This window comes from Emys orbicularis, chromosome 10, assembly GCF_028017835.1.
Source record: "Emys orbicularis isolate rEmyOrb1 chromosome 10, rEmyOrb1.hap1, whole genome shotgun sequence".
Classification (NCBI taxonomy): Eukaryota; Metazoa; Chordata; order Testudines; family Emydidae; genus Emys; species Emys orbicularis.
Window position 1 is genome coordinate 37,369,972 of NC_088692.1, and position 141,798 is coordinate 37,511,769.

Genomic DNA, 141,798 nt, shown 5'->3' on the forward strand with positions numbered 1-141,798 from the left:
ACTCCTTTATCTTAATGACAATCCTCTGTGCTTGGCTCTGCTGGGTCATCTTCCACCAACGGCGCTTCCTGGTGGGTTGGGAACAGTTGAGTAGGCGGCAACAGGCATTGCCAATCACACCCAAGATCTTAGGTTGGTAAACTGGTACAGTTGCCCCCCGAAGTTAGGGAGCTAGGGGTCTATGGTGTTTAACCAGAGGAAGCCTCTGTGAAACCACCCTGCGTCTCCTACCTCCAGACTGGGTTGGACTGGCCTGTTAAAACAAAACCTCCCCATCCCCTGGTAAACTCTGGAACTGTCTTGTTCAGAGAGTTCATTAGCAGGTTTTGGGAACCCCAGTGGTGGTGATCTATATCATACCATGTTTCTTTCTCTTTCTTTTCTTTTCCTTTCCTTTTTTTTTTTTCCTTCTTTTGATCAGAACCGACCTCCCTTTCTACAGTGTTGGGATCTTTACGCCAGTCCATGCCGCAGCACCTCGCCCCTTTCCACTGGCTCGGACCTAACCTAGGATAAATCTTGGCGTGATCTGGGTAGGGGGGAACCATGGGGAGCTCTGCCTCATCGCTGGCCGCAGAGACGGAGTCGGACCATGGCTTCACTAGCCCACCCTACCCGGGGCACCCGGTTGCGAGCTGGTATAGGAGTAGCCACAGTGGCCCTGTTTGGGAAAGTGCCCTTATAACACGGCAGCATCAGCACTTACAGCACCGGGCACGAAGGTAAGAAAGAGGGAAAGGAGCCTGATCGCATACCTCTCAGCTGTGCCCTGAACCCAGGACAGTACACTTTGGGGCTAAATTACCTTCTGCCCTGCTTGGCCCTGGTGCTGAGTCAGCTTTACTGAAGACAGATCTTGGTCCAGTTGAAATCTGGGGCCAAATTCCTATTGACATCAGTAGGGCCAGGCTGTGTCCTTTTAAAGAGCAGCTGATGTCTCAAGGAAAACCTTCTGTGTGTCTATCCCAAATTTCCCTGCTCCATTTAATAGCAGAGCTGCCTTCATGAGAATGGGCTCTTGATTCCTTTAAGCATTGGCCCGGTCCTGCTGCTTATGGCCCCTCTTCTTTCTTGTGACCTCCCAACTGGTTGCTATAGAAGTGATGACAGTATCACAAATGGAGGATTATGACTCCAGGTTGGTGGGGATAAACAGCAAGAGTCCATGAACTCCTAAGAGCGAGATATGGTGTTTACACGCTAATGCCCTTGGCAAGAAATAACAAGAGGAAAATAAAAATCACACGCCAAAAACCAAACAGGCCTCAGAGACAATTACCTCCAAGGGGGACTTGTCCCGCATCACCAATCCCCCCTTCTCCAGTGAGATCTGCAGATCAAACTGCAGCTGAATCACTATACGTCCCACTATCTTTTCTCCCTGCGAGCTGCTCGCAATTAAGATTTTTCCTCCTATTAGATGGCTGGTGTCCTATATTTAGTCTCTTGCAGGTTGAGAGGTATGTTGACAGCATCTAACAGTGTGCTGCCTGGGGGGCCTTGGCTATAAAGGCTGCTCTGTTTTGCGCTAATAATATTTGAGCCTCTGGTTAATGCTTGCTTTTTATAGCTTCTCGGCTTGTAGGGTGACTGTACCTGCCTGAGTCTGTATAGAGACTGTAGGAGTAGCAGCTTGCTTCCAAGCGTCTCTGAGCTGTTATGGCTTCACTCTGAAAGTGTTTGCTGTGATGACAGTGTTTGTGTATGTCGTGTACCTGTCTTTTGCCCACTGCTGTAAATCCCAGTGAGGTTTTTTTGCCCTGCTTCGTGGCATCTGGGACTTGCTGGCACAGACACGGGGAGACCCTCGGGCAAACAATTTCATGCTGTGCTCCTTCCCAGCTCTGCCTTGGGTTTCCTGTAAAGCTGGCAACTGTGTAATTTAATCAGTTGTTACATTTGCTCTTGGCCATGTGACCAGATTCCCAGCAATGCTCCAGAGGGCTTTAAAAAGGCCATGTCATGTAGTTTGTGCCATTATAGCTGTGCCACCAGCCTCTGGGGCTGGCCCCTTGTTAACTTGTGTAGATCTCAAGTGTGTACCTTCTATGTCTGTGCAACAGTTGTTCTTCTCCCAGTTTGAATGCTTGCTTCTAATCTGTACTGCACATCAGGGTTCTGAAACTGAATTTCCAAACCTCCCACAGGGGAGAGAAACAATGGCACAAACAACTGTTCCTCCTCTGGCTGAAACTTCTCAGCAGCGTACGCTGGAGAGGCAGGAGCCAGGGTCTGCAGGGCTGAGCCAGTCTGCTGCTCATGGGCCTGCGTGATACCAAAAGGCAATGTGTGCTTCTCTTGTAGAAGATCTGACTGATCTAATTCAGTGCAGCATTTGATTCAGATTTTGGAGGACTTGAGAACCTGTGTGGTGAGGTGGTGCATTGTGGGATACTGGAGCATGGATGTAAGTTTCCTAACTGGTCAGCCTCTGTGGTGGAAAAAGTGTGATGGATGTGGTGTTCAAGAGGAGGAACAATGGTTTCCGAGCAGATAAAGCCGGTGTCTTGTTAGGGGAGCTGTATGAGAGCTGTGTGTTTCCCGCTAGAGCAGGAGTACAGAAATAACCCCCTCTCCCCTCCAAAGTAGACTGTGGCTCTAGCAGGCAGGAAGATCTCCAGATGTGATTCACCAAAGAATTCTTATGTGGGAAGAATTTGCTTTTAGGCAGCGGTTCCAGAGCTAGGTTCAGAAGCCCCAATGAAATTAGACAGTCTTTCAGTCCATACATCAAAGTGCCCACAGTTCCCAGCTCGAGGCCTGTGGAGCAACAGTATTAAGCAAAGGCAACTAATCTGTATCCAGAGCAGGGTGGATGAGTACGCTCTTCTAAAAAAATAAAAATAAATAAAACAAATCCGAGCAGACGGCGTCGGCTCTTGCCTTTGAATGTCCTGTCCCCTGGAGCCCAGCAGAGCAGGAAGGAAGTACAGTACTGCACAGTCAATCTGAGGCTGGAGTGAAGTACTAGGATTGACTTGACTTTGCCTGCTGATTTCCTGCCTGGGTACAGCCAGCTTCTGAGCTAATACATTGGTCTGTGTAGTCCAGTGCAGAGCAAAGGTCTCTAGCCGGCTTGCGTATTCTGAATGAACACTGATCTGTTTACTCAAAGAAAATTGCTTGGTAGGTGGTGATTGTGAGTAGAGTGTGGGGGAGAGCAGAGACTTGCAGCATGGTGGAGAGGGAGGAAAAGGTGCCTTCCTCCTTTAGGGGTTTATAGGCTGGAATGAGGCAGGCAATGCCTTTAAAGATGCTGATACTGCAGACTGGGTAGGCCTCATGTTTGGCATTTGGTAGCTCTTATGCTCAAGACAAAAGGACCTGGGGGAAAGAAAGGGGTGGTTAGGGCGCTGGCTTAGAATGTGGGAGAAGGCTCTGCTCTGCGTAAATTTCCTGTGTGACGTTGGACAAATCAGTTAGCCTCTCTGGGCCTCAGTTCCCCATCATGGAGAGGGGATAACAGCACTGCCCTGCCTCCCTGGGAGTTGTGAGGCTGTGTATTGCTAAAGCTTAGGGTGACCAGATATCCCTATTTTTGGGTCTTTTTCTTATATAGGCTCCTATTACCCCCCACCCCCGTCCCAATTTTTCACATTTGCTGTCTGGTCACCCTACTAAAGCTAGCGAGGTGCTGTGGTGCTGGGCGCTACCTAAGTGCCTTCTATAGAGTGGGAACCCCTGGGGTTTGAGGTTATTGTTCTGTTGTTGAAATCTCTGATTAGCCTGGAGTCGCCTTTGCCTGTGATTTCATCACATCTTTGAAGCTAAATGGAGTCAGGCGGAGTCAGTCCTTGGATGAGAGTTTTCTATGGGCCATTTTTAGGTCAGAGGTGGGCAAACTACGGCCCGCAGGCCACATCTGGCCCACAGGACTGTCCTGCCTGGCCCTTGAGTTCCCGGCAGGGGAGGCTAGCCCCCAGCCCCTCCCCTGCTGTCCCCCCCTTCCCCGCAGCCTCAGCTCACCATGCTGCCAACGCTCTGGATGGTGGGGCTGTAAGCTCCTGCGTGGTGGTGTGGCTGCCAGTCCTGCTGCTCTGAGCGGCATGGTAAGGGGGCAGGGGACGGGGAGTTGGATAAGGGGCAGGAGATTCCGGGGGGCAGTCAGGGGATGGAGAGCAGCGGGCGGTTGCATAGGGCAGAGGTTCGGGGCGGGGGCGGTTAGGGGACGGGGAACGGCGGGGTTGGATAGGCGTGGGAGTCCTGGGGGGCCTGTCAGCGGGTGGGGGTGTGGCTAGGGGTCAGGGCAGTCAGGGGACAGGGAGCAGGGGAGGTTGGATGGGGGTGGGGTCCTGGGGGGATGGTTGGGGGTGGGGGGTCCCGGGAGGGGGCAGTCAGAGGACAAGGAGCAGGGGGGGGTTGGATGGGTTGAGGATTCTGAGGGGGGCAGTAAGGGGATGGGAAGTAGGAGGGGGCGGAGGCCAGGCTGTTTGGGGAGGCACAGCCTTCCCTACCTGGCCCTCCATACAGTTTTGGAACCCCGATGTGGCCCTCAGGCCAAAAAGTTTGCCCACCCCTGATTTAGGTGCTGGTGTTGGTGGCTCGTTAGGGTGCACTCTTCCATCAGTATTGAACTAGGGTTGGTGTTAGAGGGCTCCGGGCTGTCTTTGCAGTGAGACTTGAAAGAGGTTGTGGTTGCTTGTCATGAATTCTCATGGCATTTTTCACAAGCAAAGAGGTAAAAAAAATTCTTGCCCAATTCAATCTTGAGTAATTGCATTCTGCCTCTCCGAATTCCCCCCTGTAATTGCAGACTGATATGGTACCTTCTGTACTAATCTGTTGTGTTGCCATGTGCTGTTAAATAGCTGCTGCATTATATCCCAGAGATGACTGCATTTTAGTGGTTTACCAATGGCTCCTGTGTGTAGAGACCTTGTGAAGCAATTTGGATGGAATTTGCTGTGAAAATGCATTTAATTTAACACTGAAGGTTTTTTTGTCACCTGTGTTGCCAATCTTCCTCTTTTGAGGAAGGTTGTGGTGAGACAACTCCCAGCTGAATCTGGGTTTTTCTGGTTGCCTTGACTGCAGCCAGTTTTGTTCCAGCCCATAGCCCCATGGTCTCTGTGGAAAGCTGGAGCTGAATTCTGCAGCATAGTCTCTCAACTTTTCCAGCACTGTAGAAATTCTCAAAATTCTGCTGCAGCATCAAATACATTTTAAAAAGGCTTTTATTAAATTAAATATTGCTGGGCCCCAATCACTGTAGGGAGTGGAGCATGACTTCTACTGAATTTTTGGCTCAAAAGACATTAGTCATCAGAGCACCCTTGCAAGGGGGGTGGTATTCTCCCCATTTTACAGATGGGGAAACTGAGGCACAGGAGTGGGGGTGGTGGGAGAAAGTGATTTGTCCACAGACTGGGTCTGCCAAAGCCAGGATTAAAATACAGGAGCACTCCTGCGCTTTGTCCACTGCACCACCCCTCCTTATGGCCAGTGATCATGCTGGCTGCTCGGCAAGGAGCTGGCTTAGCTGTTGGTAGCTGGCTGAGAGCCAGCGACCTCTGCTCCTGTCAGCAGCGGCCTGGGCAATGCTGCCACCTACAGCCACAAGCTGCTTCAGGGTTCTCTCCAGTCCTGCAGAGATCAGCATGGCCATCACCAAATCTGGAGCAGCCACAGCGGCCTGGCTAGCATTGGACAATTGGCTCTCCTGGGTGGGGTTCTGCAGGCTCTGTGCTTTTGCCCTTGCTGCTCAGCGTGCCTACAAGGCCATTGGGAGTGTTAACAAGTGGTGAAGGATGGCTGTAAACTCTCCTGATTTCTTAATTTGCACATGGTGCCGTTAGCTGATCATTGATTTCAGTGGTGTTCTGCATATTAACTGGGGGAAGGCAGCCAAATCTCTGGTCCCCTCCCATCCTGTGGTGTCCCAGCACATCTCCATGCACAGGGTTACCGCGTGGTTTTATTTAGGGAGATTAGCAGAACTGATATTTGTCATTATCAAAGCAGGCGGGCTGCTCCTGCACGTGTGTCATCCGAGGTGGAGGCTTGGGGGCTGGAACTTTACAGATGTAAATGGCTTTACCCCGAAAGGGCGCTGGGAGGATTGGCTGGTCACACTATTCACACTTTACATTTGAGGCAGAGAGGGGAAGCGACTTGCTCAAAGTCACGGAAAGGAGTTAGTGGCAGAGTCTGCATCAGTCTTATGAGTTTCCTAGTTCCAGCCTGTTTGCTCAGACCTTGGGCCGTGTCTCTTATCGTATAGGTAAAAATGATACGATCGCTAGTTTGGGACAGTTTCTCCAGGTCTTGTGTAAATATGTTTTATATGGGAAATTTGGCTCTAACCGGTGTTTTTGTAGGGGAATTTTTGTATGGAGTTCTGAGGATCCCTCAGTCTCTCTAGCAGCCCAGTTAATTCTGGCCCAACTCAAACAGAGCTGACTACCTCATTCTCAGAGATCACAACTGCCTACTGAGTGGCTCATGTTTTTTGAGAGCTCCCTCACCTCAATTATACACTGAGCAGGGTTAGACCTACCAGAAACTTTTTATTATTTTCCCCTCTGCTCTTTACCCTCTAAACTCCCCTCTTCTCATCTCGTTCTCTGAGCCATTTAATTTGAACGGCACAAACCAGGGACCCTGCTCTGAGATGGGAGGTTCAGTTAGGGATGTCAGGGGTGTATTCCCAGAACTTCTGGATATGAGTGGAGCCACTTCTGTGCAGCACCAGCCAGCCAAAATTGGCTGGTGTGCATGGGGATTCTGGAATTGGCAAACTGCTTCCAGGTCTCTCAGACCGGGCTCAAAGAGGCCCCTGGCTAAGGTGCGGCTAGAGAAGACCTGGCTCTGGTTTGACTCATGATGTGTCTGAGTTGCAGCAGATTATGCTGCTTGTTTCCATGTGTGGAGCAGGGAAGAGAGACCCTGTCTCCCAAACTGTAATGGAACAGCCATGGCCTGTGTGTCTCGGGGTGCACTTCCTGCTCATGCTAAACATGGGTCCAGGGTTCACCTGGTCTCCCTGTCTTCTCTGCTTCCCTCAGGGCTGTCATCTGACTGGGATCCCTCTGTAATGCCAATACTGGGACGCCCAGCAGCAGGTGCTACGGTAGCAGTGAGGTGGGCACGTCTGGCTTAGCTCTGTGCACTTCGCTGTTATTCCCTCTGGGAATCATCATGGTGTTGAACTTCAGCTGGGACTTGGTGGAGTAAGACTGTTGCTTGTTGCCACGGATACCATCTGGTTGGGAATGCTGGGTTGTAACTCTCTGTGTGCCAGGTCTCTCTGAAACACATGGTGCTTGGGGTGATATCCTGGCTTCCTCGCGACCCCCCAGCCGCTCCTGAGACATCCCCAGCCTTTCAGTAGCACCTGTATGTTTAGCACACAGGCAGCTTGACCCGGGCACTGGTCTGCAAAGCTTCTTGGTTGTTTAAATAGTCGCTATTTTGAACACTGCTCTGGAGCTGTGGAGAGCTCAGAGGACATACTTGTGGGGAGGGGCAGGGTTGTGGAGTCCATGCATGTGCACCTTAGTGCTGGTGACTTGTGGTGGTGTGGTAGTTCTGAAGACTGATGTGCTCAGATTGCCCACAAACAGGTAGCAGCAGCAGCACCACAAGGACAAGCTTCCCCCTTGTGCTGCCCTTGCAATAAGCCTGGGACAAAAAGGGAGTCTGGTGTCTCTGGCCCATGCAGGCCCTGACTTCGCTATTGATGGTGGGGTGATGGGCAGATGCTTGTTCACTGGGGCCTGGCCTGAGCCACATGCAGGTCACTTATCAGCCCTCCAGTGGTAATGGAGTTTGGGCCCTCCAACCTGGGCTGGATTCCAGGCCAGGACCTAGAAGTGAAAGGCTCCGTATCCTCTTTCCAGGGCAATGGAAGGGTTTTATAACTTTTCTTTCCTGTGGCCCTCCCCAGGAATCTGCATGTGGACTCAGAACTTGTATGGCAAGGGCCAGTCCAGTGCAAAATCTAATGGCTGCATTTAGAGCCCGTGGATTTGATTTCGAATGCAAATACTGAGACCCTTTGCCTGGGCTGTGGCAGCACAGAGCTGTGCTATAGTGCAGCAGAGAAAGCACAGCTGACCTGTGTTTTAAATAGTGTTAATGTCAAGATGCTCACCATTGGCGTAGCAAGAGACCAGTGGCCTTGCCACTTCTGAAAGGTTGCCGACAATTGACCTAGAAGAAGTGGTGTGCCGAGTCTTCATTTATTCACTTTAATTTAAGGTTTTGTGTGCCGGTAATACATTTTAACGTTTTTTAGAAGGTCTCTCTCTATAAGTCTATATATAATATAACCTACTGTTGTATGTAAAGTAAACAAGGTTTTCAAAATGTTTAAGAAGCTTCATTTAAAATTAAATTAAAATGCTGATCTTACGCCGCCGGCCCGCTCAGCTCGCTGCCAGCCTGGGGTTCCGTTCACCTAGGCCGGCAGCGGGCTGAGCGGGGCCAGCGGCTGGGACCCCGGCTGGCAAGGGGCCGGCAGCCAGAACCCTGGGCTGGCAGCGGGCTGAGCGGGGCCAGGGGCCGGGACCCCAGACCGGCAGCGGGCTGAGCGGGGCCAGGGGCCGGGACCCCAGACTGGCAGCGATCTGAGCGGGGCCAGCACCCCAGACCAGCAGCGGGCCGAGCGGCTCAGCCCGCTGCCAGTCTGAGGTTCCGTCAGCTAGCTCCTGCCAGCCAGGGTCCTGGCTGCCGGCCCCGCTCAGCCCGTTGCCGGTCTGGGGTTCTGGCTGCCGGCCCCTTGCCAGCTGGGGTCCCAGCCGCCGGCCCTGCTCAGCCCTCTGCCAACCTGGTGCTCAGGGTAGGGATGTGAGGGGGGGGGAGCAAGAGTCAGGGCATAGGGTGTGGGGGGGCTGGGTATGTGTGGGGAGTGCATGAGTCAGGGCAGGGGGTGTGGGGAGTGCATGAGTCAGGGCAGGGGTGTGTGGGGGGCTGGGTATGTGTGGGGAGTGCAGGAGTCAGGGCAGGGGGTGTGGGGAGTGCATGAGTCAGGGCAGGGGTGTGTGGGGGGGCTGGGTATGTGTGGGGAGTGCAGGAGTCAGGGCAGGGGGTGTGGGGAGTGCAGGAGTCAGGGCAGGGGTGTGTGTGGGGGCTGGGTATGTGTGGAGGATGCAGGAGTCGGGGATGCAGAGAGCTGGGATGCAGGGGTCAGGGCAGGGGGCTGGGCTGGGATCAGGGGGGTGCTCCCAGCCCCCTGCCCCCCGAGCGGCTCACGGCAGGGGGCTGGAGGGATACGTCCCGCTCCTACCCTCCTTCCCCCTGCCTCTTCTCTGCCTCCTTACCGGTCTGAGCACCGAGAGCGCTGGGGCTGCTCTTCTCCCCTCCCTCGCAAGGGCCATCGGCGGCAGGGAGGGAGAGGAGGCGGGGCTCGACGCAGCACGGGGGGGGGGGGGGGGGGGAGGGAAGAGGCGGAGGAGGGGGAAGCTTGGCTGCAGGGGGAGCCTGCCCTACAGCAGCAGCCGGCAGGACCAAACTTGCTTTTGCCCCCTTCCCCCGCCAGAGAGAGCGGTAGGCAGGGGGCGGAGAAGAGCGGGCTGGGTCGGGCAGGATTTTTATTGGCACGCTGCTGCCTGCCGGGGTCCGGCTCAGCCTGCTGCCAGGGTTCGGCAGGACCCCGGCAGGCAGCAGCGTGCCATTAAAAATCGGCTCGCGTGCCATTTTTGGCACGCGTGCCATAGGTTGCCGACCCCTGCTCTAGGTTCTTGCTGCACCCATCGCTGTGATATCTGAGCATTCTGATACTCCCAAGGTGCATGTGCACACAGATCTGTGGCTGTCTCCCAGTCTGCAAGGGTCTTGATGGTTTTGCTTTACAGAAGCAGGTTAGCATTTTGCTGTGAATACACTCAGGTCCACGGTCCTGTCCTCATGATCCCAGAGCTGTGGGCTGGTTGCCAAGGAAGCAGTCTCCTGTGTGTGTGTGTGTGTGTGTGTGTGTGTGGTGCGGTGCGGTGCTCTGGCAGCTGGTGGGTCCCCCATAGGGTGACCAGACGTCCCGATATTTGCTTCTTTGTCCCGCGTCGCGACCAATGTTTGGTCGGGACACTGGACAAAAAAGAAATTTTGCCCTCCGCTCTGGCGCTCGTGGCCCCCCCCGCCCCGGCTCCGCCCCCTCCTTCCCCCATTGGCTCCCTTCCCAAATCCCCACCCTGGCCCCGCCTCTTCCCCAACCACGCAGCATTCCTCCTCCCTCCCAGGCTTGCAGCTGCATGGCGGGGCAAGCCTGGAGGGAGGGGGTGGCGGCGGTGCCTGGATCCTGGAGCTGGTGAGTCAGCTCCGGCACCCGGGCACCAGGCGGGCGGGCAAAGGGGAGCTGGCAAGGGAGGGAGACGGGGGTCTCAGCTTTGAGCCCCCCGCCGCGTCAGAGGGCTCCTGCCCGGGCCGCTGCACCCTCCGGGCCGGGAGCGCAGCCTGGAGGCTGCTGCAGCCCGTGGGGCAGCGCGGTGGGTCCGGTCGGGGGCAGCGTGGAGCGGGCAGGGGCCGGGTGGGCGGCGCGGGGGCGTGGGCCGAATCCCTGCTACTGCCGGGGAGCCCCGCGCCTCTCCCTCCCTCCCGCTCGCGGCTGCGGCTCCTTCCCGGCAGGACGCGCCCCCCGGCCTGCCCCGGGCACATGCGGCGCGCGTCCAGCTGCTCCTTCCTGCCGGGAAGGAGCCGCAGCCGCGAGCGGGAGGGAGAGGCGCGGGGCTCCCTGGCAGCAGTGGGGATTCGGCCCCTGCCGCCCACCCGGCTCCTGCCCGCTCCGCGCTGCCCGTGGCGGGCCGGGGGGCGGGAGGCAGCGCGTGGGGCCGGGGCCTGCTAATGCCCCAGGCCCCTTTTAAACTCTTTTTTTTTTTTTTTTTTTTTTGCTCCGCCTCCCCCCCCCCCTTTTTTTTTTTTTTTTTTTTTTTTTTTTTGCTTCCCCCCGTCCCGATATTTTATACTGCTAATCTGGTCACCCTAGTCCCCCATGCCACTGGAACTGCTTGCTGTACCCCCTAGGGGAGGGGTCTGGAGATGGGTTTGGAGCATTCTGGATGCATTTCTCCTCACTGATGCCTGGACAAAAGTCCTTGGGGGCCGGGAAGGGAGAGGGGATTGGCAGGAGGGGGCAGAGCAAGCACTGTAAAAAGAATGCTCCGTTGAGTCTCCCCTGAACAGCTCTGTCAGCTTCACTGCAAACTCCTCTGCTGCCTGAAAGGAAACAGGTTTGGGGCGGAAGTGTGGGCCAGCATTTCAGGGCAGATCATCCCGAAGGAGCTCTGGGGCTGCCGAGAGGCATCGTGCACAGCTGCCTCCCAGAAGTAACTATGGAATTAATATGCTGGCAGCAGGAAGGGGGAACCTGCTGAGCTCCCAGGCATGGCTCAGCCACTTCAAGGAAGGCAAAGGTAGGAACAGGGCCGGCTCCAGGCACCAGCATTCGAAGCAGGTGCTTGGGGCGGCAATCTGCAAGGGGCGGCATTCCGTGTGTTTTTGCCGCCCCAAGCAGCGCGCTGAATTGCCGCCGCGGACAGCGGGGGCAGTCCGTGTGCCGTTAGGGCGGCACTCGCGTTTCCACGGCGGTGGCAATTTGGCGGCGGCAATTTGGCGGCAGCTTTTCTGTTCAGCTGCCCGCGGCGGCAATTTCCGGCTGAAGACAGAAACTGCCGCCGAATTGCCGCCGCCGCCAAAACGTGCATGCTGCCCTAATGGCACACGGACTGCCCCCGCCGTCCGCGGCGGCAATTCAGCGCACTGCTTGGGGCGGCAAAAACAGTAGAGCCGGCCCTGGGTAGGAAGATTCCCCAGGGGTCATGCTAATGGCTGGGGAAATGAGAGAGCCAATATTGCGCCTGCGGAGTGCTGGGGAATGTCTGCCCCTCTGAGAAACTGGCTGTGTTAACCCCTGAACTCCCACTGCAATGTGTTCCAGCAGCCAAGGGTAAGGGGCTTTGAGGTGACAGCTGATCACAGCAGGGGTCAGGCAGGAAGCTTCTTGGATTGTTTGGTGGTTGTTTTTGCTTTGCTTTGAAGCATCAGGTATGGGCTGCTGCAGGAGGCAGGATGCTGGATTTGAGTGTGATCTGCTCTGACACCACCTACGCTCCTACAGAATGGAAAGTCAGGTCTTGGTTAACAAGATGGTTCAGAAGCCAACAGAAGAACAGTTAAAAGGTAGTGATTTTCCCCCGCCCCCGAGTCCCTGGGCAGCTCATGGAGTGGGATAGAAGGGCTCTGTCAGAGCTGCATTCATCTCGTCTCAAATGGAAGCTTATTTGCTGTACCTGGGGGAAACAGATTTCTGGAAGACATGTCCATTGCAAGTGATCCATCTGAATCCACGGTGAGGTGGCCAATGTGATGGGGAGGACGACTGTTCTGGGGTTGGGGGTATGACAAGAGAATTAATCAGGACTGGGAGAATGAGGTGTCAGTGCTGTTGGAATGTAAAAGTCCCTGGGCTGTAGATTACATTGTGCATCTGTGCTCTGCTCTGAGTGAGGCCTCGCTGCTGCATCGTTCCAGCCGTCTTCCCTCTAGTGCGTAGCCTTCCCAATAACTGCTAGGGCACCTTCCCCCGGGACTACAGCTGCCCAGTGACCCACTGCAAGCCTCACCAGGCCTCCAGGCATAGTACTAGCAGAGCACAAATAATGCAGCTGGCAAGGAATAGCTAACAGAACATCCCATCATTCATGCCAGAAACGGTCTCTCTCTGCATCCCTGGGAGTGGAACTGAAGTAGGCAATGATGAGTTATGAAGAAACCAGCTGATGGGGGTGGGGGGGAAAGGAGACTGTGTACAGATGGCCTGTACTAGATGGAAGCTCTTCTCTGGTACAGCAGGTTATTAAATCCAGCAGCAAACTGCCTGCAGCCCCATTCACATTCACATGCAGTGTGTAGGCCTTTGGGGTCTGTGCCTTTGCTGGGCAGTTCAGCCCTGAATCTGTACAGGGTGTGGCCCTGGTGTTTCAGGGTGTACCCTATGCGCCTCCCTTCCCACGCCCAGACATACTGACAGAGCTTCACAGAAAGGTACAGCTGTGGGATAGGTGCCAGAACCAGGCAAAGTTTGCCCTGTGGAGGGACAGCCTGACAACCTGCTGGAAGCCCGAGGGCTGCCTCTGCCTTGTGTACAATGGATCAGATTGCAGCCCCCCTCATCTTCAATGCAGTGAGTCAGACCCTGGAGACTACAGCTCCCAGCATGCAGTGCTCAGAGTGGCAGTGCTTGCTGGGCCCTGTAGTTTCCACAGGACTACGCCTTTGTATTAAAGACAATGGGTACACCAGTATCGCTTTGGTGTCTCACTCCCATTGACGGTCAGTGAGAGTTTGTGTCTTCGAAAATCTCCCTGAATGGCTATTGTGGTCCCCCTTAGAGCCTGGTGTGAGCGATGCATTGGTCCGCCCAGGCTGAGTTGTGATGCAAGCAGTTTCTTTCTAGCTGACCCTTGGCACGATGAGAATGCCTCCAGATAGCCATGCAGGCCAAAAGCAGGCTGGCAGGAAAGCAGCAGCTTCTTTCCCCTGAGTCAGAGGGGCGGCATCTCCATTCAGACTGTATTTAGGGGACCGAGGTTATGTGCACAGGCAATTCTGTGCTTGTTCTGGTCCCTGTGCTGAGGGTCACCTACTCTGCACGCAGCCTTGGCTGGGGTAGGAGGTCTCATCAGACCGTAGCTGCTTGTTGCAGCGAGTGGGTTGTCATTAACATGCTAGGAAGCTGAGCGAAAAGTCTTTCACAGCTGCGTTGCCTGGTGGCTTTAGTGTGTCTCTGCAGAGAGGGCTGGATTTAGAAGCACATAATGCTTCTGGGGGTGTTTTAAAAAAAATAATTAGCACGAGCCTTGGGATTCCATCCATCCTCTGGTGTGAGAGCCTGATCATCAGCACCGCCAACGTATTGACAGCAGCTTCCCCGGCCCCCAGGTGCCATGGCGATGGGTGAATTAGGCATGACGCAGAGCACGTGGACAGTACAGAATCTCCTAATGAGCAAATAAAATTGGGTCACGATGCTCTGGTTCACAGCAGTCATGTAGATGCTTCACTCCTTTGGAGTGCTAGCATGGGCTCTGGAGCCAGCCGTAGGGGAGGAGGGGAGTGTCTCAGCTTGCTCTGTGTGTTTAATAGGCTGTCTGCGAGTGCACTGTCCATAGTAAGGTGGCTGAGCGGTCACAGCGGCCAACAAGCCCCATCTATCATGTGTAGTGTTAAGTCTCTTGCGGGCAGAATGCTGACTCTCTCTCTCTCTCTCTCTCTCTCTCTCTCTCTCTCTCTCTCTCTCTCTCCTTCATCTGTGACCCATGGGCTGGCAGTGGTGCTGCTTAGCCTTCCCTCCTTCCCCTCGGAGTGTGCACATGCCAGCTTGTGCCAAGATTACTCAGGAGGGGGGGAAGTCGTTGGCAGGAGGGGCAGGAGATGTGCGTTTAAACAGGCTGCAGAATTTGACCTGCCTTAACCCCTTAATCGTGGAACTTTAAAAAAAAAATCCAAGAATGATGATGTGCCTGGATTTATTTAGCAGCTGTGTGCGTGGGGGATGGGATGGGAAGGAGGACTGTAGGGTTGGAGGAGAGCTGGAGCTGTGGGGGGTGGAGTGGAGAGTGGAAAATGCAGTGATCTGGGGAGCCCAGAGTGATGGCAGGCCGGTCAGTACACCACATAGCTGCCTGTGGCTACCAGTCAGTGGGGAGAGCGGGAGGGGAGCTGCAGGTGGGGGGAGCAGGCATTGTATAGTGAGGGATGTAGTGCAGTGGGATTGCCTGGGAATCAGGTTGTTCCTGGTGTGCTGTTTCTATGGCACTTGGCAATTAAGGGGTTAATTGGTTATGGTTGGACAGTGACCAGCCTCTGGATTCTAGCTATTTAGCCGCTAACTTGAGCAGTCATACTCTGAAGGAGGCAGTAAACAGTATGTTGGGCTAAATAAAGTCTGAGTCCAAAGTCTTCCAGGGTACAGTATAATTCGTAGGTGTTTCATTGGTAATTACTGTCTTACTGAAATGTCACAGGAGTGAGTATTTCAGAGATGTGGCTGGGGCAAGTGAAGGTTTTCTCCTTCTGGGTAGATACCCTGGGAGGCCAAGGCGGCCATCTTTGCTGTGGGCATCTGGTGTTGATGTCCCAGAAGGAGAACCGGAGGGTAGGAGGGTAGCACTGGAATGGGTTACAGCACTGGAATGGGTTACCTAGGGAGGTGGTGGAATCTCCTTCCTTAGAGGTTTTCAAGGTCAGGCTTGACAAAGCCCTGTGGCTGGGATGATTTAGTTGGGAATTGGTCCTGCTTTGAGCAGGGGGTTGGACTAGATGACCTCCTGAGGTCCCTTCCAACCCTGATATTCTATGATTCTATGAATACATGTACAGTCCAGCTGCTGTCAACAACGCCATTGAGTCTGTCCCTGCTGTCCTTTCTGGTTCAGTGTAATCCTTTTAATTCACTTTGCTGTGCCCGAGAAGCCAAATGAGCGACGGTTTTATAGATGAACCACACAGCAAAGCTGAACAGCCTGGATTTCTGTGCAGAATGTTCCCCTGAATGGGCAGGCCCCAAGGAAGTCAGGTTTCCCCATATTATAAGGTACACTTCCACCCCATGACATCCTCTTGGTGCTTCCTGGCTCACTGATGGTATCCCATAATGGAGCATCCTGTGACATCACAAATACCACGGACAGCAGCAAGAGTCCTGGCATTTTATGGTGCATTCTACCGTCCTCTTTAGTGAAGCAGGAAGTCCAGAGGGTTTCTGTCTGGCAGGCCCTGGAATCGCAGAGACTAGTGCCCCCTCTTTACTGTGCAGGGTGCTCTGTGGAGCAGATATAGCTGAGGTGAATTTCTGTCTCGGCTTTGCAACTCGCTAGTCAGCACCTCTAGCCCAAAGCAATATTTCATATCCTTGCACTGGCCCATTAGGATCAGTTAGCATGCTGGCCCCATAGCTGCTGTCATCGGCACAGGGAAGAGAGGAAGCACCACAACCTGGGGTCTGTTTAAACACCTCCAGGAGATGCACAAGGAGGAGAGGGGAAGGAAGGTTGGCTGATTAGCAAAGGATGAGACCAATATGGATAGAAGCGTTTATCCTTTTGAGCTTCTCAGAGGCTGTCACCAATATAAGAGGTAGCCAAAGAGATGAACAATATCCAGTGGGCAAGAGTGTCATAGATATAGGAATTAAATGACCTTTATGGAGCAGCTGTGTGTATGAACTGATCCAGACCTAGTGAGCTGCTGTCTGCAGATCCTATTCACTGCTGTGATCCCATCTGACCGCCCAAGCTAAACGGAATTGGGCCTGGTCAGTAGTTGGGTGGCACACTTCAAGGAGGTGCTTCAGGAAATAGTACTTATAAGCTCACAGGTGCCCTTGGAGTTGGTCCCGAGCCACATCTACCAGAATGGTAGTGGGGCTGGGGCTGACGAGATGTGAAACTGTGTGGTCCTGACCACTCGTGGTCCTTAAAGATCACGCAGCACTTGTGGGAGCTGGGATGTTGAGCCCCAGTGAGCGGATTACATTCTAGTAGGGGTAATTACTCTCTCCCTGAATTTTGTTTGGTGCTGTCAGACAGGCTGCCCCAGAGCAGGCTGCATTTCACTGATGGCGAAGGGATGCAGCTACCATTGAAGTCCAATGGAAATTTTGCTGTTCCAGTGGGAACATGACCGAGTTTAATTCTGCAGCATGCAGTGAATGTTCCATGGGATCTGCCGAGTGCCCTCGACAATGGTTGACTTCTACCCAGGAGACACTCCCTGTGAGTTACTTGGCACCTTGCAGGATTGTGCCCTCAAGTACCTTGCTGAATTAAGGCCTAAATATGTGTTTAACTTTGTCCGGCTTCCGTGGGGCTGTCCATGTGCTCTGGTACCTTTCTGCATCAGGGCCTGAGTCCACATGTCAGTTAGTTTGTAGAGCCCTTTGCCATGCTCCTCCTAGGGATTGCAGAGAAGCGTGCCAATGGGTGATGGAGAGATGTTGGCGGAGTTGCCCCTCGCCTGATTCAAGGAGCCTGGGAAACATTGTACAAATCTGGGTATGGGCCTCTGTGAGCCCCTGGGCAGTTGCTTGCATTCCCTGTGCCTGTACGCTCTCAGTGAGTCTGACCCCTGGAATGCAGTAGAGGCAGGGAGGCTTCCTTGTTCGAGGTACGCTGCGTGCGTTTCCGTGTGAAGTGAAGCCAGGTATTTAGCATTTCAGGCACTGGAGGCTGGAGCCCAACAGCTGGAAGTGCCTTGTGATTCACTGAATGGAGATGTGAGGGATGGGAGCTTTGGAACCCTGCTGCCACTGCTGACCCATTGACCCCCCTCCCTCCTTTTTCTTTGCTGACTTTATTTAGCAGTGCTACAAATTGCAGCATAAATCCCAGCTGAGCAGCAATCCAAGTGGGCAGCCACCAGTAAAGCTCCTCCCCGCCCTCTGCACTGGAGAACTGTCGCTGGGAATGGAGGCTGTGGGTGAGCACCTCAGCTGGTCCTGATTCCATAGGGAATAGAAACCCCTGCGTCTGTCTCGTTATCCCAGCAGCTTTCCTCTGATTCTCCCCTCTGTGGGCCATCGAGCTCCCGTAACCTCATCTCACGACTGTCTGCACAAGCTGTGAAATTCTTCCCCCTCAAATAAGATGCCTGTGAGGTGCTGTCCCCAGTGGGAAAGATCCTGCATGTCTGGAATTGACGATGGACTCCTAACACCGAAATCTATAGGTCTGAGTTTCTGTTCTCACTGGTGTAAATCAGGAGCTGCTCCCCTGTGTATGATGTTACATTAGTGTAGGTTAGAGAAGAACCAGGCCCATGTTATCTCTGGCTAATCACCCCGGTGTTGAGATGTTTCCTTGGACACATGCCCTGCATGCCCCCATATAGCCCTCTCTGTCCTATAATACCATTGCCCCTCATCAATGCACAAAGTCCCCAGGGGACAATAACACCCCTTTATAAAGCTGGGAAGGGGCTAGCTAGAGTAACAGAGCATGCAGGCACCTCTGCCTGTGCTTTACAGTGCTTCGTGTTTCTTTGGCACCTTCCATCTCAGGATCTTAAAGCACTACACAAACATTAATACATCTTCATCACAGCTTCCTTTGGAGGTAGCTGAGCATTGTTAGGCATGTTTTACTGAGGAGGAAATTGAGGTTAACCTGCAAAGGAGCTTGGGAAAAGCGCATGTTTGTGTGCTCCCTTTGTTTCTTTAAGACGAATGAAGAATGGTGGAAAGTGGTGTGCGAGTGAGAGAGCTTTAATAGTCATGCTATTAAGCATAGAAACACCGTGCTGGGCACATCTGGCTGTCCCCAGTTTTGCAGGGGGACTTCTTGCAGCTCTGCAGGATGTTTGCTGAGAATGTTAACCTAACCGAAGGAGCAGTGGTTGACGTGCTGTCAAATACTTGAATATGAAGCATTCTGGCTCCAAATCTGTAGTCATCCAGGATAGACGAGACCTACATGTCTAATTAAAAAAATGAACAAACCACAACCCTTCACACATTTTTTGACTCCCTACTGGAGTCAATTCATAAAGAAGCAGAAATGGGCATGAACCCAGTTTCTTTCCTCTCTGCGGGCCTCTTTTTAAGTGACTTGCCCAAAGATGCATGGCAAGTCAGTGGCAGTGCTAGGAAGAGAGCCCAAGGCTCCGACTTCTCGCACTAACCGCAAGGCCATCCTTCCTCCCTGAGCCAACTCACCCTTTCGGTTCCCCAGTTAAATTCAGTGTTGCCAACTCCACATAGCAGGAAGTCACCAGACAAACCCTGAAAAGTCACTAGATGTAGCTGTTTAAGCACTCAAAAGGAGTCAAAAATATCACCGAACAAAATTTCCATTCACAAGCAGCTCTTCCATGCTCTTCTTACTACATTCTGGTGCACATCAGAAGCAACTACAACTGTACACTGTCATGATTAGGAGGGCGCCCTCTGCTCATTGGGAAGGAAACTGCAGCCCTCTGCTCATTGGGAAGGGCGCTCTGAACACTGCAGCCCAGGCTGGCTGGTGTTGGTTAATTTCAGCTGAGCCTTCCTTTCTTGCCAGCCTGGATTTGAGCCGACAGGTGAGTGAAAGGGAGAGCCCAGAGCCAGAGTGAAGAGGGCATTCTCCTGACCTGAGCCTGGCGCTGCAGGGAGCCAAGAAAGAGATTTAAAAACAAAAATCCGCTAGCCGGACCCCTTCCACCCACTTCCAGGGTTTGATTTCTGAGAACTGCTGGACAGCTAACCCCAGGCCAGGCCAAGCCAGGGGAAGGAATAAAGGGCAACTGAAATCAAGCTAGCTCCACCTTTGATCCTGTAGTAAGGGCTTCGTTCTTGGAGGCACGGTGCCCCCCATCCCATTGGGGTACATGGCCTTGGCCTTGTCTCATCCCACCCCACCTTCCATCCGTGCGGCTCTCCTCACTGGCTTACCTGCCTCTCCCGCTCTGCCCACTTCATTAGCCATCTTTCCCTGCATCACAGGCTGTGCTACCTACTATGGTGCAGTGAGAAAGAACACACATGAGTAAAAACAAGCCCTGGCTAATGTGCTGCTCTCTCCAAAGTGTGCCTGGCTTTAGCAAACTATTTAATTAGCCTCCACTTCTTTTCCTCGCCTACAGATTATAGTGATCTCAGCCCAAGAAGCCCTGGAATGTGATTCCTTCCGAGGACATGCCTAATTGAGGTGCAATGACATTGACTTGGTGTGCTGTAGAAGAGCATGGAATTGATTTTATTAACATTGACTGCTTTGAATGATTTTGTGACTATAGATATTGGTGACTTTTTTCTCTGAATGTCACTGTAATTGGCAGTGAAATTTGCTAGATTTGTCACTGGTCACTTTGACACTTATTTTCTCTCTGGGGAAACCAAAAAGTCACTAAGTTGGCAACACTGAATGGGATGGGTTCATTTCAGCTGTTTTGTTCTCAGTCCTTTCTGCTCTCATCACTGTGACTCCCCCCCGCGCTCCAGGAGGAGGGAACAAGTTCAGATCCTGTTTGGATCCCCCTGGAAATGTATCTGAAGATCAGTCTGTGGTACCACTGCCCAGTGGCTGCTCGTGGGCAGAGCTGAAGCCCTTTGAGGGCTCTTTTGAAAAGGCTTCTCAGTGGGGTTGCTGGCTTCCCCCATGGAGCCCACTGTTGGAAAGTGCGCCGCACAGTTTGGGTCAGTAGAGCAGCTGGCCCTGTATGGATCCCCTGTCTCCAGGGAAAGCTTTTCCCTGCTAGATTGCCAGCTGTTAACGACACATGGCCCTGGGACAGAGAGGGAAGCGTACTGCTGCTCTGTGCTAGTCTGATGCGCCTGCCAAGTCTGCCGTGCCATGCATAGTACCGCCATCAGTCTGTGGGGTGATGAAAAGATCCTCTGCTTGGAAGGCTGCCTCAGGATGCTGAAGTCTGGGGGTCTCTGTTGCTTGAGGTTGCCCCCAGTTTCCCTAAACGGGGCCTCACTCTGCTGCAGGCTGCAAGTCAAGCTTAGGCATGAGAGGGCATGGAGTTCATAGTAAGGCCTGGCTGCTTGTAGGGAGATGGTGCACAGCATGCTGGGATTTGTAGTCATCATAAAACTGGGGCTTGGGATGTATAGATTTGCCCAGGATGGCCGATTCAGCCTTGTATCAGACCCCATTTGTCTGCCCTCTGTCTCAGGCTCTGACCACTCTTGTCCTCCCAGCGTCTCAGTGTGAGCGCAGCCACTTCCCTACATTGTAGGACCACAGAGCTCTATGGAGAAGTAGCTGCTATAGCTGACAGTGGGAAGAAGCCCATGGCAGTGCCACAAATAGCAGTTTGCTGGTGTGAATCTCCCTGGAGGGTTATGTGTGAAGCAGGCCAAGGCCTGGAAGAGGATCCACCAGTCCCTGTTCTAATGCGCTAGGCCCATCCACTCAGGTGCTGCTGCCTGCAGTGCTAAAGGGTGCTTGGAGGTCACACAGCCCCTCGCATCTGTTGAATTGCAGAAGCAGTTTGGTGGTTTGTCCTTTTAAAATCCCTCCTGCTCCCCGCTGCCCTCCTTAATTGCAGTAATATACCATATGCCCATGTGATTTAAATAAAGTTGGAGAGGCCACCCCGGAGCATCCGGAACTTCACTGCCCGTGGAAAATTGGCAATAAAAGGAGTCATGTATCTGGCAGGCTAGGGGGAAAGCCCATAAAGGCAGTGTCAGTGGAATGAGGGGAGTGCTCTTAGGTCTTTCATCTTCCTGCTCCTGAGGTGAGGTGCTCTCAGACCCACTGAGGTGCGGTGGCTGCCGGCTGGCTGACTGGGCCGCCAGCAAGCCGAGAAAAAGCTGGGACAGCAGGATGTGACTTTAGTGCTATGCAAAGGTGCCTGACTGACAGCCCTGCCGTGTCTAGGAAGCCTTGGCAGCAGCTATGCAGGCTCCCTGTGCTGGTCTGCTAGAGATTCCAGCGCTGACCTGGCAGAGCTGCACCGCCCAGGGCGAGTGGAGAGTTCAGGCTCCATGGCCCATCTAATCCTTGCTGTTTGCTGACTGAAAACAGGGGCAGTGGAGCATCAGTTGTATTGGTGGTTTGAGGATGTGGATGTCTGCCCACAAGGGCAGGAGGAAGAATGGCCTTGTGGGTAAGGCACTGGCCTGAGAGCCCGGAGATTTGCCTTGGGTTCCTGGCTCTGCCACACACACCGTTTGGCCTTGGGCACATCCTGTGGTTTCTTGGTGCCCACCTGTAAAATGGGCACCTGAGGAGGCTGAATTCAGGGATGTTTGTGAGACGCCAGGATACAGGGGTATGGGCATAGCCCACTGGCTCTTTTCATGCTGCTGCTGGTTGGAGGATGCTGTTGCAGCCCCATAGGTCCAGTGGGGAGAAGGGGACATGGCAGCCAGAGGCCTTATGGTGTGGGAGGAGGAGGGGGAAATTCAGTCCCATCGCTGTGTTCAGCCTGTTCTGCTGCCACATCCCCTTGGTTTGTGAGCTAGTCTGGCATTACAAGTCAAGCAGTGTCTAGCCATCTTAGCATTTTGATGGTAGACTCGCTATCAGGGGATACTCGGTGGTGGTGGTGGTGGTGGTGTTGCTTCATAGGTAGCTAGTGTCTGCATCTGCTCTGAATCAATAGTCCATCACAAGGCTGGGGGGTGCTGTATAGCTGGCATGAAACCTGACCGTGGGGGGCCTGACTAGCTGTGGCCGTTAAAGGTTCCATGATGCATCTCCTAAGAGTTAGATGTGTTAGTCCTGGTGTCCTGGCCAAGTTCCAGGCAGCCTATGTAACCTTCCCTGCAGGTTTGATTCGGTATGGTGTTCATCCCTTCCTGTCCTGAGCTGCTGTGCAGTGTTGCTGCGGTGCCTCACTCCAGAGGGGGCTGCATTTAAGGACTGAGGTAATTCCACAGTGCACACCTCAGATGCTTGGGGCTGAAACTCACTAACCCATTTATCACTTAGCTAAGTTGCAGTTCTCAGCAGCAGCGTCCTACAGTGCTGACTGACGGCATCTCGGGACAAGCACGCGTGTACAGTCAGCCAGCCTGCCGTCCTGGAGCTGAGCTTTGCTGTTGCAGTGGCTGGCTGGCATGTGTTACACTGGCAGTGCCACCATAAATCCAGGCCTAGCAGCTACTTGCCTCTCCACATTAGGTTTACTGGAGGAGGCAGGATTACTAACGAGTGCTGCAACGCCAGGGCATGGAGAGCTGTTGTATTAACTTCAATGGAATATTTGGGCCCAAAGAGTCAAAGGTGATAACACAACCCTGTGTGAAACAAGGTTCAGGGGTTGGCATACAGAGAGCTCAGCCTGGTTAGTACTGGCGCAAACACCGCTACCAAGCCTTTTAACCCTTTATTGAAGATCCGGAAAAACAGTGAAAGCATTGAAATGTGAAGTGTTAAGTAAGGCTTTCATTTTAACAGCGTCCCTTGCTCCCTTTCCCTTAGCTAGAGCATATCTTTAGAGGGGAAAACCCCCTTGCTTGACAGTCGATTAGATGGTATTAAAAATAGTAATAAGTCCTTTTTGCCAAAGAGAGCGAGTTAGCCGAGATGGGCTGGAGCTGTTGTCATTGCTCTTGCTGTTAAACTCCCATTCCATTCCCTGACAGACCAAACAAGCCAAAAGCGCGCAAGAGGGAGAAGGAAAGAACAGCAAGGATAGAAAATGCCTCATTGCTGGAAAAACACACTCTGAGACCTGGCAAACTTGTACTAGTGTCTAGCTCTTTAGGGCATTGCTTGTAGGTGCCTTTCTGGCCACAGGCTGACAGCACTGTTGTGGCATATACAGCTTTGCCCAGGTAAGCCAGACTCTTACTAGGCAAAAGGAGAGGGATAGGAAAGAGAACACACATACGGGGGAGTGAGGTGGGGTGGCAGTCTCACAGCCCGGGTGGTGGCTGGGATTTAGCCAAAGCCTGTGGAGGTGACAACATGATCTGGGTCCCTTTTTTGGCCCAGCCTGGTCAGGAAGAGGATCAGGATGATGAAGGCCCAGTGATGTCGCGCTAGATTCCAGGCTCCCAGGAAAAAATGGGGGTGGAAGCCCTGATAGTAAAGCTCTCTGTAGCAGTAGTTGGCAGACAGCTGCTTCTGCTAATGTCCCCTACAAAAGTCTTCTCTTGTTAAGAGCTGCGAAAGAGAGTGGTGGGCAGAATAGCCCATCCCCTCGTTATTTTGTTCGCCAATTAGACCTGATTCAGTCTCTGTCTCCCTTTTTACCTTTTCCTGTCAGCATTTATTGTTCTAGGTTGTTGTGACTTTTTGTGAACATCCACTTGCTTGGTAAATTTGTAGGCCCAGATATTGCAACACAGCCACCAATGTAAGGATGTTGTCAGTTCAGTCCCCACTGGGGGACAGTTTTTTGTGCAAAGGGGGGGTGGGTTTATATATTTTTTCTTTTGTTCATGATTCTTTTCTCTTCTCTCTTAATAATGGGTGAAGTTACATTGCTTACCCCAGCGCAGCATTTGGTCCAGTGGCTTCTGCCCCTCCTGCTTCCTGTGTGTCATGGTAGAAGTGCGTAGGGTCTGTGGAGGACTGGACTTGTGGCAGTAGTTTTTGTCAGAGAAGGCAGAGTCTAAAGCAGGGTTTAGCCATTTGTCGAAGTGAATTACTTCCCACCATCCCGTGGGTGGGAAAATGTTGTGCCGAGTTTGCACAGCGTCTGCAGCAGCTACATGGCCCCCTCCCTGCCTCCGCCTCCAGTCCGTGGGGAAGGCAGAGGCTGTCGGTTGGATGCAGCGTGGCAGCAGCAGACAATTTTGCGCTTTGTTGCACTCGTCTGCTAGCCCTGAAACACCTTGGGAAGGGATGGAGGAAGGAAGATCCAGGAGAGAGGAGGTGGGGATGGGAGAGGTAGGGGCTGCTATGAAGCTAATATAACAGGAGTACTTGTGGCACCTTAGAGACTAACAAATTTATTAGAGCATAAGCTTTCGTGGGCTACAACCCACTTCTTCGGATGCATATAGAGTGAACCATATATTGAGGAGATATATATACACACACATACAGAGAGCATGAACAGGTGGGAGTTGTCTTACCAACTCTGAGAGGCCAATTAAGTAAGAGAAAAAAAAAACTTTTGAAGTGATAATCAAGATGGTTCAGTACAGACAGTTTGATAAGAAGCAAGTGTGAAAATACTTACAAGGGGAGATAGATTCAATGTTTGTAATGGCTCAGCCATTCCCAATCCCTATTTAGCCCTGAGTTGATTGTGTCTAGTTTGCATATCAATTCCAGCTCAGCAGTCTCTCGTTGGAGTCTGTTTTTGAAGTTTTTCTGTTTTAAGATAGCCACCCGCAGGTCTGTCAAAGAATGGCCAGACAGGTTAAAGTGTTCTCCCACTGGTTTTTGAGTATTATGATTCCTGATGTCAGATTTGTGTCCATTAATTCTTTTGCGTAGAGACTGTCCGGTTTGGCCAATGTACATGGCAGAGGGGCATTGCTGGCACATGATGGCATATATCACATTGGTAGATGTGCAGGTGAACGAGCCACTGATGGTATAGCTGATGTGATTAGGCCCTATGATGGTGTCACTTGAATAGATATGTGGACAGAGTTGGCATCGGGCTTTGTTACAAGGATAGGTTCCTGGGTCAGTGTTTTTGTTCAGTGATGTGTGGTTGCTGGTGAGTATTTGCTTTAGGTTGGGGGGTTGTCTGTAAGCGAGGACAGGTCTGTCTCCCAAGATCTGTGAGAGTAAAGGATCATCTTTCAGGATAGGTTGTAGATCTCTGATGATGCGCTGGAGAGGTTTTAGTTGGGGGCTGAAGGTGACAGCTAGTGGTGTTCTGTTATTTTCTTTGTTTGCCCTGTCTTGTAGGAGGTGACTTCTGGGTACTCGTCTGGCTCTGTCAATCTGTTTTTTCACTTCAGCAGGTGGGTATTGTAGTTTTAAGAATGCTTGATAGAGATCTTGTAGGTGCTTGTCTCTATCTGAGGGATTGGAGCAAATGCGGTTATATCTTAGAGCTTGGCTGTAGACAATGGATCGTGTGGTGTGTCCTGGATGGAAGCTGGAGGCATGTAGGTAAGTGTAGCGGTCAGTAGGTTTCCGGTACAGGGTGGTATTTATGTGACCATCGCTTATTAGCACATAATAATAGCGATGGTCACATAAATACCACCCTGTACCGGAAACCTACTGACCACTACACTTACCTACATGCCTCCAGCTTCCATCCAGGACACACCACACGATCCATTGTCTACAGCCAAGCTCTAAGATATAACCGCATTTGCTCCAATCCCTCAGATAGAGACAAGCACCTACAAGATCTCTATCAAGCATTCTTAAAACTACAATACCCACCTGCTGAAGTGAAAAAACAGATTGACAGAGCCAGACGAGTACCCAGAAGTCACCTCCTACAAGACAGGGCAAACAAAGAAAATAACAGAACACCACTAGCTGTCACCTTCAGCCCCCAACTAAAACCTCTCCAGCGCATCATCAGAGATCTACAACCTATCCTGAAAGATGATCCTTTACTCTCACAGATCTTGGGAGACAGACCTGTCCTCGCTTACAGACAACCCCCCAACCTAAAGCAAATACTCACCAGCAACCACACATCACTGAACAAAAACACTGACCCAGGAACCTATCCTTGTAACAAAGCCCGATGCCAACTCTGTCCACATATCTATTCAAGTGACACCATCATAGGGCCTAATCACATCAGCTATACCATCAGTGGCTCGTTCACCTGCACATCTACCAATGTGATATATGCCATCATGTGCCAGCAATGCCCCTCTGCCATGTACATTGGCCAAACCGGACAGTCTCTACGCAAAAGAATTAATGGACACAAATCTGACATCAGGAATCATAATACTCAAAAACCAGTGGGAGAACACTTTAACCTGTCTGGCCATTCTTTGACAGACCTGCGGGTGGCTATCTTAAAACAGAAAAACTTCAAAAACAGACTCCAACGAGAGACTGCTGAGCTGGAATTGATATGCAAACTAGACACAATCAACTCAGGGCTAAATAGGGATTGGGAATGGCTGAGCCATTACAAACATTGAATCTATCTCCCCTTGTAAGTATTTTCACACTTGCTTCTTATCAAACTGTCTGTACTGAACCATCTTGATTATCACTTCAAAAGTTTTTTTTTTTTCCCCTCTTACTTAATTGGCCTCTCAGAGTTGGTAAGACAACTCCCACCTGTTCATGCTCTCTGTATGTGTGTGTATATATATCTCCTCAATATATGGTTCACTCTATATGCATCCGAAGAAGTGGGTTGTAGCCCACGAAAGCTTATGCTCTAATAAATTTGTTAGTCTCTAAGGTGCCACAAGTACTCCTGTTATTTTTGCGGATACAGACTAACACGGCTGCTACTCTGAAACCTATGAAGCTAATGGGATCTGTCATTGCTCAAAACACTGAAGTCCCTTGGAGGTCAGGCAGCCCCAACAATCTTCTCTGCATAGACACAAAGTAAGGCTACAGTTCCCTTCAATCAGTCGCCAGGTCAGGCAGACCCATGGACACCAGGCTCTCCTATCCAGCAGGATAAACCAAATCTCCCTGCACATCTCTTTCCTAGCAGCTGATGGCAAATGTGAGCTTGTTCTAATGCTGTGTCCTGTGGAAGGGGATAGGGTATATGTGTGTGACAGAGAGCCCCTGTACCTAGTTACATTACCTACGATGGCGTGAGCATGGTCTAGGAATACTCATATTGTGAGTCCTGCACTGCAATTGGCGTTTCCTGGTGGGGTCACTACTCCCCTGCTCATGGTGGCTACACATAGAAATGCATATCCGGTGCATCCTGGAGGGACGCTGTTCTCATCTGCCCTGGGATCACTTGCCTTGAAAGCAGCAGAGCCACTCCAGTAATGACATCCATAGAGACCACAGACATGTCAGCAGAACCCCATGATTGGTGGCATCAATGGCAGCTGGCTGCTTGCAGAGAATTGCCATGAACACCTGACCCTTGTCCATCACTAGAAGGAGATCATCTACAGGGGCACTAGTGCAGTTTGTGTAATGTACCCCAGTCAGAAACCAGATCAACTGGACTCAGGGAAACCTGGGGATGTCAGACACCACCAGAGTCAGCAGCCTGCTCAGTGGTCTCTTCCCTAAAAGAGAATTGTCAATATCTGCAGCAAGAGATGGTGTCCTGAGCAGAGGCCTTGCTGTAGCTTCCTTTAGGACAGCTGGCCCTCTTGAAGGGAGGCACTGACCATCTCCACCTGCCCCAGGCCCAGTGCTTCCTGTGCCAGGTCTTCTCCAGCTGGAAGGTCCCAGGTCCTGCTCACATGTTGCCCCCGAGAGCACCACCAGTGGTGGCAAAGGCATAGCATTGCTCTTCTTGAGTCATCAACCTGCCCCAGGGAGGCAGATGGCACTGCCTGGATCAGAGTCACTCTTGGTTTGCAGTTCCTCCCAGCAAGAGAGAGCCTGTTTCCACAGGGATGACGCTGCTGCTGTCACCAGCGGGAAGTGTGTCCAGCAGACTCCCAGTGGGAGGGGAGCAGTCTGTTGGGAGGTGGCCCATGTCGTGCAAGTGTTCTGGAATCTCAGCCTGGGAGCTGGAAGCACAAGACTGTGGGCTGAGAGATCTGGCTTCTGTTCCCTTCTCTGCCATTGACTCGCCGTGTAGCCACGGCGTTCTCACTTGATTAGACTCTAACCCCACAGCTGGGCCAAGCCTGTTGGACAAATTAAGAACCCTGCCTTGTGGCGCTTGCTGCCTGTGAGGTCAAAGCCAGTAAGAGCTGGCAGGCTGAGAGAAGGGCATGAGAAGGAGGAAGGCTAATGTGGAAGATGGAGAGAAGGGCTTTGCCATGCACGCCTGTCTGTGCCTCAGTTTCCCCATCTGTGCAATGGGGCTCATTCCCCTGGTTTTTGAGGCCTGATTTGTTAGGGCTTTGTAAAACTCTCTGGGTAGGCCAGATGTGTGTTGCAGGCCCCCCGATGGGGGGATCAAGAACCAGAGCATTCTCTATTGCTCAGGGACAGAGCAGGGGCTAGGGAATGGCACAGCTCTTCACATCAGGTCAAGGCAGAAGCAAATGGAAAGGGAGATGTTAGTTAGGTCTTATGTGGTGGTGGGAGCTGTGAAGCTTTGTGCCCATTGTGCAGAACAGCTACTCCCAGCAGGGGCGTAGGGGGGCTGCTCTGTAGAGCATTAGACACAGCAGGATTCCTTACACACAAAAGTATTTGTCTTTCAGGCCTCAAAGGCAGCAAATAACTTTGAATTTCCATTTCGCCTTGGGAAGAAGGAGTTTAATGTCTTAAATCGGGGGCAGTGTTTTGCCCCTCAAAGTGAGGGGCTGTTAGTGCTGGCTACATTCAGGCCGGGTTGTGCAGTTTCCTGCACAGAGCTCTGACGAGGCCCAGTCCTGTCCAGTGCACCTCTCCCCTGAGCAGCTCCTGCTAGTCTGTCCCGTTGCTCCCCACACCCAGCTCTACTTCTGCCCCTCAATCCTGATCGACAGCATCCCCTGCTATTCCAGACGTGGGCCTCTCGAGCATTTATCATCAACTGTGTCCAAATTATAGGGAAGTCTTGTGTCGTGGCTCCGAGATCCACTAGGAAAAAGCTGAGATCTTTTCATTTAATTATGTCTAAATCCAGCATTGACCTTGTGGTTCTAGAAGTGACAGGCCAGTGCATCAGCCATCTACATCCTATCACATCCATTAGAACATAAGAACATAAGAAAGGCCGTACTGGGTCAGACCAAAGGTCCATCTAGCCCAGTATCTGTCTACCGACAGTGGCCAATGCCAGGTGCCCCAGAGGGAGTGAACCTAACAGGCAATGATCAAGTGATCTCTCTCCTGCCATCCATCTCCATCCTCTGACGAACAGAGGCTAGGGACACCATTCTTACCCATCCTGGCTAATAGCCATTTATGGACTTAGCCACCATGAATTTATCCAGTCCCCTTTTAAACATTGTTATAGTCCTAGCCTTCACAACCTCCTCAGGTAAGGAGTTCCACAAGTTGACATTGGCTGATGCAGCAAGTTTATGTACAGGGCTGGTATATGCCAGGTGCCATATCCGGGCTAGTTGGGAGGAGAGGTGAGTGTGCATCTGGAGAAGAGCCAGCTCAGTGACTCTCGAAGGTAAAAGGTTAAGATGGGCAATTGAGGAAAACACGCAGGAAAAAGCCGTGCGTCCCCAACCGCCAAGTTACGCAAGCCCGCGCCAAGGGGAGGAGTTGCATCCTTGGCCAGAGTGGAAAGGACACCTCTCCTTGCTGTACCGACTTCCCATGGAGCTCAGCTATAAATCGGAGCTGATGGAGTCTCCCTGGTGGGCCTGTCCTGGCATGAATGAAGGGCTCAGAAAGCAGTGCTGAAACCTCGGCCAGCGAGAGTGATACCCTTCAGCACCCCCAAGCTATTCGTAATGCTGTTTTGAGAGGAGCTAGCCACATCACGTAGTCTTCACTCCTCTCCTGGTTGTGCCAGGCTCTGTGGCACTGTTCCAGAGGTTTGTGCCCTCTTAAAAGGACAGAGATTTTTGCTGTTTTTGATTTAAAAAGCTAAGATGTAGAGTTAACTTCCCAGCTCTGAGAGGATGCCCACAACATATTCCATGCTGGTATTGATTTCCGCTGGCTTCCAGTACGTCGCATTGTAGCTTAGCCATAGCCGGTATGTGGAGCTGCTCTCTTCCTCTCAGTGCAAACTTTCCTGATGCCTGGCAGGGCTGCTTTTACTCCACTACCCTGCCTGGACCAGAGACCCGGATTCCTGGCATTCTGGTTACCATGGCTGCGTCAATGGGCAAGAAAGATGGTCCTAGCTGTTGTGTCTTGTAGGGGGTGTGAGAAGTAGGTGTGTGTGTGTGTGTGGGGGGGGTTGCAGTACTCAAAGTGGGAGATGCTGAGAGGTAATCAGTGGGACATGGAGGACTTGGGAGCCAGGGGCTTAGCAGCGCGGACTTTGTGGCAGGAGAGGGCGGAGGGGAGTGGAGGAATTTGACAGGGGAGAAGGGGACTGGCAGGGGTGGAGAAGACATGGATGTTGTCCGATCAAAAAGCCTGGAAGAGGAGCGAGCGGGTGGTGCTGAGGGAGATGAGGTGATGGGTAGAGAGAGAGAGAGCATGATGGTGGAGAGACTGATGGCAGGAGCAATATTTAGCAAAGACAAGGGCAGCCAATTTCACGGTTAGGAGAACTGATCAGGGTGAAGGTCAAATGAGGCAGCAAGGGAGAGGACATTGCAGGCACTGGGGATGAGGGTGGGAGAGCCAAGTGTCTGTCAGAGAGGAAGGCTGCCGGGAAGGGTCAGCAGGGCACTGCCTCGATGGGGAGGCGATAGGACTTTTGGGGTGGTGTTTGAGGAGGAGCTGGAAGAGACTGGAACTCCAGGTGTAGGAGAAGCCACCAAGAGACCGAGTGGCGGCAGTGGCTGAAGAGTGAGGGCTAGGTGTCATCCACTTCTCGCTGCAGTACTGCCAGTGTCTCAGCCTGGTGCAGCGTGGGCTGGGTTGCCCGAGGAGGACAGAGCAGGGTATTGGGGGGGGGGGGGGGGGGGGAACGTTCAACATATCTCTAGATTTTCTTGTACCTTGACTCTGGGATCTCCAGATCCTTTCTGGAGCCTTGGGGACTCTCCCCATTGTTCTTGCATACTAACCAGCCTCTCCGGCCCCTTTGAGCTCCTGCATCTCAATGCCTTTTCGTGCCAGTCAATCCTCTGGAAGTACTCGGTGTTGAGCGGTGCGAGTATTTCACCCCCTGGGGCTCTGCGTGTGCCGGCTCTGCAGCACTCCCGATGCCCACCAGAGCCCAGAAGCACAAATCCCTGGCGTGCTGTTGCAGCTGGCTGCCTTTGAGCACAGCCTGCCTTACTTTGTGGCTACCAAGCTGCAGATCCCTTCGTGCTGACTTCCCCCTCCACTCAGCCGGCTGCTCACTGGCATGGGTACAGGAGGAACGTGTTGACTGATTCACTGGATCTTGTATTAGCCGTGTCCTTGGAAGGTGATTTGAGGAGGCAGAGGATCTACAGTGCGGTGAGAGAACAATTAAACCCCATCAGCGCCAAAATTTCCTTCAGACAAGAGCATCAGCATCCCATGCCCCGACTTCAAGCCAATACACTCTCCAAACCCATCAGCCTTTGGGGGTGTTTTGGTAAAATTCTGCATGGCTGTTCTGGGGGGTTTCATCAGCTACAAGCTTGTCCAGACTTACTCTGTGCTTGGGTAACTGGCAGCTAGTTCTCAGAACTCCCTCTGGCTGTGACCTATGAAATTACAATGTTCGGAAGTCGCACAGCATACCAACCTGCTGCCAACAGCAATAGTGGACTGCATGTGGAGCTCCAGAGATGTCCCCTTGTGCACAGGCAGCCCATGCTATACTCCAGCCCGAGGCCCCTGCTGTAACCAGTATCTTCCTATACTTGGAACAGGAGATGCTGGTGTGCTGTGATCGGGGCTTTATCTGAATCCTATTGAAATCAGTGGGAGTCTTATCCTTGACTTCGGTGGGCTTTGGATCCAGTCCTTGGCCCCACAGAGGCAGAGCTGTGGAGTTTTTAGTGGCGCCGTCTTCGTCTGGAAGTCCCTACCCTGAAATAAGTCTGGGGCTGTTGTTTAATATTCTCCAAGTGTGCCCTTGAACATACAGTCCCATATGTAAAACACTCCTCAGAATTTGCTTGATCCTACAGACCCCATGGAGGGAAAGGCTCCCTCTGATGTACTTTGGAGTGAGATTGCCTCAGGACTGGGGGTATGTGGACATTTCACCACGTTGTGGAATATTCCACTCCCATCACACACTCCAACAAAGCGCATCACATGGATGTGGAAAATGTGATCAAGCTCCAGTTTCTTTTTATCCCCCCCTCAAAAAAGTCAACCCTTCACAAAGCAATTCAATGCAAAAAGCCCATTATGGCTCCCAAAGCAGCCTTAACTTGGCAAGGTGGCACCTATGTATCAAGGTTTTAAACTGAAATAGTGATCTAGTGCTACCCAGTAGGGTAACCCGTAGGGGCCCGAGGCCAAGTTACAGTTGCTGTAGTAAAATGGCTTTGCATCTCTTGACTTTATGGACCAGCTTCTCAGCTGGTGAAAGTCAGCCCAGGTCCTTTGAAATCCAGTGGCGCTATCCTGTTTTACAGCTGGCTGAGAATCTGGCCCCTCAGGTTTTCAAATCTCAGCTGTAACGGTGAATCAGTGCGTGTCCTTTTTTTAATCTAACACACGTACTGCTGTTGGCTCTCAGAGTTAGGGCTCAGATCTTCGTTTTCAACCCTGGGAGCTGTCTTACCTATTTTATCTAATGATATTTCTGCAGCACCAGTCACCACAGGATCTAGCAAGGGAGTTCTGCCCTCCCTCGTAATCCTCCCCATTTTCACTTGCTCATAAATTTATCAGACAAATTCCTTTTGGGCTGAAATTTTCCATGTCTCTTCTCAGGCCAAATATTTGAATTTTCTTTCTTTAAAATATAAACATAACAAGCTGAACCAACTTTCCTCCAACTTTCTAAATAAACAAAACAACTTTTCCCCTTGTGTTCTGACTGGAATTTTTGCTCTTCCATTACAAATGGAACAAAACCTGAAACTAGAAATATCCGACTTGTTCTGTAGTCTGCATTGTGGGCCCGATTCTCTCAGGTGCCGAGTGCCCTCTAATACCATTGGCTCCAGTTGGATTTAAAGTTGCTTGGAACCTTGTAGGATCAGGACAGTGGAAATTGTTCAAGTTTTGGTGCATTGGTTCTGGTCATTTTAAAGTTGTCAACTCCTGAATTCACATGCACTAGGTTTTCTATAGGATTTTTTTCCCCAGGTGCCTTTTAAAGAACTATCCTCAGGGATGCATGTGTTTAAGGGTCTACATTGGGGGTGACCAACCTGAGCCTGAGAAGGAGCCAGTATTTACCAATGTACATTGCCAAAGAGCCACAGTAATACATCAGAAGCCCCACATCAGCTTCTCCCCCAGTGCCTCCCACCCACTGGCAGCCCCGCTGATCAGCACCTCCTGCTCCCTCCCCACACCTTCTGATCAGCTGTTTCGTGACATGCAGGAGGCTGGGGGGGAGCAAAGGCAGGGCAGGCTCAGGGGAGGGGGCGGGAAGGGGTGGAGTGGGAGCAGGGCCTGTGTCAGAGCCAGGGGTTGAGCAGTGAGCACCCCCTGGCACATTGGAAAGTTGGAGCTGGTAGCTCCAGAGCTGCATATTAACTTCTGAAGAGCTGCATGTGGCTCCAGAGCCACAGGTTGGCCACCCCTGGTCTACATTTAAGGTGCTTTTGCAGAGCCAGAGAATCTTTAGAGAGATTTAGGCCTTGTCTATGCCCCAAAGTCGCACTGATTCAACTAAATTGGTGAAGAAACTGATGTAGTTAAATGAGGTTCTAATCCTGGCTCTGCTTGGTGACCTTGGGCAAATCACTTCACCTTTCTGAGCCTAAGTTTCCCCGTCTGAAAAATGGAGATGATAGTACTGCCCCACCTTTGTAGGTGCTTGGAGATCTACTGATGAAAAGCACTAGATAGGCGTTGGTGGTGGTCCGTGCAATCTGCTGGTGTGCACACTCAAATGGCTCTATGGTTAGTTCCTCACTGATTGAAGCTAATTCTATAGATAAGGTGCTGTTGAACCCATTTATGAAAATGCAGCCCCCTGCTATGCACAATTTGACCACATCAGTTTGGGCCCCAGATGAGTTAAATTGGTGCAATTTTTGGATGTAAACAGGCCTTAATAGTGCTTTCTCCTTATTCCCCCCCCCCCCCTCAAAACTTTAGGGAAATTAAATGCAAAAAACCTTGTGCTAATGCATTATTGAGCTTGAGAAATCAACTATGTGGAGTCCAAAAATGACTGAACTTACACAGCAATGTTGACTTGGCCTCACTGAAAAGCTGTTAGGCTGTAGCTCTGGCTGCAGAAATGTCTCTCTCAGACCCAAGGAGTGAGGTTTAGTTTATTCAATTTATCAATTGGATATAATTGGTCTTACGTGTATTTTTTAAAAATATTGTAACTAGAAAGGCTCAAGGCTGGGGGGAGGGATAGCTCAGTGGTTTGAGCATTGGCCTGCTAAACCCTGGGTTGTGAGTTCAATTCTTGATGGGACCACTTAAAGATCTGGGACAAAATCAGTACTTGGTCCTGCTAGTGAAGGCAGGGGGCTGGACTCGACTCAATGACCTTTCAGGGTCCCTTCCAGTTCTAGGAGATCGGTATATCTCCATATATTATATTATTATTATTAAGGCTCCAGAGCCTGACTGTAAATCTCCCCAAAACTGTTATGATTTGGGATCTTGATGCAGCTGCTTTAATCATGGGAGAGATTTCTGAGTCCGCCCCTCCTCCCCCTTTCCATTTCGTATGAAGCTTATTGCATCTGTCAATGGTTCCAGTGAAGAATGTTTGAAATCCATCTCTATGAAAAGAAAAACATGGAATCCAGATCCCCAAATCAGAGGTACAGCCCCTATTACAGCAGTATCTATGCACCTCACAATCTTTAACGTCTCTCTCCTCTAACCGCCTGTGCGGGAGGGCAGGGCTCTTGTCCCGCTTATACAGATGTGGAATCGGGCAGAGTGAGACTAAGTGATTTGCGCAAGGTCACACAGCAAGTCTGTGGCAGGGCAGGGAATTGAACCCAGGTTTTAGACTCTCCTCACTGGGCATCTTTCCCATCTGCCCCGCCCTCTGTCATCTTACATCCAGGAGCACATGTGGGGTGGGTGACTTTCCCTTTGTGTTAAGAAGAGAATTCTTCACCACAGGATTTTAAGCCCAGATTTTATATAATCCGTGACAAGACCAACTGTTAGCGGAGGATGGACTGCTGACTTTGCACACCTCCTTGAAATAATTTCTGGTCTGTCTTCATTCCTTTCAGACCCCTCGAGATTGTACCAATTGCCCCAGATGGAGAACTGGGTAACCTTTTCACTTGTGAGTGAGCCTTTGAAGATTACAGTGTCTCGACATGTCTGTAACTGCACAGCTCACTGCTAGCCAAACCGGTTTCCTCCCGAAAGGTAATTGCTTCAGTGTCCTGAGATATTAAGACCAATTAAAGGCTAACGATGCACATCCTAGTTTTTCTCATCAGGCAGACCTTAAAAATTGAGATCCCGCTTTGATGATTTTATGGGAGAAATAATAAAGTCCTGGGTCTCCTCTGTGTTAGCTGTTGGGTAGGAACATCAGAGGCTGTGCAGTATGCTAGAGCTACAGGGTACAGGGAGGTTGGAGAAGAGTCCCCTTTCTGGACACTTAAAACTTGGTGCCAGGCTTAGAACTCCAAGGGCTGTATTTTCAGATACACTGTAACCTCTACTAGATCCTGCCCCCCTCCCTCCACCTGCAGTGCAGAGCTTAACTGGCTATTAAGGGATTTCCTAAATTGGCCCCTCATTCTGGCCCTGGTGCAGAGGCCATAGCCGGGAAAAGGCAGTGTGGTTGAAACTCTGCTATCCTCTGTGTGTCACTGCCTGGCAGAATGGGTCCTTGGGGTGAAGTGAGAGACTGCTGCCCGGCAGTGCAACTTAGACCCTTGGGCTGCTCTGATTTGTGCCAGGGCAAGTGCTTGGTCACAGCTGAGGACTCACCTGCTAGTCTCTAGAATGGCACCTCCAGTTTTGATTGGCAATGTTTGTACCTGCAGTTTTGTGGATGCAAATAAGTCATCTTTAAACATTTGCTGTCACCAATCCAGGAGCTAGACATAGAATCATAGAATATCAGGGTTGGAAGGGACCTCAGGAGGTCATCTAGTCCAACCCCCTGCTCAAAGCCACAGTAGCTGGATTTCAGAGTGGTAGCCATGTTAGTTTGTATCAGCAAAAAGAACGAGGAGTACTTGTGGCACCTTAGAGACTAACACATTTATTTGAGCATAAGCTTTCGTGGGCTAAAACCCACTTCATCGGATGCATGCAGTGGAAAATACAGTAAGAAGATATATATGCACAGAGAACATGGAAAAAATGGGTGTTGCCATATTAACTATAACGAGAGTAATCAATTAAGGTGGGCTATTACCAGCAGGAGAAAAAAAACTTCATTTCGTTCCATATTGCAGCAGAGTGCTTTCCAAAGCCCCCAGCTTTCCTGTTTGATCAGAAGAATGGCGAGTTAAAGGTGTAAAAAATGCTTTATGAAATACGTCAACTGATGTAAATTAGTGCCCAAAACACCGCAGTTTACCGTGGGTTCTCTGCATTATTTTGCTAGTGCCAAAGTATCCTGTAAAATAAACTCCCTGTTTTCTGAGTCTGTTTTTATTATAGGGTTCTCATTGATTGGGTTCTTATATTTTGACCAGAAACCTTTGCTTAAAAGTCACAGTCCTCTGTATCCTCCAGTCGGGCATATTTTGTGGGATTCCACAGTATATTTACTGATGTGTGTGCTGCGATAGAGCTAGTAGAACTAACCCTACTAGGGCAGGAAGGCTGCTAAACTGAAACTGTGGAGGGATTGATACACGATCTCGAGTTAGGCAGTTTGTATCTGTTGTAGGCTGGTGTGTGTGTGTGTGTGAGACAGTGACATGAATGCATTAATGGTCCTCTTAACACCGCTGCCCCCTCTTATAGTTTGCCCTCCAATCATACACCTTTGCCCATTCTATAGCCACAGAATTGGATTTCTTACACTTTTATATTTTGATGAATAACCCTCCTATTCCCATGTCCTTATTAAACTCTGCAAATACAGTCCTCATGCTTCAACTCATTCACAAGTTATTACCAGTGGAAAGTGCCATTTTCAGCACAAATGCTTCAGTAAATGGCCCATAACTCTGAGTCTGCTGCGTTCAGGGGAGTGAAACTTCTGGAAGGACGAGGGCCGGCTGGATGAGAGTTTGGCATGAAGGACTAATGACCTGACCCCTGGTAAATTTCTTCCCCTTCTGAGTTGCTTTCCTGGGAGCTGGTGGCTGGTTTGGCCTAGGCTGACTCCAAAGAGTAGGCAGGCATTGGAGAAGGTATAAATTTATAATAAAGCTCTGGAGCACTCAATTAATATTTCAGTAACAAGAAGCTTTTATTTCATTAACACGATCAACAAGAGGATGGATTTTGTACCCCTCCCCCCTTTCTACTGGACCGAGGGAACCCAGGCGTAGCCTAGGTTTGCAGTGGTTCAAACCGCAGCCCCATCCGTGCTTGCGGTTGGTGCGGCCACACACAGTGAGACTGCGGTTTCATGAAACAGGCGTTTTTCTTGCTCAACCTTTCAGCAGCACGGCTTTTGGCACATCTGCCCAGAGCATCTGCTTGTTGGGCGCAATTGTACCAATGCATGCTGGAGTCCTGCGGTGTCTGCTCCAGGGTACCCAGCACAGTGGCTTGAGCAGGGCGGGTTGGGACTGATGGGTAACTTCCAAACTCAAGGTGTTGTGCTGTAGGGTGGAGTAGAATCGGCCAGACTATTGGATCTGCAAAGTTTGTTGGCTTCCTGCATGGGTCAGGGAGCAGCTATTGTAAACAGTGGAGGACCTGAGTTAAACCTGGCTGCCCAGGGGTTACAAACAGTGCTTTAAAAACCCATGGGATAACGAAGGGTGTGCGCTGTGAGCTCAAGGCATTCCAGCCCCAATGGCTTTTCACCCGGTGTACACAGAATCTGTACCTCAATGGGCCTGAGTCTCTCTCCACATGAGGGACAGGTAAATTACTATCCCTGTTTTGCATGGGGAAATCGAGGCACGTGCAAGCAGAGTGACTTGCCCAGGGTCACATAGGGGGGTCAGTAGCAGAGCTGGGAGCTGAACCCAGGACTTGTGATCTCCAGTCATTGGCTTTAGTGCCCTTTCCCTTATGAAGAAGTCTGTATGTTTCTAAAAGACCATGGGGATTTACGCTCTATTAAATTCCTTTGCACAAGCACACTACTGCTTTAGAGGAAGGTGGAGCACTACTTGACTTGGCTGGTGGCTCAGGAGTCAACTCTAGGAGTTTCCAGTCCTGGAGTAGTTTCCAGGGGATGAGGATGGCTCTGGGCACGATGCTGAGGTTGAGAGACTCAGTAGGATCTTGCTAGAAAGCCTGGTGCCTCCATCCGTGGTGGATAAAGCAGAGCTGATATCTGAAGTCAACGGAGATGTGGGGAAGTCTGAGTACAGTGAAGCCAAAGGGTAGCTGGAAATGCAGCTTGTGCGGAGGAAACTCTTCTGGCTCAAGGTGGGCGAGTCACCCATGTACGAAGCAGCGCTTGTGACATCACAATGGGTCTTACTGGAGAAGCAGGATGGCATTGTTTGGCTGCTGACCTAGAAGACCGGCTCATCTCGGGAAATGGGCTCCCTGCCTGGATCTAGCATGAACAGCTGTATTCAGGCAGCGGTGACTGGCTTCACAGCAAGTCCCCAGCACAGCTGGGGGCATGGGTTAGGAGGTGAATTGGGTGCGGAGAGTGGAAAGGAAAAAGGAACAGCTCTCTTATTTCCATGCTGGGCAGCCCTGGCTGTCAGTTCCTACTTCTGGCAGGGGCGGGGTGGTTGGCTGTCTGGAACAAGCTTGGAAGTGTTGGGATAATGGTCAGACTCTTCCTGCCTGTACTGTAATTTACCAGGATTTGATGAGGGTCCCTGCTTGGGTCCTGTCTCATTTAGACAGCCGTTCTTTTCTTGTCAGGTGTTGGGGTCACGGCAGGAAGGGTGTAAAATACTTGCCAAACCATGTTTTGTGACATGCTAGTGGTGGGTGAACACTCTGGCATTTCACCCTGAAGACAGGAGGGTTAGCTCTGCATTAGATTATAAGTGACGTGAATTTGTTAATCTCAGTTTTGATGCCTAGGGCATGGCCAAAGTCTGACCTGCACTTCAGTCCTGACCTCAAGCCGCCTATTTCCAATCTTGGGTGCATATACAGCTCTGTCAATGCAGCATGGCTTGTTACCCGATTGACAGCATCTCCTGCTTTTACAATCATGGGGCATCTCTCAAGAGAAGATACTGTCTCTTGGGCCTCCTGGGTGGAGCTTTTGTGAAACAGCCGTGGGGCCACACTGAGATCCACATGCCGCAGAGCAGTCCATGCTACCGTTGTGGAGCAATGTCTGAGATTGGAAATATCAGTGAATGCCGAAGGGTCATTCTGGGGAGAGGGGAAGTGATTTGTTGCTAGAGGAAAATCAAGCCAGATAGCTTCTATAAAGAAGCTTAGTGCTTTCCTTGTGTTGTCAAGCAGGAGGATTTGGCTGGAATATATTGTGTATTAGAGAATTCCGAGTTTGCACCTTGTTAACAAGAACAATTGATTTTTCCACTAGAGAGAACTGAGACAACAAGTTTAAAGGCTTTAGATCTTTTGGAAGAATTTTCTGTAGAGAGAGGAACTGATTCTGGTGACCCTTGAGCAGCTGTAGATGGTGAATAACTCTGTGCCAGTCAATGCAGTCGCTCTGGGCTAGTACTGAGGTAATGGGGACCATTGTGTTTTCACTCTGATGCTTGGATCTCCTCTCTCTCATCACACTGTACCAAAACTCCTTTAACCTGCCAGCAGAGGGCACATCTAGATGGGGGGACATGGCTAGCACCCTTCACCTGGGAGAAGCCAGTATGCATCTGCTCCATAATGCACATCTGGTGGCAGCGTGCCAGCCCCTGGCTTGCTCGTTTCCCTGCAAAGCAGCAGTGTAATGAAGCAGTCCCCTACCTCACCTTGTTTCTTGCTCTTTTTGATCCCTGCTCTAGTTAGACCTCCAGTCTCACTGTGCTGTAAGTCCCCAGGGAAGGGCCTTGTCATCTGCCCCTTGCCTGCTGGATGTTGTTACAGAATAGGGATGGCTAGGGCAGGGGTGGATGCTGCCCCTTCAAGAGAGTAAGAGTCCACTTCCCTCTCCCATCTGACCTGTTGTCCTCCTCTTTTTAGAGTAGATGAATGTGATGGGTTGGGTAACAAGGGCTGGAAACAGCTGATGTGCCAGCTGATCCCACACAGCCCTGCCAATGCCCCTCACTTCTGAGCTGCAGGGGGTGGGGACTGCTGTTCCAGGGCCCCCCCTCCCAATCCTGCCAGCGGCCGTCAGTACTATCCGGATGCTGCTATTCTAGTCCTGCACCACTCCCCCAACTCTGCCTCACTAGCAGCCCCCTGGCTTATTCCAGCCCTGGGCCTCCCTCACAAGCATGCCAAAGGTGGTGGTGGGCAAATATTCACTACCAGCTCAGCTGAGGCCACCAAACTCATCACAGCCGAGAGCTGGTCAGGATGGGAGCCCAGCACTCCAAAGGGGACTGGCTAGTGCTTTCCCCTCTGCACCATCTAGCCCGAGTCACCTTGTCCCGTTTAGTTAAGGGACAGATCAGCAGAGGAACAATTGTAGCTCTGTAATGGGCTCTCCTTTCTCTCCATCTCTCTCCTTGTACATCTGGGAATGCTCCAGACTGCCTCTTGCATGGGGAGGGGTGGTGCTCGGCTGGAAAATTCCAACTGCAGCGGCCTTCTGACACATCCGTGCCCTTGGAAATGTTATCGGAAGGGAAGTCTCCCTGAGGCAATGCCATGCAGTTTTCCCTCCAGTCCCATGTCCTGGAGCTTCCACAAGGAGCCTCTGCCCCTTGAGGCAGGTTCAGTCTCACGGTTCCTTTTCCTTTGCTGCTATGAATGCCCCACACTTTCTGCCGGGCCCCATCTGATCTGAGACTCGTATCCCTTTTGCTGTCTCCCCTGGCATTGCTTGAAATCTGCCCTTGTGAAGGCTCTAAACAGCAGCTCCCAGACCGTATTGGTTCATGTACTGCCTTCTTACAGCCGGACTCTGACGTGGGTGGATGGAACTCGAGCTCACACACCCACACCTCTCAGATTGGGAACTCGAGGTGGTGTAAAGCACTGCAGCAATTGAGTTTTCTAAGGCCTGCTCTACACTTAAAAATCGGGCACCCCGAGCGCAGTGGGTAGGTCGCCGAACCCTCAGTGTAGGGCAGCTAGAATTTTTCTGTCGACCTAGCGACCATCTCTTGGAGAGGTGAACTCACGCCATCGAGTGGAATGCACTGAGAGTGGCCATCCCCTGTTGTCCAGTCCCAGCTTCTGGCAGTCAGAGGCTAGGGACACCCAGAGCATGGGGTTGCTAACAGCCATTGATGGACCTGTCCTCCATGCAAGTTGGGAAGTTGTGTGGTATAACTGAGTCAGCTCGGGGGTGTGACTCCCAAGCACCTTCATACCAGTGTAAGTGCGTTCGCATGAGGGGGTTGTGTTGGTTAAGCTCTGCGGGTGTAGTTAAAGTGGTACAACTGTCTGGTGTAGGCCAGGCCTTTGTGTGTAGTTCAGTGGTTCCCCAGCCGTCCCATGGGGCCTTTTGTGCATTCTCGACTGTGCCACAGGACGTGGGCTGCACCTGCTCACCAGAGCAGTGGCTGGAGTGCAGGGTTGCCAGCTGGCTGGTTTTTCTACTGCCTCGCCCTCCCCCTTCCTTGCAAGCTGTGCATATACATGTCCACGCCAGTGGCCATGGAGCAATTTTGTAAGTGCCGTGTGCCGCTGTGCATGCTGGACCCTTGGTGCGCTGAAACCACAGCGGCTGGGGCTCCGGCTCCTCTCAGTGCCAGGGAAGTGGGGTGGATAGACCTGAGGCTCACCAGCAGGGCGGGGTAAGGAGCAGGGACTGGGGTGTGGGAGGTAGGAATTCCTAGGAGGGGATGGTTTGGGGGGGCTCCCTCAAGGGCACGCTCCTGGGAGGGGTGGGTGTAGGAACTCCTGGGGGTCAGGCTGATTGGGGGGGCTGAGAGGGGAAGAGGAGGGTCAGGCTGGGGTGGGGGATGGGAACAGCAGCTGGTTTCTCTGTGACTTGGAGAGCAGGGTCAGCATCGAGGAGGACTGGTAGAGTGGGTCAGTGTGTGTACGGGCTGAATCAGAGACAGACAGGGTGGCCCAGGGCAGAGGCTCGTAATTAAGATCTTCTCCCTGCAAATTGCTGATGCCCTCAGCTCCCATTGGAAGCAGCTAGGCAGAGCATCCCCCGGTTTGTCTGTGATTTAGTGGAGCAGGAATCGGTTCATCTGATCCCCACCTCCCCAACTTAAGCAGGTCGGCTTTTGCAATGGGCACTGTGCTTCTGGGCAGTTCAGTCAGTATTACCTGATGCTACTGATGCCCATTCCCCATCCTTCTTGGCTCATATAATAAGAAAATGGGCATTGCCCACCTGGCAGTGAGAATTTGCTGAGGGCTGCCGGCATGGTGAATACACCATCAGTGAGATTTTAGATACATGTTCCCTTTTCTGAGCCAGGCCCCTTGTGATGAAGAGGGGAGTGGACTTGGCTGTAGTGTAAATATAAAGGGCATTGTTTTTTAATTGAGAGGACGACCTGTTGAGTCCTGTGATTTAGATGGGAGGTCTGCATGGTGTGTGGGATCTGTTCAAATCTTTCCCTGCACCGGTGCCCACATTCACAGAGGCTAGCAGGCTGCCGTTCTCCTTGAAGCAGTAATAATAATGTATTACAGTGCCAAAGGATCGCAAAGCACTTTGCCAAATGTATAGCAAAGGCTAATTCTGTCCACCACTGAAATGCAGCCAGCTCTGGGGTGAAACTTCGTGGCTGGTTAACACCCCACAGCAGTATTACACAATGATGTAAGGCAGGAAGGGAAGAATACCGCCTTCAATCAAAACTGCAGCGGGAGACTTCAGGCACAAGAAGCAGAACCTGGGGTAACCCAGAGTGAAGTTTACTTAGGGCATCACGGGTTCTAGCCCTGTTCTTCCAAGAAGTTCCATAGACTCCTGTTCCTAGTTAGGGTCCCTGCATTTATATCCCACCTGTGTCCCCTATCATGCACAAGTCTGGGTTCAGTCCTGAGCTGGTGTGGGAAAAGGGTGGCCTACTGATCATGAACCCCACTGGCTTTCCTTGAAGGTCTACCATCAATGTACGACCCTGCAGCACTTGAGGGGCACACTCCATACTCACCCAGGTGAAGAGCAATGGTAAAAGTTCCTCTGGGCCTGCAGCGCGCTCGTGAGACGGGGATGTTTGTGGTTTAGCATCTCGGGTCTGGTAATGGCAGATGCTGACAGACGTGGGATGCTGCCCCATTTTGGGCACGGGGAGCATTGAGGTGCCTAATCTGTCCGTGGCCAGTATATGATGAGATCCATGCGGATTCCTTTTCTCCTTCCCCCCGCTTGACACTTGATGGTCCCTGACTCTTGTAGTCTCAGCCAAGAGGATGGATACAGCAGCGCAGGCTTCTCCAGTGACATGCCGCAGCCCTGCTCCACAGCGGGGACGGGCTAATTCAGTCTCTGCAGCCCAGTCCATCTATGGCTTCTGTGCTGAACGTGGCACCAACTGCAGTGGCATGTTGATGGTGTGGCTGCAGCTGCCAGCTTCATTTATGTATGTAAGCTAACAGCTGTCAGGTGGTGTTAGCCTCTGGTTGCTATCAGCGCCCCTGGTCCATGTGATTGTGCTGAGCCATCGTGTGGACGAGGGGCTGCACTGAGACGAAGCTCATTCCACTGGTGAGCTGCAGCAGGTTTTGCACTTGGTTGTTCCCAGGTGGCAGCTGCGTGTGCTAAGACATCCCAGTGTGTAGCATCGGGCAGTAAGGAGCCATTTAATTCCTTAGTGCTGCATGTTTTGAGTCTGGTTTGCTGAGCGGTGACTGATCTTTGTAAACCAAACGCCTCCAGGCTGGACATGGCAGGACAGGGAGAGCACAGACCGTTTTTTTGTCTCATTTGCTTCCCCCAGAGTTGAGAAGTGTCTGTGATGTCAGGAAGCAGAGGGAGGTGGCCACAGGACTGGCGGAACAACTGGATTTTCACATGCTTGTGTGTTTTACAGGAAGTCAGGGGGCTCCAAAGGGGTCCACCCATGCAGATCAGAGTAAGAGATGAGGGTCTGTCAGTCAGTCACTCTGTCTGTCTGTCTGCATGCGCACACATATCTTAGGGGCAAGGACCATGTCTCCTCATGGGTTTGTACAGCCCCTACCACACTGTGGCCCTCGTCCTGATTGAGGCAGTTGGCCTCAGCTGCAGTACAGAGACTGGTAAGTAAGTGTGTCTGTGTGTGTTTGCAGGTGTGTATCTGTATGTGTAGAGCACACAGATGGAAATAGTGGGGTAGAAATAGCTAGAGTGGACTCCAGTAAGCTGGAGACTTGCATGAGAGGCTGCTGATCATCTCGTGGTAGCTCAGAGCTGTATGACTCAAGGCAGAAGAAAGGAAAATCAATTTTTATATTTCACCTTGTTATGAAAGTTTCCCGAAATAACTCCAATAAACGCCTGGTAAAGTACAAACTATTAAAGAGCATGATGTGAACCAGAAAGAGATTTTGTGCGGGCTCTCAGAATTAATATGAGTCTCTGAGAAGGACTTTGTTTTAAAATATATATATCCAAGTATTCTCTTGGGGGGTTGGGAAAATCCAGTAGAAGAGATGGCAAAGATCACAGCGGCCCTTCTGGTGGGGGTGGGGGAGACTTGCCCACTCTTGGTTACCTGGGCTTTCCACTTGGGAGTGTCGCTGTTAAGCCGTTGTTGGCTTGTCTTCCAGCGCTGGTGAGGACAGCTGTTTTCATTTGCATGTGGCCAGGAGGCTGTCTCTTTTTCCCCACCTGTGTGGCTCTCACTACCCTGTTGCATGGGTTTGTTGCCTCAAGACTCAGTTGTAGCAAAGTGCTCAACTTGGGGCTGTGTTCGGAAAGTGCAGCTGGCGCAGAAGGGGCTGGGCTGCTCGGGAATCAGGGCGCTGTGCCCGGGGCACAATGGGCCTGCATTGGCTACTTGTAGAGATCTGGGCTGAGTTGAAGGTGTTTGTGCTAACTCCTAAAGCTCTGGGACTGCCTGGCTGAGGGATGAGATCCCTCACTCCCCATGCTGCTCTGTTGCAGCTGAGATCAGTAGGAGCACTTGAGCTGGGAGCCAGAGGCGCCTTGGCATAACAGAGAGGGAGCTGCTGGCTGTCATCCAGTGTGAGAGCCCCTCAGGTCTGGACCTTGCTCCTGCCCTGTTGCCCAGAGTAGCCTGAACTTGTCAGCCTTCAGAGCATGCTGCAAAGCTCTTCTTTCCAAGGGAGAAGTGCTGCAAGGAGGTGCTATTTAGCGGCCTGGGGTGTAGTTTCCTTTGCTGTAGAACTGCTGGGTTTCTCTTTGCAAGCCCGATCTTGCAGTCAGACCTGCACAGGTGGATCCTTGTGCTGCACTGATCCCCAGTGGGGGGAAAGGGTCTGCCTCGATGGACATGATGGCAGGATCAGGGCTGTTTGCTGAGGGCCCATTGGGCTTGAGTGTCCTAGGGCGACCCCAATCTGGGGCGCCTTCCTGTGGCAGGCCATGGCATGGCATGGTCCGGCCATACAAGGAGCTCGGTCTCTCTCAATGGCCAATTCAAATGCCTGCCTCTATGCATAGTGTACATGCAATAACCCGAAAAACCCTCGTGATGAAACCATTCCGTTAACCAGTCTGTCCCTCTCCTCTTTCTGCCTTTGGCTCTGGATCACCCTCCTGATTGCTCCCAGAATCGCTTCCTTCCCACAACTCTTCTTCCATAGCCCCACGTCTGGCCTCCTTCCTACTTGGGACTCCTACCCCTGCTCAGGGGACATCCCTGCAGGACCACCCCTTGGGCCAGGGCTCAGCTTCCCACAGCCCTCTGCTTCAGCCTGTCGCAAGGGGGCTTCCTGCAGTGTTCCACTCCCCAGGGGTCCCTTGCCTGCAAGTCCACTTTCCAGCATCAATCAGGCTCAGCTTCCCTTACAGAGGCTGGTTCTTCCCCTTGTTCCTAGGGGCCTCTGCATGAGCTCCCCTGAAACTTTCCAGGGCACCCCCAGCTCTGGCCAGTCCTCACCAACAATGTTCTTCTTCACCTTTCAGTCTTTGCGGTGGTTCCCTGGCCCAGCTCTCCTCTGCTGCTCCTGTGTCTTTCTCAGGCAGCTTTCTCCTGCTCTTCCTTGAGTTACCCCAGGTGCCTTCTCTTAATACCCATTTAGGAGGCAGCTGACCAGTCAGGTGTACGGGCCCCGCTCCCCCTTCAAGGGTCCCATCCCCTTGACACAGATTGGGATTTTTCTCTCTATCTTTTCACAATTTTTCTGTTTAGATTTATAATTTTTCCAACCCTCAAATCCCTCCCGTAAATGAGGAAAGAGGCAGGAAGTTCCCATCTCAGCCTGATGTGCTGACCTTCGTTCACGCTCTGGGCTGTTGGCACAGACCCTGCATTTCCTGGCACCTGTTAGTACGTGCTACAAGCTGGAAAGAACATTGCTACTCTGGTGGGTATACATATGACCCTGCATCCCTGCTAGGGGAGATTGTGCGTTTCTCAGGCAGAAAACACTACTAGTGCGACGGTAAGGCAGAGAGCTTAATCTCCAAGCACACAGCTCCGAGTAAAGGCTTCCCCAGCATTGAGGGAACAGCCAACTTTGCATAGGCTCAATGTTTTACCAAATGTTTCTGTACTAAAAGATCCAACAAAATCTAAGCTCACTAGCCGTGTGTCCATCACTTTTGTTTCCTTTTCCAATAAAAAGTGGTTTGGGTTTGTTTTTTGCCCGGTTAGGATTTAAAGCTTCCCTTGAAGTGTTACATTGCAAACCTTGTAGCAGTTTCCCTGTGCTACTAGAAAGAGTCTGGGACCAGAAGTGAAACTGGCTAGTGCCACAGTTGAGTAGTGGGAACAAAGCAAATACTCACCATTCAGGGTGAGATGTAGATTAGATTTTTAAAATGTGTTCAAGTTTTAATAAGCGACGTTGTTATGAATTACCCAGGTAAGAACATTTGTTTCTTTTAAAAACCTGATTTTTTTTAACCAGAGTGTCTTTTTCTTCCCCTTGCATATCTGTCTTACAACAGGGGCTTCTGTTACATGATCATTGTGTCTGTCTGTAAACAGGGTCGGTGCAAGGATATTTTGCACCCTAGGCGAAACTTCCACCTTGCGTCCCCCCCTCCCCCTCCGGAGCATCACTTACTATAAATTTTCAAAAATGAATACAGTGGAGTAACATCTTATGCGGGGGTTAGGTTCTAAGGGCAGCGCATAAGAGGAAAATCGCGTATAATGAAAATTACCATAAACTACAGTACACACAGTATACATAGTATACACTGTCTACACTAGAACAGGGGTTCTCAACCTACAGCACATGTGCCAAAGGTAGCACGCGAGCTGATTTATTTATTTATTTATTTTAATGGCAGGCTGTGGGTCCTGACCACCACTGAGCCTGCTGCCGGCCTGGGGTTCCGTTCACTCAGCTGCCAGCCGGCGACTCCGCTCAGCCTCCTGCCGTTCACCCAGGCCAGCAGGAAGCTGAGCAGGGCCAGTGGCCGAGACCCTGGCTGGCAAGGGGCCAGCAGCTGGAACCCCAGATCGTCAGCGGGCTGAGCAGGGCTGGTGGCCGGGACCTCAGACCGGCAGCAGGCTGAGCTGCTCAGCCCGCTGCCAGTCTGGGGTTCCATCCGCTGGCTCCTGCCAGCCGGGGTCCCGGCCACCGGATCCGCTCAGCCTCCTGGCGGCCTGGGTGAACGGAACCCCAGGCCAGCAGGAGGCTGAGCGGGGCCAGTGGCTGGGACCCCGACTGGCAAGGGGCTGGCAGCCAGAACCGCAGATCGGCAGCGGGCTGAGCGGGGCCGGCGGCTGGGACCTCAGCCTGCTGCCAGCTGGGGTCCCAGCCGCCGGCTCCACTCAGCCTCCTGCCGGCCTGGGTGAACGGAACCTCAGGCCGGCGGACGGAACCCTGGGTGAACAGAACCCCAGGCCATTCACCCAGGCTGGCAGGAGGCTGAGCGGAGCTGGCTGGGACCCCAGCAGGCTGAGCGGGCTGAGCAGGGCTGGGACCCCAACTGGCAGGAGCCGGCCCACTGCTGGCCCTGCTCAGCCCGCTGCCAGCTGAGTGAACAGAACCCCAGGTCGGCAGCAGGCTCAGAGGCAGCCGGGACCCGCAGCCTGCCATTTAAAAAAAAAAAATTGGCTTGCGTGCCACCTTTGGCATGCGTGCCGTAGGTTGAGGACCCCTGTTCTAGTGTATACTGTACTTTTATGGTAATTTTCACTATACGCGATTTTCCTCTTACGCGGTGACTTTAGAACCTAACCCCCGTGTAAGTTGTGACTCCACTGTAGTGTAAAAAAATTTTTTGGGGCACCGCTTTTTGGCACCCCCAAATCTTGGCACCCTAGTCGGTCGCCTAGTTCGCCTAGCGGTTACACCGGCCCTGTCTGTAAATAATCCAGATATTCACTTAAGGTGAATGGGCACAGGTGCAGTTTAAACTAATCAAGAGTAAGCTGGAGAAAGGTGCTTTAGAAAAGCTGCTTGGAGGTGTGGTATTAACATACTTCTCAGCCTGTGCTCTGAGATGTGCCTATGCATTTCTCTACAGTTCTAAGCCAAAGCACTGCTTCTGTGCGGTAGAGTCCAGAGTGCGATTGAATCTATGTTGTGTTGCCTGGTGCCATGTGATTACTCAGAGAACTGCCCATGGAAGTTCTGCTGACACGTGAAATCTCGGCATGAAAAGCAAGAGGGAAGGGAAGAAAGTGGGATCACTTCCAGGTCTTTGATGGATCCACTGAGAGCCTGGCATGCCCTTGTGGGGCGGGGGTGTTCTTCTGTCCGGGAAGGGACCACAGCCATTGCACAGCATTGGATGGCTGCCTTTCTGCTGCTCCTCAAGTCGTTTGGTAGGAAGCCAGCTTGGTGCTGTGCGCTTGTTGAAATGGGTTGTCCGTGCCAGAGAAACCAGTCCCTAGTACGCTGGACTCCTGTATATTCCCGTACTGTAAGCAAGGTCCTGTCTACGTAAGCACATGAGCACCTTTCTAGCAGGAGCTATGTGTGTTTGCTACAGAGGTGTGCACGCATTCTCCCTGGCTAGTGCAGAGAGAGCATCCTAGTCCATCCCCTACCAGAAGCCCATCTGATGGCAGCTGGTTCGAGGCTCCTTTGCACAGAGTTCTAGGCTCTCCTTTGCTCCCCTCCCTATGCTGCGGGTTGGTAACGGTCTCTTCTCCTGCTCTCTTGCAGTCACACCCACTCTCCTGGTTCTATGGCTGCTGTGAGGGAGTGGTCCTGCACCCGCTGCACTTTCCTGAACCCAGTGGGCCAGCGCCAGTGCTCCATCTGTGAGGCCCCCCGCCAGAAGCCAGACCTCAACCACATCCTGCGGCTCAGTGTGGAGGAGCAGAAATGGCCGTGCGCCCGCTGCACCTTCAGGAACTTCCTGGGCAAGGAGGCCTGTGAGGTGTGCGGCTTCACACCGGAGCCTGGGCCTGGCAGCTCCCCGCTGCCCATCATCAATGGCGTCCTGCCCAAGCCCGCCGTCCTGCCCAAGCCCGCTGTCCTGGTGGAGCCCAAGGGGATCGCCACCGAGGAGGCATGCAAGACGGAGAGCAACAGCGAAGAGTCTGGGGGGAAGAGCCCCAACGAGGCGGAGCTGGAGGATGGCTGGGCCTGCCAGCGCTGCACTCTGCACAACACCCCCGTGGCCAACTCGTGCTCCGCTTGTGGGGGGCCACGCAAGCTCTCGCTACCCAAGATCCCCCCGGAGGCGCTGGTAGTCCCCGAAGTCATTGCCCCAGCAGGGTTCCATGTGGTCCCAGCTCCCCCGCAGCCCGGTGTTGCCATAGAAACTCTGGACAGTGACCCTGTTGCCAGCCAGAGCCCGGCGATCATGGAGCAGGACGTTCAGAAGATGCCAACCTTCAGCCCCTTTTCCCCTGGCCTCCAGAACAACCCCGTGCCCAGGAGCCGCAGGGAGGTGCCACCCCAGCTGCAGCCACAGGTGCCTGACGCCTCTCAGCCCACGTCTGGGCAGAAGGGGTCTCCGCAGGGCCAGGCCAGGGCACCCCCAGCTGCCCGCTTCCAGGAGCTGCTGTCCAACAAGCGGCTGAGTGTGCTGGAGGAGGAGATGGAGGTCAGCCCGTCCCACTGGCAGTGCAGCACCTGTGCCCTGCTCAACTCGGCTGGGTCGAGCAAGTGTGAGGCCTGCAGTGCTCTGAAAGGCAGTGACACTATTGACCTGGCGGGGGACTCGGTGCGCTTCACTCCCTGCAGCCCTTCCAGCCCCGACTTCACCACCTGGGCCTGTTCCAAGTGCACCCTAAAGAACCCCACCCTGGTGCAGAAGTGCAAAGCCTGTGGTTGCTCCAAACTGCACGGCTTCCAGGAACATGGGGCACAGGGCGAGCCTGCCCCCAAGTGCGTCGACTGCAGCTCCGACAAAGGGGGTTGCGCCTCTTGCGGCAGCAAGGCCCCATCGGCCCGGAAAATGGCCCGCCTCTTCCCTTCCCAGCCGCCCTTGGTACAGGACAGCCCGAGCCAGTGGTCTTGCCCCGCTTGTACCCTGCTCAACGAACTCAAGGCCAAGCACTGTGCGGCCTGCCACACCCCGCAGCTGTACATGACGCAGCGCAAGGGGGCCAAGCCGCTCAAGAGGCGGGAGAGCATGGATGCGGAGAAGCGGCGGCAGACGGATGAGGGGGAGGCCAAGGCCCTGTGGGAAAACATTGTGAGCTTCTGCCAGGAGGTGAGTGCTTGCCAGGCCCCTTAGTACCCCACAGCCTTACTCTGCGCTCTATGCCTGTGCTCCTCTGGGCACTCTGCATAGCGGGTGGGGAGAATGAGCTGGTTCTGGGCCGTCGAGCCTGGCACCTCTCTGGCAAGCCCAGGAGGTTCTGCTCAATTTAACCTTCCCTTTAAGTTTCTAGCCCTTATGGTTGCAGAGGATACTTTCACAGAGTGACCCATTGCAATGCTGTCTGCCTGAGTCTGCAGAGAGCCCAAAACAATAGTTCTGAGATGTGTGCACTGCCTAGTTCTACTCAATGTGTGTTCACTCTGAAACCTAATGATGCTAATAAGGAACATTATTATTTATTATTTGTATTCTGGTACTGCCTAGGAGACCCAGCTGTGGACAAGGACCCCATTGTGCTAGGTGATGTACAAACAGAACAAAAATGGTTCTTTCCCCAGAGAACTTATAGTCCAAGAATAAAACAAGAGACAAAAAAGGTGAATGCAGACTGATAGCAATAATACCACCATTGCCAACCCCAAGAATTTAAAAATCCGTGACTTGGGGCCTAAAAAGTCATGATATTGACTTAAAAAACATGAGGTTTTAAAAATCATTCATTCGGAGCTCTTATTTGCTTTCTGACTTTTTAACCTTTAGGGTTCACATTCTTAAGCTTCTGTTTGCAGCCAGGAAGGCTAGGCATTTCTTGATTTGGTTTTGTTTTTAAATGAAAGCTGCAATTCTGTTGGATTCATGTGACTCCCAGGTTTTAGGGCTTTAAGAAAAAACAACAACAACATGAGATTTGCCGTAAGAGTTGGCCACGCTGCAATGATTTGCTCTGATAGGATGCTTTGATGGCAACCTTCATTCATTGCTTCTACTAAATAAATCTCTAATCTCTCCTGCTTTCCTCACTGTAATGTAGGAGCACCTTATGGAGAAAGCATCCAGCTTATCTGGGCTAGTGGGAGGCACGGGCTAGTGGCAAGAACCTTGGACTGGGACTTGGGAAACATGGATGTCACTCCTGGCTCTGCCACTGGTTTGCTGGGTGACCTTGGGCAAGTCACTTTCCCGCCCAGTGCCTCAGTTTCCACATCGTAAAATGGGATAATGATACTGACCTCTGTAAAGCACTTTGAGATCTACTGATTTAAAGAGCTATAGAAGACCTAGACATTGTAGCTTTTATTGCGGGTGGAATCTGGGTACCATCGCTCCCTTTTGCTGGTGAAGAATTCACCTCCATCCTCACTGCGCCCTGCTGGGGTTTTCCCCCTACAGCTCCCCACTGGAGATTATTGACCACCGGAATGCTGACTCTGAATACGAGGCTGTAGAAAATTATGGTCTACATTTATTTTTATCGGCACCCATCTTTGCCAAGGCAGCTAGGCACCTTTACATCCATAAGGCCCTGACTCAGGAAGGTATTTACACATGTGCCTAACTTTAAGCAAGTGAATTTGGAATCATTGAAGCTACTGGCATGTTAAGTGTGTTGCTGAATCAGGACCTAAAACAGTCAAGTAGAGAATAACTCACCTCATTCCCTGATGGCTAATCCAAGCCTGATCAGACAGAGAGGTCTAGCCCAGTGCCCTGCAGCTCACCAGACCCCAGAGGCACAGCAAACTCCCTCTGGTCAGCTGTGAAGGTATTACCCCTGAAGCTTGCAGCTAGATCAACCGAACTGATCAGAATTCCTGCAACAGTTTGGAGGGAGAAGCTTAACAGGGTCCTGGGATCTGAAAGAAATACACCATGATGGATAATTAATAAAGCAGTAAACCTCTCGTCATCTCCAGATTTCCCCCACTCTTTCCTGTTCCTCTCCTCTCGTGTGCTGGGTCTCAGTCTGTGCTCCCATCATAACAGCATGAGAGATTCTGCCTGACTGAATTCATTCCCGCTCTGTGCCTGAATTTAAGAGAAGGTTAAAGAGTTCGATCTGCCGCTGTGTTTGATAGTCTTAAAGCCATGGCTATGTTTTGTACAGACCGCTGCCGGAGTCCGGACTCCAGACTGGATGGACCATTGCTCTGTTCTGGTGTGGCAGTTCCTATTTGGACTAGTCCCAAGCATCCAAAATATATGGAGTAACCTCTTGAAGCCCATTGATGCTATTTGCATCAGCAGTCTCCTCTGGCTGTTTATTCCATATGTTAGTAGCCCTCTGAGTGAGGAAGTTCTGCTTGAATTCACTGATGATGGCATTCTGCTCTTGTCTTGCTCTGTTTTGCTCGTACATTTCAAAATATTTCTCCCTTGGTCTGTGTATTAACCAACAGGGCCCTGGCTTTATTCCTTTTTAGCCTTGTCCTTCCTCTGTGTCCCAGAACAGAATAAGATTTAATCTCCCCACCTACAGTCTTATATCTGCCCTGCCCCCTTTGGCACAAAACTCGTTCAGGTTCTCCCATTTCTTTTGTCTCTTTGCCTGGCATTGTTTCCCCTTCTCATTTCTCTCTCTACCTTATGCTGTCTGGATCCCCTGATCCTGCATCCCTCCCTCCCTTTCTAATGCTAACACCTGGCACTAATAAAGCACATTCTGTTTTAAAGCACTGCACAGACACTGGGGCAGATGCTGGGTTGATGCAAATTGTTAGAGCTCCATCAAAGTCAGGGAAGCTGTGACAGTTTACACCACTCGAGAATCTGCCCCATTGGCTAATCCTCACGACCCCCCCCTCTGGTAATCGAGCAAACTGTTGTACAAAGGGGGAAACTGAGAAACAGAATAGGAATGACTTGCCCACAGTCATGTCCAGGGTGTGTGGACACAGCAGCTGGGAGGTGTAATTCCTAGTGTGGGCTGACATACATACGCCAGCTCTGCTCAAGTACCCTCCTGCCCAATCCTTGGTATGTACTCGGGCGGCTGCCTGTGCCACCGGGGCCCACTGCTGCTGTTAGGAGCTAGCCCATGTCTCTCTAGACCAGATCAAGCATCGCATCCAGAAAGGCAGCTGGGTGGGAAGCCTCAGCGAGCACGAAGGAAGGGGTGGTGACAGGGACCCCGCGCGCTAGATAAATGGTAACTGCTCCAATCCCGATGGTATCATTCCTGGTCCAGTGACGAGGGTGCTTGAATGAGAGTCAGGAGAACAAGGTTCTGTTCCTGGCTCTGACACTCTCATTGCTACCGACCTGTGCCTCAGTTTCCCCACCTGTCCAGCGGGGATCCTGACACAGACCCACCTTTGCATGTGCAGTACATCAGATGGTGCTGGTTGCAAATAGAGCACAGGTTATTTGCTCATCAATTTAGTCTCTGAGTGTGTGGCAAGGTCCCCCCAGAGAAGACTAAGGAGGCCCTGGGACTTCTCTTGTTCGATACAGATGAATATTGTAAGTGTGAAACTTGTTAGTAGGAAAAAACCCTCTGCAAAATCAGGAAGGCTGTGAACAATTAGGAAACACTAATTAAAGAAATGAGCAACTCCCCACCTCCCACAGTGATTTCAGACTGGAACAGGACCCAAAAGAGCTAGCCCCATAGATCGGGGTGGGCAAACTACAGCCCGTGGGCTGGATCTTGTCCGCCAGCCATTTTAATCCGGCCCTCGAGCTCCCGCTGGGGAGCGGGGTCTGGGGCTTGCCCTGCTCCAGCGCTCCATCCGGGGAGCAGGGTCGGGGACCGCTCCACACGGCTCCCGGAAGCAGCGGCATGGCCCCCCTCCAGCGCTCCAGCAGGGTCAGGGGCCTTGCTCCCGGAAGCAGTGGCATGCCCCAGCCTCTGGCTCCTATGCATAGGACAGGGGTGGGCAAACCTTTTGAGCCAAGGGCCACATCCTGGTGGGGAAATTGTATGCAGGGCCGGGGCAGGGGGTTGGGGTGCGGGAGGGAGTGTGGGGTGTGGGAGGGGGTGTGGTGTGCAGGAAGGAGCTCAGGGCAAGGGATTGGGGCAGAGGAGGGGTGCAGGGTGTATGAGGGGGCTCAGGGCAGGGGGTTGGGGTGCAGAGTGCAGGAGGGGGCTCAGGGCAGGGGTGCAGCAGGGGGTTGGGGTACACAGGGGTGCAGGTGCAGCAGGGAGCTTAGGGCAGGGGGTTGGGGTGCAGGGCATACGAGGGGGCTCAGGGAAGGGAGTTAGGGGGCAGGTGGGGTTCGGGCTCTGTGCTGGCGCTGCTTACCTAAAGTGGCTCCAGGTATCTCCCCCGAAGCTCCCATTGGCCGCAGTTCCCCATTCCCAGCCAATGGGAGCTGCGGGGGGCCGTGCCTGGAGGCAAGGGCAATGCACGAAGTCTTCTGCTCATTCCGCCCGGGGGCTGCAGGGATGTGGAGCTGGCCACTTCTGAGAGCAGTGCAGGGCCCACGGTGCCACGGGGGGCAATCCCGCGGGCCGGATCCAAAGCCTTGACGGGCCGGATCTGGCCCGCGGGCCATAGTTTGCCCACCGCTGGCATAGGAACACCTCGGGGCCTCAGCTCTGCACGCTGTCCTCACCCCAAGCGTGACCCCTGCAGCTCCACTGACCGGGAACCGCAGTCAATGGGAGCTGCAGGGGCGGTGCCTGCGGATGGGGCAGCGTGCAGAGCTGCCTGGCTGCGCCTCCGCATAGGAGCCGGAGAAGGGACGTGCCGCTGCTTCTGGGAGCCGCTTGAGGTAAGCGCCGCCCGAAGCCTGTACCCCTGAGCCTCTCCCTCTGCCCCAACCCCCTGCCCCAGCCCTGATTCCCCTCCCGCCCTCTGAACACCTTGATCCCAGCCCAGAGCACCTCCTGTACCCCAAACCCCTCATCCCCAACCCCACTCCAGAGCCTGCACCCCTTCCCACACCCCAACCCCTTTCCCCATCCCTGATCACCCTCCGAACCCCTTGGTCCCAGCCCGGAGCACCCTCCTACACCCCAAACTCCTCTGCCCCACCCCAGAGCCCGCACCCCCAGCTGGAGCCCTCCCCCGCACCCTGAACTCCTCATTTCTGGCCCCACCCTGGAGCCCGCATCCCCAACCAGAGCCCTCACCCCCTCACACACTCCCAACCCCCATTTTGTGAGCATTCATGGCCCACCATACAATTTCTATTCCCAGATGTGGCCCTTGGACAAAAAAATTTGCCCTCCCCTGCCATAGATAGAGAATGTCATTTAAATCGCATTTGTTTTCTATTGTAACAATTCGATTTTTCTTTAATTTAAAAAGATCCTGGTTTGTATCCAGCCAGTTGTGAACAGTCTGAGTAAATGTCATCTCTCCTCTGTCAGGGGCTGCTCCCTTAGGGTTATGACAACAGATACACCAACAGTTCTCTAGCTGGCCACAGGGTCTCCCAGAGTAGACCTGCATGTCAGCCCCCAAAACGCTTTCTTCTTTATCTCCTACACAAATCCTTCAACCCAGCCCTCTTCCTGCACTGCGTCTGTCAATTCCCAGAGCTCCAGTAGATCCTCCTCCTATGGGTGCACTGGCTTCCTGGGGAAACCCTCCCAGTGCTCAGCCCGGCCTATGATGGGAAGGGAATTGGATGGGCCGGGGCTGGGGCAGCAGCCCTCTGATTTTTATCTCCATTGTCTAATCTCTGTGCTCCATGTGTCCTTGGTCAATGGCTCCTCCCCCGCTCGGCCTCCTCAAGCTGAGTGCTTCTGAGCAGCCTGCAGCTTCCATGACTCAGAGACCACAAGGGAGCAGTTGGCAAAGGCTCCTTGATGGTACAGAGCAGTGAGCGTTTAGAGCATGGTTTAGAGTAGAGGTTTCCTTGGAGGTTTGCTGCCAGGGCTTTGGAACTGTGCTCCGGCTCCGCTCCAGCTCCAGGCAAAAACCTGCAGCTCCACTGCTCCAGAGCTGCTCCGCGCTCCAGCTCCGGGCTTCGCTCCAAAGCCCTATTTGCTGCTATTCTTATCTTCTCGAGGCCCCGGTGTGCGGCACATGGTGAGAGACAGGCACTGCCCCAAAACTGCCCAACCTAACTCGCCAAGATGGTGTGAGAAAGGCAGGAGTATCAGTCTCACTCCACAGCTCCAGACTGACCGACAAGCCCACGATCACACAGGGGAATTGACCAGCAGAGCGGGGAATTGACCCCAGGTCTCCTCATTTCTTAGCCACGAGACCGACCTTGCTCTCGGGAGGGTGGAAAGCAGTTGTGGTTCCCACGTGTTCATAGGGCTGCACATTCCTTGTGCGAGGGCGAATTCCTGCCCTTTGTGAGATACCCCCTGACCCATGGGGAATAGCGGGATGGTCCCTTCGGCCTGGCTCAGCTTCCTGCAGGGGGAGCTGCAGGGACCTACTTCCTCCATGTCCTCAGAGGTGCTCCACTCAGCAGCCCTGGGAAAAGCCTGCTGAGGTCTAATGATGCTGTGCCCTCTCCGCTACAGTCTCCGGGCACCTTACTCTGAACGCCAGCCTTAGGGGAGTGTTTGAGGTGCCACCCTCCTTGGCAGCAACTCGAGGGCTCAGCCTCCAGCGTGTCCTACCCTCCCAGCCAGGGCAGTGGCAGATACACCTCGGCTCTTCCTCTTGGGGGACGTGGGGAGCCAGGAGTCCCCTCCCATTGGAGGTGCACTGACGGTGCCGTGGGTGGCTGTGTAGACATGCTCCTGCCTTACAGTATGCTTGTGTTTACAGAACAAGGTCAACTTTGTGGACGACAGTTTTCACCCAGGGCCCAAGGCGGTGGGGTTCCCTGATGGGGACAGTGTGCAGCAGAGGGTGAAGCTATGGCTGCGGCCCCACGAAATCAACTGTAGCATCTCCAAGGACTGGTCAGTCAAGTGGTCAGTGTTCCGGACACCCCGGCCCTCGGACATTCTGCAGGGACTCCTGGGAAACTGCTGGTAAGGGGCTGAGAGCGCTCCAGCCACACCAACCCTCTCTTGTGTTCACACACACACACTCCTGTGCCAGCTGCCATCCCTCATCCCATCACGGACCCCAGTCCCCTTCATCTACCCCCTACATCCGCTGCTATCCCAATCCCTAGCGTGCCCTCACCCCTCATTATAGAGCCAAAGTCTCCTCTCCTATTTTGTGTCTGCATCCATGGATGAACTCCCGAGTCTCATTCCTGATCTCCTGCTGGACCAGTTCAGACAGGGCCGCAGGGATCTGTCCCACTCCCTCGTGGTCCCTGCCCCTCTGCAGTGGCTGCATGTGCATGGCTGTAAGATGACTTGGGCATGGCCAGGAAGGATAAGAGGACACTGGGCGGGAAGGACCTTGGCTGTTTTACAGTGGCCAGTCTGGAGGTTTAGATGCCGAGGGAAGAACCCTGCAGTAGCAGGTGTGGGATCATTTGCCTCATCCTGCTACTTAATAGCTAGCAATTGGCTCAAACCCTGAAGCACAAGGTTTAACGTCCCTTCCAGAATGGTTGCTGATGAGCACTTGGCATGTTCCGTGCCCATCTACATGCCTGCCCCCTGGACTTGGCAGTGAGTGGCTGGGATAGCTCAGAAAGCCAGCTCTCTCCCTGGTCTCTGGAGCTGCCTCGTCTCTTTCCTCTCTGCAGCCCATGGGGAAAGTAAGGCAGAGTTTTTTGGGTGTTGACTGTAGGTGGAGGGCACTCCCTGCTGGCAGTGCCAGGCTGTGTACGTGCGTATGCTTAGCCAACCCGGACACTGTTCTGCTATTCTTCCCGAAGGCAGAAAGTGTGAAAAGGGCTAATCCATTGGGCAGGGCCAGTGTGCAAAACACTCCTTGCCCCACAGGGCTGGATACAGCACAGGGGCCAAGTGTGCTGCAGCTGGAGTCCCTGGCAAAGCTCCCAGGGCTGGCCTGGCACTTCGCCCGCCCCAGCCAGATCACAGGTACCCTGGGGCTGGGGAGTCCTGCAGCTGACTGAGAAGGCAGGAATCCAGCTGGAGGGACCTTTCCGTTCCAGGGGCTCAGCTAGGTTGGTGGGATCCGAGGGCACATCCAGCCAGCTCCTGGCTCCTCTGCGGAGCAGGCGCAGGAATATCCCCCAGCTGAATGTTCTCTTTCCCCCCACCCACCAGGCCCTGTGCACCCTCTCAAGGCTGTCTCTCCATGCCAATGCCGCAGACATGCCTCCCCCAGCACAGTTTCTGAGGCCTCTTGTCTGGTCTCTCCCCAGGTTCTTGAGTGCCCTGGCGGTGCTGGCGGAGCGGCCCGAGCTGGTGGAGAAGGTGATGATCACACGGACCATGTGCCCGGAGGGAGCCTATCAGGTGCGGCTGTGCAAAGACGGCACGTGGACCACAGTGCTGGTGGATGACATGCTGCCCTGTGATGAGTGCGGCTACCTCCTCTTCTCTCAGGTCAGCACCCCCTCCTCCTGCCTTGGCAGCCATTGGCCACTGGGCGGCTGACAGGAGGGGTTGATGTTCCATGGGCGAGCGGTCGGGGAGCTCTGACAGGCCTGCTCTGGGACAGAGAGTGACGCAGCAGGAATAGCCCCTTCCACCAGGACATGTAGAGCAAAATCACAGGGCTAGGGGGATGCTGATCACAGTCCACCCTGTGCCTCGCCATTGGCTGTGGAGTGGGTAATGGGGAACAGTCACGGCTCCACAGCCTGCTATGGGGTGAGTTTCTCCCTTTATTACAGTAGCTGCAGGCGGTGCCTGCGTTAGGCTGCCAAGCTGTCTCCATTGCAGCCTCCTGGGTCTCACATGCATGTAACTTGCTGAGTTTCCTTCCTCCCTTCTCCACTTACAGACTATTCTGTTTTTTAAGCATGAGCCGTTTTCGAGCCTTGGGATGGGAGCAAAGAGGGCCGCAGTTTGAAGCAGGGCAGGGCCCCGTTCTCAGTGAGGACTGCCTCCGTTAACCTTTGCTTAGTTTGAGGGGCACGTTAGACATAAACACACTCTGAGCAATTGTCAGATCGCTTCTGGGCATGCTCAGCTGGCATCTGCTCGGATTGTGACTGATTAAAAAAGGCTCGGCCCCTTTGGGACATCACTGCCTGTTCTCCCTGCCCAGTCTGACAGGCACAGGGGCTGGTTGCTGGGCTTGTTTGCATGAAGGAGATTGGAAGTGTCCTTTCTGAAACACAGACCGGAAAATCCTCCGGACAAACTGCACTGCCTCAGTGTCAGAGACCCGAGAAAATCAGGGGCACAGAAAGCTGTGTGGGTCTCTGCTAGGCTGGCAGCTTTCTGCAAATCCTCAGCATTCATTTCAAAATCAAAACAACCGTGGGCTGGATTTCTGCAGGCATATGTTCCAACTCCCACATGAGTGCACTGAGATCTATAGGAAAGCCAGAGCACCATTAAAGGGGAACTAAAAAGGGGGGAAATAGATCTGTGCCCAGCTTGTGCCTCCTCATGAAGCACAGAGAAGGCTGGATAAGAATTACATGTATATATTTTCAAAATAAAGTGTGTTTTTATTTTACCTTCAAAATATCAGAAATATTAAGTCAGGCCTTCCCCAAGTTTTCTGGAGGTTTCCTTGCAGGTCTTGCATGTGGATTGAACTTTCTTTGGTCTTGGGTGGAGGAGCAGAATTGAATCTTTAAGAAAAGGAATTTTTCTCTTAGATGTTTTGTAGGTTTTGGAGTTATAAGCGATAACCAATGTGAACCAAAGGCTGAGTTTTAAAAAGTCAAAATAAGAGCGGCATCAGGGCCCACTTGTATGGGATCTCAAGCAGAGATAAATAACATTTTGGGGGGGTAGGGAGAAAGGGACTTTTAAAAACAAAACACAAAAGCACTTTCAGGCTTTCTTTATAGACCATAAAGAAACCTCATTCTTCTCCCCCGTCTCGGAAGGTCCCACCCCAGTCACCTCCTCCTGGAATGTCACCTTTCAGTCACGCAATGTGGGTAATCATAGGGTGTGCTTCATCTGTTGATCTCAAAGCACTTTACCACGGTTCCTGCAGCATGGTGTTAGCTCAGCCAGGTTGCATGTAGGCGGTATTTTCCGTTGCTTTTTGAAATGTGTAACTTAACATCTAGCCCCAACAAGAGACATGCCAGATAGCGCCTCAGTCACTTTGCTGTCATCTGCTCCTCCTCTGTTTTTTTTATCTCCATAGGCTGTAAGCTCCTTGGGTGGGGAGCTGCCGGGTGTTTGCAAAGTGCCTCACTCATCTAACAAAGCGCATGCCATAGGATTATTTATTATGTGTATTGTGGTAGTGTCTAGGAGCCCCAGGCATAGACCAGGACCCCATTGTGCTAGGCGCTGCACAATCAATCATACAGGCTGTGCCTTGTGGCTAGTTCTGATGGAACCTTTGCAGATTTCTAGTTGTATTCACGCAGTCTTTGCATTTATTTATGAATATATAATCAATGCCACAGCCTAGCACCAATAACAATGCCACAGCCTAGCACCAATAACAATGCCACAGCCTAGCCCATAACAAAGCAATTTAAGGGTACGCTCCTCCTGCAAAGCAGCCTCTGTCTAATTACTTCTCCCCATTGTCCCCGCGCTGCGGGGGAGAGAAGTTTGCTGTTGTGTCTCTGACATCTCTGAGCTGTCATCCATTTGTCCTTGAAGCAATCTCGTCTCTACATTGTGTGAAATGTAATTGGTTCCATCTGTAAGTGCTCTGTAGTCAGCCTAATCCATGGGGCTGGGTTTCGGGGGGCGGGTGTGAATCCAGGCATTCAGGATTCGTTTGAAATCCCCTTTTCTTATTAAACATTCCTAAATCCAGATTTACTGGGAAGTGGGGCCATTAACCTGGGTTTGAAAATCTATCCAAATACATCTCTGCACCACACTGTCGGTGGAGTCTTCACAGTCTTGGGTCAACTCCAACATGTGGGGGGGAAGTGACGCCACGGGAACAAGATGCTGGTCAGATAATGCTGTGTGATCTTTGCAGGGTGGGGTCAAGGAGACTGGGGGGAACTTTCGCATAAAGGTCCTGGCTTGCATGAGTGTGTGAGTGCGACTCTGTGTAGCTGGCCCCACGCCTCCATGTGGTTGTAACCCCTGGTTCTTTCCCTTTCCCAGGCCCAGAGGAAGCAGCTTTGGGTAGCTCTCATTGAGAAGGCTCTGGCCAAGCTGCATGGTTCGTACTTTGCCCTCCAGGCGGGGCGCGCCATCGAAGGCCTGGCTACACTAACCGGCGCCCCCTGCGAGAGCCTGATGCTGCAGGTCAGCTCCACTAACCCTCGCGAGGAGCCCATTGACACTGACCTCATCTGGGCCAAAATGCTGAGTTCTAAGGAGGCTGGGTAAGACGAGGCGGGAGGGGTTCACGTTCAGCTGTCAGGAGCATAGAGTTGTAGAAGAGAGGCTAGAGTGGCAGCTCTCATTCATAGCACAGAAGAGAGGCTAGAGTGTCAACCCAGGATGCAACCTGCCCCACTTGGCAGCCCTGATAAATTTTGGCACCAGGGCCCTGGGCATAGTGCTAGGAAGTGACTTTCACCTTGTTCGTTTTTGTACAGAAAATCCAACCCTGATGAACTTTCCTCCCATAGTTATCCCCAGGCTGGGTTGGGTTTTAACGGCTGATCGTTAACCTGATGATTCATTTGATGTTTTTGCTTTGCTTGAGTTTTGTTTTCCAATCTTCTATATTATTAAGGCCCCACCCCTGCATATTCCCCCATTGGGGCGTAACGTTGCTGCCGTGAGAAGTGAAACCGGATCTGTGAGACTAGGAGAAGGCAGGGTTCATTTGGATCTGAAGGGCGTTGGGAGATGCAGGGAGAAGGGAGGGAAGTTAGGGTCCTGGATGGCAGGTAGTGTTATGTGCTGGAAACTGGTGATATTTCTCTCTGGCAGGAGAGGTTGGAGCGGGATGGCAAAACAGACCATTTGTGATGCCCAGGGTTCTGCTGCACAGTTCATCAGCTGCCCTTTTCTTTAACGATGTAATGCCGCCTGCAGAGACTACAGATCCCAGCATGCAGTGCTTCTCTGTGCCTGAAGTGGGGTGCCCAGTGGAAGCTCTAGAGTGCAGCACGCAATGGTCTATAACCTGCTCCAAGCAGACTGGAGTGCTGTGTGCCAGGCCAGTGGTCTCAGCAAGCGCCATCTCCATGGGGTGGCTGCAGTCTGTTCCGCTGTATGCCTGGCATGGGCAGCCCTAGCCCTAGGCATTGCCAATGGGGCCCTGGGCTGGGGCAAAGTACGGGGAGACCTGGGGGGCTGGGGGGTGAATAGAGAGCGAATGTTCCCGAGAGCGGAATGTGTGGCTGGCACTAGCAGCTGTGAGCTGGCACCGGGCCGCCTGTCACTGAACCAGGGGAGCTCCTCTTGGGGTTCGAGAATGATTGTCCCTGGCTCCGTGCCCTTATGTGGAGGGGGAGGGCCAGCTCCCAGCCTCTCCTCCCATCCCTGTCAGTGCCACACAGCGCAGTGCCAATCTCCTCTGTTTTCCTCCCTGCCCATTGCAGGTTTCTGATGGGCGCCTCGTGCGGCGGGGGCAACATGAAGGTGGATGATGCAGCCTACGAGAGCATGGGCCTTCGCCCGCGGCACGCCTACTCAATACTGGACGTGCGGGACGTGCAGGGCTACAGGTGAGCCGGGCCACGGTGCACAGGGTGTCGTGTCGCCAGCCCCCTCTGTGCTTGGGGGGCGGGGCGAGCAGCACAGAGAAATTGTTCAGCCCCCTGCGCCTGCCCAGGGGTTACTGAGACAGAGCCTTGCTCTAGCTGGGTTCGTGGTGTCAGCCTAGGGCTGAGCTGAAATCCTGGGGGAAAGGGAGAGGGTGTGTCACGTGGCTGAGGATGGGGGTGTTGGGTTAAGGGACTGTCTGTGCTGAATGGCCCCCCTGCAGGCCTTGGCCCCAAGGGGACCCCAGGAACCCCAATAACAAACACTGGCCAAGTCCCCCCAGTGGAATCCCTTGCTCTGTCCCTTGGTGTCACACAAACTGGTTTATGCTTTGGGGTGCTGCTGTGCTGTAGGCCGGCCCCCCCGGCATCCTTGCCCGCTGCATGCTGGGTGGCCCTGATCTAACTGGACTAGCCGTCCCCAGTCTTTACTGGCCAGGGGGGAGGGAGCTGCACAGAGAGGTTCCCCGCCTGCCCCCCTGATTTTGTCTGTTTGTCTGATACAAACAGGCCAGCCTCCAGCTGCAGCTGTAAGGGCCTTGGTGTGGGTCTGCCACCTCCTCATCCTCACTGGCAGCGATGCTGGGCTTACAGGGGGGAGAGAGGGGGCATGCTATGGGAGACCTGCTTTCAAAGCTAGCTCAGCGGGCTCAGTTTGGGATCTCTTTAATGGCTTGCCTACATCACACCACTCTGCCGCTCGGTGCTGTCGTGCAAGTGGCCTCTGCTGAGCGCAGCGTAAGGACGGTATTTGGGTTGCAGCAGATACAGGATGGAGGAGCACTGGCGGAGGTGTGGGGGGCCCAGGGCTGGGATAGCAGGCAGGGGGCTGTGGGTCTGAACTGAGGTGCACTGGCAGGGCAGAGCTGTGCTGGGAGCCCAGGAGTGGGATAGTGGCAGAGTGAGGACAGGAGGTTGCACAGCCCCTGCCTGCACTAGGCCTGGGTCAGGCCATGCTTTAAGTCCCCTGATTTTGGGGACGCCGTGCTTTTGTGCTGGCTCACCCCCGGGGGGTGGAGGGGGAGAGTCTCGGGAGATGAAAACTGTCTAGTGGGTTGTAGCTGACGAGTGCAGTAGCTGTGCCCTTCACCTGGCACTGCTGTGATTCTGGGGGCTGTTCCCTCTGCCCCATCAGACTCCTGCGGCTCCGGAACCCCTGGGGCCGCTTCTCCTGGAATGGCAACTGGTCCGACGAGTGGCCCCACTGGCCGGTGCACTTGCGTCACGATCTGATGCCCCACGGGAGCAGCGAGGGCGTCTTCTGGATAGAGTATGGCGACTTCATCAGGTAAAGCTGAGCAGGGGGCTCCCCGCATGCCAGCGCCTGGGGGCTACACTGGGTCCCCCTCGCCCTGCTGGGCTCCGAATTCCTGGCCTCATCGTTATCTATTATAGAACAGGAGACAGGAGCTGGGCAGCCGCCCCCCGGGCCTGTCCTGCTTCCCCTGGGACTGAATCTAGCGAGAGCCCCAGATCCCAACATCCCTGGGCTCAGATCAGACTCTGCTGCCATCTGCACTGAGAGTCCAGCTTCAAAAAAAGCCAAGATAGGCAGAGCTTGGCTGAGTGGCAGCTGGGGGTGGGAGGGTACTGAGGTTTGTGTGGGACGAGGGAGGTGGCTTAAAGGGAAGGAGAAGGGGCAACAGGATAAAATTACAAAAGGGAAAATTTAGCCCCTAAATCAGGAAAAAACTGGCTGCTCCTGAGCTCTCTCAGAGCTTCTCGAGGGGCGTGGGGGAAGCCGCCACTTGGGACAGGACACAGCTCTGGAGAAATCCTGAGGGCTGAACCCTGCCCTGCCCTGCCCCCGGGCTCCCGTGTACTCCACGGCAAGGCAAGCCCAGAGCCTGTGGAGAGGACCCCTGGGTTCCCATGGCAGCCTGGGGCCGAGGCTCATGAGCGTGGGTAGTTGGGCACAAGGTCAGACATGGACAGATACACAGACTGCATTAAAATGCCCCATTCGGAGTCAGCAGTAAATGCTCCAGGGGCTGGGAGGTCTCTGAGCTAAGACAATCCTCGCTAGCCCCTCTGGCCAGTGTTGGCTCCCGCCCGTGATCCCCGTGGGTACAGTATGTGGTGCAGGGTCAGACCTGGCCAGTGTTGGGATGGGGAGTCCTGCCTGTCTCCTGCCAGATGTGCTGCTGGCGATTCATGGGCCCAGGCCAGTGATGTGTGCCACCTTAGAGGAGACTTAAACCCGAGTGCCTGGTTGTTTGTGGGCCTTCAGGGCCTCAGGGGCAGGGCTGGCAGGGTCTGGTGCAGCGCTGGCTGGGCTGTGCCCACATCACCTGTCCCTTGCCAAGCGCGGTGCTTTGGCGCCACCTAGTGGTGATCAGCGTGCCGGCTCCTGAAGGGGGAATCCTCTCTCTCTAAAACACCTCTAGCCCCTCATGGTCCTTTAAGGCTCTTGGCGTCGGGGCAGGGGCTGTACTAGTTTGGGGAAGAGCCATTTAGTCCCCCAGTGCTGCTCTCCTTTGTTTCTGCCGCTCCCTCCCTCTTTCCCACCCGCTCCTTGCCTCTTCCACCGGGAATGCCAGGGGCTGGGGAGCCCGGGCCAGGTCTCCATGGGCAATCCCTGTAGCACCCCCTGCTGGCCACCCCGTCGGGCTCTGGCTCCAGCCTGGGAGCCGTGCAAGGAGAGGGGCTGAGCGTGTTGGCTGGGGCGAGTCTGGCCTGGCCCCTGCTCACTGGGAAGCCCCTCTCCATTGCAGAGGATGTGGATCGTGCCACCCTGACCCACCCCTGGTGTGGCTCCTGTCCGTGGGTAGCCATCTGCATCCTCCTTGGAGGTGCTCTATTGCCCAGCGGTGGGTAGGGTGGGGCTGGATCCACTCACCAAGGCCCTGGTGCAGCCTGGGTTTGCAAGCCCCAGTCCAGCCATGGCTGCCGTTGCCTGGAACTGACGCCGGCTTTGGCCCCACTCCTGGCAGATACTTTGACTCGGTGGATATCTGCAAGCTCCACTCAGACTGGCACGAGGTTCGGGTGCAGGGGACCTTCCCCAACAAGGCCAGTGGACCCGTGACGGTGACCTCGCTGACGGTGCTGGAGCGTGCTGCGTTGGAGTTCGCCCTCTTCCAGGAGGGCAGCAGGTGAGGCAGGGAAACCAGGTCTGGCACTTGGGCAAGGAACAATGCCTTGGATCTAGTTCAGACAAGCAGTGCAGGGGGGAACAGGTCTGGGAGCCAGGAGTCTGAGGTTCCATTCTCAGCTCTGCCCCTTGCCCCTGGGTGACCATGGGCAAGTCACTGCCATGCTCTGGGCCTCAGTTTCCCCACTGTAAATGGGGATAATAATCCTGCCCTGCCATTAACATTTGCAAAGCTCTTTGGGATCCTTGTTCAAGTGGTGCTGGCGACAGGCCAGCTGTTGTTATTCCCTGACTGTCCAAAGCAGCCTGGGCTGGGAATGGCCCGGATCAGCATTTCCCCCAGCAATCTCCCAGCCTCCCTCCTGGGGCTGGCTTGGGAAGGCGGCTCTGCTGCGATGCCTCGGCGCTGATTACTGCGGATGAGAACAGGGCCTGGCAGGAAGCGCTCTGCCCCATCTGCTGGCGGCGGGTGTAAAGCACTGACTCGGTGCAGGAGACACATGAAGGGGAAAGATCACCAAGATCTGTGTCTCCCTCTGCCTGAGCTGTCTGCAAGCAGGAGGGGTTTGTGTCAGGCAAAGGGCACCTGGGCACCAGGGGGAGCCTTTCTTGGGTACACACTTGCCCCCTGTAGCCCTACCCTGGATTATAGAGCTATGCCTGCAAAGCACTCTGGCTGCTGCTAGGGGGCGCTTCTGCCATGCTTTCCCCAGGCCCAGCTGGTGGATCTGTTCTGCTTGACCTGTCCTGCTCACGGCAGCACAGCTCACCTTGGCAGTAAAGCCATATCCCCTGGTTAGAGCCTCCCCATCCGGGTGGGCAGGGGCATGGCTGGCGCAGTCCTGACTTCTTCCCCCCCCTCCCCCGGCAGGCGCTCCGACACGGTGGACAGCCACTTGCTGGACCTGTGCATTATGGTGTTCCGCGCCACCTTCACCAGCGGGAACAAGCTGAGCCTGGGCCGGCTGGTGGCCCACAGCAAGCGGGCGGTGAAGAAGTTTGTGAACTGCGACGTCATGCTGGAGCCGGGCGAGTATGCTGTCGTGTGCTGTGCCTTCAACCACTGGAATGCCCCGCTGCCGGGCACGTCCTCTGGCCAGGGTGAGGCCCCAGGCGCGCTCCCGGCTCGGCACACCAGCCCGCTGAGCGTGCCCTGCAGGGAGGGGCTGTGGGTCTGGCTGCACTGCCGCCTCGATCCTGTGCTGCAGGCAGGGGCAGGGGGGTTGGGGGGGCAGTGGTATCTCCGTGTGGCTTCCCCCATTGGCTGGGCATGTCCCTGCAGCCTGCCCTGAGGGGCTGTGGGGTGGGTGAGTCGGAGAGGGAAGGTAGCTTGGCGAGAGTCCATGTCCTCGTCTCTCCAGCACTGCGCCCCATCTCCGTTTCATGAGACACAGGCGATCTCCTGTGATCTCACGGGGGAAAGAGGGCCACCGTCAGCACAGCTCACCCTGCCCTTCCCCAGCCTGGTACCTCCAGGCACAGAGATCCCTCTGCCAGGCCGAGTGCCCAATGCCAGCCCTGCCAGTCCTCTGCCTCCTAGGAGCTCCCCCAGAGCCAGCTGTGCCAGCAGTTGGCTAATGAGTCACCTCCAATCACTGCAGACTGACTCAAGAATTTCCTGTTCCAGGCGCTATGTGACTTGGGCCAGTAACAGCGCCGCCCTGTGCCTCGGTTTCCCCTGTCCGGGGGTGACTAAGGCCTGTCCCAAGGGGGCTGTGATGTCTGTGGAGCTCGGCGAGGTGCTGGTGAAGGGAACAGGGTGCCCTGAGCAGCGTCCTGTCCCGAGCAGCAGGAGCTGAATTGGAATCTGATGGAGGAGCTGGATGCAGGGGGAAGCACTGGCAGTATCGCGGGGGCCGGGTGGCCTGGTGTGCCCCCTCATTGAACCATCTTTATATCCCCAGCCTCCAGCCCCCCCGCCGACAGCGCCAGCTACATCCTGGCCATCTACAGCTCCCGCCTGGTGATGGTGGAGCAGGTCGAGGCGCAGCCCACCACGCTGGCCGACGCCATCATCCTGCTGACCGAGAACAAGGGCGAGCGGCACGAGGTGGGTGCGGGGCCCAGCTGAGTCCCAAGCTGCTGGCTGACGGGTCGGTACACACGGGCTACCCCCGGGTCCATCTGTGCTGCAGCCTCCCAGCTCGGGAAGAGGGATGCACGCTAGCGGGCTGGAGCTAGCGCACTACAAATAACTGGGTGGATGTTGCAGCTCCAGCTGGCGCTCTGCCTGCTCGCCCCTAGCTTACCACTGCCCCCAGCTGGTGGCTCTTGCTTGTGGCTGGAGAGGGTCTCCCCTTTGCTGCAGGTTCTCTGTCCCTCTCCCACAGGGAGCCTGGCTAAGCTCAATCGTGTGCCCTGACCTCTGGGGGCCAGGTTTCCCTGCCAGGCGGGTAGGGCGGGCTGGTGGGAGGGCAGTGCCTGGCTGGCGGATCCCGCAGGCACCCTGCTTGGGGTGCATGGGGGTGTGAATGGGCTCAGTCCCTGGAGAGCAGGGAGGGCAGAGGATAGGGACACAGAGCATCCCTGCGCCTGCAGGATCATCCCTTCCTCCCCTGGGTGCTGAGGTGGGTAAATACTGGTGATGCATAGCGAGGGCAGGTGCCTTGGATAGCTTGGGGTGAGCAGGAGAGGCCGGCAGCTCTCTCTGGTTGGCAGGGTTCCTGTTGTGACAGCAGGCACTGACTCTGTGGCTCTGACACAGGGGCTGGGAGGGGCCTGCCCATCTGACTCTGCTGGTTGTCCCAGCAGGGCCGCGAGGGGATGACCTGCTACTACTTGACGCATGGCTGGGCGGGGCTGATCGTGGTGGTGGAGAACCGGCATCCCAAGTCCTACCTGCACGTCCAGTGTGACTGCACAGACAGCTTCAATGTGGTGTCCACGCGGGGCAGCCTGAAAACACAGGATAGCGTGCCACCGCTGCACAGGTGAGGGGCACCCCACCGGGGCAAAGGGCACCTCGGGGAATGCCAGGAATGAGGCTGCCATGTGACGGGGCCTGCAATGCCGGCCCAGACTGAGAGACCCCCCCACCGGGGCATGGCCTGGCGAGGGGATCAGGTGCCACCAGCCCGACCACAGAGACCCCCATGGGGCACGGGCTGGGCAGGGAATCTGGTGCCGGGGTGGCTGGGGCATGGGCTGGCGAGGGAGCCTAGCTTCCGGCCAAGCCCCCGAGCCCCATGGCCCTAGCAAGGCCCTGCATGAGGGAGCCCCACATAGGAGCACGTGTCTCTCAGTAGCTGCACCCATGGGCTGAGAGCAGGCTCTGGCCGCACCCCCACTGACCCCTCTCCCCCTGCAGACAGGTGCTGGTGATCCTCTCTCAGCTGGAAGGCAACGCCGGCTTCTCCATCACCCACCGCCTGGCGCACCGTAAAGCCGCCCAGGCCTTCCTCAATGACTGGATGGCAACGAAAGGGACCCACAACCCGCTGCTCACCCCTGAGGTGGCGGGGCTGCACGGGCCCCGGCCGCTATGACAACCAGCCCAGCCCTCCCTGCCCCTCTCCTGCTTCTGCCTTCTCGCTTTAACCAAGGCTCTGGCCCCGGCTGCTTCGGGCTGCTTCCCGACCCGGCGGTGCTGAGGCACCAGGGGGCAGCGCCACAGCATCCTGCCAAGCGCCTTTCCCTCAGGGCTGGGGATCCCCCCCCCCCGCTCCCCTCCCTGCCTCCGCACAACCCCCCTCCGCCAACGCACGCACTTTACAGGGAGCCGGGCGGGGGCAGTCTCAGGATCCTGGCCCTTCCCCCGCCCCTCCAGCGAATGCGCTTGGTCTGGAGGAATGGCCACCAATTGCCAGGGCAGCCGGGAGCCTTGGCCAGGCTGGGGGAGGAGAACGGGGGCGGGGAGGCAGGTTCCTTCCAAACCCTACGGCCACTCAGGACTCTGCTCCCCCCGCTAGCGTCAGGCACCTGATGCTGCAAAAAAACAATATACCTCTGACTGACGTCTGTCCGTCTGTGTGTGCTCCCTGCTGCCCGCCTGGCACCGTGGGGCCCGGCTCCAGGATGCCTGCCTGGATGCTGTGGAAGCAGGGCTGCAGCAAGCTGGTTGGAGCCCGGTGGAGCCGGCCTTGGGCCCTGCCTTGTCCTCCTGTTGGCTATTTGCCAGCAAAAGAGAATTGAGAGCTAGTGTGAGACCGAGCTCCTGGCAAGGACAGAGGCAGCCAGGGGGCCGGCCCAGCCGAAGTGGGCTCGCATGGGCTGTCGGGAAAGTGCTGCTGCTTTAAATGGCCATGGATGCATGGAATCGCCTCGGCCCGGCCTGGCCTGGGGCGCTGACATCTCTGCCTCCAGCTGCGTCTCATGCCAGTGGCTTGACAGGAGGCTGATGGTGAAGATCAGGGAGAGGAAGATCAGGCTGGGAATTTACATGACCTACAAATCTGGTAAAAGTTGCTGGTCAGTGCCCCCGCCTCTGATCTCTGTGCCCCCAAACCAACTCTGGGTAAAGCCTTATGCCCCAGAGGTTTCTGGGACCGGTAGTTTTTTGTCCCGTGGCCTGCAGGGGGATGTTTGTCCATTTTTCACCAGGACGAAGAACAGTGTTTGGGGGCAGCCCCCTCCTGCAGTGGGCAGAACAAGCCTGCTCGGAACTGCTTTTCTCCCTAGGAGTGGGGGTGGTGATTTCATTTGAAAAGCAGCTGTTAGTGTTTTACAAAGCGTCTTTTACCAAAATGGAGTGAAACAGCCCTTTTCTGCGCTGCGTTGTGAGACACGGGGCATGTGTGGGATTCCAGCCCCCACGCTCAGTGTGTGCGAGGAACACACATGTACTATGCAGTACTGGCCATGGGGAGCAGTGTTAGGAGAGAAGCCATGAGCCGTGCTGGAGAACCGTCCCCTGGCACTGACAGTCCAGCCTTCCCCAGCGCGCCTCTCAACCCCTGGCACCACTGCCCCAGCTGCTTAGGGAGGCCAGCCAGAGATGGCCTGACTACAGGCTGTCAGGCCTGATCCTGGCCTGCTGTGCACCAGGGAAGCCAACGGAGCTGCCGCTGCACAAATAATTGAGCTTGACTGATAGTTCAGTGGAGCACATGGCTGGGCCCAGGTGAAAGGCGCAGCTGGAGCGGGGATTCTCCAGGGCTATCAGTGTATGGGGTAGGTACAGCATAGCGGGTACACCAGCCAGCACTGGGGTTCGGACACAGGCTGGGGGCTGAGCAGACTTGCGCCCCTCCCCCATTGTTTGAAAGTTTTGCCATGCACTGACTTTTATTTTTTTTAAATGATCATTGCTTTGAACGGCCAATCAAATCCCAGCTGGTTTAGGCAGGGAATCCCTGCCCCCCAGATGCCCCACTCTGCAGGGGTCCCAGAGCTGCTGGTGGGGCAGGGGGTTCTGCCCAGGCACCTTGTGGGGTTTGCAGGGCAGAGGGAGCAGGGGCTGAGGGTCATGTCCAGAGCAGAGGCAGCGAGTCTGGAACGGCAGCAGACGCCTTGTGCAGTAGACGTCGTGGGGCCCGTTGGAGAGCGTGGGCATGGGGTATCATGGGAGTGACAGTGCAGTCCCTGGGGCCACTGGGTGCTAGCAGGAGATCTGTGCTCATGACTGATTAGCGAGGTGGGCCCAAGCCCCCCATGCTGCCACCTCTGTGTGTGGGATTCTGAGCTAGCCGGGTCCCATGGCAGGTGACTCCCCTGGCCCAGCAAAGCCTCTCCCCCATAGCAGGCCCTTTGACATGAAAATCCCAGGGCGGTTTTAACTCTGGTTTTCAGCTTTGCACTAATCTTCCCCCAAAGGCTCCTGGGAAATATTCTGTGTTTTTAGTGTGGGGGGGGGGGGGGCGATGCTCAGACGGAATCAGCCCTAGCTCAGCCCTGGAGCCACCCATTTCATTTGCCTGCCCTTATTAACATGATGCTTTTCCGAGGTCCTGAAACAGGCGCTCGGTCCCATGGCAGTCAGGCCTCTGGTCAGATTCTCCAGCACAGGAAGGCCTGAGGCCTGCCCAGGTAGCTTGCCAGGCTGTCCCCCTGAGCAGTCGTCTCACCCTGAGAGATCAGCTGTGCTGTAGAGACCCAGACTGGGGGCAGACTGGCGTTCTGCTGGGCACCGAGGGGGTTGGCAGTGCCAAGGCTTATTTTGACCCCAGGTTTTACGTTTCCCCTCCAGGCTGTGAGCGTGGGACACTTCTCTCCTCCCTTCTGTTTTTATGGTCTGCACTGTGCTCCTTGGGAAGGAGGGAGGTGGGAATGGGGGATCCCTGCTGTGGGGATATTGCCCCTTCATGTGTGCTGCCTTTCAGACCCTGTTGGCCCCCCTATGGCAGGGAGCAGCTGAGCCAAGCTCTGTTATTTGTAGTTTTTATTTGTCAAACGATCTGTTCTGTTCTTTCCTTTCCTCCTTTGGACGATTCCGTCCTTTTCTTTTCTCTCTCTCTCTCTCTGAGCTGTGAATATTTTTAACCCTGTAAATACTGTCCAGCTCTTATGAAACACAGGTTATTTTATCAATTGTAAATCAGATCTGTAATCCCTGTATGATACAAATTATCCATGGGTGGTTTTCAAACTCAGGTTCCAATGGACCAAATAAAGTTTTGTTTTTTAATTAAGCCCCTCGTTTACTCTATGTTGTTATTTGTGTAGGTCATTTTCAGTCATACACTTGGAAGCTGTCACGGACTCACAGATCGTGCCCACTCTTGGCCCCGTGCGGTCCGTGGGGGGTGCCCCTTTTAGTGAGACAGCCCTTCTCGGGGGTCCACTCTCTCTCGGGGTCAGGCCCCTCCACCTCTTGGAGCCGCACCTCTCTGAGGGCAGGTCTTCACTACGGGGGGGGGGGGGGGGGGGGTCAATTTAAGATACGCAAATTCAGCTACGCAATTAGCGTAGCTGAATTCGACGTATCGCAGCCGACTTACCCCGCTGTAAGGACGGCGGCAAAATCGACCTCCGCGGCTTCCCGTCGACGGCGCTTACTCCCACCTCCGCTGGTGGAGTAAGAGCGTCGATTCGGGGATCGATTGTCGCGTCCCGACGAGACGCGATAATTCGATCCCCGAGAGGTCGATTTCTACCCGCCGATTCAGGCGGGTAGTGTAGACCTAGCCTGAGCCTTAGCACGTCTGTCTCTGCCGTGGGCCCCCTCGGGGAGTCCACTCGCTCTGGACCCCCCGGGCCTCCACCCCCGAAGGGGTTGATGCCATCCTGTTCTCTAGACCGGAGTGACTCTCAGCCAGCATGAAACAGGAGGGTTTATTGAGAGTTGAACACAGCACGGGAAACTCTCAGGGCCTCAGGCCTGACCTCCCTCAGCCCAGCACATCCCAGTCTCTCTGCATCCAGGTGGGCTCTGCCTGCTCCCCCTCTCCAGCCCAGAGCCCCCCTGCTCCCAGCTGGGCATCTGAGATCACCGACCCCAGGCCCCGCCTCTGTCCATTGTCTTCTCTCCAGGTAAACAGGGTTGTAAACCGGGGCCTCCTCTCCTCGCTTCTGTCCTCTGGCTGGAACCGGCTGGTTAGGTCACTGGGTCCTCACTCTGCAGCCCATTGTCTGCCCACTGGCCAGAACTGGCTGCGTCTCCTCAGCTGGGCCTCCGGGTCACCAGGTCACCGGTCGCTGGGGTATCCATCCTCCCGGCCATCGGCTGGGTCCCCAAGTCCTCTCTCTGGTCCTCTGCAAAACACACTCCCTCTCCCCTCACCTCGTTAAACCAGTAACACCCAGGGAAACTGAGTCCCACCCCCTCCGCATGCAAACCATTGAAACTCCACAGAAAACAAGAAACCCCGCCACTTCGTCACATCTCTCCCCTCTTCGAGGCTGAACGGAGCAGGGTCACTTAGCCAGTGACCTGGGGAAGTTCAGGGTCCCCGCCCCGCGATAAAGCATCCGCTATAACATTGGCACTCCCCCTCACATGGACCACCTCCATGTCATAACCCTGGAGGAGCAGGGCCCACCTCAGCAGCTTGGCATTAGCCCCTTTCATTTGGTGCAGCCACGTCAGGGGCGAATGGTCGGTGTACACGGTGAAGCGCCGCCCAAATAGATATGGCTGCAGTTTTTTAAGGGCCCACACCATGGCCAAGCATTCCTTCTCTATGGCCGCATAGTGCTGCTCCCGGGGCAGCAGCAGCTTGCTCAGGTACACAATGGGGTGTCTCTCCCCCTTAGTATCAGTTTGCATCAGTACCGCCCCCAGCACTGTGTCCGAGGCATCGGTGAACACCAGGAAGGGTTTGTTAAAATCCAGGTTTACCAGCACCGGGCCCTGGATAAGTGCCCCCTTCAGCGCACAGAGAGCCCTCTGGCACTGCTCAGTCCAGACCACCTTGTCCGGCTTTCCCTTTCGACACAGCTCCGTGAGGGGTGCTGCCAGGGAGCTAAAGTGGGGCACAAACCTCCGGTAGTACCCCGCCATCCCAATGAAAGCCTGGACCTGCTTCTTAGTCTGGGGGGGCGGGCCAGGCCTTGATTGCCTCCACTTTGGCCAGCTCCGGCTTCAGGTGGCCACCCCCAACCTTGTGGCCCAGGTATAAAACCTCTGCCATCCCCACCTTGCACTTTTCAGCTTTTATGGTCAGTCCTGCATCCTGGAGGCGACCCAGCACACTCTTCACCTGGGACACATGTTCCTCCCAGGTCTGGCTAAAGACACAGATATCGTCAATATACGCTAGAGCAAAGCCCTCCATCCCCCTTAGTAACTGATCCACCAGGCGCTGGAAGGTGGCAGGTGCCCCCTTGAGGCCGAAAGGCAGGACCAGGAACTCGAAGAGCCCTATTGGAGTGGTGAAGGCGGACTTCGCCCTGGCCTCCAGGTCCAAAGGCACCTGCCAGTAGCCTTTGGTAAGATCCATGGTAGTGAGGTACCAGGCACCCCCCAACTTGTCTAGGATCTCATCGGTCCTAGGCATGGGGTAGGCATCGGACACGGTAATGGCATTGAGCTTCCGATAGTCCACACAGAACCGGATCGACCCGTCCTTCTTGGGGACCAGCACCACGGGCGAGGCCCAGGGACTGGCGGACGGCTGGATCACCCCTAAAGCCAGCATGTCCCCGACCTCTCTCTCCAGGTCCTGGGCTGTTTTCCCAGTGACCCTGAATGGGGAACACCTGATGGGAGGGTTGGTTCCCGTCTCCACCCGGTGGACAGCCAGGTTAGTGAGCCCAGGCCGGCTGGAGAACAGCTGCCAGTATGAATGCAGCATGGCTCTGATCTCTGCCTGCTGGGCAGGGGTTAGCTGGTCTGAGAGGGGAATTGATTCTAGTGAGGGGTTAGCCCCGCCTCAGGGAGGAGTCCTCTCCTTTCTCCTCCCACTGCCCACACACAGCCAGCACCAACTTCTCCCTGTCCCAGTACGGCTTCATCATGTTGACGTGATACACCCGGTGGCTGTGAGCCCGGTTGGACAGTTCCACCACATAGTTCACCTCGTTTACTTGTCTGATGACCGTGAAGGGGCCGTCCCAGGCCGCTTGCAGCTTGTTCTTCCTCACGGGGATGAGGAGCATCACCTGATCCCCGGTAGCATATGAGCGGGCACGGGCTGAGCGGTCGTACTAGACCTTCTGCTTCCTCTGGGCCCTTGCTAGGTTCCCCCTAGCCAAGCCCATGAGCTCCACGAGCTTTTCCCGGAAAGTCAGTACATACTCTACCACTGATTCCCCATCGGGAGAGGCCTTTCCCTCCCACTCGGCCCTCATCAAGTCCAGGGGACCCCTCACCCTCCTTCCGTACAGCAACTCGAACAGGGAGAACCCTGTGGATTCCTGGGGCACTTCCCTATATGCGAACAGCAGGTGGGGTAAATACTTGTCCCAGTCCTGCGGGTGCTGGTCCATAAAGGTTTTCAGCATCCTCTTTAGGGTCCCATTGAACCTCTCCACCAGCCCGTTGGACTGAGGGTGGTAGGCTGAGGCCCAGGTGTGTCGGACCCCACACTTCTCCCACAAGCACTGGAGCAGGGTTGACATGAAGTTAGACCCCTGGTCTGTAAGGACCTCCTTGGGGAACCCCACTCTGCTGAAGATGGTCAGCAGCGTGTCTGCCACGGTGTCTGCCTCGATAAGAGGACAAGGCCACCGCCTCGGGGTAGCGTGTAGCAAAATCTACCACCACCAGGATGTATTTCTTCCCTGACCAGGTCACCCTGCTGAGGGGCCCCACTATGTCCACGGCCACCTTCTGGAAAGGCTCCTCTATGATAGGCAAAGGTCTCAGTGGGGCTTTACACTTATCCCGGGCCTTTCCCACCCTCTGGCAGGAGTCACAGGTCCTGCAATACTGTTGGACCGCGTCAAAGACCCCGGGCCAGTAAAAGTTCTGCAGCAGCCTCTGCCTGGTGCGCCAGATGCCCTGATGCCCCGAAAGGGGGATATCGTGGGCCAAGAACAACAGTTTGCGGCGGTACATCTGGGGAACCACTAGGGTTACCATTCGTCCGGATTCCCCCGGACATGTCCGGCTTTTTGAGCTAAAAATAGCGTCCGGGGGGAATTTGTAAATGTCTGGACTCCCCCCCCCCCCCCCCCCCCCGCAGAGCGCGCGCGGCTAACAGGGAAGGCCGGCCGGATGGTGCCACTTACATGGGGCTCCGACAGCCAGAGAGAGCCCCTCCTCCGCTTCCCCTGCAGCAGCGATCACTCCCTGCATTCGCAGATCACCTCGGGCAGTCTGGAGCTCCTCCCCCGCTCCTCCTGCCCAGCGTGCCGGGACGAACGGCTCAGGCCGTTCCTGAGCAAGTTCACAGAGACGTTAGGCGAAGGCCAACAACAAGGGGGCCAGAGGGTCAGAGAAGGGGCAGGGAGGGAGGTTCTGGAGGGGGCAGTCAAGAGACGGGAGGGGGTCGGGAGTTTGGGGGGGGCTTTCTGGGGGTGGGGGTGTGGATAAGGTTTTGGGCAGTCAGGGTACAGGTGGAGGTAGGGTCCTGGGGGGCAGTTAGGGTGGGGGGTCTTAGGAGGGGGCAGTCAGGGGACAAGGAGCGGGGGGTGTGTGTGTTTGGGAGTTCTGGGGGGGGGCTGTCAGGTGGCAGGGGTGGGGAGAGGGATCGGAGCAGTCAGGGGACAGGGAGCAGAGGGGTTTAGATGTGTCGGGAGTTCTGGGGGGGGGCTGTCAGGGGGTGGAGAGTGGTTGGATGGGGTGTGGGAGTCCCAGGGGTCTGTCTGGGGGTGGGGGTGTGGATAAGGGTTGGGGCAGTCAGGGTACAGGTAGGGGGTAGGGTCCTAGGGGGCCAGTTAGGATGGGGGGAGGGTCTCAGGAGGGGGCAGTCAGGGGACAAGAGGCAGGGAGGCTTAGGTAGGAGGTGGAGTCCTGGGGGGCAGTTAGGGGCAGGGGTCCCAGGAGGGGGCAGTCAGGGGACAAGGAGCGGGGGGAGGGTTGGGGGTTCTGAGGGGGGGATGTGGGAGGGGCAGGGGCGGGGCTAGAGCAGGACGGGGGCGGGGCTCCTCCCGTCCTCTTTTTTGCTTACTGAAATATGGTAACCCTAGGAACCACCAGCTGCCTCCCGACTTTCCAAGATTCAGTTCGCCCTGAACCAGTCCATTCCCGGTACAGGAATCCCCTCTCCCACAGGAATCGCTCCCGGCGGTCCTCCCCCTGGGACCCAGCACTGTCGTGGCTAGCCAGGGCCCTCAGTTTCTCCAGGGAGGGATCCACCTGCAGCTCCGTTTGGAATTCAGCTGCTGGGTCTGAGGATACAGCCCTGGATGGTGGAGCCTCAGTTTCCCCACCCTGGGACGGAGGCTCCGGCCCAGCCCTGTCGAGCCCTACCCTCGGCGCTTCAGCCCCCCCCCCCCTCGGGAGGTCCCGCGCCCCTCGCTGGCTCTGGCTCCGGGTAAGGACCAGGGCGCTATGAGTGCCATCCAGCCAGTTCTCCAAGTCATTACCCATTAGCACCTCGGTAGGCAGGTGGTCGTGCACCCCGACCTCTTTGGGTCCCTCCTTAGCCCTCCATTTCAGGTGTATCCTCGCTACAGGCACCTTGACGGGGGGGCCCCAAACACTCCCCTCAGGGTCAGGTAGGCATTGGGCACTAGCTGGTCTGGGTCCACCACCTCGGACCGCGCCTGCGTCACCTCTGCACCCGTGTCCCAGAACCCCTGGACGCGTCTTCCCCCCACCTCAATGGGGATGATGTGGCGAGTGTCCCCCGGGGCCTGTCCCACGCTCACCCGGCGGATTGGGTACGGGTGCTCTGGACCTGGGGCCCCGCCTTCCCCTGCTGGCCTGGCCTGGCGGTCCCCTCCCCCAGCACACCCCTCTCGACTGCAGCCCCTGGGCCCGGCGGTGCCCCCTCTCGGTGGGCTTCCACCCAGTTAACACCCCGCGGGTTCTGCTTGGCCGCCATTTCCTTCATCTTCAGGCACTGTGCCACCTTGTGCCCCTTTTGGCCACAGTAATTACACCTCATGTCCCTCAAGTCCCACGAGGGGGGTCGCCCCGCCCCGGCAGTCCCGGGCACCCCTGAGTTGGGTTTCCTGGAGTCCCACCTTTGAGAGGGCTCAGGGTGACTCCCCTTATGAGTCCCTGATGTGGGTCTCCCCCCTGCCCCCGATCTACTGTCCATGAACTCATCTGCCAGCGCCCCTGCACTGCACAGATCTTTGGGCTTCTGGTCCACTAGCCACATCTTAAGGTCCGGAGGGCAGATGTCATACAGCTGCTCCAACCCCACCAGGTTATACACGTCCTCTGCAGTAGTGGCCCCTGCGCCCTTCCCCCCCTTGCGGAGATATTCCCCCAGCAAGTTGGTGACCTCCTTGTAAGAGACACCTGGGGTCTTGCGCACACCCCAGAATCGTTTCCTGTATGCCTCGGGGGTCAGTTCAAACTTCAGCAGCAAAGCCTGTTTGAACAGGTTGTAGTCCCCCGTCCCAACACCATCCATTTGGCTGAACGCCTGTATGGCTTTGGGACCCAGCAGGGGGGTCAGACAGCGAAGCCTGTCTGCGGGGTCAATCTGGTTCAGTTCACAAGCCTTCTCAAAGGCTGTGAGGTAGGCATCAATATCCCCCCCCTCCTCGAACTGGGGCAGCAGTTTGGTGTCTAGATTCCCCACACCACTGGCGTCTCGGGGCCCTTCCCCACTTATCCCGTGGCAGGCCCTCTTGGCCCGCCTCTCGTCCATCTCCAACTCGTGCTTCCGCTGTTCTACACGGTCCGCTCGTTCTCTCTCTCTGTCCACCAGCCTCCGATCCTCTAGCTCCAGCTCCTTTGCTTTCAGCTGCAGCTCCAATCTCCGCAGCTCCTCTAGGGAGGGACCTGACTGGGGTCTCCCTGTACTGACTGGGGAGTCAGGTCTGACCCACTCCCGGTCACTACACAGACTGCCCCCACGGCTACTCCCCGGCTCTCCGGGCACCCCGGGAGCCCCCCTGGGGTCTGGAGCCTGTGCCTCAGACGGGTCATTCTCTACAAGCTGAGCAATCAGCCGCTCCTTAGTGAGCCTCCCCACGCTCAGCCCCCTCTCCCTGCAGAGACGTGCCAGGTCGCTCTTACGGAGCTGGTTATAGGCCATTTCCAGGCTGGTTCCGTTCAATACCCTCGTTCTATCGCTGGCAGCCACTCACTGTGAAGCGCCTGCGCCCGCAGCCAACGTCTACAGGGTGCATCCACGAAACATCCCACTTCTGACACCACATTGTCACGGACTCACAGATCGTGCCCACTCTTGGCCCCGTGCGGTCCGTGGGGGGTGCCACTTTTAGTGAGACAGCCCTTCTCGGGGGTCCACTCTCTCTTGGGGTCAGGCCCCTCCACCTCCTGGAGCCGCACCTCTCTGAGCCTTAGCACGTCTGTCTCTGCCGTGGGCCCCCTCGGGGAGTCCACTCGCTCTGGACCCCCCGGGCCTCCACCCCCGAAGGGGTGGATGCCACCCTGTTCTCTAGACCGGAGTGACTCTCAGCCAGCATGAAACAGGAGGGTTTATTGAGAGTTGAACACAGCACAGGAAACTCTCAGGGCCTCAGGCCTGGCCTCCCTCAGCCCAGCACATCCCAGTCTCTCTGCATCCAGGTGGGCTCTGCCTGCTCCCCCTCTCCAGCCTAGAGCCCCCCTGCTCCCAGCTGGGCATCTGAGATCACCGGCCCCAGGCCCCGCCTCTGTCCATTGTCTTCTCTCCAGGTAAACAAGGTTGTAAACTGGGGCCTCCTCTCCTCGCTTCTGTCCTCTGGCTGGAACCGGCTGGTTAGGTCACTGGGTCCTCACTCTGCAGCCCATTGTCCGCCCACTGGCCAGAACTGGCTGCGTCTCCTCAGCTGGGCCTCCGGGTCACCAGGTCGCCAGGTCACCGGTCGCTGGGGTATCCATCCTCCCGGCCATCGGCTGGGTCCCCAAGTCCTCTCTCCGGTCCTCTGCAAAACACACTCCCTCTCCCCTCACCTCGTTAAACCAGTAACACCCAGGGAAACTGAGTCCCACCCCCTCCGCATGCAAACCATTGAAACTCCACAGAAAACAAGAAAACCCCCCACTTCGTCACAGAAGCCCACACTGGGAAGCAGGGTTTGCTATGTTTTGTACAAGAAAAATGAAATTGAAAGCTTAAAACTAAGAGGAAATGACTTCACACTGTGCACAGTTAGCCTGTGGAATTCATTGCCACAAGATGTCACAGAGGCCAAGAACCTAGCAAGATTCAAAGAGGGACTGGACACATCTAGGGATAACATGAGTATCTAGAGCTGTTATAGTAAACATTAAAAACTAAACAAGAGTTTGGGGAGGAAATATAAACACTCATGCTTCAGGGCACAAGTCAACCTCTCCATAATGGGGGTCAGGAGGAAACTTTCCCTGAGGGTTTGTTATCCCATAACTGCTACTGCAGGGTTTCTCCTATCTTCCTCTAAAGCAGCTAGTACTGAGACTGGATGCTGATGTAGATGAACCCTTGGTCTGAGTTCTGGCAGTTCCTACAATTCACCAATTTTATGGTTCTTCTTCCTCAAATTTTCCAAATCCTGTGAATTCTGAACTTTAGTTAATAAATTCGTGGCCTGCTGGGATGGCACAGTGATGTGGCTGGGTGGGTATGGTGCTGACCTGGGAAGCAGGAGAGGAGGGTTCTATTCCTGGCTCTCTGGGTGACCTTGGGCAAGAGCCTGCCTCACTCTGTGCCTCCGTTTCCCCATCTGTATAATGGGAATAATGATACCTTTGTAAAGAGCTGTGGGCCCTAAAGAGTTGGCAGGACATAAATGCTATGTGGTATTATAACTGTGCTGCACCCTGTTGTCACTTGAAGCCTCACTGCAACAAAAAGGACTGAATTTGGATCTGTCCTGCCCCGAGCTAAGAGAGAATTCCTGGTAGCTAGTAGCATAGGGCCTGTGCAGCAGTGCTAATTCTGTCCATTAGAGGGTAGCAGTAACACACCAGCAGCTTGCCATGTCTGTTATTGCTATGTTCCTTAACTGGCCCGTGGATCAGGCCAGCAGCCTCATGCCGCTCTGGTTCTTTTAACCCTTGAGAAATCTTGGACCTGCTGCCTCCTAAACACTCCTAGGGCCAGCAGACTCCTTAGCAAGGGGAAGTGGTCAGTGCAGCAATCGCTGTGTGGGTTAAGGCGTTATTACTGCTTTGACCAGCACATCTCCTGGCCTGGGGGATGTGCTGGGAGCAGGACCCGTGCTATTGAGATCGGGGATGTTTGCATTCATACTGACACCGGGGATGTAGTGTGCTGTGTGGCTGGGCACAGGTGCTTGAACTGGGACTGCTCATCTTTCCGAAAGTGTGGGGTGCCCAGAACAGGACACAGGACTCCAGCTGGGGCCTCACCAGTGCTGAGTAGAGCCGGATGATTATCTCCCGTCTCTTACAACACTCCTGTTAATTCACCCCAGATTAATATTAGCCTTTTTTGCAACTGCATCCCACTGTTGACTCTTATTCAATTTGGGATTCACGCTAACCCAGAGATCCTTTTCAGCCATACTACTACCTAGACAGCTAGTCCCCATTTTGTAGCTGTGTATTTGATTTGTCTTTCATAAATGTAGTACATTTCACTTGTCTTTATTGAATTTCATCTTGTTCATTTCAGAGCAAGTCTCCAATTTATCGAGGTCGTTTTTGAGTTCTAGTGCGAGCGACCCCTCGCGGCTGCGTGTCAGCCACATGTTTTGTAAGCACACGCTCCACTCCGTTATTCATTATTTAATCAAAATAGTGAATAGCATCAGACGCAGGACTGCCCCCGGTGGGACCGCACTAGCTATGGTGGCCCCCATTTGACAATGAACCATTGATAACTACGCTTTCAATACGTTCTTTCAAACAGGTTTGTATCCATTTTAGAGTAATTTAATCTAGACAGCATTTCCCGAGATTCCTTATGAGAATGTCCACCCTTCCTAGTTTCTAGCAGCTTCTTTTCAGCTAATTGCCATTGCCACTGCTGTAAGGGGACACAGATCAGCAGTGCCACCCGCTCACACCGCGTCGGAATCTGGGCCCAAGGATCTGCATAAAGGGTGAGTTATAAAATGGTGTGTGTGTTCCTAACCCCGACTGTTCAAGAATCAGGAGTCAGGCCTCAAAATCATGAGATTGACTTAAAAATCATGAGTTTTTAAAAAAAAAAAAAAAAAAACTGGGGCTCATTTTCTTCTCGTTTCCTTCCCTTTTGTGGGTGGTTGGGGCCTGTTTTAAACTCAACATTGTTTTTAAATGACAGGTGGGATTTTTGCCTTTCATTTGAATCCAGGAGCTGGGGCTTTGAGAAAAAACATCACTTATTGTGAGACTCATGATAAAAGTGCAAGTGTTGGCAACACACTGTGTGTATGTGTATGTGTGAGAGAGAGAGAGAGCGCTCCTGGATGGACAGAAACAAACTGATTTAAATCCATAACGCCCCAATTGCTGCAAACGTGTTTGCCCTATTCCCAGCTGGACTGAGTCACTGAGAGATTTCCTGGGTGGGGCTAAACCTCTCTGATGCCATCATGGAAACACTGGCCAGACCCTTCCTTGCTGCTTGGGCAGCGCATGAGCTAGTCCCTGGCTAGGACCTGCGGAAATACAAATAAATGTCTGTGCAGAAATCTGTTTTGAGACCAGCCAGCGAGGGGCAGCATAGTCACAAGAAATACATTGGCCTGAGTTGAGGCCTGGTTCCTGGTTCCCTCTCTAAGGGTACGTCTATACTTACCTCCGGGTCCGGCGGTAAGCAATCGATCTTCTGGGATCGATCCCAGAAGTGCTTGCCGTCGATGCCGATACTCCTGCTTCGCGAGAGGAGTACGCGGAGTCGACGGGGGAGCCTGCCTGCCGCGTATGGACCTGCGGTAAGTTCGAACTAAGGTACTTCGACTTCAGCTACGTTAATAACGTAGCTGAAGTTGCGTATCTTAGTTCGAAGTGGGGGGTTAGTGTGGACCAGGCCTAAGATACCAACCTGCTCTGCCTGAGCCCTGGATCATCCCAGGGTTTTCCTTTGGCTGCTGGGGTAGGGCGTTCTGTTCGGTGCATGTCCCCATGTCGGCAGTGCTCAGGGGCTGTCACAGCCCACCAAGCATTCTTGCCCCGCCCTGCCCTTTCCCGTCGGGTGGGGTGGCCGTGGGAGCAGTGGGCAGGTGGTGGGGAATCTGGGCTAGGCATCCCATTTGTGGGTCTTCATTGCATGTTCTCTACCCCTGCTTCAGGGATTCTGTCTGGCCAGGGGACTTGTCTGGCCTTCCTAGCTCAGCACTTCCCAAGCCTTTGTGGAATCCCACCCCACCGCCTCCTACTGTCCCCCCTCCCCTCCCGCAGATCTCTGCCCAGCCCTCTTGACCATACCCTGCGCAGCAGGGCCCGATCCTCAGCTGCTATGAGGCAGGCTGGGTTCTGAGCCCTCCCCAAACTCCAGCCATGGGCATCTTGGCCTCATGCATTTCACCAGAAGGTGAAGCTCCCTCCCCCCGCCCCCAGGTGTGACCGTGCCCAGTAAACGGGGTTAACCTGTGGCTACGCTGGGGAAAAGGGTGGGGTTATCTGGCACACGGCAGTGCTGGGGGCCTGGCCCCATGGCATTCCAGACTGCCCTCCTGGAGACCAGTTTGCAGCGCTCGCAGGGTGCCAGCCCTGCAGCCAATCACTGCCCCCAGCTGGGAAGGACGAGGATCATTCCAAGTCTTGGAATGGACCATTGGACCAAGATTCCCCCAAAGCTGCTGCTCACCTCATTCAGGCTGTCTGCCCAGCCAGCGCAGGGGAGCCCAGGGGATCGAAGAACTTGGGAGCTGCCCTGCTGGCTCCGACGCTGGCCTGTGCCAGAGCCTTAGGGTGTGTACAGAGCAGGGCAGTTATGGAGTGATCCACCCATCTGCCACGCCTGGCTTCTGGCACCCAGAGGTTTAGGGACACCCAGAGCGTGGGGTTGTGTCCCTGCCCATCTTGGCTAATAGCCATTGATGGACCCATCATCCATGAACGTATTCAGGGCTTGTTTGACCCTTGGTTAGCCTTTTGGCCTTCACAACATCCCCTAGCAATGAGTTCCACTAGTTGGCTGTGCGTTGAGTGAAGAAATACTTCCTCTTGTTTGTATGCCGCCTGCAGCCTATTAAGGTCATAGGGTGACCCCTGGTTTTCGTATTGCATGAAAGGGTGAATGACATATTCCTAGTCACGTTCTCCACACCACGCCTGATTTCATAGCCCGCTGGCATCGCCTCTCTTAGCCATCTGCTGTCCAGACCCAGGCATTTGGAGGGACAATGTCCGAACCCTTAGGGTGCTGGGCCGGGCTAAGGCGCCTCTGTGCTGGGTTGCTAGTTCAAATCCAGACCAAGTCAACGGTGGCTGGTGGGTGTCTCCATGGCAATGCCTGCTTGGGGAGTGAGTTCAGTGCCATTGGCAATGAGTGTCCCCCTTATTGGCAGTGCCAGCGAAAGGCCAAGGACTGACTGGGCCCTGGAGTCTGACTTCCCGGGGTCCCTCTGGCGAAGGGGCTGTATCTGCCCTGTGCACAGAGGACTCAGTGCCGAGGCAGAACCAGAGATTGCTGGGCAGAAGGGGCACCTGGGGGGGGGTGTGTGCTTTCAGGGGGAGGGGTCCCTCGTGGAGGGTTGGGGATGACTCCTCTAGCCTGTAACCCCTGCCAGCCTCCTGGGAGAGAGCCCTGTGCTGCATTACAGGCTGCTGCCCCCAGCCAGCTAAAACACTGGTTGCAGTGGCATCAATTTAATTGCAGGACTGAATGGGTGCCCAGGGATCTCTAGCACCTCCTAGTGGTGGAGAAAGGGTGAGGATGTGGCTGTAGTGCCTATAAAGCGTGGGGCATGGGGTGGGAGGCTTTGGACACGGACAGACCCTGCGGTTCGCTCTGGCTCCCTGCCTGTGCTGGCTCCACGCTGGGTCTCCTGCGTGCTGGTCTGGATGAAGGGCCTGCTGACAGCAGAGGTGGCCATCACTTTGTTCAGCCCAGCGAGCGGATGTCCCCAGCCGCCCGGCCTAGTGGTGGGAACAAAGGTGAAGGGGGCAGAGGTGGGTGCATTATCCCTAGTGCAACTCAGACGCACTGATCCACCCTTGGCAATGTCAGGGTGCCCTAGCAACCAGGAGGTCTGGGAGCCAGACAAAGAGTGGAGAGGTTCTATGATCTCTCAGTGGAGCAGGACCAAGTGGGGGCAGCGCCAGCTACTGTCACTGGGGAGAAAAATCCAGGGGTCACACATCACGGGCTGGCCAGCTCTGCCCCTCATTCCCCCCTCTGGGGACTGTAGGATTAACGCGTTCATGGGAGGCAAGGGTTTGTGCACTGATGGGAGGTTCAGACCCAGGGAGTTCTGTGCCCCGAGATGCCAGACGGGGAGGGAGGCAAGTGCTGCATCTCACTCAATGCTACACTGCATTTGGCAGCTTGTCGACTGGGGCACGAACAGCACCGTTGCAGGCCATCTGGTGCTAAGAGCGGTGTGCAGTGTGTGGAGGGACTCAGCAGCTTCTGCATCGCTACATGGATCTCACTGGGTTCCTCCGCCACAGCCAGTCCCAACCTTATGGGCATGACGCTGAGGCCATCATACCAACTCAGCCCCCGCCACAGGCTCTGAGCCACCTTTAAAGCCACTCCTAGGTTCCTGGGCCTACCAGGAGCTCCAGGAGCTGGGATTTAGGCAGTCATCCCGCTTTAATTGAAACCGGAGGTGGTGGTAAGGGTGTTGAGGGGTCATCGGTCCCGTGGTGATGGGGAATCCCATGGGGAAAGGGGTCAGTTACGGGGCGGGAGAGGATGGTAGTGATTCATTGCGAAAAAGCCAAAGTTGTTTTGGTTCTGCAGGTTCTGAACAAATAGACAGGGGAGGGGAAGAAGAAAAGGAAAATGTTGGGGGGGGGGGATAGAAAATTTTGAAAAAAAAGCCAAATGTTGCAGAGGTGTTCATCTTTGAGACCAGGCTGGTTTTGTGAAGGGACAAGAAAAAGTTCCCCATGATACATTTTGAGCAGGCCCACCCCCAACGTCCCCGCCCTGGGGTGATGGGCTAGTCACTGTGGAGCGGGGCATGCGCCAGCGCAGTCCCTAGAACAGCAGAGTATGTGCATGCATCACCATCTTTAACAGCCCAGCGCCCCAGTGAGATAGTAGCGTATTCGCCCCAGCGCACAAGTGGGGTGCTGAGGCCCAGTGTCTCAAAGGGAAATCACTGGGAGTTAGGTGCTGAAATACCTTGGAGGATCTGGACCTGAGTGTCTAAAGTCACCCAGTGACAGAGCGGGCATTGAGTCCAGATCTTCTGAGTTCCTGGCGAATGGCCTACCCACAGGGCCATAGACCTATATGGTGAGAAGAGACCGCAAGGGTCAGCTAGTCTTACCCCCTGCCAAGATGCAGGATTTGTTGTGTCTAACCCATCCCAGACAGATGTCTATCCAGCCTCCTTTTGAAAACCTCCAGTGAAGAAGCTTCCACGACCTCCCGAGGAGTCTGTTCCATTGTCCTACTGTTCTTAGTTAGGAAGTTTTTCCTGAGATTCAATCTAGATCTGCTATGCTCTAGTTTGAACCCATTACCTCTTGACCTGCCTTCTATGGTGAAAGAGGGCAACTTTTTTCCATCTTTTTTATGGCAGCCTTTCAAATATCTGAAGACCGCTATCATGTCCCTCTCTTAATCTCCTCTTTTCCAAACTAAACATCCTCCATTCTTTCAGCCTTTGCTCACATGGCTTAGATTCCATCCCTTGGATCATCTTTGTTGCCTGCCTCTGGATCCTTTCCAGTTTCTCTACATCCTTTCTATACATTGGTGCACAGACAATGCGTAGGGGTGGCGGGAAGAGGGTGCAGGGTCACATGCCCCGTCCCCCCCCCCCCGATTTGCTGCTTGGCTTGTACTGAGCATGCTCAATAACACTGCTGAAGCCAGCTGCCCTCACTCTGTCCCTTCCCCCCACTGTTGGCAGGCACGAGCTGTCTCTGCATTGGTGACCAAAACAGGACACAATACTCCAGCTGAGACCCAATCAGCGCCCAGTAGAACGGTACTATCATTGTGACTTGCATGCTATGCCTGTTAATGCAACCTAAAACTGCACTTGCTTTTTTCGCACGTTGCTGACTCCTGTTGAGGTTGTGATCCACCACATGTCCCAGATCCTTTTCAGCAGTGCTGCTGCCAAGCCAGTTTCCCCCCATTCTCTATTTTTGTCTCTGGTTTTCCTTCCCTAAGCGTAGCACCTTCCATTTGTCTTTGTTGAATTTCATTTTGTCGTCTTTAGCCCAGTTCTCCCATTTATCAAGAACCCTCTGAATTTTAGATCTATTCTTCAAAGTATTGGCAATGCCCCCCACAGCTTTGTGTCAGCTGCAGATTTGATCAGTATGCTGTCTACATTAATAAATCATTAATAAACATGTTAAACCAGAACAGATCCCTGTGGAACCCCACTTGAGACCTCCCTCCAATCTGACATCAGTCCATTAATACTTTGTTTGTGGTTGTTTAACCAATTTTGTATCCACTTAATGGTAGTTCCATTGAGTCTGCATATCTCCAGCTTACCTATCAGACTGTCTTGTGGGACTGTGGGAGAAGCCTTGCTGAAGTCCAGGTATATTATGTCCACCACATTCCACCTATCCACCAAACCAGTTACCCTATTTCTGGTAAATCCATGCTGGCTGCTAGTGATCATCCCTTCATCCTCCAGGTACTCGCAAATGGAATGTTTCATACATTGCTGTAGTCGTTTCCCAGGTATTGAGGTCAGGCTGACTGATCTATACTTCCCCAGCTCCTCCTTTTCCCCCTATTTAAAGATGGGTGCCCCATTAGCCCTTCTCCAGTCTTCCAGGCCATCCTTCCCTCCTCTGTCTCAGCCTGCCACTGGGACTGCACTGGGCCTGGAGCCTTTACTCTTGGGACCCCAAGGGACTGGAGGAGGGGCTGTGGGGTCACTAAATCCCCTGTAAATAATAAAGCACAGCAAAGCATGTGGCTGCACCGAGTGCAGCACTACCCAGGTGAGAACCGTCCCTAGCCACGTGACTTGCTGCTTTCAGCATGGCCCAGAAGGCAGCTCCAGAGAGCCAATTGCCCCAGCTCATCCCTGTGTCAGTCAACTGGAGTCATTGCCTTAGGATCCAAAGCCAGGCAAGTTACGCCAGCCGAGTGGGTTCAGGGCTGGCTCCACACTGAGAGAGCCAGAGAGGTTCGGCTTGTTCTCCACCTGGCCTGCTACCCCACTGGCCATCAGCACAATACCTGGATTTTCCGTGGCACTGCTCTGTGCATGGAAGAGGATGGACTCTGGGGGCTGCTAGGCCTTTGCAGCTCACTCCTCTGCCCCTGGTTTTGCGTGTGCCCCCAGAGAGGACTGTGCACCCCACAGTGTGTGGGCTCTGACCCACAGCTGCCTCTGACACCCATCACTGAGCAACACAGCACCAGGGGCAGGGCCGGCTCTAGGCACCAGCAAAACAAGCTGGTGCTTGGGGCGGCACATTTTTAGGGGCGGCATGGCCGGCGCCAGAATGCCGCCCCTAAAAATGTGCCGCGGCCGCCCTAGCTCACCTCCGCTGCTGCTGCCTGGGAGGGAGGGGGAGATCCCGAGCGGCCGCGGCGCGCGAAACAGCTGTTTCGCGCGCCGCTGCTCCCCCTCCCTCCCAGGCTTGAGAGCCTGGGGGGAGGAGGCAGGGCTGGGGATTTGGGGAAGGGGCGGAGTTGAGGCGGGGCCGGGGGTGGGGTAATTAAAAAACGGGGGGCGGGGGGGCGGCCAAAATTGTGTTTGCTTTGGGCGGCAAAAATCCTAGAGCCGGCCCTGACCAGGGGACTTTGCCCTCGTTACCCACCTGATCATTACACCTGGGCAATGTGTGGCTGAGTGCTGCATCTGTAGCTGTGACTCACTGAGAAGCCTGTTGCCTTGTCTATGCGCCACTGCTCTGAAGTTATTAATAGAGCAAAAGAGGCCCCAAAAGTGCTAATCAACCCCTCTCCTGGCTCCTACAGTGGTGTGGGGGGTGCAGCTCATCGCTGGTTTTGGGATTACGTACGGGTGTGTGAGTAATGAATACTCATGATTGGGAGGTAGGCCAATCCTGCTAACCCCATGGCATCGATGGGAAAACTGAGGCACGGAAGGGCCGTACCTTAGCTTAATCTATAAAGGGATCCAGTGGCACAGCTGGCATTAGTACTAAACACTAGCGCTGGGCAAGTACCTGATTTTTCAGTTCACTGGCTGTTCTCAAAAAATATAGAAGAAAGTTTTCATTTCAGGTTGATGATGATCCAACATGAAAAGTTTCTGAAAGTTTCAGTAACTTAAAATTAAATAAATAAATAAATTTTGGTTCATAGGAAACATTTTCTTTTTCTTTTCCTGAGTGCGTTTTTAAAATATTCTTTAATTAAGTTGAAGGTTTTGAAAGGAGGAGTCGTTTCAAATTGAAAAAAACAGGGTTTCAATTTTTTTGGAATTCTTTTTTAGGTTTTTTTCCCCCCATCACAACAGTTTGGTGAATTTGACCCCAGTTTTCCAAATTCATAGATTCCAAGGCTGGGATCATGGAGGCTGACCTCCTGCATAGCATAGGCCAGAGACCTGCCCAAAACAATTCCTAGAAAAACAGCCAGTCTGGATTTTAAAATTGCCAGCACTGGAGAATCCACCATGAGTTGACCCTTGGTAAATTGTTCCAGTGGTTAATTACCCTCATTGCTAAAAATGTACACCTTATTTCCGATCTGAATTTGTCTAGTTTCAACTTCCAACCTTCGGATTGTGTTATACTTTCTGTGCTAGACTGAAGAGCCCATTATTAAATATTTGTTTCCCATGTAGGTACTTATGGGATTTGCATTTGCAGTGATGAGGTGAGGGGTGGCCCAGCATTGGAATAGTCAAGGGATGGGATTTGCATTAGCAGTGCTGGGAGGGAGGGGTGGCCTAGCACTGGAATAGCCAATGGGATTTGCATTGCCTGTCTATTTTGGACTGTGTAGAGTTCTCATTTACAACCCCTAAAAGGCCGAATCCCCATCCTCCCCACCCACCCACCCACACAGGGGTACAACAGGGTGTCCTCTTGTTGACTGTAACAGGCAAGATAGGCCTGGCCCCCTGAGATGGACAGGATGCCCTCCTCCCTCAAGAGCCTAGGGGAGGAAGGGAGGCAGCCCAAGTCCTGGCCTCACGGTCAGCAGGCGAGCTTTCCACCTCGATGGAGGCAGCAGACCGCGCACGCCAGCTCCCAAACCTCTCTCTTGCCTGGGGTGGGCACCTTGAGAGACCAGTGCGGCGAGACAGAAGGAGAGAATTTCTGTCTTTCTTAGAGCAACTTGTAATAGATTTTCCTGGCAAAACAGCTTTGCAGTGAGGAGGCCTTGTCATAAGCCATCAGCCTCAGCCAAGAAGAAACAGATGGAGAGTTAATTTGGGGTGGGGGAGGGGGGCAGGCACAGCGTCTCCTCGGCTTCCCCGCCTTTCCCCATCGCTTTGGGGCCTGGCTCTGGTCAGGAAGGGACATCTCAGAGAGGGAGGGAGTTATTATTTCAACGCTTTGTCCCTCTCAGCTGCTTCCCCTCCCTGCTGCGTCCCATCAGCTTCCCGACATCTCTTGCTGGGGCATGGGGGGCAGTGTCAAATACAGGGGGCGGAGTGAAGGGAGGACCTGTTCGATGCTGCCTCAGTGTTCTGCCGTAGACCCTAGTGCTGTGTCGGGGTGCGCTCTGCAGCCACCCACCCACAAGGTTCAAGTTGCCCTTGGCTTCCTTAGCTCACCCCACTCCTCTACCAGCTAGGCCTAGCCTCTGTCCTGTCCCTTGGCGAAGAGAGGAGACAGGCTGGGGTCAGTAAGGCTGAGTAAAAAGGGGGATCCTAACTCCTCGAATGACTAACGCAGCCTGTCCCTACACAGGGGCCCCTACAGCCTGACCTCTGTCAAGCAGTCATGGAAGGGAGCCTGTCACTTCCACCCTAGCTGCGTCCCCCATTTGTTTGAGAGGCTGTTGAGTCTCTGTTCTTGGCAGCGTGGGTGGAAGGCATGCGGGGACTGCAGCCAGCAGTAGCAATGACGGTGGCTTTGGAGACAGTCACCAAGAAGATGGTGGAGGCTGTGTCTGATGCTTGTTACCAGCAGTGCTGGCAGCTGAGGTGTGAATTATACGGGATGGCCTGAGTCTTTCAGGGGGCTCCAGAATTGGGGCGTTGTCTCCCTGCCACCTAGAACGTTATTGGTCCTCCAAGAGCACCCTCACACCACTCTCTGATCACTGCACTGCTCACTGGGCTCCCTCTGATATATTCCCACAAGGCCGGTTTTCTCTGGAGTCTAATTCCCGTGCCAGACCAAAGCAAAACTGTGATGTTGTGAGAGGATTTCCCTTTATTGTAGGTGTGAGTATTAGCAGAGAGAGTTGAAAGATTCCTGGTGTATTGCAGTCCCGGTTTGGTTGGTGCACCTCATTCTCTTCTTCGCAAGTTTTCACCGCAGCATTTTCAGATGAGGGGACCCTTGCCAACTGTTTGTCTTGACTGTTTGCCATCTCTGTCCTGTGGTTGGTTACCAAAGGTCACATGATGGCACGTCTGCTTTCTTACTAGATGACCTACAACAAAGGCCTAGGAACGAGCAAGTAACACGCTTTCCGATACAAATGTTTGGACAAATTCCCATTCATAAAATGCAATATTGGGGTTAGCTGCCTTTTAGGGGCCCTGACCACCATGAGGCAAGTTAACTAGCCAGGGCTACATTGGATAATAACCTGCTGGTGCTAGTGGTGGGGATATCTGAAACAGGGCTATGGCTGATGGACTACCCCAAGACAGAATGGAAGCCACCTCCGTCTAACCACGAAATCAGCTGCCCCTTTCGAGCCTATTGCCAGGCTAAATCTTGAGGGTGGGGGACGTGAAAGGGAAGGTCTGTCAGGAAGAGCAAGGGAGGGGGGTTGGAAGCCGGTCGGGCCAGCCTGTGGCAAGCAGGATTTCAGGCCTGACGCACGTTGAGGTATGGTCCACAACCCAGGGAGCTGCGGAGCAAAGCTAAGTGACTGAGATGGATCCTGACAAGGATCAGGGGGTAGCCGTGTTAGTCTGTATCTACAAAAACAACAAGGAGTCTGGTGGCACCTTAAAGACTAACAGATTTATTTGGGCATAAGCTTTCGTGGGTAAAAACCTCACTTCTTCAGATGCATAGAATGAAAGTTACAGATGCAGGCATTATATACTTGTTACCGAAATATCGGGTTCACCTAGCTGAGAGCCAATAACAGCCAGACAGGGATAAGGAAGAGTTGCTTTATTCTGCAGAAGAAAGGAGAGCTTTGCACCTTGGTACAAAAACTTTGTCTTACACACATTTTACAGATCCTTTATACACATTCAGACAAAGGTCCTTGCAGTGTTAACACTTGATTGGTGGTTGTTAGACCCGTGCTTTTGCTATCTGGTTAGTGAAAACCGGCTTGGGACCAGCTCCAACTACCTTAAGGCCTTGAAGGGAAAACAGTTGAAAAGTTTAGGCTACTGTGTCCTTAAGGTGTCTGCTTCCCCCAATGGCCGCTGGCTGACATAACGACTGCTCTATTAAGGGGGGTCACTAGTAACTTTCACAGTCCCCCCTTCGGGCCTGACAAATTCAAAAATTGTCAGGCCCGTTACGCAATTTGCGATTAAGCTGGAGGGACAGATACTGGGTTTTCTTATGGACAGCAGAGCTTTTGATTATAGCATTACACAGGCATTTGGCACATTGTATTATTATCCAGATAACACATAGGAAGAAAAGAAAGAAAAAGATCCATTTAACAATTGTTTGAAAGAGCCCCGTAAACCATGACCCAAGGTCTGGAAGGAGGTCCTTAAAACTAAAGGTGTGATTAAGAGATACAGCATGGAAAACAACAGCAGCATTCTTAATGGCTTGTAAATTCTGCTTAATTAAGCCAGAATGATTAACATAGAAACAACATTTTTCCCCGATGCGAGCACAAGCCCCCCCTAATTCAGCATTTATAGCATCTAACACACGTTTATTTTGCAAAGCTATTTCTGCCACCTCATCAATCTTCTGTTTCAACTTCTGGAAAGCGTCTATTAATGCATTGGCTATTTTTTCTAGTTCTGCAGAAATATTTACTACTGCTTTTTTTAGCTTGGCCACCCCCAACCCAGGAATGAGCGCATGAACAAAGGAATGAAACCCCGTTTGCCTGACTACTAGGGGATTGTTGGCGCGTTTTGCTTGAGTTCTTATAAAGGGGGGGGGTGAAAAACTTATGGGCATAGCTGCCCAGGTTGAGGATCTGGCTGGCATCCAATGTGTTGTTTACTTGGACATCTGGTAACACCCAGGCCACACCACACTGACCTTGCCAACCTGGAGGGAGAGCTTTGTAGACACTGTGGCCACAGATAAAATACAAGCCAGGGGTTTCTAAATAGAGGGTAAGGGTATTACCCGCAACTCGATGGCGCCAGGTTACCCATCTATCCCAGCGCCCGGAGTTACTTACTAGGCGGTTCTGGCACCTCCAATGGGAAACATTTAAGTTTTTTAGGGCATAGGTATTGTTTAAAATGGCCCCACAATATGTAACCCCAAATATGTTAGCTGTAAAACTTGCAAGTGATCCCATGGACTCCAGGCATCCAGACATCCTTTCAAGGGATGTGTGGGGCAACAGAATGCCAGAGTAAATAACCATATAATACATATGTGTTTTATTTATGGGGCCTAATGGGAGGAATGAGGGAAACCACTGCCCTTGATAACAAATGCCTGTTGGTTTTACAGTAATGGCCATGTGCAGGAGACAATGGGGTTTGGGGGCATTTTTAGGGGTATTTAAAGGGTAAAAGGTTTCATTTCTGACCTCAAACCGAAGGGTTTGATCACAGGCCTCCAGGGGAAGGTAGCCTACTTCCCTCCCACTTTCTTTAGCATTTTCCAAACAAAGGGGCAGGTTATACCCGATCCCAAGAACTTCAAAAACAGGGACCCCCCTTAGCTGCCCAGTAATAATGCCAAACTTTAAACCTTCTTCCATATTTGTCACATTGATATTCCCCAACCCATGCCCATTTAGTTTTCCATTTTACCTGTAAGGAGAGTACTTTAGAAAGATTTGCAGGTACAGCCCACAATTCTATTCCTTCCTTAGAGCGGGTTTTGTGACACAGCCAACAATCAGATAAGTGTCCCAACGTGGCTATTCACTGAAGAGGTTTAGTGGCTGGGTGTGGGTTAGCTTGTACAAGGGGCAAACCCAAAAGCAATAGCCACTGCAGCACCGTTTGAGAACCCATAGTTATAAAGTCTTAGGATTTTGTTCGCCGGAACAGAAGCTTTAGTCCCTCAAGAGGTTTAGCTTTTCAGGTATTGTTTGCTTTTGGCTCTTCCGGGTTGCGGTGGGAAGAGCTGGCTTTGCTCCCTCGAGGTTCGAAGTTGTTTGCTTCTGGCCCCGTTCTAGGGGCTAGCTTGACTTGGGTGTGGTGTAGTCAAGTGTCTCGCTCTTTCACTTGAATAGCAGTGTGAGAGGTAAGAAGGACTTGGAAAGGGCCCGCCCACCGGGGTTGGAGAGGCTTGTGTTTTCACTCTTTCACATAGACCCAGTCTCCTGGAGCGATCCGGTGGGCAGGAACATTAGCGAGTAGGGACTGAAATTGAATTGGTAAGCGTGGCCCCAGCTGTCCTTATCTAGAGGAATACTAAAAAAAAGCATTACACAAGTTTATTACTGAATAACAAGCAGTACCTGCTGGAATAGCAGTCAGGATTGTGTGAGGGTTTGGCACCACATTGTATCTAGCTTGAACAACCTTATTTACTGCACGTAAGTCCTGGACAAATTGGTATACCGGTTTTCCCTCTGAGTCCAGGTTAGGTTTTTTGACTGGCAGAATGGGAGTATTGAAAGGAGACTTGGTGTGAACCAGCACTCCCAACCGCAGGAATGTGGTGATAAGACTCCGGAGGCCAAGCAGAGCTTCTTGGGGGATGGGATATTGACGAATCCGAGGAATTTCAATGCCTGGCTTCAGGGTTATACACACTGGCTCTGTCTGGAGAGTAACCCAAGTCTGCTCTTGAAGTGCCCCACAGGGAGATGTTTACCTCCTGTTTGAGTCGCTCGGGTAAAATTGGGTCCGCAGGCAGGATCGGGTTCTTTGAAACTTGGGTTAGAACAGCACACAGCTGGGGAAGTTGGGTTTGAGGCAACCAAAGAATGATTTTGTCATCTGAAAAGAAAATCTGAGCACGTAGTTTACACAACAGATCTCTGCCTAAGAGGTTAACTGGGGAATCCGGGGCTAGCAGAAAGGCATGGGAGGCGGAGACACCAGAGATTTTTACAGCAGCCTCCTGTAATACAGAACAGTCAAATGGCTTTCTGCCTATACCCATTACTGGAATGCTCTTATCTGTAAGGCTTTCTCTCTCCGGCTTGGCAGTAACAGTAGAAAGTGCAGCCCCTGAATCCAAAAGACAAGAATAGGCGGTTCCTCCCAATGTTAGGCGAACCTGGGGGTCTGTGGAGGAACAAACATAAGTGGTAAAATCATTTGAATAGGTGACAAGAGGACCCCCTGGTTGCCGTCATTCCTCATTAGCAACAGCGTCTGTTCTTGTCACAGCCATCTGTTGTTGAGGTTGGTTTGGGCGACGGGGTTGTTGTCCGGTAGGTCGGTTTGGACACTCTCTCTTCCAGTGGCCAAGCTGCTTACAGTAGTTACATATGTCATTGGCATGTCTCGGGGTCCCCCCATAATCCGATTTTGGTTGCCACCTGGGGGGTCCCTGCCGCCCTCCCTGTTTTTCATTTCCAGTGTTTACAAGGGCTGCTAGCATCCTCACCTGTTTGGTCTCTCGAACTTTTTCCCTTGTATGATATACTCGGGTGGCCACGCTTACCAGTTCCTCCAGGGATTTTCCTTCAGCACCCTTGAGCTGCTGCAACCGCTTCTTGATATTCGGGGCTGACTGGGAAATAAAAATAAGACTGACCATGGACTGTGTACGTGGCCTTGGGATCTGCATTGTGGCGTCCTTAATCTTTGTTGGTAATATCTGTCTCGGTAGACCTGCTGTCCTGGGCTCCGTTGAGGAGGGTACCGGGTCCACCGCAATTGGTAATGCTGCCGCTGGGGGTGGGCGTGGTTTAGAGCAATACATGGGGGGGATATCCTCCAAATAATCAGCCTCGTGAGGGACAGAGGCTTTCGGGAATAGAGGGGCCTGAATCTGTACCTTTTTCATGTGACGATGAGCCTCATCGTCCCACAAAAACCAATAGTCCATTTGCCCCGGCGCTTGGTTTTCCAATGTCAGGCGTAAGGGGGTTAAATGGGTAGGAATATTAAAGGAGCCATACTCGGGCCATGCAGTCCCCAGGGCTGGCCAATCCTGGGTGCAAAGTTGTAAAAAACGCTTCCTTGACATCCCTTTTTGAACACCGGGTAAGGGCCATTTGCTTAACATATAATCCAAAGGACTATCCAGAGACCCACCCATCTGCCTGCTGACACTCTAACAAAGAATTACACAGAGAACAGAGGGAATTATGGCCTAATAGGATCCTATTACAGGAATTTCTACTAATACTGACTGCTACAGGGGACGGGACAGAAGGATCCCAATTCGACCTCAGAGCTTCATCGCACACAATGGCTTCCACTCTGAGGAATTACGAATGAGAGGCTCAGTTCCGTTCACACACCTAACGCCCAATGTATAAGACAGAAATTCATTAACCGGTTAACCAGACCAGAACCAGAACCAGATAGTGTCTCCTTATCCTATTAGGACTCACCTTATCGGAACACGAACACCAGGGGCTGCGGTGAAGCAGAGAAAAGGGACAAAACACCCCGTTGGCGCCGTTCCCAGTTCGCCGCAGCCGTCCGGAGTCCAATGTCCGCGCTAGGAGAGTCCCGGCGGAGTCGCCAGAAACTGTCACCGAAATATCGGGTCCACCTAGCTGAGAGCCAATAACAGCCAGACAGGGATAAGGAAGAGTTGCTTTATTCTGCAGAAGAAAGGAGAGCTTTGCACCTTGGTACAAAAACTTTGTCTTACACACATTTTACAGATCCTTTATACACATTCAGACAAAGGTCCTTGCAGTGTTAACACTTGATTGGTGGTTGTCAGACCCGTGCTTTTGCTATCTGGTCTGTGAAAACCGGCTTGGGACCAGCTCCAACTACCTTAAGGCCTTGAAGGGAAAACAGTTGAAAAGTTCAGGCTACTGTGTCCTTAAGGTGTCTGCTTCCCCCTAATGGCCGCTGGCTGACATAACGACTGCTCTATTAAGGGGGGTCACTAGTAACTTTCACATACTGACACATGGAGAGCAGGGAGTTACTTCTCAAGTGGAGAACCAGTGTTGACAGGGCCAATTCAATCGGGGTGCCTTCTTAAGAATGCATTCTTAAAACTACAGTACCCACCTGGGGAAGTGAGGAATCAGATTGACAGAGCAAGACGGGTACCCAGAAATCACCTACTACAGGACAGGCCCAACAAGGACAATAACAGAACACCACTGGCCATCACATACAGCCCCCTGCTAAAACCTCTCCAGCGCATTATCCACGATCTACAACCTATTCTGGAAAATGATCCCTCACTCTCACAGACCTTGGGAGGCAGGCCAGCCCTTGCTTACAGACAACCCCCCAACCTGAAGCAAATACTCACCAGCAACTACACACCACACCACAGAAACACCATCCCAAGAACCAATCCCTGTAGCAAACCTCGTTGCCTACTCTGTCCCCATATCTACTCTGGCAACACCATCAGAGGACCCAACCACATCAGCCACACCATCAAGGGCTCATTCACCTGCACATCTACTAAATGTGATATATGCCATCATGTGCCAGCAATACCCCTCTGCCATGTACATTGGCCAAACCGGACAGTCCCTCCGCAAAAGAATAAATGGACACAAATCGGACATCAGGAATGGTAACATACAAAAGCCAGTAAGTGAACACTTCAATCTCCCTGGTCATTCTATTACAGATTTAAAAGTCACTATCATTGAACAAAAAAACTTCAGAAACAGACTTCAAAGAGAAACAGCAGAACTAAAATTCATTTGCAAATTTAACACCATTAATCTGGGCTTGAATAGGGACTGGGAGTGGCTGGCTCATTACAGAAGCAGTTTTTCCTCTCCTGGAATTGACACCTCCTCATCTATTATTGGGAGTGGACTACATCCACCCTGATTGAATTGGCCCTGTCAACACTGGTTCTCCACTTGCGAAGTAACTCCCTGCTCTCCATGTGTCAGTATATAATGCCTGCATCTGTAACTTTCACTCTATGCATCTGAAGAAGTGAGGTTTTCACCCACGAAAGCTTATGCCCAAATAAATCTGTTAGTCTTTAAGGTGCCACCAGACTCCTTGTTGATCCTGACAAGGGCGACTCAATGCCAGAGACCCCCGAATAGCTCACAACACTGTGATGGGAGCGATACAGGAACAACCAGACCTGGCTGTCAAGCTAGAGAGAAGCAGGGTGGAGACAAGAGGGGGAGGGGTGCTGTTTGGTGCTGGAGTCAGACTTGGGGGGGCCCAAACTGAGGGAGGTGTCCTGAGCCTGGATTTAAGCTGAGGCAGCTGTGGCCATCTGTTGTGCAGGTCCCGCCGGGCAGGGATAGTGGGGGAGCTGGGGATCAGGATTGAGGGGCACTGGGTGAGCTGTGGGGGCGCAGCTCTGAGAGAGAGGGGTGTGGGAAATTGCCTTTCAATGAGCAATTGAGCAATTAATTAATTATTTGATGATTGAACCTGTCTTTAAAATTAGGACAGCACCCGCTGTCTGGCCTGAGTCTCCCTTGTTGCTGGCAGTCGAAGACCTCTGTCTGGAGATATAGAATCATAGAAGATTAGGGTTGGAAGAGACCACAGGAGGTCATCTAGTCTAACCCCTTGCTCAAAGCAGGACCAACCCCAACTAAATCATCCCAGCCAGGGCTTTGTCAAGCTGGGCCTTAAAACCTCTAAGGATGGAGATTCTACCACCTCCCTAGGTAACCCATTCCAGTGCTTCATCACTCTCCTAGTGAAATAGTTTTTCCTAATATACAACCTAGACCTCCCCCACTGCAACTTGAGACCGTTGCTTCTTGTTCTGTCATCTGCCACCACTGAGAACAGCCTAGCTCCATCCTCTTTGGAATCCCCCTTCAGGTAGTTGAAGGCTGCTATTAAATCCCCCTCACTCTTCTCTTCTGCAGACTAAATATGTAGGTGGCCCTCCAGCAGTGCACCCAGCCAAGCACTGGATTCCCTCAACAGCAGCAACAGCAGCTTCTGCTATTGACCGTCCACATCTCTAAGGTGCCCATCACTGCAGTATCTATCTGGCCTAGTGCTGACTTCTCAAGAACACGGACACTGGCAACACAGATTAGTTGATGCTGAGGCTCTTTTTGATATCATTTTTTGCCCAGCCAACGATGGATTGGCATGCCCAGCAGATGTGCTTGGCTAAATTTCTGGAAATTCCACTTGTCCTGGACTAGGCACTTCTTGGAGACTCACAGATTCATCATCCAGCGCTGAGGAAAAGCAAAAATGCCCCACGAGCCACCAGCAATCCAGGGACCCCAGTTTGAGACCATAGATGCTGTCTGAGCCTTAATGACCTCACATACAAGCCCCCATCATTACCAGTCAACAGACAAAACTCAGAGCTATAGAAAGGTTTTGTAACCATAATGGTCACATTCACAACCAAAATAGGGTGCCGATTTCTCTGCCGCTGGCAAGCAGAGGCGTTGCCAAGTAGAGATGGGTGAATAATGGAGTTTTTGGTTCACTGGCAAGAAGTCAGAAGAAAATTAGTGTTGGCTCAGATGGCAAATGAAAACTTTTAAAAAGTTTTGGGGAATTGAAAAGTTGAAAAAACCCTGTTGGGGTTGAATGAAATGTTTCATTGTGACAAAGTGGAAAAACATTTCCATTATGACCATTTTAAAACATTTTTGAATTTTCAAAAATAAAATTAAAGGAAATTTTGAAATGAAAAGTTGTTTCAAACCAAAACATTGAAACATTTCATTTGAAAATGTGAAGATGAAAAGTTTGGGGTATTTCAGAATTTTTTTGGTAGGGTATTTGGAAAATGGCCAGGTCGGTGAAGCTGACACAGATGCGGGAAATGTTTAGGTGTTGCTGGATCTTCATTTTGTGCCAGAAAATTTTTTCACACAAAATATTTTACCCGGCTCTATTGCCACCTGCTATCTCTAAAGACTCCTTTAAAAAATCTGCCAGGACAAACAATGTCTGGGTTTCTCCATATTTCTCTGTCAGTATTTGTACAATGGCAACACTTAGTTCTTAAAGAGCAGTGTGATGGCACCCGGTGGCCTCAGCGTCCAGCTCTGTTGGCAACTCCCCCTTATACAATATAAATATATTATTCGCCACTGCACAGTATCCTGCTTTGCAGCTCAGGGACTGTGCATGACCCTACCAGCTGTCAGTTCACACAACACATGCTGGGGAGTGACCGTCCTGGAGCCAGATCATCTGGGGCTGTGCAGTCAACAATTGGCCATGCCAACAAGCTCCAACACCGTGCTCTAGCTAGGTCTAGCACCTCCCCCTCTGGTGGCTACTCTGCAGAGAGGATAAGAGCCTACTCCTGCTGCCAGAGAGGATCAAGCTACTTGTTTAGCTGAAGTTCTGTCCCCCATGGTGGTAATTAGATATAGAAGTAGGAGGCCTCCAGGGAAGTGGTGCCGATGAGTCCATAGGCGATGTCCTTCGCTCAGAGTCAGCTGGAGTCAAGGCCAAAGCTGGCTGCCATGAGGAAAGACCTTTAAAGTGATTTCTGTGGGATTGTCAATTGCCCCATTGGCAGGCCTGGTCCCAATTCGCCTCGTGTGTTTGTGCGCACGCAGACCTGCTAAAGGCAGTAGCTCCTGGTGCAGGAGCTGGGATTGGGGTGTGGCCACTTTCTTCCCATCATCCTGTAGGGCAAAGCCTGCATGTGTCACTGCCCTGCCGCAGGGCGTCAGCCCCTGCAGAGAGGCTGAGGGCGGTCACGGGGTAGGGTGCGCACTGCTGCATCTCCGGAATATCAGACATTCTGGTGCTGCTGTGAGCGGACCCCATTGCTGAGAGCGCCCTGCCCCCGGCAGCATGACCTTGCATGCACCGTCACGCTGGCAGGGGTGGGTTGGCACGCTGTAAAAAACAGCTCCCACCATGTCCCCAGTGACTCCACATGAGAATACCAGACAAACCCACATCCAGGTCTTAATCGCTACCAGGCAGGGGACAATGCTTCAGAAAAACAGCACTGGTGGCTTAGAACTGGCCAGCTCGCCTCCCCACCTGCTCCAGTGTCGGTCCAGCTGGGCAGGGGCACAAAGGCAGGCGTTTGCCCCAGGGCCATGGGCATGGACTGGGGCAGGACCTCAGCGCCGACAGTGGAGGATCCCTCCCTTGAACCCTGGCAAGGCCAGGACATCCTGGAAGGCGATGCCTGTGCTGGGCGGGAAGGGCAGGTGGAGCTGTGCGGCAGTGGCGACTGTGACTAGGGGAAGGGCAGCCTGGCTGGGTATAGTGCATGATGGGAGAAGAGCACTGTAAAATCAGGACAACACTCGGCCTGGTCTACATCCGCCAAACCCCATCCCCACCCTGTGCCCTGGCAGATGTGCACCAGGGCAACCTCAGTGGCCCCTCTCCGTACGCATGCAGTCGCTGACCTGGAAGGGTTCTGGCCGCCTGTCAGGTGCTAGCACCGGTGCCTCATCTGCGGTGGGTTCTGCTCCCCTTGAGCAGAGCCTGTTTAGCAGTCTCCCTGTCTTGCTGGGTGGGGGCCAGTGATGGCCGGGCCACATGGCCAGTTTGCCCGGTTCAGGAGAGCGCGGGGCTGTGTCACTGAGCAGGGCCTCGCACGCGCTCTGCCTCTTTGATTGCATCTGACGATAATGGGAGCTGCTGGTGAATATTTTATGGCTCCCACAGGGCAGATAGAGCATATTGTGCATTTCACGCCGCAGAGCTCCGCTGAGACGAAGGGAGGCTTGAAAAGAACAACCGGCGGGGCTGGTGGTTTCAGTGTCTGGGTGAACAGACAGGGTTTGCAAGGGGCCTCAGCGCCTCCCCCACCCCAGCCTCAGTGTGGTGCCCTGCAATGGATGATGCCCCTGTGCCAACTCTGTGCCACCCCTTAGAGATAATCCCTATGCCACCCTGAGCCATCTCCATGCCGCCCGATACCCCCCCATGCCTTCGCATGTGATATCCCCTGTACCATCCCCCTGTGTTACCTCCATGTGAGGCCCCCTGTGCCCATGTGATACCTTGTGTTGCCCACATGCACCATCCCTATGTGACATCACCCGCATGTGATGTGTCTGTCAGTATGGAGGGGTGGTGCTGGCTGGGCAGGGTAACCATGGGCACAGCATCTCCATGCTCTGGGCATTGAGCATGTCTCTGGCCAGGATCTTGCCTATGAAACCCCTGCCAGCTCAGCCAAAGCCTGGTGAGCGGGGGACGTGGGGAAGGAATCACACAGTGCTGTCCCCTGGGATCCCTGTCTCTGGACCAAGCCACCACCCCCCATACCCTGGGTCCAGAGCAATCCAGGCCTGCTCAGATGCTGGACACCTTCCAGCCACTCCAACAAGGAGCCTCTTGCCATGAAACACTCCCCAGACTCAGAGACTCCTTTGAGCAGTCTCCCCCCTCCCCCCCCCGCCCCTGCCTAGCTGCCGGGGAGGGGGGCTCTGTGGAGCAGGCAGAGTGCTTTGCCTGGGGGCTGCCTGCCGCACACTCGGCCCCACGCACATGCAGCCGGGCTGGCTCGGTGGTTGCCTGCGCCAGGGCCTGGCTTCAACCTTGTCAATAATGCAGGCCGCTCGCGGCCGGGTTAATGGGCCTCCAGGCCGTACGCAGCTGCCAGTGCCTCCACTCCCCGGCAGGAAAGCTTCCAGCTTTAGCCTCGGCTGCCTCCTCTTCCCCCCCAGGCCTGGGCCCAGGTCTCCTGAGCTGCTGGCCAAGACACCCCTGGCCCAGGTCTCCTCTGGGCCTGCAGTCCCTGTGCCGCTGGTGGTTCAAATGCAGCTCCTTGCACACAGCAGGGACAGCAGGATCAATGGCCCAACTCGCACCCCACCTGAGTGGGTTCCAGTGCAGCCCCCCAAACTGTCACGCCCAAGGGGTTGTCCCACCCTTGAAAGCCAGCACCTCCAGCAGCCCCTGGCTTCTGCTGTGGGCACTGACAGTATAAATCCTCATAGGGGAGCATGTCAACCCCTCACCCCACCCACTTGAGGAGGCTTCGAGGTCTCTCGCTGGACCTGCCCAGCCCTCCCCTGGCTGGCCTCGGTGTCCAGGGCACAGCTCTCCTGTGGGGAAGGGGGCAGAGGGGGTTATGAACCAGCAGGAAGGGCTGGCGTCTCTGGAGGGGGGCCTGGGAAAGCTGCCCAAAGGTGGCTGGGCTAAGGGATTTATTGATGGTTCTGCTGGCTCATGCATCACCTGCCTAGCACCGGGGGGCAGAAATGACCAGGCAGGTAATTATCCCTAGAGAGGGAATGGGGCAGTGAGGTGACACACTGGTACTATGCTACGTGAGTTCAAACCCCAGGCACAGAAGTAGAATGCCATGCTAGTGGGACAGGGAGTGTCTGCTGAGGGGCAGCCTAGGGCTGGGCTAGCAGGGGCTGCGGGTCGGGATTGAGGGGCATTGGCAGAGCTATGTGTGTAGGGGGCCTGCCCCCCCAGCTCTGCTGATGCCCCTCAGTCCTGACCCACAGCCCCCCGCTACTCTAGTGCTGGGCTCCACCTCCTCCACACTCCATGTACCTCAGACCCCTGACCTGATCCTCTGCCCCCAGCTCTGCCAATGGACTCCAGTGTATAACCTGTATGCTCAAAAGGTCTGTTACACCTGTCCCACCCCCCCCCCCTTTTGTCTCCTCTCCCTCCTTGAATACCTGTGAAATGGCTTTCCCCCTCCCCCACCCTCCTGGAATGCTTGTGGGATGAATGGGCTGCTTGAGCAGCTGGAAGATCAGAAGAGCTCCCAGGTAGACAAGGTGTCTGGCACTCTGAGTAGGCAGCGATCACACACCCAATGCATGGACACTGCTTGTGGTGGAGTGTGACCAACCAGATGTGGCCAAGTCATCTCTAGTTATAGGCCATGAGGAGCAGGTCCTTAAAAGGGGAAGGGGCCATGTGCTCAGAAGTGCACTCACAAGATTGTACCTCCTGTGAAGGCCCTTCGCCCGGACCGCCTGGCCAGTGGTTCACAGCGTTGTATTCCATGGTGCCTTGGGAAGACTTACTTTCATCGCACTGTCCATCGCTGCGCTGTGGGACACTTACCTTGAAGGTTTATGATATCTCCAGTGCTGTGCCTGTCCTGGGAGCGTGAGTATGCAAGTGTGAGTGTAACCCCCAACTCCCTTCTTTTGAGCTTAGCTATCGGTATAATAAACGTGCTGCTTTCTGCCAAACTCTGGTGGGTCATTAGTCCTCCCTAACCTTACTAGCTGGCCCAATTTCGGATAACACTGCTCAGAGAGCTGACCTGGGAATAGCTGCCATTGCCATTCAGCCACCTGGGCAAAGCCCTTCCTGGAGCGTTGTGTGTGTGCGCATCATGCCCAGTCTGCCATGAGGCCTGCCCTGTTTCACAGTGGGGTGTCCTCCCCATCGCCACCCACTGCTGCTGAGCCCCTTTGCCCTCTAGCACCTGGCCACCAAGAATCTGACGCCCGTTCTGCCATTAATGCCGTCTGCCACTGCCCCTGGGGAGGAGTCATTCTCTCCATTGTAAACTGAGGCGCAGGGTGGGTGGAGGTCTTAGCACCTGCAGGTTGTGGGGGTGACAGACAAATTAAACACACCTAAGATTGGCAGTTTGGATGACCAGACAGAGGTGATGTGCCTAAGGCCACAGATCAGGTCAGGGGCAGCGCTAGGAAGGAGAACCCAGGAGTCCTGACCCTCAGGCCCTAGTTCCAACCACTTTACCCTAATCCTCTGAGCTGGGAACAGAACCCAACAGGCCTGAGTCTCAGACCACTAACCCCCACTCCTTCCAGGTGCTGTGACTAAAACCCAGTGTCCTGACTCTCAGTCCCCCATGCTCTACCCCACTCCCCAGAGCTGGGAACAGAATCCCTGCTGTAATCCACTAGACCACACTCCTGCCAGGTAATGTGAACAGAACCCAGGAGTCCTGCCTCTCAGTCCCCAGTCTAACCACTAGACCCCACTCCCCAACCTGGGAACAGAACCCAAGAGTCCTGATTCCCTCGCCCCAGCTCTGATGCACTAGCCCACACTCCTGCCAGTGGATGGGAATAGAACCCAGGAGTCCTGATTCCCAGTCACCCCTCCCACCCCCTCCTGCCTTGATCGGGGTCAGTCATTGCACAGATCTGTGGCTCTAGTGACAAAACTACTGCGAGCGTTTGCAGAAGGGCTCGTTACCTGCTGGGGTGGCTTGGGGAAGATGGGAATGCCAGAGCCATAAATCTGTGGCTGCTCTGGTGCTCCTGTCTAGCAAGCAGGATGTCAATGCATCCAGCAGCATTTCCTCCCCCAGCCTGGCTGATGCTCATGGAATTTGGGTTTAAACAAAAGGTCTGCCTGGCCCAAGAGCCTGCTCCTCATTGCCAGAGTCAGCCAGGGCTGCCATGGTATTGAAGAGGGCTGGCTCACTTGCATAGACATTGTACTGAGCTGTCACAGGGTAAGTCAGGTGGGTGAGATGTGAGGATTTGGGGGATCTGGCCATACAATGTGTGAATGCTGTGTGAGCTTAGGAACCCTCTCTGTAGGGAACTTTACCAAACCACAGACTCCGTTTTGAATGTGCAGCCCCCCTTTGCTTTCTCCATTGGCTGGTTGCCTCCACAACAGACTGAAATGCCCAAGACTGGTGGCAAAGGGCCAGCAAAAGAGGGTTGTTGATGTTAAGTGTTCTCTAATTGCAATGGAATAGCTCTAAACAATAGATGGCTTCAATCAGGAGAACTGGTTTAGCAGGGGAGAAGTTGTCTCGGCAACGAAGTCACCTGGCCGAGGTCTGTGATCACCTGAGAAGGACATCACCTGATTGGGGGTGGGCAGGGCTGAAAGTTATAAAAGACCAGGAGCTGCTCAGGATCCATTTTTCTTCAGTTCAGGAGGAGGGAGATGCAACCCAGCATGTAGGGGCCTGAGGAGGCAGAGGTCCTGCCTACCTCAGCACAGGCAATCACCCAGGCTTCCCAAGGGCCGGGTGAGCTGATGGGGGGTGGGCATGGCAGGTTGTTGTGTTCTATGGGATCTGTCCTCTCCTGTGCTGAATCTGTTACGTAAATGAGTGATGGCGTTAGCTCCGGAGCAGAATGGCTCTCTGGGTTGTATGATTACATTGACCACGGCCCCCCTGAGAGAGTTAGACTAACCCAGAAGGCTCACGTCTGCGGGAGGCTGTGTTTATGGGATGGGGGCGTCTGAGCCAAGGGGCCAGATAGCTGGACAAGCAGGGTCCAGGTCTCGGGGTGTGTGTGTGTGCAAGATAGAGGATCTGTGCCCTGAGTGTGAGCCTAGGGACCCCAAGACTCTGGGAAATTCCTGGACTCTTTTCAAGTTTAAAACACCTGGGGCCCAGCAGCTGGGTTCCCTCACAGCATCTGGGGAGCGGTTGACGGGGTGCTTGTTGGGGATCTGTGACCGAGGGCATGGCTGCTGAGCCCCTCTATGCTGTGCCCAAACTGTTATATACAGGGCTGTGCAGCGGGTGGGAGCCCTTGCTACAGTCCTGCAGTGACGGGCCCCGGGTGCAGTGCAAACAGGGCTGAGCCTTTTAAAAGCCTGTGATGCTACAGCTCCGCTCCCCCAGGCTAAGGTGGGGGCCTTTGTCTCCCTCCAGTGGTTGATAACAGTGAGTGGTGTACAGGGCTACTGCTGCCAGAGCTGTACTGGGCTCCCCCTTTACTTCAGGTAACAGAAGGTTGGGTGCCCGGTTCTATCCCCCGAGGGGTGCTGGACCACGCAGGGCAGCTCTGGCCTGGCTAGCGCTTTAGTGGTGCTTGGGGAGAGGCGGGCTGAACGTGAATGCTGTTCTATGGCAGGAATCATGGTGAAGAGGGGCCAACCCACGCAGCTTCAATCGGGTGCAGGCTTTTAATTGTGGAGCCCCTTGCCCAGTGAGCCCTGCTGTCCATGCCCAGGTGGGCGGGGAGGGGGAACTTGCCTGAGCCCTGAGGAGAGCGGGAGGGAGGGGTGCATGATGTCAGATGGCAATTGTCCCTTTCAAAAAGAATGGCCCCTGTGTCTCCTGCCCTGCAGTCACGTGGCTGTTCAGTAATAATGTTACAGCGCCTTCTGGCTGAGAATCCCAGCGGGCCTCCCCAGCGTCGTCTCACCCCAGGAGCCAGGCGGGGAAACCGAGGAGCAGAGAAGGGCAGTGACTTGCCCATGATCCCAGGCAGAGTTGAGGCATGATGACCCCTACTAGACTGCGCTCTCTGCCCTTCAGACTGAATATTCCCATTGGCTCTATCATCGCTCTGTCATCACCCTCGCCTGCTTGACATTTTTAGGGGTCTGATTCCCCCTGCAAACCCCCCCCCCATCCCTCTGTGACACTCCTGTTATCGTTCATCTCAGGGCAAACATCACAGCCCCTTGGTGAGAGCTAACGCCTCATTTCCAGCCTTCAGATGGTTAACTGCGGGGGTGGGAGGCAAGCTGAGTTTTACAGAGCATTAGCTTGCTTAGCTGGGTGGAAGTTCAAGGCCCAGAAGCCATGGCGAGGTTACAACAGGGTTCTGGGAGCCCCTGACTCATGTCACCGTGGGCAAATCATGTCATTGCCCTGTGCCTCCGTTTCCCCCTCTGTAAAATGGGCTTGATGACCAGACACTGTAGCAAGGACATGAGGCTCAGTTGAGGTGTGTGCCGTGCCATGGAAACCTCAGCTGGCGGGTGAGGGGCAGCAGGTTGCTACTGGTTGTGTTGTTACCGCCCAGTGGAGTTAATGGAAGATTGGGGGGTCCCCATGTCACAGCGGTTTGCAGGCGCTGGGCCAGAGGGGCCGCCTGAAGCTGCTAGAGCACCGGGCTCGAAGCAAAGAGGTTGCCAGTCTGGAAAGGGGCACAGGCGGCATCTTTCCTTCCTTTCGTTCTTTCCTTTCAAAAGCAGCCGGAAGAGGGATGAAAACTGGGCCCCATCCCTAGCAAAGCGGGGGCAGTTGGCTGCGCTGCAGCTGCTCCAGTTGCACAGCCCAGGCTGTCACGGGCTCACTAGCGAATCTGAAAGCAATTAAAGCCATCCTCAGTGCTAGCTCCAGGCTGGCTCCAGGCTGCAGGGAAGCTGCCACAACAGATCACGCAGTGTGTGCTGCTATCCCGAGGAGCCAGCTGCAGCCGGTGCGCTCCTGCCTCCCACCTGCCTGGGGGGGGATGGCCAGAGCCCCCCATGCTGGTGGATCAGCGCTTTTCAAAATGCTCTGTCACACCAATGTGGCTACCGCCGCGGGAGTGGGGGCCGGCCTGGCATGGAGCCTCGGGAGATCAGGCCGGGGATCATGGGCCCCAGGAACCCGCTAGAGCCCACGAGGAGCTACAACTTCCACTCACAGACCAGATGAATTCTTGTTGTACCACTGCCCCATGTCCCCGTCCCCCCCATTCATTGCCCCGCCGTGCCCACTATGTGCACTCTGTGCTGTCACTGCCAATGTGAGCCCCTCAGGGCCGTGTCCCCATGTGTGTTTGGGCAGTGTTGGGCACAACGGGGTCTCGATCCTGGCTGGGCCTCTGGCTGCTCCCAGGGTATCAGTCGTTACTAGCCATGGATGGGCTGCCCGCTTCCGGCCACTTGCATGGGTCACTCAGATGGGCACCCACCCCAACCCCTGCCCAGGGTGCCAGCTCCTTCTGGGGCACAAGGGAGTCGGATCCTGGGGTTCACGGCAGGGATGGGAGCTGTGTGGTTCAGAACAAAGGCCCCCCAGTCTCTGCCCCCACCCCATGAAAGGAGAGCCCCTGAGAAGGGCCCGGGTGGGGGGAGAAGCCTGAGTCATGAGCTCCTCCCTTCCTGAATGGCCATGCAGTCCCTCCTGCACTGGGGGACCCTGCAGAGAATGACCTACCCCCACACCCACCCTGCATTCACAACCAGTGCTCCCCATGGAGACTCGTTGGGGCAAGGACCCAAGGACCCAACAAGCTGTACTGGTGCTGCTGAGGGCCTGGCAGGTTGCCCCCTGCCCCCAGTCAAACCCTGTATACCCCCCAAACTCCCCCCCCCAGAGAGGGGCAGGTACCCGTGTACACCCCTGTCTCTGACACCCCTCCAGAGAGGGGCAGGTACCTCTGTATAGCCCCCCTCTCCAACACCTCCCTCCAGAGAGGGGCAGGTACCCCTGTATACCCCCCCCCGACACCCTCCTCCAGAGAGGGGCAGGTACTCCTGTATACCCCCCCTTGCCAACACCCCGCAGAGAGGGGCAGGTACCCCAGGAAAGGGCCGGTAGCCCTATTACCCTTCGTCAGTACTTTGTGCCCCGAGCTGGGCAGGTACTGCCTTCGACCAATGGGTCGCCATTTCCCAGCACATGACACTACCAAAGATGATGATAGTATTTAAATGAACAGTGTGCTGCCCTCTGCTGGATAGCATTGGAATGGCTCCAGTGCATGTCAGAGGCCTGGCCCTGCTAACAGCGCCTGGCGAGCTTTCACTCCAGGGACCTGGGCTTTGGGAGCAGGAGGTCTTGCGTTGCGTCCTACCCCCCAGTAATTCCCGGAGAAGAGCTTTTAGAAACACTCCCAATATCTCACCTGCCCTATTGTACTAATGCCCAGCCGCTACCATCCCACTATGGCCCCACCCTGCCCGCTTGCGCTATGTGTTTTCAAAAAGACCCGCTCCACCAAAAGTGGCCAAGCCGAGCAGAGAAGCTGCGATGGCTCGCATCACTTTGATCGCTGCGTTTCCTTCGTCAGGTGCGTTTAGCTCTGCTGCCTTCCGAGGGACCAGCAGCTACAGAGCCTCAAGGGCCCTTGGGAGCTGGAGCCTCTGAAGTGCACTGCTGCCGCAGCTGGAAAAGAATCATCCTTCCAACATCCTCTCTGCATTCACACGTCCCGTGTGAGCTCCCCAAAGGGCAGCCACAGCTCTGAGGCGGCGCCGCTCTGAGGCGAGTGTGGGGTTGGCTGCACCATTGTCCTTGCGCACAGAAGCTGCCAAACAAGAAAGGAACATCAAGGCTCCCTAGAGCCCTGTCTCTCTCTGTCTGCCCAGGCAGCATCTGAACCAAACGCAAAATGGCATCGGGCTAGGAATAGAAAGGTGAGTTGCTCAGAAAACAAAAGCTTAACAGTGAGATCGCTAAATACACTACGATAACGTTGGGATACATGCTAACGAATGCAGAGGACAGGCAGTGTTGCCTCGTTGATAGAGCACAGGCCTAGGAGACCTAGGTTCTGTTCCTGGCTCAGCCAGGTAACCTTGGGCAAGTCACGTCACCACTTAATGCCTCAGTTTCCCCATCTGTACAATAGGTGTCATGATACTGGCGTCCTTTGTAAAGGGCTTGGAGGTCTGACTGAATGGTGCCATATGAGCCCTAGGTATTAATGCTGACAGTATGTCAAATCAGCCTGTTGTAGTCTTGAACAATCACAACCTCCAAAGAGAGGCTTTGTGGGAGGGATGGAGGGTGCATCAGAGAAAAGTAACACTCTGATTGGCTGGAGGCATGTTTAGTATCCAGGGCTTTAACTGGTCGATTACTGCGGGTATGGAAAGAATCAGTGGGCAGATACAGAGAGGTTGTGGGTGTGGAGGGCAGGGAGACAGCCCCCAACCTAGGTCCTGTTTCGACGGGCTTACTGCACAGTGAGGACAGACCATGCCCTGGAGCTGGCTCCTGCTCCCTTTTGAACGGCTTAAGGTAGGAGGGGATCCCCTGAATTCGCCCCCCTGCTGCCTGCAGATCTATTGCTGCATCCTATACCCCAAACAGGCAGCTCCTGACAGGGGCAAGGAGAGGGTCCCATAGATCTTAGCCCACTCCTTTGCTGCTGCCCAAGTCACCTGCCCCACAGAAGATTCAGTGCCAAGGGGGAGGCGAGACACATGATACCAGCACTCAGAGCGTTAGCATCACTGACTCTACCAAGGGCTTGATTCTGCAAAGTGCTGAGCATGTGGGCCCTGGTCCCGCATAGGGTTAACTGTATCATAGTAATCCTTAGCTCTTCTACAGCACTGCTTAGCTGTGGATCTCCGAGTGCTCCCCAAAGGAACCAGCATCTTTATTCCTACTTCACAAATGGGGAAACTGAGGTACAGGGCTGTGAAGTGATGTGCTCAAGGTCACCCTGCTAGCCGATGGCAGGAATAGAACCCGAGTCCCAGTCTAGTGCTCTGAGTAGGCCCGTTGGAGTCAGTTTGGCTGTGTTTCGTGTGGAAAGGGGCACTGCCACATGTGGTGCTAAGGAGGCATTCACCGTTTTCGTGATCCCTCAGAGCAGGCGTGTGAGCAGTGCTGTCACAGCGGCAGTCCAGGCCTGACTGAGAGCATCCCTGGATGATGGCTTCTCTCCCTTCCCCTGTTGGTCTCTGGTTGCAGTTACTAAGCACTCTGAATTGAACTAGGTGCTAGTAGCTCGGCTGACTGACAGGTGATCATCACTAATTCAGCAGTGCACTGTGTGGGAAGGGAGGCTGCCATGCTGGGTATTCGGCTGAGTGCAAGTGGTTTGGAGGATGTTGCTCTGATCCCCTGGGCCATCTGTGGTGTGTTCAGCTGCGTCTCTCTCATGTCTTAGTGGGCTGAGGGTAAGTGCAAGTGTGGAGCCATTAACAGATGCACCGTTGGTGGAGCCAGTGGATTGTTCTCTGTTCTAGCTGATTGTCTGGCTTAGGTTTTTCTCGGATGCTGATCGCTGTGGTTCTGATGACCAGATTTTCAAACACCAGCTTGGTCACCTGCACTGGATCATTGGACGCATTCCAAAGTATGCCCTGCACGGAGAACTGGTTGCTGCTCCAAGGACACTGGGCCGACCTCAGCTCAGGTTCGAGGATGTTTGCAAGAGGGACTTGAAAACATAGAATATCATCACGGCAAGCTGGAAAGACGCACCTAGCAAGAGGCCCCGTTGGTTCGCAGTGCTGTGCCAGGGAGGCAAAGAGGCTGAAGAGAGGTGCTTGAGAGAGAAGAAAGGGAAGAGAGTGAAAAGTGCTGCCAGGCTCACACTCTAGTAGTGCGCCAGTTTCATCCTCTGGCCCTGCGCCTTACACCTGCGTTATCGGTGGCAAGGACGGTTGCTCGAGAATTGGACTTACCCGCCCGCCCGTGATGCTGCAGCATCACCTGCAGGAACTGGCCTGCTCTGGTGCTTACACTACGAGACAGAGGTGCCTTTCCATTCCATTCCTTGAGCACCCAACACAGGGAGTTTCCCTTGGTCTCAAGGCTTGCTACTAAATGCTGAACACTTCTGAACAGCTGGCCACTGCATTGACATGGCCAGATGTTCAGAACTCATTTGAAAACCTGGCGTCTGCGTGGCTGGTTCATGGCGGGGCTGGCATCGCTGTAGGACAAGATCTTTATTATTCATATGAATGGCTAAGCCTTTTTTTTACAAATCCTGCTAATCTCTCTGCCTTGATACCTTGTGGCAGTGAGTTCCACAGGTAAGATATCTCATATCAAACAGGACTTCTTTGGATGGGCATTAATTTTTTTTTGTCAGTTAATTTCAGTGGCTTCCCCCTTGTTTTTTTTATTCTGAGAGGGTACGCAGGCGCACCTGACTGACCTGCCCTACACTTTCCATTATGTTATGCATCTCTGTATCATCTCCTCTTATTTAGCTTCCCTTTAGACTAGATTGTCCTTATCTTTTTCATCTCCTCCCTGTGGAGGCTGCCACAGTTATGGGTCTAGCTGCACGCTGTCCCCTTGCTGGGCTCCCTGAGTTCACCCTCTCAAGCCTTTCCCTATCCTGGGCTGGAATTTTACATCCGTCCCCCTCTTAGATGGAGCCCAGGGCTACAACTGTGCTTACCCAGCAGGTCTGACTGGGTTCAGACACTGGCCGTTCCCCCTTTGGGAAGCTGGGACCAGCGGTGCCCAGGGATCTGCCAGGCTCCTTAACCCCCAGGATTGTTTATTTTATCAGCAGAGACGCAGCATTTAGAGAAAAAGTGATTTGAAAACAGTCTGCACAGCTCTCTGTCTGACCTGAGGCCTTCCCATCCCCCGATGGCAGGCCTGACTTCTCCAGAGTCCCTGCCGGTACCCCTGAACGACATCTCCATCTCGAGTGCTCCTTTCTAAATCTGCCCCAATCCTTCAGATCTCTGGGGTGTGTGAGCCGTCCCCTGTCCTGGCATTGTCTCTTAACAACCCTCAAGAGATTTCTCTTGAGCCGTTCTTTCTGCATCCAGCTCATTTTTCCTTTCTGCTCTTCACTGCATGGACCCCAGTATATTCAGACAGCAAACCACCCAACAGCCAGGGTTCAGACACTGACAGAGCAGCAGTAGAGGGGTTTCCACACACACACACACACACACACTGTGGTGCTTTGTCTCCCTTTGATGGCTAGCCCAGGTTTGGATGTTTCTGAGGCTGCTTCCCCCAGCTAGTTACAACTGGCTCAAGCTGTAGAGACTCATGCATTTGATCCTGTGGTCTTGGGCTCAGTCCCCGCCCATGACTTGCTGAGGGATGTTCTGCCCCAATGTGATTCCCTTTGCCATCCTTCTCATGGGTGTGTCACCTAGCTTTGTTCCCATGTGGCCTGCAGAAAGCCCCCCACTAGTTGTGCGGCAGATGTAAACCCGGCCAATTTGCGGCTCACCGCTCAGTTCCTGATCATTAATAAATGTCTGCACCCAGTACCAACCACTCATTGCTGTTTGTTTTCTGTCCGTTTACATGGCCCCATCAAGGTAGCACCAGCCAAGCCTCAATGGCTTGTTACCATCACACTAGCCCCGTGAGGCAGCAATGGGTTTAGCCCCATTTTATGGATGCGGAACTGACAGTCATGGCAGATTAAGTGATTTGACCAAGGTTTCAAGGGAAGGGGTAGCTGACTGGGAAATTGAACCCAGGTCTCCTGTGTCCCAGCCCAGTGCTGTAGCCACTAAGCCACCTTCCCTCCCCTGCTACCCCTTTTCTAATCCAGGTAGAACTTTACCCCTCACCCTGTAAAAAATGGAGTGAATGAGCAAGGGGATGAGTGAAGAGTGGACTGGGAAGAGGATGTGTGTTGGCAATGTGTTTATTATTGGCTAGCGAGCTTAGTGCCAAAAGTGAGCCAACCAGCCATGCAGGGAACAAGGGCTGGGGGCTTGCCCGTGGGATTTCATGTTGGGACTGAAGAAAGATGATGCCTAGATGCTACAGCGATGGGCACTTTAGGAGCCATCATCATGGATTAATGCCTCCAGCAGGAATGCCAATAGGGGTTCTCCAGTAGTGCCACGTTTTCAAATGGCCTCAGCACCCATCAGCTCCTGGGGTTCTCAGTGGAAGAGACTTCACCATTGTCCTCAGTGGGAGCTGCAGGACTCTGAGCTCTTTTGAACCTCTGGCCCCTTCGTTCGGGAGTCTAAGGGCCTTGGCCGCACTAGAAGATTGTACCGCTTTAACCGCGCCGGTTTCATTTGAGTGGTACCACCCACTGGTCTGGATGCAGTGGTACCAGCAACTATTGGGAATACTGGTGTTAAGCCAGGCCTGCACTAGAACCATTTGCGGGTGCAGTAACCCCAGTCAGGGGGTGTGAGAGTTTGACACTTTCATGTCAGCATAAGCCCCAGTGTCGATGGAGTTATACCAGTGAAGCAGTCCCATGGCGGGTATAGCTTAGGCCATTTGGGGACGTGCTACCAATCACAGCATTCTCTGCTAGTGTAAGCCTCGTTTCTGCTAGGAGGCCTTGCTGGGAGCGCTACACCGGCAAACTTTCCTGGACCTTAGGCCAGGTCTACACTCCAGACTTCTGCTGGCCCAGCTGTGTTGATTGGGGTGGGCAGAGGGGTGATTCCTGACCGACAAAGCTGTGCTGGCAGCCCCCAGTATAGACGCAGCTATGCCGGGAAAGCTGGGCTTTTACCAAGCTAGTTTATTTCTGGCCTGGAGGGTGGTTTTACTAGACCTGCACAACGCTCAGCTTTGCCGGGATGGCTGTATCCACACTAGAAGCGCTTTGCCGGTGTCGTACCCGCTGCTCCTACACTGGTTAAGGCAATGTCTACACTTGAAATGCTGGGGACATTGTGTGGTGTGTTCAGGCTCAGGCTTGAGCCCGCCAGCCTGTCTAGGCTTCAGAAACCCAGCCCAAATGTCTCCACAGCTATTTTTAGCGCCGTAGCGTGAGCCCTGCAGGTTCACATCTGGAGAGCCAGGCTCGGAGTCTTGCTGCCAGGAGTTTCCGCTTGCTTTGGAGACGTCCCAGGAGCATTGCTCATTGCAGCAGGTGCGGCCTGTTGTATTTGTGGTTGACCCACTAGTTTGACCTTCGGCCCCCATTGTTTGCTTTAGCGGGCTAGTGTCCCAGACTCTCCGAGTGCTGTGCTGCACAATGGGCGTGCCTGGTCTTGTTTTATCACATTGCAAGTGATGGCTCATATACATCAACGTGAAACACTGTTGTGTGCAAGTCCTGTTTTCAGTCAGGAGCTGGCTCGTATTTGTTTCTCGGCTCCAGCAGTGTGTTTTAGGCTGGGTCTGCATGATCCCCCAGTCTTACATCCAGGGCCGGCTCCAGTGTTTTTGCCGCCCCAAGCGGCGAGGAAAAAAAAAAAAAAAGCCGCGATCGGCAGCACTTCGGTAGCAGCTCTACTGCCACCGCTTCATTCTTCAGCGGCAATTTGGCGGCAGGGCCTTCCCTCCGAGAGGGACCGAGGGACTCGCCGCCGAATTGCTGCCAAAGTCCCGGACGTGCCGCCCCTTTGCGTTAGCCGCCCCAATCACCTGCTTGCTGCGCTGGTGCCTGGAGCTGGCCCTGCTTACATCTCAGGAAGCTATTGCACTCCCAGGAGGAATATATCTCCACAGTTACAGGTTCCCAGCTGCAATTGCAAGGGAAAGCCAGAGAGGGAAGCACAGACTTGTGTTCATGGGTATCATAGGCCAGGGCAGGCTAAGCCTCCCCTAACCCAGGCTGAGGCCCTGCTCATGCTCCGCCCCAAGGCCCTGTCCTTGCTCTCCCTCTTCCCTGAAGTTGGTGGGGGCTCAGCTCAGGTCAGCAGCCTGGAGCTTGGGGCCTGCCAGCAGCCCAAGGTAGCTCGGGAGTCGGGCTGGTGCTTGGGCCAGCTGGCGGGCCCCGGGGCTTGGGGCGGTGCTCAGGCTGGCCGGTGGCTAAGGTTGCAATCTTTCCAATTTCTGAAAACTGGACACCCCTGCTCCGCCCTCTGCCCCTAAGGCCCAGCCTCATGCTCCACCCCCTCCGCTCACTCTCTACCCCCCGCGCCCAGCCCGGGGACCGCCGCACTCTCCCCACCCCACCAGTTACCTGGCTCCTGCTGCACCTGCGCCCCAGTCTGTTCAGCCCCGGTCCCCGACAACTAGGCCTGGGCGGGGGTGGCCTGCTGCCGCCTCCCACAGCCAGGCTTTCTCTCAGGCAGCCCAGCCGTCGCACTGGGTAGCTGGGCTGTCACGCCAACCCAGAGCGGAGCAGCTGGCGGGAGAAGTGGGTGGTCCCGCCCCTTCTGCTCCCCAGCATATTTCTGGCTCACTCAGCCTCTGACCCTGGCAGCCAGGCCCGGGTGGGGAGTGGAAGGGGCAGGACCACCCAGTAGCCACTCCGCTCTGGGTCGGCGTGAGAGCCCAGCCAGCATGGCGGCTGCCTGCGAGAGAGAGAGCCCAGCTGCGGGAGGTGGCGGTGGCAGTGGGAGAAGGACAGAGCCCCTCTCCCCACCCTGGCAGACCAATCTCGGGGGGGGGGCACTTGCCCCCGCATGGCCCCCCTATGTGTCGCCCCTGCTCCTGCAGGTGGCAACCGGACTTTTGGTGTCTGGTCAGTGTTTCTTTCTGGTTGTAAACTGGACACCTGGCAACCCTACCGGTGGCCTGGGACCTGGGGCAGTTTGACTGGGGCTCCTCCGGCCGTGGGAGGGGGCGGGTGAGCTCGGAGGTCTGGCAGGTGAGGGGGGATGGAAGGGGTGGGGCATCCGTCAGAAGGGGTGGGACCGGGGGCTAGCCTCCCTGAAAGGGTGCTTCACCCGCTGCCCATGCATCAGCAGTGTCAGCAGTGTCAGCAATTGAAGCAAGCGTCTGATACATGTTCTCCAAGATTGGAATAGTCAGGCCATGTTCCATGGGACATCCACTTTGCACAGGTGTCTGGGCTCTATGAAGCAGAAGAGACTCAGACGTTCAGCATGCAAGAAGAACTCAGGCCTGGTGGTGTGGCTACGTTGTGCAGCTGTAGGTCTGTTATCTGTTATCCACAAGTTAGTACAGACTCAGTGGGCCGGATCTTGAGCTGGTGTCAATCAGTGCAGCTCTATGAGGATCTGGACCAGGCACTGGTGTTCTTGTCCCCATCCCCGCCACACTGTATGTCTGAAAGCCATGCTTGTAGTGTGCTCTTCCAGGATTCGGGCTGGTTCCTCAAAGTGAGTAGGCTCTAGCTCTGTAGGGCGAGCTCCCCTTGACTCATGCTTAGAAGTGGCCCTGAGCTTTATGGCAGGGGAGGGTTTCACCCTACGTGGCGCGCACACTCACACACTCACTCTCTCTCACTCACTCCCTTGTCCCCATCCCCCTCTCTTCTGGCTGGGGCTGCCTGAGTCTGATAAACTTGGTACTGCACCCAGTGAGAGGCAGCAAGGCCTAGTAGGTGAGGCACTGGGTTAGCACTCGGGAAAACTGGATCCTATTCCTAGCTCTGCTGCTGACCTGGGGCAAGTCCATTCCACTCTCTGTGCCTGGTTCCCCTCTCACCCTCTGTTCAGATTGTAAGCTGGTCAGAGCAGGCACTGTCTCTCGCTCTGGGTATGTACAGAACCTAGCATAACGGGACCTATGCTACTGGAACAAATAATGATCCTATAATCTGCAGATTGTAATTTCCAGGGACTTGAAAGAAATGGCATGAAAATCAGCAGAAATAAAACAGAGCATAGGGTCTGTAGATTCAATGATACCTTGCAGGAAGTCAACGAGACTGCAAGTCTGGGGACGGGGGGGAAACAGCCACTCCCAAAGGTAGAGAAGCTCAAGTAACTGGGTTTGATAGTAGAGGATAACAATAGACTCCACATTGAACTGAGAGAAGTGGACTAAATGGAGGGCCGTGAGCGGTGCGATCTGCGATAGGAGATCGCCTGTCCAACTGAAAAGTGAGATCTACAAGGGGCCTGCACTTGGGTATGGCTCCAAATGCTGAGCACAGAGAAAGAGACAGGAGCAGATCTGGAATACGGGGGCAATGCAAATGTTAAGATGGGTGCTTGGAGTTACAAGGATGGCCCAAGTTCAGAACAAATGAACTGGGGGAAGCATAAAGGTGGTACCAATTATAGAAAAGTGGAGGGAATGCAGCTTAGCTGGTTGGGCATGTGAAAAGAAGATTGGAAGAATGTATAGGAAACAGAGTGTTAAACTTTACAGCGGAAGAATAAGAGAAGGGTTGGAAGCCCCAAAACAAAATGAATGGATGGATGTCATACAAAAGGGTTTGATAAACTGCAGAATTTCCAAGGAGCAGCTTCAAGACAGGGGAATGGACTAAAGGTGGATAGAAAGCTGGCTAGATTGTCGGGCTCAACGGGTAGTGATCAACGGCTCGATGTCTAGTTGCCAGCCAGTATCAAGCGAAGTGCCCCAGGGGTCGGTCCTAGGGCCGGTTTTGTTCAACATCTTTATTAATGATCTGGATGATGGGATTAATTTCACCCTCAGCAAGTTCGCAGATGACTCTAAGCTGGGGGGAGAGGTAGATACGTTGGAGGGTAGGGATAAGGTCCAGAGTGATCTAGACAAATTGGAGGATTGGGCCAAAAGAAATCTGATGAGGTTCAACAAGGACAAGTGCAGATTCCTGCACTTAGGAAGGAAGAATCCCATGCACTGCTACAGACTAGGGACTGACTGGCTAAGCAGCAGTTCTGCAGAAAAGGACCTAGGGATTACAGTGGACGAGAAGCTGTACATGAGTCAGCAGTGTGCCCTTGTTGCCAAGAAGGCCAATGGCATATTGGGCTGTATTAGTAGGAGCATTGCCAGCAGATCGAGGGAAGTAATTATTCCCCTCTATTCAGCACTGGTGAGGCCACACCTGGAGTAGAGTGTCCAATTTTGGTCCCCCCACTACAGAAGAGATGCAGACAAATTGGAGAGAGTCCAGAGGAGGGCAACGGAAATGATTAGGGGGCTGGGGCACATGACTTACGAGGAGAGGCTGAGGGAACTGGGGTTATTTAGTCTGTAGAAGAGAAGAGTGAGGCGGGGATTTGATAGCAGCCTTCAACTACCTGAAGGGAGATTCCAAAGAGGATGGAGATAGGCTGTTCTCAGTGGTGGCAGATGACAGAACAAGGAGCAATGGTCTCAAGTTGCAGTGGGGGAGGTCTAGGTTGAATATTAGGAAACTCTATTTCACTAGGAGGGTGGTGAAGCACTGGAATGGGTTATCTAGGGAGGTAGTGGAATCTCCATCCTTAGAGGTTTTTAAAGCGTGGCTTGGCAAAGCCCTGGCTGGGATGATTTATTTGGTGTTGGTCCTGCTTTGAGCAGGGGGTTGGACTAGATGACCTCCTGAGGTCTCTTCCAACCCTAATCTTCTATGATTCTATGAAAAGAAGGACTTGAAGAGCCGACACGATTTAGAAGAATTTCCAGAAACTGTCTGGAGCTGGGGTCAACATTGCAAGTCCCCAGTACAAAGCTTCAGAGCCTCTTTGGGACTGTGGATGCGCTAGTGCTTCATCTAGTCCAGGATACAGCTTCTACCACTTCCTCCCCAGCCTAGGGGGTCCCACACGGGGAGCAAGCACTCTCCGTCACTCAGGTACATCCCACTACTTCTCAACTGATCCCCTGGGGGCCCCCCTGAACATTCCTTGTGTGCCTTGGCATGCACACACCCTGCAAGTATTTGGAGCTCTCAGGTCCCCACTTTGCTGCTGTTTGGCCAACAAATCCATACGAACGACCCTGTAAATGCCGAACTCACTTCCTCCATGTTAGCCATCCTAGTGACTCAGTGGTGTTACAGTGCATCATGGACACAAGCGTTTGTAGGTCTGGGGCCAGATGGTGTGTGGTGGGTGCTTTAGAAACTGGCCATGAATGTCTCACTGGGCGGGGCTGAATGTGGAGCATTTCAGAAACTCTGGCCCCATTTGTGGATGCTGAGGCCATGTAAATCTAAATCTACCCAGAGACGACTGGTACCTGCTGGTAGTGGGGGTGCACAATTTAAAGGTCCCCACACCCCGAACAGCTTGAGTCACGGCCCCCCAGGCACACTCCCCTTATCCTCAGTGGCCCCTCCCTGCAGCTCCCAGCTGTTTGCTGCTGCCTCTCCCCATAGCCGCAGCTTGCCAGCTCCAGGAGCTGCTGCACAGGGAGGGGGCCCGGCTGGCAAACCCTGGCAGAAATTGGGGGGGGAAGGGGCATGTGCTCCCCCCCCCACCGTGTCACCTCTGAATCTGCCCCTTTGCTCTACCTCTGTCTTTGGCAGGCCCTCCCTGCCCTAGGCCTCTTGCAACATTTGCAAACCCAGGGGCTGAGCGCCTGCCATTGCAACCCAACCTACTAGTTCAGGATCAGCTCTGAGCCCTAGTTGAATAAGACAACCCCAAAGCCCCAATCTTCTCACCACGGCTGGGAAGATCCGACCCAAACCAGCCAGAGTTCTAACCCCACCTCCTAAAACCAGCAGCATATGGCCCAGAACTGCTGGCACAGCTGGCTGTGCATTTGGCCCATTTTCTCTTGCCCCACAGATGGGGGGGGCAGAGGGAGTGGGGCTTGTGAGCTTTGCCCACCTGGCCTGGCATTTGCCAGGCTCCTGGATTTTTGTTTTTTCCCCCTGCACTAACCAGTTAAGCAGAAGTTTGCCGGTATGGAGGCTGACCGTTTTCTTGAGGCACATTTTCTGTTTTTTCACTTGTGAAATATTTCTGTCAGAACCAGTTAATGTACAAATTAGCAGCGGTGGTCTCTCTTACGTCTTCTGACTCACTAATTTGACAGGGGGTGTTTTGTCTGTGGAGCAAACTCTTGACAGGCAAATAGCAGGTCAGTAATCGGGGCTTACCAGTCAAGGACCCGCAGGTTAGCACCACCGGCGGGGTGGGGAAGGCGGGGGGATGGGGTAGCGATACACAGCTGGGACAATTAGGAAGCTGCAGCTGAACACACTTTGAGGCCAAGAAGTGCTAGGGCTGCAGTCTCCATTCATTGGAAAGGTGAGTCCCCCGTCCTCCCTCAGTGGCTCCTTCTATAAATTCCTGGATGGATATTTCAAAGTCCCTTTAAAAGGTGGATTCATCCTTTTAATACAATGGCTGCTAAGTGGCTTTACGTGCTGTGTAGAAGCCGGCCATTGGAGGAGAGCGAGGGCATGCAGAGCTAGGATGGATGTTCCCAGGGTCCATCAGAACTCTGCACACAGGCGGGTTCCCCTGGGCAGTGTCCATGGGGCTCTGAAGTCTGGTGGGTCGAAGGCTCCCTCATCTGTTAATTTACTCAGGCGAGGAGAAGCAGCAGAATCGAGTGCACCTGGAACGGACTCCTCTGGGAGGAGAGAAAACCAGGTTTCTGTGACCACAGGGCGAGCACTCTGGGTTGTGGCTGCCCAGAGAAGGGGGCAAAAGAGGCAGTTGCCCCCCTGCCACTGGAGAGGGCCCCAAAACCGATGGAACTTGTGAGAGTGGCATTGTGAGCTGGCGCATGGGGTCGCCGTGTCACTCGGGGGGGCCGGACCAAACTGAAGCAGCGCTGCAACCCCGTGGGCCAGGTCACAATGGCCAGGGTAGGGAGCCAGGCCCATCCTCGTGGGATAAGAGGCACCACTGCGGGGTGAGGGCAGGATGGGCTCACTCTCTAAACTTGCCTCCCCTTGCCCCCCAGGGCCTCTTTTGTCTCCATGGTAATTTTTGGGAAGGGCGGGAGAGGCCTCAGTTTCAGGCTTGGCCTGTGCTGGGTACATCTTCCAGGCGGAGAAGAACCCCAAACTCACCCTGTGGAAGAGGCTCTGGGGACTGCGCCCTTTCCCCCTCTGTAGTGGGGGTCCTTCACCTTCACCAGCCCCTGTGGAGAAGCTGGCAGTGGCCCCGCTCCCAGAGCCCAAAGGGGCATAAGAGCCGCGTCGTGCCTGGCCCATCCTTTAAGGACCAGGCCCGTCCCCAGGTGGGTTACCTCCTTAGCACTCTGAGCTGGATCCGAGCAGCCTCCGGCCACCAAGCTAGCAACCCTGCTGCAGCTGTGTCTACACAGACCAGCAAGGGGATGAAGGCTGTGGTTACTGGGGCGAGGCAGGCTGGTTTGTGAGGGGACCCCGTGTGACGAATGTGGGTGCCAAAAATTCACATACACCCCGAGGAGACTCAGGTCCAGTATGACACCTGCACCTGCTGGCTCCAGATTCCATAACTTTGGAGGCTCTGGGGGAGATGGCGGGGCAGTGCCTGCTTTCTAACCACACTCCCCATCTCTCTTGGCTGGTGGGTGGTGTCTCCATGGTTCATGCTGATTAGTAAGTCCCATGATGCCATTTGCCAACATTCTGTGTTCCAGAAAGATCCAGGGCGCGCCCCCTGGCACGAGTTCATGGTGCTGCTGGGCAAGAGTGAGGCTGGCAGACGCAGGCCCTACTGTGTGAAATTGTCTTGGGGTACCCCAGTGATGTATGGGGCAAAATGCCTCTGCTCATGAGTACTAACTTTCAATGAGATCCATTTTCACCTCTGCCGGTTCACAGCCTAGGGATTTTGCACACACGACTGGGAGTCAACAGCTCCCGGGCTGCAGCCACAGCTGTGCCATGGGCCAATTGTGTGACCTTGGGCAAGTCATTTCGTTGCCCCTGTACCTCAGTTTCCCCATCTATACAACAGGGATAATAATGGTGGCCAACCTCAATGGGGTTGGGTGGTTTGACAATTAATTAGTTAAAGTTTGTAAAGCATTTTGAAGCTGGAAAGTGCTAAATGCTGCTTTTGTTGTGATTTCATTACCATTTGTAAAGGTTATAATAATTAATATAAGTAAGTACATCTGGTAGGATCAGTCCATTGCTGCCTTTGTTTATTTATTTGAATTAATTAACTGAGAAGGTGCGGATCACACTTGCACACAAAGGCAGGATTTTAAAGTAATACACGCTGCATTGACCAGTGTCAAACCAAATGTGATCAACCCAGCCCTGGACTTCAGCTTTGCTCAGTGCTGTACCCCACAGTCGGTGTGTGCCCGAGGCAAACGCCTCATTGAACATAGGTTTTGCAACAGATTTCAGCTCTGTTGGAGCAAGCAGCAGGAGGCAGAGTCCGTCGCTGAGGGACATTCACTGAAAATGCCTCAGAGTGAGAGCACACCAGCTGATCTCAGCCCTTGAGCAGATTGGTGGGGTGAAAGGCAGGCCCTAGGTTGACAGGACACAAAGGGCCAGATCCTCAGATGGTGTAAAAACCTCAGATGGTCCTAACTGTCAGGGTGGTTAAACACTGGAATAAATTGCCTAGGGAGGTTGTGGAATCTCCATCTCTGGAGATATTTAAGAGTAGGTTAGATAAATGTCTATCAGGGATGGTCTAGACAGTATTTGGTCCTGCCATGCGGGCAGGGGACTGGACTCGATGACCTCTTGAGGTCCCTTCCAGTCCTAGAATCTATGAATCTATGAAAGTAGTGAAGCTCCATGTCCTTTAGGAGAGCTATAATTTACATCAGCTGAGGGTCTGCGCCAAACTGCATGGGGCTCTACAGTTCAGTGTTAACACCTCACCCTGCAGCGAGAAATGACCAGGGAGCCAGCACATGCATTGTAGCGCGAGTGTAAGCTGTTCCCTAGGGCTAGCATTGCTAAGGAAGGGGGCTGCTGCGTCTGCACCAGTTGTAGATTCAAGATGATCATCGGGGGTGGTGCAGCAATCCAGGCTGAAGGCCACATGGGGACAGGTAGCTGGAGCAAAGTCGCATCAGAGAGAAACAGTCCCACCCGTTGTGCCAAAGGCTAATACCATCAGGGCATCTGGGTGTTGACACCATGTACGAAATCATCAAACCGAAATATCGCCTTGCAACCACACATCTCCAAGCACTGTACAAAGGATCATTAGTCCCATGGGGACACTGCAGCACAGAGCGGTGAAGTGACTTAGCGAAGGACATACACTGGGTCAGTGACAGAGCTGGGATTAGAAACCTGTAATAGAGTCATAGAGATTAAGGCCAGAAGGGACCATTATGATCATCTAGTCTGCCCTGTATAACACAAGCCAGTTGCCAGCTGCATCCAGCCCATATCTTGTGGCTGAGTTAGAACCCACTCTTTAGAAAGATGACCTATCTTGGTCTGAAGACTCCAAGTGATGGAGAATCTTCCTCATCCCCAGGTAAATTGTTCCATTGGTTAGTTCCTCTCTCACTTAAAAATTGGTAGCTACTTTCTGAATTGTCTACTTTCCACTTCCAGCCACTGGATCTTGGGATGCCTTTGCCTGGCAGATTACAGAGCCCTCTAATACCTGATCCCCTACTGCTGCTCCTTCAGAAAAGTCCCCTCCTGATTTGCCTTGATAGCACCAAGACACTGGGGACTAGAGGAATCCATGGAGTGATGGAATTGGTCTCTTGGAAGGACATACATTCCATGGTGCCCACGCCTGATGAGTTCTCTGTTTTGAGATCCGTGAATGCTACAGATACCTCAGCTGTGATATCTTACCCCTGCCAGTCCAATGTGCTGCTAATGCACATCAACCTAGCTTGCGCCCCCTGCTTTATCAGTGCTAGCATCCCATGTGGATCTGCTAGTGCTCCTGAATGCCAACCCATAGCTCAACCACCCACTCCTACTATTCCAGTCCTGCCTCCCCAGCTCTGCCGATGCCCCTCAACCCTGCCCTGCAGCCCCCCCAGGCCATAGTTATAGAGGCATTTAGACTGCTGTTGTCACTGTGTTCTTTGCGATCCCTCCAGACCTGGACCCCACACAGCCCTCTTGATGCACATCAGGTTTGACCTGCAATCTCTTTCCTCCTCCACCCCTGGCTTCTTGCTGTCGTGGGTCCCTACACAGAGGCCCTCAGCGCGAGCAACTTGGTCACCACCTGTCTGCAAACCTGCCTTGTTCTGCTGCGATCACGGAGCCGGGCGCTGCCGAGAGTCCTAGGGCTGTGACACTGACCCTGCAGTGTCAGGACCTCTGAGTGCGCATGCTTCACAGCACACCTGAGGCGTGCAGCTACCTGGCATGGTGCCACACCTGGTGGTTTGAAGCTGCTGAGACACACACGCCGACAGTAGATGCTACCCCGTGCAGTCAGCTGTGAGCCAGCCAGAGATACTACCCAGGTGAGACATACAGGACCAAGGCATCCAAGGGAGGGCGCCATCGCCCCCGGGTGGGCTTCTCCCTGGCCTGGCCTTGTTCAGGGTGCAAATTCCCAGTGCTCTCCCCTCCCCAAACACCAATGAGTTTTTCTAGAGCAGGACTGCCATCAGCTTGCTATGGGACTGCAGAACACCAGAATGGCCATACAGTTCAGGCCAGTGGTCCATCTAGCCCAGTAGCCTGTCTTCTGACAGCGGCCAGTGCCAGATGCTTCAGAGAGAATGATCCAATCGTCAAGTGATCCACCCGTCGTCCACTCACGGCTTCTGGGAAACAGGAGCTAGGGACACCCGGAGCAGGGTGTTGCATCCCAGCCTATCTTGGCAAATAGCCATTAATGGACCTATCCTCCAGGAACTTGTCTAATGCTTTTATGAACCCAGTTATACTTTTGGCCTTCACAACATTCCCTGGCAATAAGTTCCACAGGTTTTTGTTATATGAATGAGTAAATAACACTTCCTTATTCGCTTTCTGCACACCAGAATGATTTTATAGACCTCTATCATATTCCTTCTCAGTCGTCTCTTTTCAAAGCTGAAAAGTCCCAGTTTTATTAATCTCTCCTCATACGGACACAAGGGGTTTGGTCTTCTATCAAACACATGGCCCCGTGACGCCACCTCGTATGGTCCAAAGTGTGTATTGCATTGGCTCACGCTGGCTCTGTTCATTAGTCTTAGATCCAGCACTTGGACCAGCCTCACCTATTAGACATCAGGCATGTTGGGGGTCAGAGAAATACATACACACGTCTTCCCTACGTGTAGCTGAAGCCTTTCAAAGCAGCCTGAGAAGAGTGAACTGAAACCATTTCAGGGACTGCAGAGCACACCGCTGAGCCATTGGGAGCTGGAGTTTTCAGTCTTTCTTTCCTGCAAGTTTCTCTTTTATCCGGAGCTTCAGGGTTTCCCACACTCCGATTTGAAAAGGCGCCGAGGGACCAGCTGAGCTGTGGTTCAGAGGACGGAGCAGTTTTGCCAGGGGTTGGCCCTGCTTCTGAAGAGGTGGGCTGTGGCCAGTGTGTATTGCAGAGCCAGGGCATCCGCGCTACACAGCCATGCTGGGGTGCACACCTGTGAGCTCGCACACCCTGACACACTAACGGAGCTATGCTCAGTGCATACTGGCACCTCCCCCCCCCACTCACAAAGCTCTGCTCATCACACACCCCAGCTGTGTCAAGGAGGGGTGTTCAGTGCGCGCACACACACACACACACACAGACACACACACTCTGCTCAGATGCTTGTACACTGTGCTCCTCCCGTCTAGGAGGGGCTCCAAGAGTGGTGCATGCTGTGCCAGCCATGCACCCAGCTACCCACACAACACACGACCACAGCCACTGCCATGCACGTCTGCTGTTGCTGGCATGCTCTGTTCACATGTTGGTGCACCCTGTGTCTCCCCTGCATTCACACACCCACCTGCACACACGCACACTCTTCTATTGTCTCAGGAGGATGTATGCTGATCCCCATGTGCCAAACACTGACAGCTTTACGGGTGACCTGCAGAGGGGGATAAAATGGCTGGAGACCTTATTGTTTCTTCCCGATGAAAACAGAAGCCCTGACAGGGCTTATTTTAACAAACTGGGTTGTTCTGTTCGAGTCTTACCCTAGAAATAGCAGGAGCGTCTTCTCCAACTGGGCCTGTTGTACTGGGAGGGTCTCTTGCCTAATGAGCTCTCCCAGCCTTTATGGCTAATGGCTAAGGTGCCAGACTGGGACTCATGAGGCTTGGTTAAGGTCCCTGGTCTGCCACTACTTTGCTGGGGGATGCTGGGCAAGTCACTGCCGTGCCTCAGTTTCCCCATCTGTAAAATGGGGATAAAGGCACAGGACTCCTTTATAAAGCGCTGGAAGAGCTAGGGAGGGAAATCCCCCTGGAAGAGCTAGGCATTATTAGTAGAATCTTAATGGCTGGGGCATCAGATCTTGAATGGAAGAGAATTTGTCCACACCGATTATTAAAGGGTCTGAGTTAAATAGGTGTCAAAGCAGCCTGAATACAAGTCACTGCCCTCTCAGTTAGAGCCAGCCTCACTTCCAGGGCATCCGAGACATCCCAAAGGACCAGCTTCCCACCTCTCCAGAGCGTTGCCCAGGAACACAAGGATAACTAATGTAAACAACCAGCAAAAGGAAAAAAGAAAGCAGATCTCGGTCAGGGCCTGGAAGGTGTGGAGGAGTGTGACGGGATAATGGGGCTATGGCGCCCTCAGTGATGGGATGCAGGTGTGCTACGTGTGCAGGATGGGTACACTAGGGGAATCATAGACTCATAGAATATCAGGGTTGGCAGGGACCTCAGGAGGTCATCTAGTCCAACCCCCTGCTCAAAGCAGGACCAATTCCCAACTAAATCATCCCAGCCAGGGCTTTGTCAAGCCTGACCTTAAAAACCTCTAAGGAAGGAGATTCCACCACCTCCCTAGGTAACCCATTCCAGTGCTTCACCACCTTCCTAGTGAAAAAGTTTTTCCTAATATCCAACCTAAACCTCCCCCACTGCAACTTGAGACCATTACTCCTTGTTCTGTCATCTGATACCACTGAGAACAGTCTAGATCCATCCTCTTTGGAACCCCCTTTCAGGTAGTTGAAAGCAGCTATCAAATCCTCCCTCATTCTTCTCTTCTGCAGACTAAACAATCCCAGTTCCCTGAGCCTCTCCTCATAAGTCATGTGCTCCAGCCCCCTAATCATTTTGGTTGCCCTCCGCTGGACTCTTTCCAATTTTTCCACATCTTTCTTGTAGTGTGGGGCCCAAAACTGGACACAGTACTCCAGATGAGGCCTGACCAATGTTGAATAGAGGGGAATGATCCCGTCCCTTGATCGGCTGGCAATGCCCCTACTTATACAGCCCAAAATGCCGTTAGCCTTCTTGGCAACAAGGGCACACTATTGACTCATATCCAACTTCTCGTCCACTGTAATCCCTAGGTCCTTTTCTGCAGAACTGCTTCCTAGCCATTCGGTCCCTAGTCTGTAACAGTGCATGGGATTCTTCCTTCCTAAGTGCAGGACTCTGCACTTGTCCTTGTTGAACCTCATCAGGTTTCTTTTGGCCCAATCCTCTACTTTGTCTAGGTCCCTCTGGACCCTATCCCTACCCTCCAGCATATCTACCACTCCTCCCAGTTTAGTGTCATCTGCAAACTTGCTGAGAGTGCAGTCCACGCCATCCTCCAGATCATTAATGAAGATATTGAACAAAACCGGCCCCAGGACCGATCCTTGGGGCACTCCGCTTGAAACCAGCTGCCAACTAGACGTGGAGCCATTGATCACTACCCGTTGAGCCCGACGATCTAGCCAGCTTTCTATCCACCTTATAGTCCATTTATCCAGCCCATACTTCTTTAACTTGCTGGCAAGAATACTGTGGGAGACCATATCAAAAGCTTTGCTAAAGTCAAGGAATAACACATCCACTGCTTTCCCCTCATCCACAGACCCAGTTATCTCCTCATAGAAGGCAATTAGGTTAGTCAGGCATGACTTGCCCTTGGTGAATCCATGCTGACTGTTCCTGATCACTTTCCTGGTCGCCTGCCATATTTACTATTCTTTCTACACATCGTGATTTTTTTTCCTGCAACCTCAATAAGGATTCTTTAAAATACAGCCAGCTCTCCTGGACTCCTTTCCCCCTCATGTTATTCTCCCAGGGAATCCTGCCCATCAGTTCCCTGAGGGAGTCAAAGTCTGCTTTTCTGAAGTCCAGGGTCCATATTCATGGGAGGGATGAGGTGGATGGGTGTGTTAGGTGTGGGGGATGGGTACACTAAGCGGGATGGGGTTGATGGGGGTGCGAGATGTGGGGGGGTGGGTACACTAGGGAGGAAGGGGTGGAAGGAGTGCTAGGTGTGGGGGGATGGGTACACAAGGTAGAGATGGGTGTGGATGGGTGTGGTAGGTGTGCGGAATGGGTACACTAGGGAGGGAAGGGGTGGAAGGAGTGTTTGGTGTGGGGGATGGGCACATGAGGGAGGGAATGCGGGGATGGGTGTGCTAGGTGTGGGGGATGGGTATACTAGGGGAGAGATGGGGTGCAAGGAGTACTAGATGTGGGGGATGGGTACACTAGCTTGGGATGGGGTGGGTGGGGTGTGGGAGAAGGGTACACTAGGTAGTGATGGGGTGGATAGTGTGCTAGGTGTGGGGTACAGGTACAGTAGGGAGTGATGGGGTGGATGGGTGTGCTAAATGTGCGGGATGGTTACACTAGGGAGGCAAAGGGTGAATCGGAGTGCTAGGTGGGTACACTACGGAGGGATGGGGTGGATGTGTTTGTTAGGTGTTGGCGATGGGTACACTAGGTAATGATGGGATGGATAGTGTGTTAGGTGTGGGGTATGGGTTCACTAGGGGAGGGACGGGGTGGATGGTGTGCTAGGAGTGGGGGTGGGTACACTAGGGGAGGGAAGGGGTGGATGGGTGTGGTAGTGTGGGGGATGGGTACACTAGGGGAGGGACGGGGTGGATGGTGTGGTAGGTGTCGGAGTGGGTACACTAGGGAGTGATGGGGTGGAAGGAGGGCTATATGTGGTGCATGGGTACACTGGGGGAGGGAAGGGGTGTATGGGTGTGCTAGGTATTGCAGATCGGTACACTGGGGGAGGGATGGGGTGGATAGGTGTGGGGGTAGGTAAAGTAGGGAGTGATGGGGTGGATGGGTGTGCTAGGTGTGGGGGATTGGTACACTAGGTAGGGATGGGGTGGAAGGTGTGTTAGGTATGTGGGATGGGTGCACTAGGGAGGGATGGGGTGGATGGGTGTGTTAGCTGTTGGCGATGGGTACACTAGGAAGGCATGAGGTTGATGGGTGTGTTAGGTGTGGGGGATGGGTATACTAGGGAGGGATGGTATGGATGGTGTGTTAGGTGTGGGGGGTGGGTACACCAGGGGAGGGAAGAGGTGGATGGGTGTGCTAGGTGTGGGAGTAGGTACACCTGGGAGTGATGGGGTGTGCTAGGGTGTGGGGTATGGGTTTACTAGGGAGGGATGGGGGGATGGGTGTGCTAGGTGTGGGGGATGGGTACACTAGGGTGGGATTGGAGTGGATGGTGTGTTAGGTGTGGAAGATGGGTACACTAGGGGAGGGATGGGGTAGGGTGTATAGGTGTGGGGGATGGGCACATTAGGGAGGGATGTGATGGATGGGTGTGCTAGATGTGCAGGAAGGATACACTAGGGATGGATGTGGTGGAGGGATGTGTTAGGTGTGGGGGATGGGTACACTAGGGAGGGACGTGCTGGATGGGTGTGCTAGATGTGGGGGTGGATACATTAGGGAGGGAAGTGATGGATGGATGGGAGATGTGTACACTAGGGAGTGATGGAGTGGAAGGAGGGCTATATGTGGTGCATGGATACATTAGGGGAGGGAATGGGTGTATGGGTGTGTTCGGTGTGGGGGATGGGTACACTAGGGAAGTGATCGGGTGGATGGTGTTTTAGGTGTGGGGGATGGGCTGGCATCGGCCATTGTCGGAAGACAGGCTACTGGGGTAGATGAACCTTTGGTCTGATCCAGTATGGCCGTTCTTATGTTCTTATGATGGGGCTGCAGTGGGGCAGATGTATGGAGCAGGATGGTGGGATAGGGATGCAGTGGGGCAGGATGGTGTGATGGAGATGCAGTGGGGCAGGGTGCATCTGGCAGGATGGTGGGATAGGGATCTAGTGGGGTAGGTGCATGGAGTAGGATGGTGAGAGAAGGTTGTAGTGGGGTGGGGCTACAGGGCTGGATGGTGGGATAGGGTTGCAGTGGTGCAGGTGTATGGGGCAGGATGGCGGGATAGGGTTGCAGTGGGGCAGGGCGCGTGGGGCAGGATGGTGGGATAAGGCTGAAGTGGGGCAGGGGTAAGGGGCAGGATCATGGGGTAGGAATGCCGTTGGGCAGGGCGCATAGGACAGGATGTTGGGATGGGGATGCAGGAGGGCAGGTGCATGCAGCAGGATTGTGGAATAGGGCTGCAGTGGTGCAGGAGTATGGGGCAGGATGATAGGCGAGGGTTGCAATGGGGTAGGATGGTGGGATAGGGTTGCAGTGGGACAGGGTGCATGGAGCAGGATGGTGGGATGGGGATGCAGTGGGGCAGGGGAATGGGGCCCAGTGCTGCAGTAGGCACAGAACGCTATGCCCATATTCTGCACAGAGGCCTTTCGGAGAACTGAATGACACAACGCAGGAACAAAGTGAAACTGAGGGACCCCCGGCCCTGCCAGTCAGGCAGCGAAAATCAACTGTGACAAGCGCCTGAAAGGCTGAGCCTGGAGGCCCAGAAAAATACAAGTTCCTTTCCTTTCCCTTACCATATGCTCCCCTTCAGCTGTGGGCTGCGTGATAATTACTGCTACCCACCCTGCTGGTTTGTCAGGCAGCCCTACTGCCTCTGCCTGCTGCTCAGTCCCTGCTTCTCAGCAATGGACAGACCAGGGAAGGAAAAAAATCCACCGCCCGTGTCTTATCTCAGGGGCTTTCCCCACAGCCCGTTCCAGGTGGGGCACAGCAATCCAGGCCAAGATGTCCACTACCTGAGGCACACCTCAGAGCCCACCCCAGTGCAGAAATTGGGTCAGGTCCTCTTCCCAGGGACCAGTGGCCAGGCTCAGGCTCGAGTCCATTAGCATTGTTAGCAACACAGCCAAGGGCATCCCTGGGAAATCCTACACTAGCTCTGTGGCTACCTGGCAGCTAGAGACTCCCTCTGACTGGCTGTTGCCTTGGGGTGAGGAGAAGGCCCTGGCATGGAGCTGAGCACACTATGGACATGGGGATTGTATACAGTCAGATGCAGAGATGCATGTGCGAATGGAGAACTTCCCTGAGCTGCGGCCATCTTACCAGTTCACCAAAGGGCCATGTCCTAGCGTCGCGCTCTAAGGCATGTATCGTGAGGGCATATTGGACTTCTTGAGGGTGCACGTTGAATAACTCCGCCCCTGGAGAGCCAGGTGCCGCTGGGGACTGGTACTGGACAATGGAGCCTTCTCCCAGTTGCACCCAGACAAGGTTATTAGAGACAGCAGTTTGCTACCACTGGCCATTTAGTGATGAGAGATAGTGACTCTTCAGTCTAGACCCTTGTAGACCAGAGTCCCATCCACACAGCAGCCCTGTCTGACAGCCCTGGGAGAGAGGCTACAGATAGACTAGGCCATAGGAACTGAAGCCCAGCATGCCCTCCCCAGCTCCCAGCAGGGATGGGTGCGCAGGGACTTGTATTGCTCATGCTGCCCGCGCTGGGGCTGCCAATCTGGGATGTTGCACTGGCATGAAATTGACTATTACCTTTGGCAAACAACTGAAGGATCCCAAACCACACATTTCCTCCGCCTGCTTCACCTCAGCCTCTGCTCAGAGCCCAACCCGGGCCCAGCGTCTGTGAGAGGTGGCTTTACACCTGGCTTGTGTTACCAGAGTTGGCAGTTTGCGGCTTCCCAGGCTAAATCCATCATTTAGAATGAAGTTAATGTACAGAGTCTTGACCCGGCTCCTAATGTATTAAGCAGGAGCTGGCTCTGTCCCAGTGACTGCCCCGAAAGGGGAGGGAGGAGATGAGAACCGCCAGAAGAGGATTCCTGAGCTCACATGGAGTGGACTCTGTGTGCAGCCCGTGGGAAGAGAAGAACCAGAGCTGCATGTCTATGCCCACCTGGAATGGCCTCTCCCGAGACAGCTTTTGAGGAGGAGCCAAAGTTCCCTTCAGCATCAGGTGACTTTCAAGGAACAGTCAGTCTCTCTGAATTCTGCTCCTGAGGGTGGGACAGCCAGGGAGTCTGATCTTCCCAGTATGAATTCCACCTGCCTACCTGGTATTTATAATTACTGCACCAACTAAGAGAGTTCTCCCTGTAGAAGATCATGGTCTTTCTTTAGGTTAACTGGAAAGATACAAGCCTTCAAGTGCAGCTCGACACCGAACAGAGGATCGATGCCTTCTCATCCACAAATCCTGCATACACCAGCTTCCTGCATGAATTCAGACCCCCAACTGGGAACTTTAGCAACTAAAGAAACGGGGCTTGCTTTTTCCTCCCCTTAGCCCTGCAGAGCCAGCATAGCTCTGGGAGAGCAGCCTGGGGGCTAGTACTAGTGCATCATAAACAGAAGAGTTTGCTAGGTTCCACTCAGTTACTCCTTTACAAATATATGGATGATGGTTGCCAGCTGTCAGCCTAATCTGGCATGTAGAACATTCATTACGTAGGAGAAGGAAAGAACTCAGCTTAGGTCCCAGCGCCCAGGTATGTCTGCAGGACTGGCAGTTAAAGATAAACAACTGAACACATTTGATATAGAAATCATCAAGTGACACCATACATGGAGCAGCTCATGATCCCCTGGATGGCACCTGCGGTGAACATCTTCTCCAAACCAGGAGTCAGAGATGGAGAACTTGAACAAAATAGGGGACAGTCAATGAAATAAAAAAGGGGGGAAATTCCAGATGGATGAAGGAAATACTTTTTTTGCACAATGTGTGATTAGCCTGTGGAATTCCCTTCCATTGGATGTTGTTGAGGCCAAGAATTGAGGTAGGTTCAAAAAGGGATTGGACATGTATGTGGATAACAAATGTTCAGAGTTATCATAGTTACTGCTAACAAAGCAATATTAAACCTCCTGCTTCAGGGCTTGAGACAATAGCTATCAAATGAGACCTATGTAGGGGAGCAGATTATCTCCCATTTGCAACTAGGATTTTTGCACCTTTCTCTGAAGCACCTGGTGCAGGCCACTGGCGGACACAGGATGATGGGCGGATGGACCTTGGATCTGATCTGATCTGGACATTCCTATGTTCCTATGTAGTAGAAGTTCCCGAAAGAACTAATTCCTGGACACCAGCTCTAGATCCACTTAGGCAAGGGTGGTGGGTCTCAGAGCCCGAGCGAGAATGTACACAGTTATTTTTAGCTTCATAGTGTGAGCCCCACAAGCCCGAGTCAGTTGACCTGGACTCTGAGCCTTGCTGCCATATAGCCCATAGAGCTAGTTTAAAGGTATTTTATTTAGAAGGAATGCAAGAAACCTACAGGCATATACCTTGTAAGACAGATCAGTGACTAACTGGAAACACTTAATGGTCAATATAATCCATAACCACTCAACAAATTAGGCAACAGCTATGGTGTTTTTTGTTTGTTTGTTTGTTTGTTTGTTTGTTTGTTTGCAGTGTAGATGTACCCTTTGAGGGCTTTTCAGGGATGGGGAAGAGGAGACAGATGGGCTCATGCTCAAGAACCCATCCTTTGGGTCAGAACAGGTAAAGGGTGAATCCACTGAAATAAACCAAACCTCCAAATCAGGAAATGACATGAGGAATAGAGGGGTGTGGCTTGGGCCTTCTCTTCATGAGATCATGGATTGATGCTCTGGAGAGCCTGTGAGCAGTTCAGGCAGGGCTAGGTTTGAAGCCAAGGCTTGTTGGCTGGTGTGATATATCAGGGGTACAGTCCAGACTAGTGGGGGGGCTCTGTCACCCCTACCCCGCAACCTGAGAGCCTTACAATGCCTTGCTGTCATAGCTCCCACCTGGGCCACTCACACACAGCCTTCCAGCATCCAAGCCACACCCGGAGGGTCTGTAGGCAGCTGCAGCCTGACAGCCCCACCCTGGCTCTCACCAGGCCTGATTACACTGCAGGATGACCCCAATACACCCCCAGGCCTGGATCTTCCCCCAGAAATGTATGTCCTGTACTTCCCAACCCTCTCCTGGACAGTACACATATATTAAATCTGTTATTCCTTTAGGGAATAATACACCAGCTCATTATTTTAAATAGAGTTTCCCAGACACTCCAACGTAAACACACTGGATTAGGTACAACAAGTTTATTAACTACAATGAGATAGATTTTAAGTGAGTACAAGTAATGAGGCATGTAGCTGATCTGCGACTGCTAGCAGCAAATATTCTCAATGGCTGGTGATGGGACACTAGATGGGGAGGGCTCTGAGATACTACAGAGAATTCTTCCCCGGCTGTCTGGCTAAGGGTCTTGCCCACATGCTCAGCGTCTAACTGATCACCATATTTGGGGTCAGGAAGAAATTTTCCTCTGGATCAGATTGTCAGAGACCCTGGTGGGGTTTTCGCCTTCCTCTGCAGCGTGGGGCACAGGTGTCTTGCAGGTTTAAACTAGAGTAAATGGTGAATTCTCTGTAAGTTAAAAATTTTAATCATGATTTGAGGACTTCAGTAGCTCAGCCAGAGGGTCTATTATAGAAGTGGGTGGGTGAGGAGCCGTGGCCTGCAATGGTGTGGTGTTTAGATGCTGCATGTGATTATTAGAACTGGGAGCAGTGGCTGTTGGGAGTCTGAAAGGACAGGAAACAGGAAGGAGGGGGGAGGAGTTGAAGAGGCTGAGTGACAGTTACAGAGTGTGCAGCTACAGCTTGGTAAAGAGATTTCCACTGTAAATAAAGTTCTGTTGAAGTTTGTTAATACCTTGCCTGGGTGATACAACATTTTGGCGACGAGGGTGGGATCTTCTGCCTCTGAACCCACCTGCACCCTTTCTGCAAAGCCCAGGTGAACCTCCAATTGCTTTTACTGTCTGGATCCATATGTTTGAGACTTATCTGCTTGCAATCAGTGCTACAGAGATTTCTGAAGTAAGAAAGCGTGCTCTGCTAATCCACTGCCTTGGAGCAGAAGGGCAGCGTATATTTTACACTTTTCCCCTTGCAGATGATAAATATGAGACTGCACTCACTGCATTAAAGAACTTTTTTGTGCCAAAAGTGAATGTAGTAGCTAATCGCTACAGATTTTGCCAGCGTGAGCAGAAACCAGGGGAGACTATAATGCAGTATATTGCTTCCCTGAGGAGTCTGATTGTAACTTGTGACTTTGGGAATATGGCAGACGAGATGATTAGAGACCAGCTCATTGAGAAAACAACCATGCTTCGTGTAAGAGAACGCTTACTTCTAGAACTACAACTTACACTAGAAAAAGCAATAACCATTGCTACTCAGATTGAGTCAGCTACAGCTGAAGCCAAAATAATGAGCAAGGGTACAGGAGGCCCAGTCCAGGCTGTGACTCCTTTGCAGAAAAGTTCACTATCACTGCAGACAAACAATTGCAAAAGGAAAACTAATGAAAAGCCACTGAATCAGCAAATGCAAAATACAGTAAAAGCATGCTTTCGCTGTGGATCCCCACAACATCTTGCAAGCTACACAGGATGTCCAGCAAAAGTAGCTCAGTGCAATCATTGCAAAAAGATTGGGCATTTTGCTAAAGTATGTTGCAGTAGCCAGTTCAATCAACAGGTGCATGCAGTTACAATACCAGATGTTACTGTGCTGAGTGTGGACAAAATCACTACTGCACATATTCCAGAACAGATAAAGTGCACTGTAAATGTTTCTGCCATACCCTCAGGCAAATCACACTCTATTCAGCTAATGTTGGACACTGGCTCAGCAGTATCTATTCTACCTGATTCCATCTATTTGCGTTACTTTAAAGATGTGCCTCTTACTGAACCCAAACTTCACTTGGTGTGCTATTTGAAAAACCATATTCCAGTACATGGCTGCCTGCCAGCAATAGTTACTTTTGGTGATTGCTGTGTAACTGCGGAGTTCTACATTGTCCACAAAGGCACTCCTATCCTTGGCAGAGATTTATTAACTGCTTTAAATCTCAGGGTAGTTAATGGACGAATTGATCTTCCTCAGCAAAGCACTCTTGCGGTACACACACCAGTTTCAGCTGGGACCCAACTCCAGGTTGAGGAGAAACTCGGCTGTGCTTATGGGTTTCTGCATAAAGTTAAAATGCGGAATAATGTGATGCCTGTACGACAGAAATTACGGCGCTTACCATTTTCAGTCAGGGAAGCTGTTTCAGAGGAACTTAGAAAACTTGTTCAAAAGGACATTATTGAAGAGATTAACTCCTCGGAATGGATTTCACCTATAGTAGTGAAGCAGAAGAAGGGTGGAGACATTCGCCTTTGTGTGGACTTAAGGGAGCCAAATAAAGCTATTGTGATTGACAGCCAACCTCTTCCTCACATAGAAGAAGTATTTGCAGAACTCCGTGGAGCAAAGATGTTTTCTACTCTTGATTTGCAGAGCGCATACCACCAGGTTATGTTGCATGAAGATAGCAGAGACCTCACAGCATTTATTACACATGAGGGACTATTTCGTTTTAAATGTGTTCCATATGGTCTCGCATTGGCCCCAAGTGCCTTCCAAAAAATGATGTCATTGATTCTAAAGAATCAACATGGAGTTCAGTGCTATTTGGATGATATTATTGTGTTTGGAAATACTACTGAGGAGCATGACAATAACCTGCAGTCTGTACTAAACTGCATCAGCAAAGCAGGCTTCAAGCTCAATAGGTCCAAATGCAAATTTAGACAAACTGAACTCTCCTTTCTGGGGCATACAATTTCACAGGCTGGACTAAAACCTGATCCAGATCATATCCTGGCAATTTCAAATGCTCCTCCTCCAACAGATTTGCAAACCTTACGTACCTTCTTGGGTCTTACCTCCTGGTATGCAAAATTCATTCCCAATTATGCTTCTGTCATTGAACCGTTATGAGAACTACTATGGAGAAGTTCAACCTTAGTGTGGACAACGGATGCACAAGCTAGTTTCGAAAGGGTGAAAGACTTGATTGTACATAGTCCAGTACATGCACTATTCAATCCCGCATTGTCCACAATTGTAACTACTGATGCTTCTGATTATGGACTTAGGGCTGTCCTCACACAACTTCATGAGGACATCACAGTTAGGACTGTTGCATTTGCTTCAAGGACACTGAGTAATGCTGAAAGAAAATATTCTATGGTTGAAAAAGAAGCACTTGCTTGTGTCTGGGCTACTGAAAAATGGAGAACTTACCTGTGGGGCCGCACGTTCAAGTTGCGCACAGACCACAGCCCTTTGACAATGTTGCTCACCATGAAAGGACTGGGAAGAGCAGGATATCGTATTGCTAGATGGTCTGTAAGACTACTCTCTTTCAATTATGAACTGGAATATAAGCCTGGAAACGAAAATGTGATAGCTGATTACCTTTCTCGCCTGCCTTTGCTTCACCAGATGGTCCACCGGAGGATGAGGATGTAGTAGTTGCGCTTATTACAAGCACTCTTACTGCAGTTACAAAAGAACAATTTCAAGCTGCTTGTTCAGCGTGTCCAATTCAACAAAAACTACGGGAATTTCTGACAAAGAGATGGCCCAGTAACCCTAAAAACCTTGACCCAGTTTTGCTGCCTTATTTTAGAGTTCGGGATGAACTTTCTTTGCTCGATGGCTGTGTGCTACGAGGTACACACCGGCTACTTGTGCCAGAAGAATTACAATCAAAACTCATACACCTGGCACACGATACTCATCAAGGAATTGTCAGAACCAAACAATGACTACGGGATCTGTATTGGTGGCCAGGGATGGACTCTCAAACTGAAGCACTCATAAAATCCTGTGTCACTTGCCAAATGCATGATAAGACAGCAGTGACGTGTAACCCTCCATTACAGCCTGTTCCTCTTCCTGAATCTGCATGGGAAAAAGTGGCCATTGACATTGTAGGACCCTTTGATACTGCTCCAATTGACTGTCGTTATGCCATCACTTTAATAGACTATTTCAGCAAATGGCCTGAGGTAGCGTTTACATCGCAAATTTCTTCTGCTACAGTAATTAAGTTCCTCTCTTCAGTTTTTAGCCGGGAAGGTAACCCCAAAGAACTGGTTTCAGATAATGGTAGTCAATTTACTTCCCTGGAGTTTGAAACTTTTCTAGCAGAGAGGAACATTTTACACAGAAGGTCATCCCTATATTACCCTCAAGCCAATGGGGAAATCGAACGGTTTAACAGAAGTTTGAAAGAGAGTTTGCAAACAGCTAAACTGGAAGGGCGATTGTGGATAGCCTTCACTACTGATTTCTTGCAAGCATACCGGGGTACACGACATGCCACAACGCAAAGATCACCCGCAGAGTTACTGCATGGGAAACACCTGAATTCTAAACTGAACATTGCTGGATTGTTAAAGGCACGACCTGATGCCCCAAACAAGGATGATGTGAGAAAGACAGCTGAACAGAACCAAGCAAAATCTAAGGCTTTCACAGACAAACGGCGGGGTGCTAAGGAACCAAAGTTTGAGTGTGGTTCCTTTGTTAGAATACGAAAACCTGGAATCTTACGCAAAGGGGACCATAAATTCACAGCTCCTCTTAAAATCATAGAGAAGAAGGGACCTTACACCTATCGACTTTCTGATGGGCGGGTATGGAATGCTTCTTATCTTGCACCTGCCTATGCACCAAGAGGAGATTATGCCAACACCCAGTCTGCATTGGATGACTTCACAATAGAACCAACACAACAAGACATTGCACTGGAACCGGGCCTGTCAGACTCAGACGACCACCTGCTTGGACTAAAGACTATGTTATGTAGTATCTACAGTGTTTTCAGTGTAATATTCCTGCCAACAGTATAGTGTCTTGTTTCATATTTGTTCCTGTGGTTAGAACAACAATGTTTATTTTAATTTGGAAAGTTTCTTAAGAGAGGAGGGAATGTGGTGTTTAGATGCTGCATGTGATTATTAGAACTGGGAGCAGTGGCTATTGGGAGTCTGAAAGGACAGGAAACAGGAAGGAGGGGGGAGGAGTTGAGGAGGCTGAGTGAGAGTTACAGAGTGTGCAGCTACAGCTTGGTAAAGAGATTTCCACTGTAAATAAAGTTCTGTTGAAGTTTGTTAATACCTTGCCTGGGTGATGCAACAAATGGGCAGGAGGTCAGACTAGATGATCATGACGGTCCCTTCTGGCCTTCAAGTCTATGAGTCTATGAGGCATAAAAGTCAGAAATGGTTACAAGAGAAATAAAGATAAAACACTTACTAGTATCTACTTAAGAAACTCTCATAGTTGCAAAGCAAACATTCTTATCACATGTTCCAGCAGATCACTGACCAAACTTTGTAGGTCAGGACCTCTCCCCTGGATTCCAGCGACTGTTTCCATTTCTCTGCTCAGGTGCGGAGAATGAGGTGGGCAGGGAGAGAGGTGGGGGTGTCTTGGGGTGTTTGACCCTCCTTTTATAGTGTCAGGCCCCCTCTTGAAAACCATTTCCAGCGGAGACCCAGGAGACAGAGGCCATGTGGAAGGATGTTCCTTGCTGGGGTTTTTTCACCTGTTTGAATTTCCTTTGTTTTCCCTCCCTACTTGATGACTCTGTTTACTACTTAAATGCAAATTAAGGCAAGCACACAGTCCTTCCTTTGTTTAGGACAG

General features: G+C 53.3%; 1 protein-coding gene across 1 annotated transcript; it reads left to right on the forward strand.

The window, feature by feature from the left end:
* Nucleotides 1–650: 650 nt before the first annotated feature.
* On the forward strand, nucleotides 651–69,954 carry CAPN15 (calpain 15). Its single transcript, XM_065412659.1, has 12 exons — nucleotides 651–722; nucleotides 49,434–50,934; nucleotides 57,504–57,712; nucleotides 58,972–59,155; nucleotides 61,820–62,043; nucleotides 63,214–63,339; nucleotides 64,511–64,663; nucleotides 66,309–66,470; nucleotides 67,341–67,610; nucleotides 68,396–68,519; nucleotides 69,221–69,399; nucleotides 69,777–69,954. Exons 2-12 carry the CDS (start codon nucleotides 49,456–49,458, stop codon nucleotides 69,952–69,954), a joined length of 3,288 nt encoding a protein of 1,095 aa, XP_065268731.1. The 5' UTR covers nucleotides 651–722; nucleotides 49,434–49,455.
* Nucleotides 69,955–141,798: the final 71,844 nt, after the last annotated feature.

Bases quoted from the DNA above. Each gene is read 5' to 3' on its own strand.
- CAPN15 (XM_065412659.1), top strand. From the start codon at position 49,456: ATGGCTGCTGTGAGGGAGTGGTCCTGCACCCGCTGCACTTTCCTGAAC. The intron at 66,471-67,340 runs GTGAGGCAGGGA...CTCCCCCGGCAG, and splicing joins CTCTTCCAGGAGGGCAGCAG to GCGCTCCGACACGGTGGACA. The intron at 67,611-68,395 runs GCTGAGCGTGCC...CCCCGCCGACAG, and splicing joins CCGGCTCGGCACACCAGCCC to CGCCAGCTACATCCTGGCCA.